The 119909-nt window shown below is 37.7% G+C and overlaps 8 protein-coding genes across 12 annotated transcripts in view; 5 read left to right on the top strand and 3 right to left on the bottom strand.

Annotated features, from left to right (window-relative positions):
• The first annotated feature begins 22180 nt into the window (after nucleotides 1–22180).
• On the top strand, nucleotides 22181–28597 carry LOC120426894 (uncharacterized). The gene is made up of 2 exons (XM_039591699.2): nucleotides 22181–22193; nucleotides 22617–28597. Exons 1-2 carry the CDS (start codon nucleotides 22181–22183, stop codon nucleotides 27233–27235), a joined length of 4632 nt encoding a protein of 1543 aa, XP_039447633.2. The 3' UTR covers nucleotides 27236–28597.
• A 4542-nt stretch (nucleotides 28598–33139) lies between these two features.
• LOC120426885 (eEF1A lysine and N-terminal methyltransferase homolog) lies at nucleotides 33140–36449 on the top strand. The gene is made up of 3 exons (XM_039591688.2): nucleotides 33140–33318; nucleotides 33381–33503; nucleotides 33562–36449. The coding sequence occupies exons 1-3, from the start codon at nucleotides 33227–33229 to the stop codon at nucleotides 35369–35371; spliced, it is 2025 nt and encodes a 674-aa protein (XP_039447622.1). The 5' UTR covers nucleotides 33140–33226; the 3' UTR covers nucleotides 35372–36449.
• Nucleotides 36265–82748, bottom strand: LOC120426882 (SUN domain-containing ossification factor). 4 transcript variants are annotated; one of them, XM_039591687.2, is made up of 5 exons: nucleotides 82311–82748; nucleotides 75289–75726; nucleotides 38204–40208; nucleotides 37104–38141; nucleotides 36892–37029 (listed from the first exon to the last, which is right to left on the bottom strand). In XM_039591687.2, the coding sequence occupies exons 1-5, from the start codon at nucleotides 82367–82369 to the stop codon at nucleotides 37024–37026; spliced, it is 3546 nt and encodes a 1181-aa protein (XP_039447621.1). In that variant the 5' UTR covers nucleotides 82370–82748; the 3' UTR covers nucleotides 36892–37023. The 4 variants fall into 4 exon arrangements, with proteins under 4 accessions (XP_039447618.1, XP_039447619.1, XP_039447621.1 ...); XM_039591686.2 differs by having other exon boundaries at nucleotides 36905–37044; XM_039591684.2 differs by having other exon boundaries at nucleotides 36265–38141.
• A 3827-nt stretch (nucleotides 82749–86575) lies between these two features.
• Nucleotides 86576–87795, top strand: LOC120426887 (calcium and integrin-binding protein 1-like). Its single transcript, XM_039591692.2, has 5 exons — nucleotides 86576–86780; nucleotides 86899–87143; nucleotides 87208–87317; nucleotides 87397–87488; nucleotides 87549–87795. The coding sequence occupies exons 1-5, from the start codon at nucleotides 86695–86697 to the stop codon at nucleotides 87568–87570; spliced, it is 555 nt and encodes a 184-aa protein (XP_039447626.1). The 5' UTR covers nucleotides 86576–86694; the 3' UTR covers nucleotides 87571–87795.
• On the bottom strand, nucleotides 87690–88456 carry LOC120426888 (putative oligosaccharyltransferase complex subunit CG9662). The gene is made up of 2 exons (XM_039591693.2): nucleotides 88242–88456; nucleotides 87690–88168 (listed from the first exon to the last, which is right to left on the bottom strand). Exons 1-2 carry the CDS (start codon nucleotides 88381–88383, stop codon nucleotides 87858–87860), a joined length of 453 nt encoding a protein of 150 aa, XP_039447627.1. The 5' UTR covers nucleotides 88384–88456; the 3' UTR covers nucleotides 87690–87857.
• Nucleotides 88457–92782: 4326 nt separating this feature from the next.
• On the top strand, nucleotides 92783–107188 carry LOC120426886 (casein kinase I). 2 transcript variants are annotated; one of them, XM_039591690.2, is made up of 3 exons: nucleotides 92784–93005; nucleotides 96907–97779; nucleotides 105122–107188. In XM_039591690.2, the coding sequence occupies exon 3, from the start codon at nucleotides 105206–105208 to the stop codon at nucleotides 106496–106498; it is 1293 nt and encodes a 430-aa protein (XP_039447624.1). In that variant the 5' UTR covers nucleotides 92784–93005; nucleotides 96907–97779; nucleotides 105122–105205; the 3' UTR covers nucleotides 106499–107188. The 2 variants fall into 2 exon arrangements, with proteins under 2 accessions (XP_039447625.1, XP_039447624.1); XM_039591691.2 differs by lacking the exon at nucleotides 96907–97779 and having other exon boundaries at nucleotides 92783–93005.
• A 3795-nt stretch (nucleotides 107189–110983) lies between these two features.
• LOC120426891 (ribonuclease P protein subunit p30) lies at nucleotides 110984–112147 on the top strand. The gene is made up of 3 exons (XM_039591695.2): nucleotides 110984–111203; nucleotides 111268–111374; nucleotides 111435–112147. Exons 1-3 carry the CDS (start codon nucleotides 111113–111115, stop codon nucleotides 112140–112142), a joined length of 906 nt encoding a protein of 301 aa, XP_039447629.1. The 5' UTR covers nucleotides 110984–111112; the 3' UTR covers nucleotides 112143–112147.
• Nucleotides 112148–115332: 3185 nt separating this feature from the next.
• LOC120426893 (uncharacterized) overlaps nucleotides 115333–119909 on the bottom strand; it is a 5340-nt gene continuing 763 nt past the window's right edge. Inside the window, exon 1 of the mRNA XM_039591698.1 lies at nucleotides 115333–119909. This exon is cut by the window's right edge and continues 763 nt beyond it. Within this exon, the coding sequence (XP_039447632.1) occupies nucleotides 115333–119909 (4577 nt within the window).

Consider the following 119909-nt stretch of genomic DNA (forward strand, 5'->3'; position numbering starts at 1 on the left):
CGGCGGAACGGTCGGGAACAACTCTTCACTCCAGCGCGCACACGCACAGGCTGTCCATACAAAAATGATTTATGAAAATAGAAAATCACCAATGGTCCGATTTTCAATGTAAAAATATGAAACATTCGTGAAAATTTCCGATCTTTTAAAAAACAATATTAAAAAAAATCAAGACTAACATTTCAAAAGGGCATTATATTGAATGTTTGGCCCTTTTGAAATGTTAGTCTTGAAAAAAATTAAGATATTTTTTCGAAAAGATCGGAATATTTCACGAATGTTTCATATTTTAACATTCGAAATCGAACCATTGCTGAGCTATCGACATTAGAAAATGGTGGGTTGTTTGGGTGAGACTTAAAAATATCAATTTTCCTGTTTTTAAATCTTTGCATGGCAATATCTCAGCAACCAAGGGTCGTTTCAATAAAGTTCAAAAATGCAAAATATAGAGAATTTTCTCAGCTTTTCAAAAAATATGTTTTTCAAAGGTGGGAAAACATGGACACTAATTAAAAAATAATAATAACTGCTACTTTTTTCAAAAAAGTTAAGTGAAAATGGCTATAACTTGAAAACGGTGCACTTTATCAAAATTTCACTAAAGTACTTTTTATTGCAAATTTGATTTTACATCGAAAAATGAAGTTGAAAAATTTTTGCGACCAATAATTGGATTTTTTTTTTAAATCAGTATTGATTCAAAAATGTATAACTCGGTCAAAACTATTTTGGCCATTCTGTAAATTTCTGAAAAGTTGGCAATAGTGTTTTTTTAGCAATTTAAGTTTTAGTGACAAAAAGTGAAATTAAAAATCACCAAAAAAAAAATTACCTTGTGAGCAATTCTCTACCAAAACCGGAAAAAGATTTTATTTGTATTTTTTGATTTGGCTCAAACTTTGTGGGGGCCTTCCCTATGACCAAATAAGCTATTTTGTGTCATTGGTTCACCCATACAAGTCTCCATACAATATTGGCTGCTGTCCATACAAAAATGGTATGTAAATATTCAAAAAGCTGTAACTTTTGAGTGAATTTTCTGATCAATTTGGTGTCTTCGGTGTCTTGTAGGTATTGTTCATGACCTTTGAAAAAAATAGGTACACGGAAAAAAAATTTCAGATTTTCTAAACAACTTTTTTTTCACTAAAACTCAATTTCCCAAAATACGTATTTTTTGATTTTCGAGATTTTTTTATGTTTTAGGGGACAAAAATTCGCAACTTTTGAGCCATACAGAAACATGGTCAAAAAATCTGCCGCCGAGTTATGATTTTTTGAAAAAAAAAGTGATTTTTGGAAAAAAACGAAGTTTCATTCAAAAACGAGTTTGACATTATTTTTTAATGCAAAATTGAATTTCCAATCGAAAAGTACTTTACATATTTTTTGATAAAGAGCTCCGTTTTCAAGATATAATCACCGAATGTTTGATTTTAGCGACATTTTTGCAGTTTTTCAATCTTTAAAAATAGTGACCATGAGTGACCATTTCTTAAAATATATTTTTTTAAAAGTTCAGAAAATTTGCTATGAAATTGTCTAAGAAACATTGAAGATTGGACCTCGGGTTCATCACTATTGTTTCAAAAATTCATAACTCCGCGGCAGATTTTGTGACCATGTTTCTCTATGGCTCAAAAGTTCCGAATTTTTGTCCCCTTAAACATTTAAAAAATCTCGAAAATCAAAAAAATACGTATTTTGGGAAATTAAGTTTTAGTGAAAAAAAAGTTGATTAGAAAATCTGCAATTTTTTATTTCCGTGTACCTATTTTTTCTCAAATGTCCTCAACAATACCTACAAATTTGCCGAAGACACTAAATTGATCAGAAAATTCACTCAAAAGTTACAGCTGTTTGAATATTTACATACCATTTTTGTATGGACAGCAGCCAAAATTGTATGGAGACTTGTATGGGTGAACCAATGACGCAAAATAGCTTATTTGGTCATAGGAAAGGCCCCCACAAAGTTTGAGTCAAAGCAAAAAATACAAAAAATAAAAATGGTCGAAATTGGCCGATTTCGTAAAGAGTTGCTCTTGTGTCATATTTTTTCGGTGTAGTCCTACAACTTTGCCAAAGACACCAAATCGATCAAAAAATTCCTTCAAAAGATATTTTTTTTGAATTTTCATACATCATTTTTGTATTGACAGCTGCCAAATTTGTATAGCAAATAATATGCACAAACTAATGATGCAAAATGGCTTCTTTGGGCATACCGAAGGCACCTAAAAAGTTTCAGCCAGATTAAAAAAAAAAACGAATGACCGAAATCTCAGAGAATTGCTCCTTATTCGGCTATTTCGAAGGTTATTTTTTTCCAATTCGTTCTCCTTAGTAAGAGTAAACTCTCTCCCCATTAAGAACAAATCAGCTGTTGAAAGGTAGTCCATATCTCAGCTCAGGATAACAACTGCACCAATGTATTTGTTAAAGCAACCAAATAAATGAAATGAAATGAAATGCTCCTTATTCGAAAAATGTATACACCATTTACACGACGCCGTGCCTTCCGATCAACGATGATATAGGAAGAGCTTTTAAAATCACAAAACAAAAAAAAATAGAATACAAAAGCACAAAAAACATCTATCGCGTGTTACAATTACAATTACAACGACAAACTCAACCGGCGGCGTGCCTTCCAATAAACGATGATAAAGAAAGGACTGATATTATCATTGCTAGCAAAAAAAAAGACACCTAAAAACACGATCGATCCTGTCAAGCAACCGCGTTGCCCCACCGCCCGCATTCAAACTACATAATTCACGACAAAAATGCGAAACAAAAGGCACACAAAAATTCACTTTTCACTCCGAATAATTATTTTACGACCACGCGCTCTTGTTGCCAATTATGCACTCAAAAATTTATATGAAATCAAAGATTGAGAAAAAATATCGGATAAGAGTTTAAAAATAATTAAAGTAGATAAATTTGAGAATGATATTTCAAATCGATTTCTTATTCGTCAAACTTCTGCCAACACTTCCCACACGTGTGTTCCATATGGATCCACTACGGCACCCCCACACCGGTGCCCGGCTATCGAAAGTGGTGTACGAACGACGCTTCATCCCGTCAAATTCGCAACGTGTCCTCATGAGTCTTCTCCACCAGAGCACCCCTTCTACCCCAACTATCCCGTCTCATTCCAATACAATCGCCATCATCATCATCCTCATTCCCAATGTCGTCATCACCGTTCCTAGTCCTGTCGGTGGTGGACTCTGACTGCCTCCTCAAAGGACCCTTCCCCCATCCACAGAGCACACAAATGAATCTCCCACTCACACTCACACGACCATTTACACACACCCTCAAGTGGGGAGAGCGAACGAACGCGTTCGATTCCTCGTCGCAACTGCTTCGTCCTTTGTATGAGTGTGTATGTGTGAAAACGTGTATTTGTGTATGTGTGCGTGCACCTCTTGGCCATCACTTCGCCCACGAACTCTTGGAAGTGCGCCGCGTGTCGTCGTGGTCGTCGTCGTCGTCATTGTGTTTGTACGTACGTACACCACTATCAGTTATTATTATTTTAAGGCAAGTGAACTTCATAATGAAAGTTGTTTAAAAAAGTTGTCTAAAAAATAGCGCTCCGCTCTAGAGCTCACGGAGTTACGTTCAAAAGCACCGCGAGAAGCGTTGTTTAAAAAACCTAACCTCCTTTTGCCGAACACGAGAATCTACAGTGCGTCTTCAAGTCCCGAACGCCGTCCTGCGTGTCCTTGGTCCTTTCTCTTCGGCAATTTCTCCAAGAAGTGTGCCATTCATGCCGACGAAAGGAAGTTGCGCCCCCTCGTCCGTCCGGACCTTTCCTTCTTGACCTTCCCAGCGTCCAACAACATTGTGTACGTCTCAACGCCATTGATCCGGAGTTTGTCCTACTTTTGTACCCTCGTCCGTCCTGCTAGACGACCGAACGACGTCCTACTCCTCGTTCCGTATATCGTCTACAGTGGCTTGGGACGTCGAGTCGAGGTATGATCCGCCGGCTGATGTCTGGGTCGGCATGGTGGTGTAGCCATCAACAGCTGGCCGACGACGACTAGGACGAGGACGAGGGGTCGGTCTTGGTTAAAAGTTCGACGTTCGGCAATAGACACACCAGCCGGGGCGGTACGGAGAGCAGGTCGAAATTTTTGAACCCCAACCCCCTCCACCAACCATGGTCTCAGCGAAAGGGAAAGCTTGCACTGCCGGTGGAAGCTCGTCCTGAAGCAAAGGAAGAGTGTTCGCTTCTAATGCCTCGCTCTATGTGTGTTTAGGAAATCTCTACATTTGCATCATTCATCCGTTTGGGGCAGGACTGGGAGAAGAGGCCGGCAGGTGAGGTGTGATTGCCGAAAAATATTCCGACACCCCCATCATTATCAGCAGGTAGAAGGCCGGATGTGGGCAGTTTGGCAGGATGGTTCCGGTACTGCATGGGGTGATGATGACACACATTTGGCACATTAGAACCGGTAGTTAATGGTAATGTGCTTCCTTCATGAATATGGATTGAGCTAGGAATTAAAGTCCTAGAGGATATTTTTCAAGGAGCTGGCTAATTGCTTCTTGGGAAGGACTTAAATTTATGCTATAATAAATAATTTAAGCTCTAAAAATTGAATGTTTTCTACCATCAATAAATGATTGAAGCTCTAGAAATACATATAAAAAAATAAATCATATTGAAAACTGGGGAGAATTGATCACAAGGGACACTTGTATCCCGAGGACACTTAATCCCTAGCTTGTATCTCGTCAGAGGTGGTAAAAAAATGTTCAAGAACGTTTTGCTAAATTAACTCAAACTAACAGTAGAACCTGAGAAAAATAAAAAAAATAGCGTGGAGTTGCACACTTTTTTCTTAATATTGTTTAAAAAATCTCCTAGAGATCTTTTTTCTTTGTTTTTAATTTTTTAAATGAAATTTCTGTAATTTTGAGAAAATAAAAAAAAATATAAAAATTGAAATTACAAGCCTAGGTTTCAACATTTGGATGAAAAAAGTGTTTTAAAATGCATTTTATAGGCGTACAGTTGCTTTCCAATCATAAGTTTTGAAAATATCGAGGTATTGACGGATTTTATTTTTTCGAAAAAAAAACTTTTCGTGCGACTGTACATTGGTATTTCATGAAAATTTAAAATGTTTTCAAAGGAGTTCAAACATGCTAAATATGATTATAAACGCGGGAAAATGCATTTTAACTGGTTTTCAGTTGATTAAACTTTAATTTTCATTAAAAATTTTGAAGTTTTTCGAAAAAAGTTTTATGAAAAAAGGCATTCTTGGTCAAATTTGAACTTAGCTTACAAGTATTATTTTGAACAAAAAAAATTAACATACAAGTCACAGTTTCAAAATTTGTATGAACAATTTGTTCTAAATGCATTATACACCTGTCCTAATGTTTTGCAATCATAAGTTTCTAAAATATCAAAGCATTGACAAAAAACATCATGCTGCCTAAGATTTTTTCAAATTTTTTAAGGAAGATAAAGTTTTTGCGGAGCTGTACATTACAATTTCATAAAAATTCAAAATTAAACGAGCTTAAACATGCTAAAAATGATTATTAATGCAGAAAAACGCATTTTAGATTGTTTTCAGTTGATTGGACCTCTAGTTGCATTGAGGTTGTTATGTTTTTTGGAGAAACTTTTTTTTACCCCTTATTTTTCGAAACAATTTTGAAGGAGGGTAGGGGCGACATAAACTTTGAAAAATATTTGCAACGGCTCACTATGTTAAAAGAAAGTTAGAACTCATTCCAAAATATGTTGAATAATAAATAAAATAAAGCTTTTTGTTAAAAACATCTATGATATTTTCAGAAGTTTTGATAGAAAAAAAAATCATTATAACTTATTTTTTTATGTTTGCAAAAATAAATTCTACGGAGAAACTGTCCTGCACAGAAAAAAAATGATGGTAATATTCATCAGGAAAAGGGTGACAGGTGGTGAATATTCATCAGTTTCTAATGAATTTTCAAAAAAAAAATCAAACCATCCACATTAACGACCCCCGGGTCTTTTGTGGTCTCTATTGCAAGTTTCTGCTCGAACCTAGGAGTCCGAAGGCTTGAATGGGGAGGGCACCCAAACCTCTTTCTACTCCAAGGAACCTTCCACCCCAGTGTTTGAACTGACGACCTTTGGATTGCGAGTCCAACCGCCGCCAGCGATTCCACCGGAGTAGGCTTGGTTTGGTGTGTTGTTTGTACTTATGGCATGGAGACGACTCCCACACCTGGAATGACCTAACGGCCGAACAACCAAGGCCGGGACCGACATTTTACTTCCTCATCCGATGGCAGGTTGCAGCAGATGGGAATCGAACCCAGAATCATCCGCTTACAAAGCGGACAGCGTAACCATTCGGCCACGCACTGCCACTGAATGAATTTTCATCAGGTTCATATTTTTACACATTATTTAAGTAAAATTAATCATAAAAAGAGGTAAATTCAACAAACAAAATTTTCAACCTTCCAAAATTGAACTTTTTTTCTCTGTCTAGGCAAATCATTAGATCAATTGGTTTGGTTTTTGTGCTCATGAAACTAAGTTTAATAAAGGTAGTTGAGGTAATTGTTTTTCTAACTGAAATTTAAGCATTTTTGAAGTTGATACTTTTTGTTTATCATACATGCAAATCGACTGTTGGATTTATCATGGCCAAATCCTTTTTTTTTAGGTCGTATCGATTCAATTAGTCAAATCATCGTTCTGCGCATTTTACTGAAGATTGATTTATATTTTTTTGCCGAATTCTCGAGTTACAATGAAAACTGTAAAAAGCGGATGTGCATGTCAGCGAGTCAAACTGCTCGTGACAAGATAGCAAAATCACAAGGAAATGCATAATTGTAACAAAAAGTTTAATTCGTTCAAATTAAGGGACACTGAAGTCAACAGCCTTCTGACTAATTCTTCCTTGTTACTATTCGAAAACTTCCGTCCGTGTTGTCCATAGTCCCAATCGGTGATGTGAACAACACCGATGATCCCACATGGTATCACCCTATACACCATCCGGCGGGGGTCATTAAACAACGCGTCGCGAAAGCTCCGACAGCGGTCGAACATCCGGAATCCTCCCCAGTGGGCACACATACGCGCAACACAATGAGCTTTTCCACCTCATCACCACCACCCACTGGGCTAGCGCATTCGATCGTGGTGCGTGCACAAATTGGAAAATGAGCAAGCGAAGGGAAAAAACCGCAAAAATGCCCGACATTGGTGCCAACATCCGGAAAGCTCTCTCCATCCTGGTGGTGAAAAATGGTGGAAAATGGTCACTACTAGTTCGCTTCAGGAATATGGGAAAGAGGAGAAAAAAAATCTCTCTCCCTGTTACACCCCTAACCGTTTCCAGTGTTATGCTGGGGAGGGAAAATTCGAGGGAGAAAAAAATTGCGCCAGAGGAAAAAAAAAATGCTGACGTCCGAGAAAAAGTGGGCGGAATTTTTCCCAACGTTTTTTTCTTCTTCTCTCCTCTGTATTGTATGTTATGTATCACCACAATTCAACGAATCATCATCGACCTAGCAGGAAGCGGTTTGTTTTTTTTTTCACCGATTTCCACGCAGGAAACTCCATTGCCTGGGGGGGGGCATGTGCGTGCCCTGAGCAGCGAAAAAAAAGCCTGTTCGCGTTGAATGGATAAAATGTTTTCACGAGGGGGATGAAAAGTGGGTGGGGGGTGGTTGTCGATAGGATTACCAGCACACAAAAGGTATTATAATCACGCAGAGGTCCTCTGCTATTAGAGTGAGCGGACGAACCCCGGGAAAACCGGGCGTGTTGTTTTTTCGCAGCGTTTTTGTTGGCGGTGAATGGGGAGTTGGGGTGATGCAACAAAAAAATGTTTCAGTTTGTCCAATCCGGTGCATTGGTTGGGTTGCAATCTCTATCGAGGGGGAAGGGAGCTGCCTGAACGGTACGGAATGGGATGTTTATTGTTGTGTGGGCGATAGTCACGATACAGAGGCCTCAATTTTATTGGGAGGAGCCAATATCGAGGTGGTGATTTGAATGAATGTTGAACGAGTCGATGGCACTTTGGAGAAGTTAATGTTGCAAAATGTTCACTATTAATTTAATGTTATAAATGTATTCAAAATAAGCATTTTATTACAAACTATTTCTTTAGAAATGGTTTAAAGTTGAAGAAATTTAAATGATATGAACAAAGCAACACTTAACTAAATAAAGATACAAGTGATTATGGATCAATAACGAATAGACCTCTCGTTATGTCTAATAACACCATCCAACATAAATTAACAAAAATTGTAAAACAACACTACTGAGCAGTTCTCTCAGATTTCGGACATTCGATTTTTTTTTAATTTTTTAATCCGACTGAAACTTTTTTGGTGCCTTCATTAGTTTGTAGTTTGTACATATAATTTTCCATACAAATTTGGCAGCTGTCCATACAAAAATGATGCATGAATATTCAAAAATCTGTATCTTTGAAGGAATTTTTTGATCGATTTGGTGTCTTCGGCAAAGTTGTAGGTATGGATATGGGCTACACTGAAAATAAATGATAAACGGTAAAAAAAATTTTTGGTGATTTTTTATTTAACTTTTTGTCACTAAAACTTGATTTGCAAAAAAACACTATTTTTTTTTATTTTTTTTTATATGTTTTAGAGGACATTAAATGCCAACTTTTCAGAAATTTCCAGAAAGGACAAAAAATCTTTGACCGAGTTATGATTTTTTTTTAATCAATACTAATTTTTTCCAAAAATCGAAATATTGGTCACAAAAATTTTCCAACTTCATTTTTCGATGTAAAATTAACCCTCTACTGCCCAAATTTTTTTTTCGAAAATTTGTATTTTTCCCGTGTTCAGGAGGTCATTTTGAGCAACTTTTGTTCTACGAAAAACTTTACTTCTCTTGTTTTATGTTTTTCTTGTTTCATTTTTAGTATTTTAATTTGCATTTATCTTGTTTAGTTCATGTTTGTTTTTGGTAGTATTTGGCCTACTCTACCACCTCCTATCATTACATTTTGCCTATCTAATTTTTTCATGTTTTTACAGTAACTTTTTCAATTTTTTGCATGTTTTTCACATTTTCCTTTATAAAATGGAACCATTATCATTTAAATTGTAAATAAATGCGTAGAGGCATAGTCTGGGGCACTAGAAAAATTACTGCATACTTCTTTTTACTTAAAATATAGGAAATGTTAGTAAAAAACACAGCCAAAGTTGACCCCTAAAAAAATTACATTTTTAAAAACATTGGCAAAGTCACATAAAACAAGTCAAACTTCCAACCCTAAAATTTTCCAAATTTTTAAAAGTTCTTCTTTCCAATGCTTTTTGAAGATCAAAAATTGGTTGAAAAATGGATTTTTGGCGATTTTTTAAATCGAAGCCCGTCTAGAGGCGGGGTTGGGTTGTAGAGGGTTAAATCAAAATCAATTAAAAAGTACTTTAGTGAAATTTTGATAAAGTTCACCGTTTTCATGGTAAAGCCATTTTTAGGTAACTTTTTTGAAAATAGTCGAAGTTTGTCATTTTTTTTTAAATTAGTGCACATGTTTGCCTACTTTTGAAAAAAATATGTTTGAAAAGCTGAGAAAATTCTCTATATTTTGCTTTTTTGAACTTTGTTGATACGACCCTTAGTTGCTGAGATATTGCCATGCAAGTGTTTAAAAACAGGAAAATTGATGTTTTCTAAGCCTCACCCAAACAACCCACCGTTTTCTAATGTCGATATCATAGCCACTAATGGTCCGATTTACAATGTTAAAATATGAAACATTCATGAAATTTTTCGATCGTTTCGAAAAAAAATATTTTTAAGCCAAGACTAACATTTTAAAAGGGCGTAATATTGAATATTTGGCCCTTTTGAAAGTTAGTGTTGATTTAAAAATTTTGAAAATCGGACCATTAATTATTTTTTTCAAAAGTGGGCAAACATGTGCACTAATTTTAAAAGAATGAAAAACTGCGACTATTTTCAAAAAAAATACCTGAAAATGGCCTTAACTTGAAAACGGTGAACTTTATCAAAATTTCACTGAAGTACTTTTTGATTGCAAATTTGATTTTACATCGAAAAATGAAGTTGGAAAATTTTTGCGACCAATATTTCGATTTTTTTGAAAAAATCAGTATTGATTAAAAAATTCATTGCAAATTTGATTTAACATCAAAAATAAAGTTGAAAAATTTTTGCGACCAGTATTTCGATTTTTTGAAAAAATCAGTATTGATTAAAAAAACATAACTCGGTCAAAGATTTTTTTGTACAAACCAGGAAATTTCTGAAAAGTTGGCATTTGATGTCCTCTAAAATATTTAAAAAAAAATTAAAAAAAAAAATTGTGTTTTTGCAAATCAAGTTTCAGTGACAAAAAGTTAAATAAAAAATCACCAAAAAAATTTTACCGTGTATCATTTTTTTTAGTGTAGTCCGTATCCATACCTACAACTTTGCCGAAGACACCAAATCGATCAAAAAATTCCTTCAAAAGATACAGATTTTTGAATTTTCATACAAAGTTTTTGTTTCTACTGTTGTATAATGCATTATACAACATTTTTTCATTGAAGTGTTGAATCCATGGCTTGTTATTTTTTTTATGCCCCTAACCATCTTGATTTTAGCCAGAGTCAAAATACATAAACTTTGAAAATATTTGCAACGGTCTTAGTCTTAAATGTGAATCTTTGCAAGGTCATTTTCAGTCGAAAGCATACCCAAAATTAAAACATTTCTCATTTTGTTCTTGGAGTTTGGCGTTTTTAGCAAACCGTTCATGAAAAATAATACAGGGAATTTTTGGTTCAAATAATGTTTACCAACTTTGAAGTTGAATTGAAAGGTGTCAAAGACAAATTTATAAGAAATCTGACGAGCATTCCGGTAAAAATATTTACGAGACTGAAAAATGAAGTCTGTCATATAGAAATGACCAAAAACCACCAAAAACTTTTAAAACCGCAGTATCTTCACAAGGATTGGACTTAGGATAATGGTTATTATGGTGATTTTTTATCATCATCTTAGGATATTCCCTCAACATTTTTGAACGAAAAAAAAATCGTGACATAGGTACCCCTAAAATTTTACTTTTTAACATAAAAATCAAAAAATCTTATAGAAGCGGCGTGTATTTTTCTTTCAGTGTATTTTTTCAGAAAGCCCGTCCAATTTCCTACAAGTTTGTCTTTGACCACTTTTTGATAGGCCAGAAAATCCAAAATCATTTTAATTCAACAAAATAAATGTTTGTAAAAATTCAACTTTACTCCCTTTAAAACAGACTTTAATATGTGTTGTGCTTTAGTAAATTATGAATAATTTTTGAATATGTACTATAAAATACAATTTTTATTTTTTAGACCACATAAAGGAAAAGTTTAAAAAAATATTCTTTCAACTTCTTACCTATTTTGGATGGCCTTAAAATTTTAACAATCAGTTTCATAATAAAAAAAAATCAAATTATTCGCTCTACAGCATTGCCTTGGCGTTCTCGATTGCGAGATTCCTACTCGAAACTAGGTGTTCGAAGGCTTGATTGTTGAGGCAATTGCAAACCTCTTTTTACACCTTAGCTTCCATCCACCCCGGGATTCGAACTGACGACCTTTGGATTGTTAGTCCAACTGCCAACCAGCGACTCCACCGAGACAGGACCCAGGGAGACGACTCCTACACCTGGACTGAGCTAACGACCTAACCTTTTTTTTTAGGTTAGTCCGGGACCAACATTTACTTCCCTTCCGACGGAAGGCGTGATCAGACAAATCTCGTCTCGAAAAATGCCACCGGGACCGTCTGGGATCGAACCCAGGCCGACTGGGTGAGAGGCAATCACGCAGTTTCATAATAATGTAACATAATTTATAATTTTAAAAATTAGGTTTAAAATGGAAATGTACTTTTTTTAAAGCTTCAAAATGAGAAAGTTAATATGGACCGGATATATTCGTCATTCTGATTTCCAAATTGAATCTGGATACTATCCGGATTACCAGGATTTTTCGCGTTCTCCGTAGATCTGAATCGCCAAAGCTTAACAAATTTGGTATTCATGTGTCCATCGTGGCATACAACAAAGTTCATTTCTAATCTAATCTAATCTAATCAGACCCTAGCGCAGCCAATCTTTCGAAGGGATCCTGGAGAGTGCCTTAGGTTAGATGACGCCTAGCACCCTTCTTGTCATTTATTAACATTTGTAGTGCGCCATTGCATCGGAATGCATTGGAAAATCACAAGCGTTAAAGCGGCCAGGCTTACTGCGTAAAGCCGTATCGCAGAGATGACTCGTAATTGGGTTGAGTTTGAGCACTGAGTGTTCGAACAACAACACAATTCTGAATCTACAGGGGAGGAAGAAGCGTGGGGACACACCACCATACGCTCCGAGATTTGGTTGTATTCGTTGGGAGCACCATGCTAAGAAGGTTTGGTACTCCGGGACCCTCTGGGATGGGACATTGTATTTCCACGAATGCCCGTCTCCCGTCTCGAGCGAATTTGATTTTTCGTTCATATTCATCATTTCAAATTTATGTGTTCTTAACTTTCTCGTTGGGAGCAGATGGGAATCGAACCCAGAACCATTCGCTTATAAAGCGAACACCGTAACCAGTCAGCCACGGCCGCTCCTATGTGGCATACAACAAAGTTCATTTAATAAGAAATTGGAAAAATAGTTTACAATGGATTTACAAGTTTTGACAGTAAAAATATAAATTTTATTTAAAAAAAATGTTTATCTCGCTAAATTTTTGAAATTTGCCAAAATAAGATTTATAATGGTAAAACTTGTTATCAGGATTAAAAATCGTAAAAGTATGTGGAGTAAATCAATCTTGTTTTTTTTTTTTTTTTTTTTTAATTTATATTTATTCAGTTTTTCTTTTCCATGTACATTCATTCAGTTAAAATATTATTGAGTGTCCAATCACAATCGATGACTTTTCACCTCAATTTTAAATACTAGCAACTTTCATTTATTCATGAAATATTTAGCTTTCGCTATTCAGTGATTTCAAATGTAGGAGGTCCTACATGTACAAAAGGGAAAAGGGATACCTTAAAACTAACTTATAAACTATATAAAGAGCGGATCAATGCAGCTGAAGACTGCAATGATTTTTGTCGAAATGCATCAATTATTTTATTGGACATAACATCCAAAGTGTCAACTTCGGCTAATTGATGAAGTTCACTGGTGCTGAACCAGAGAGGAAGTTTCAGAATCATTTTCAGAATTTTGTTCTGAATCCTCTGAAGTTTTTTCTTCCTGGTTAAGCAACAGCTTGTCCAGATCGGCACAGCATAAAGCATGGCAGGTCTGAAAATTTGTTTATAAATTAACAGTTTATTCTTGAGATAAAGTCTAGAATTCCTGCTTATAAGTGGATACAAACATTTAATATATTTGTTAGGAGGTCCGACTTGTCTGTGATCGGAGTCGGTTCGTCGCTGAGAAGCTCCGCCGAATTTTCGCGTTTTTATTGTGTTTTTGACTAGTTTCGGGCGCGTGTGTGGTTTTAGAGTGCAGATTGGGAGGGCTGTTACCAGATTTTCACGGAGTTCAGTGATTCACGCCGGAATGTAGTGCATTTTCATCAAATTTATTCAGATGATTGTGTTTTCTTCTTCCTGTGCAAAGGGAAGGAATCGTTTTCTATCGACAGTTATGTCGACTGTTATGTCGACTGTCAGGGGCTAACCTCACGAACGGGAACGCGGTACTCATCGGTTGTTGTTGTGACAGTTCAGGAAGCGGAAGGCTAAAATCCAATAGGATTGAAATTTTGTTGGCAAAGAAATAACTGAAAAAAAGGGAAAAGTGATTTTCTCTATGTTTTAGAGACATCTCAAACAAATGTGTGTGATTTAGAGGAAGGCTGACTCCAGAGCTGTTCTGCGTGTAAAAATATGTTTTTTTTAAACAGCAAATCCGCTAACCGCTCTTGAAAGAAGTGTTACCGATGGAGATACATTAGCAGTTGGAAGTGGATGACCGTTTCAAGAAGCGTCACCAACGGAGGACACCAGCTGAACAGAGCTCCGCCTTATATCGCTTTGCAGAGAATTTGTGATATTTCTTTCTTAAATATTTCACTATCTCTTTTTTCTAATCTTTCTTTATCTCATTCATTTTTAACTGCTTCTACCAAAGTATCTTGCGAAATTTTCATTCGAATTCTCAACTAAGTCTTTCGCTCTATAAAGCCTTACAGTTTCTTTAATATTCTTTTTTAAAAAAAAAAGGTTTTTCACGTCACAACTGTTCTATAACTATTCGCTATGTCTCAATTAATAACAAACCACTTTATAGCTTTTCAGCTGGGTATGAAGGTAATTTATTAAAACAAACATGATATATGATATATTGAAATTTTATAAAATGACTATTACTACACTTGACATACTTTACACAATACCTATGCAATCAATAACCGGAGCGTTTGGTACGGTATGTCCACGCATCCTTCCTCCCCTGTCGATTCTGTGAAATGTGATCCGTTCTCAGAATCCTCTCTGCGGTAAACACAACGCAGTAGGGCTGGCCGCTTTAATTTTTGTTTTACATTTTCGGGTGTTCTCGGATGTACTGCAATTATTAATATTGACAAGAAAAGTGCTTGGGGCGTCATCTAATCACAAGACTTTCCAGCATGCTTTCATCGGACTGGCTGCGTTTGTGTTAGATTAGATTAGATTAGATTAGACAAACATTTAATATATTTGTTACACTTAACCTGGATACTTTCAATGTGATCCTTGTAAGTAAGGTTTTTGTCAAAAGCAAGTCCAAGATATTTCACTTGATCCTCCCACTTTAAATTTACCTCATTCATCTTTATAATGTGATGACTTTTTGGTTTAAGAAAATCAGCCCTTGGTTTGTGAGGGAAAATAATAAGTTGAGTTTTTGCAGCATTTGGAGTAATTTTCCATTCTTTCAAATAAGAATTGAAAATATCCAAGCTTTTTTGTAATCTTCTTGTGATGACACGAAGGCTTCTACCTTTGGCGGAGATGCTTGTATCGATTCTATGACAATTCCCGGAATTCCATTTCCCGGAATGGACGTTTTCCGGAATGGACATTATCCGGAATGGACGTTTTCCGGAATGGACGTTATCCGGAATGGACATTATCCGGAATGGACGTTATCCGGAATGAAATTTCCCGGAATGGACGTTTCCCGGAATGGACATTTCCCGGAAAAAATGAGTTTTTCATATTACCTGATTTGACAATGAATGTAATCTTGCCTACTCGATTACTTGTGGTTAAGAATTATTTAGTTTGTACCCCGTTGGTTTGACCTAGTCACATTGAAGGAACTCGATATTTTGACAACAATATGAATGATAAATACATGAATAATGAGAAAGAAAGTAAAATGTTCGGACACGAACAATATAAGCAAGCGTTGACCATTGAACCAATACTTTTTATTTATTTATTTATTCGTCAAACAAACGTAGACTACATTGATCGACCGAGCCACGTAGCCTGGTGGTAACGCTTCCGCCTCGTAAGCTTTAGATCGGGGTTCAAATCCCGGCTCGGACCAACACAACTGGTGATCTTTTCCCTTCTGGATTCGATTGATTAGTAAAGGGAAGGTAGTGTATCGTCACAAACTGGACCTTATCACGACACCTTAGGGAGGCGACCTATGAAATGTTAACATTAACCTAAACATGTTAGCATTAGTTGAGTGGAAAACTGCCACTGAATACGCTTTGTAAATGCCGGCCCCGGTACTCTTCATGGGTGTTCCCCTCAGGAACTGGAAAAGATTTATTTAATTACTAATTACAGGTGAACATTATTTAAGTTAAAGTTATAAACTATCTTCTTTGGTTATAAAACTGTTTTTTCATAGCGGATTTAGTCATAGTAAAATCGATTGTGTCACTGTATTTGTTATATGTTTCCATCATTCTGTTGATAGGACCGTGCTTAGCATAGTCTGTTCTGTGGAACCGTAATGCTTTATTAACCACCACGAGATGTAACAATGTAGAACGATAGATATTAGACAAACACTAGATGTTTTTAACATTCTTTCAATGTAATGTTTTATAAGAATTTTCCCTTCTTTTGTTAATCAGTTGACTTTTGTGACTAAATTCTATCAAATTTTACCATAATGCAGAATGATTTTTTTCAAAGAAGGGAAAACCTCTATAAAATAAAAAGCTTTCATAAGATCAAAGTATAATGTGTATTTTCTAGAGGTTTTCCCTTCTTTAAAAATACACGATTTTTCATCAAAGTAATGGAATTTTATATAAGAATTTTCTTTTTCTGTGAATTCTACTAAATTTTACCTTGTTTTTTGTTACAGAACCCTGCACTATAAAGCAGCATGTTTATTTTCAAAGAAGGGAAAGCCTCTAAAAAATAAAAAGCTTTTCAAAAAATCATTGTATAATGTGTATTTTCTTGGGGTTTTCCCTTCTATAAAAATACACGATCTTTCATCAATGTGATTGGATTCCACGTAAGAGATTTTCCTTCTTGTGTTAATCGGTTGACTGCCAAATTTTACCATAAAGCAGAATGTTTGAAGAAGGGAAAACCTCAAGATATTGTCCTTTTCTTTCAAATGTACACGCCGCGCGGCATTTCAGAAAATGCCATAGACATTGTTGCCAGCGATTTTCTGCACTTTTGGTGCAATAAAAAACATTCAAGGCAACAATGCCATGCAATTCGAAGAAGAAGATCAACAAAAACAAAACGCACAGTATGGGATTTGACAGCGCGCATTTGCCGAAAGTGCGGCGCGTCGTTTCGAGGTTGGTATGCCGCGTGTCTTTTTCGGGAATACGCGCAATAATAGAAAGCTTTTCAGACAATCAAGGTATTACGTGTACTTTCTTGAAGTTTTCCCTTAATTAAAAATAAACATTCTGCTTTATAATAAAATTTGGTAGAATTTAGTCACAAAAGTCAACTGATATACACAAGAAGGGAAATCTCTTACACGAAATCCCATCACAATGATGAAAGACTGTTAATTTTTAAAGAAGGGAAAACCTTAAGGAAATACACATTATACTTTGATTTTCTGAAAGCTTTTTATTTTCTAGAGGTTTTCCCTTCTTTGAAAATAAACATTCTTCTTTATAGTGCAGAGTTCTGTAACGAAAAGCTAGGTAAAATTTAGTAGAATTAACAAAAAAAGAAATGGGAAATATACCCATTTTAATCACTCTATGCCGTTCGACCAATTCTCATCACTTTTGCCGTTTTCCGCTAATAAATCAAAATGTTCAGATGTATCAACAATGGAGAGTTGCTTGCTCACTTTTATTTGAGCTATTTATTACTTTGGAACATTCAAAAACACTTTATGTAAGCTGTAATTAATGATCAAAGTACTGATAGGCCAATAATAGAAATAGGATGAAAAAGGGTATAGTTCCCTTACTTTGATGAAAGATCTGTATTTTTTGAAAGAAGGGAAAACCTCAAGAAAATACACATTATACTTTGATCTTATGAAAGCTTTTATTTTCTATAGGTGTTCCCTTCTTTGAAAATAATCGTTCTGCTTTATGGTAAAATTTGGTAGAATTTAGTCACAAAAGTCAACTGATTAACAAAAGAAGGGAAAATTATTATATAACAACACGTTGAAAGAATGTTAAAAACATCTATTGTTTGTCTAATATCTATCGATCAACATTGTTACATCTCGTGGTGGTTAATAAAGTATTGGTTCAATAGTCAACTTGCTTGTTTATATTGTTCGTGTCCGAACATTTTACTTTCTTTCTTATTATTCATGTATTTATCATTCATATTGTTGTCAAAATATCGAGTTCCTTCAATGTGACTAGGTCAAACCAACGGAGTACAAACTAAATAATTCTTAACCACAAGTAATCGAGTTGGCAAGATTCCATTCATTGTCAAATCAGGTAATATAAAAAACTCATTTTTCCGGGAAATGTTCATTCCGGGAAACGTCCATTCCGGGAAATTTCATTCCGGATAGCGTCCATTCCGGATAATGTCCCTTCCGGATATCGTCCATTCCGGAAAACGTCCATTCCGGATAATGTCCATTCCGGAAAACGTCCATTCCGGGAAATGGAATTCCGGAAATTGTCATATAATCGCTTGTATCATCAGCAAAAAGTGATTTCTGACATCCTGGGGGCACATCAGGCAAGTCAGAAGTAAAAATATTGTATAAAATTGGACCCAAAATGCTTCCTTGAGGGACGCCAGCACGTACAGGTAGTTGATCAGATTGGCTATTCTGATAACATACCTGCAGAGTACGATCCGTCAAATAATTTTGAATAATTTTCACGATATAAATCGGAAAATTAAACCTTTTCAATTTCGCAATCAAACCTTTATGCCAAACACTGTCAAATGCTTTTTCTATGTCTAGAAGAGCAGCGCCAGTAGAATAGCCCTCGGATTTGTTGCTCCGAATTAAATTTGAAACTCTCAACAACTGATGAGTAGTTGAATGCCCAAGGCGAAATCCAAACTGCTCATCAGCGAAAATTGAATTTTCATTAATGTGCGTCATCATTCTATTAAGAATTATTCTTTCGAATAATTTACTAATAGATGAAAGCAAACTTATGGGCCGATAGCTTGAGGCTTCAGCAGGATTTTTATCCGGTTTCAAAATCGGAACTACTTTGGCATTTTTCCAACTACTGGGAAAATATGCCAAATCAAAACATTTGTTGCAAATTTTGACCAAGCTACTTAAAGTTGCTTCAGGTAATTTTTTAATTAAAATGTAAAAAATGCCATCCTCACCAGGGGCTTTCATATTTTTAAATTTTTTGATAATAGATTTTATTTCATTCAGATCCGTATTAAAAACTTCATCTGATGAAAATTCTTGTTCAACAATATTCTGAAATTCTATTGAAATTTGATCTTCAATAGGACTCAAAACATTTAAGTTGAAATTATGAGCACTCTCAAACTGCTGAGCAAGTTTTTGAGCTTTTTCCCCATTAGTTAATAGAATATTATCACCATCTTTTAAAGAAGGGATTGGTTTTTGAGGTTTCTTAAGAACCTTTGAAAGTTTCCAAAAAGGTTTGGAATAAGGTTTAATTTGTTCGACATCTCTTGAGAACTTTTCATTTCGCAGGAGAGTGAATCTGTGGTCAATAACCTTTTGCAAATCTTTTTGAATTCGCTTCAGTGCAGGATCACGAGAACGTTGATACTGTCTTCGACGAACATTTTTCAGACGAATCAGAAGCTGAAGATCGTCATCAATAATGGGAGAATCAAATTTGACTTGGACTTTAGGAATAGCAAAATTCCTAGCATCCAAAATTGCATTAGTTAAAGATTCCAAGGCTGAATCAATATCAGCTTTGGTTTCTAAAACAAAATCATGATTTAAATTATTCTCAATATGATGCTGATACCTGTCCCAATTAGCTTTGTGGTAATTAAACACAGAACTATTGGGTCTGGTAACTGCTTCATGAGAAAGTGAAAAAGTTACTGGAAGGTGATCAGAATCAAAATCAGCATGAGTCACTAAAGGACCACAATACTGACTTTGATTTGTCAAAACCAAATCAATTGTTGATGGATTTCTAACAGAAGAAAAACAAGTTGGCCCATTCGGGTATAAAACCGAATAAAGACCAGAAGTGCAATCTCTGAATAGAATTTTACCATTGGAATTTACTTTTGAATTATTCCAAGATTGGTGTTTGGCATTAAAATCACCGATGATCAAAAATCGAGATCTATGCCGAGTAAGTTTATTCAAATCCCCTTTGAAATAATTTTTATTTTCCCCAGTGCATTGGAAAGGTAAATATGCAGCTGCAATCATAATTTTACCAAAAGAAGTTTCAAGTTCAATGCCCAAACTTTCAATAACTTTTAACTTAAAGTCACGTAAAGTGCTATAAGTCATACTACGGTGGATAACTATTGCAACTCCACCGCCATTTCGATTCATTCTGTTATTGGTTATAACTTTATAATCTGGATCACTTTTCAAATAAGTGCCAGTTTTTAAAAATGTTTCGGTTATAACAGCAACATGCACGTTATGAACTCGTAAAAAGTTGAAAAATTCATTTTCTTTCGCTTTTAAAGAGCGAGCATTAAAATTCATAATATTGATGGAATTACTTAGATCCATGATTAAACTTCAGGGTAAGAACAACATCATTCGCAAATTTTAATCCAATCTGGATAGCTTCCATCATGGATGTAGCATTACTCATTGTTTGAATCAAACCAAACAGTGAGTTTTGCAAAAAAGTCATTTTTTCAAACGTAACATCGCCGAGATCAGAAGATCCCAAAGCGTTGCCAGCAGAAAAATTTTCAAATGAAATTTGAGGTACCTGCTCAATTTGAAGATTGGTAGAGGATTTAAAATTCGTGGATGAACCCGAACCCGAAACGACGTTGGCATAAGAAATACCATTAGTGTTACCTAACTTTTCCACGGTAGGGGTATTTCTAGCATTGTTCGAGTGAGACAGCACGAACGTTTGATTTAAAGATGCAGGTACAACCTGACTTTGAGAAAATTTCGGTTTGGATTTCGGCTGATGCTTAGCACGAGAATCCAAAACCTTTTTTTCTGATGGGGCAATCCCAGAAATTTGATTTGTGATTTCCACCACAATTTGCACATTTAAATTGGGTGACTTCTTTCACGGGACAATTGTCCTTGTCATGAGAAGAATCCCCGCAAACCATGCATTTTGGAACCATGGCGCAATGATCAGTACCGTGACCGAATGCCTGGCAACGCCGGCACTGGGTCAGATTCTGGCCATTACCGCCATGTTTCTTAAAATGCTCCCACTTTACCCGTACATGGAACAAAAACTGAACTTTGTCCAACAGTTTCAAATTGTTGATTTCATTTCTGTTGAAATGAATAAGATAAAATTGTGAAGTCAAACCAAAGCGAGAAATATTCCCGTTTGATTTTTTCTTCATTGGTATTACTTGGGATGGGGCAAAGCCAAGCAATACCTTAAGTTCGTTTTTGATCTCATCCACCGACAAGTCGTTGGAGAGACCTTTCAGGACCGCCTTGAATGGACGAGCATTCTTGGTCTCATACGTGTAGAAATTGTGTTTGTGGTTTTTCAAATAACCAACAAAAGTTTGGTGATCTTGTAAAGATTCCGTCAACAAGCGACATTCTCCTCTTCGACCAAGCTGGAACGAAACCTTCAAATTGCAAGTTTCCTTGCAATTCTTCAGTTGCGTTCGAAAGCTGGCCAAATCGGAGACGGAAGTCACTACAATTGGCGGAGCCTTTACTCGTTTCTGGACGGCAGAAGGCTCAGTACGAGGAGAAGGATCCTTGTCAACAGTTTCGGATAAAACACCGAAACTATTTGCCAATGGGATTGGAGGATTAACCTCACTTTCAGAATCAGAATCAGACCTCGGATGAGGCTGTTTTCTTTTTCTGTTTCCGTTAGCCGGTTTAGCGTTCAAACGCTTCACCGACGTAACGATCAAATCTTCAGAAGATTTGCGTTTACCTTTGTTTTGACGCATTTTGCAAGCAAAGTTCTCTTAAAAAGATGGCTTCGTTTGTAAAATACAGCAAAATTTCAGGTGGGGTTAGTCTTGAAAAGACTGTTTAGAATTTTGGAAAGTAACTCAGGTAGTCTTCAAAAAGACTGTGAATTTTGTTTGAAATAACTCTGAGCTTAGGTAGTAAAAAATACCGCAGCTCTAGTGTCCGTTCACCACGAAGGTTCGCAAGACACTGAAATCAATCTTGTGTTTTCTAAATTCATAACTCTTAATATTTATCCACAAACAACATGTTTCCATACGAATGCCACCCCCTCAAATTCAAATTACGAAAGAAAATTGAATTTCAAAAATATTATCTACAATAAAAATGCGAACGACCCACTCAAAGTTGGAGGCAAACTTTGTAAATAGCTGGCACGATTCCGAGCGACCAACAGAAGGAGGAACCCCCTCACTGGGGTGGGAAAAAGCAAACGAGGAAAAGTTGAAGGAAAAATTGCGAAAATTAAAAAAGACAGACGACCGGACGCTCCGGGATGGAAAGAAGGCAAGCATAAAGTACAAATTCGAAGCTTTCCTGGGAAAAGCATTTTCCATTACGGGTTGGGGATGGTGGGTCCAGGTGCGTGGTGGGTAGATTTAATCGACAAAAATTTTAAATTATTTTCCATTTCTTTTCCACCTTGGGACCTTGGAGGGGATGTTGGGAGCTTGAAGTCGAAGTGGGAAGTGGGTTTGATGGCCAGTTCGAGGAGAAGCACAACACAGCAGAAGGAAAATCGTTGGCATAGTTGAAACGTGCCAGCAGCTGCCTTCAGGGTGTTACTGCTTTCCAGGATTATACGGGGCGTGGGAGGGGAGATGTTCGTGCTAAGAAAACAGCATTTACGGCAGTTGCAACTCGTTTTCTTTGTACATCTTCTGTACTGGGAAATTTACAAAAGTGCAAACGATTGCAAGCGCTTTCTTTTTACAAAATAGATGATGATTTCGAACGCAATGAAGAGATTAAGAGCGATAATATCGGACGCGATTTACTGAAAAGGAACTCTTTTCTTTTCTTCCACAGGAATCTTTTTGCACATCTGGAAAAATCCACCCCATTACGACACGTACAAATTGCTGATCGACAAGCGCCAGTTGCTGACATACCTGGAAGCAGCCGCCAACGAGTTGAAGAAAATAGTCGCTCTACCGTGCTACAATTTGACGCCATCACCAAGTCCTCCACCGTCCTTGTGCTCCCCGTCATCCCCAACTCCATCCTCGAAACGTTTCCGGTGGTCCCTGGATCTGAACCGTGACCTCATGTTCTGCTATTACGTCGTTACCGGAGGAGGTCAGAACACCATCGGCTACCGAAGTCGTCTCCAGGACCTCTGGTGTTCACGACAGACCTCGTACGGACACCTCACCGAACAGAACCTGCTGAGTCAACTGCGGCGGATTCAACGGGATCACCTGCTGCCGGAAGATGTCCTGCGGAAGGTGCGCACCGAGGCTAACGAGTACGAGTTCGACTATCACTGTTCCAGGTCACGGCCGCTGAAGATCTCCGACAAGAATCGAAAGGTTTTCCGCAAAATGGCGAAAAACTACAGCCGCATGAAGGAACTTCACTCGATCAACCGAGCCCTCAGCTATGTGAACTCGGTTGTAGACATGAAGTTCTGTGCCAGTCGCGAAATTGACGTGCTAGCCATGAAGCGGGTCGTGCAAGTTCTAGGTGAAACCATCCGAAGTAGTAGAGATATGCCCAACATTGGGCGCCATTTGACTAGCTTTCTCAGCATTTTGATTCCGAGGTACTTTCTAAGCGATACCAAAGTACGTCACTATCTGTCGCACTGCCGTAGAGATTTCTCCTCCTTGCTGGAAACAATGGACGAAGAGGTCGACTACGCCGAGCTGCATCGTAATCTTAAAATTTTGAGAAATCTTCTCTTGTACATACAAAACTTGGGCTACATATTAGCGATCAAAACCCTAATGAACCGTCTGTATGATAGTAAATGTTTAGAGGAAATCAAATCGTACTACGCTTACATTTTCCGCAACAACTCGACGGATCTTCTCAAAGATTTAGAATTTGCACCGTTCCTACTGCTGGAAATTGACACGATCATAGACTCGATCGCACAGCATCTGCCCACCACCAAGCTAAGCGATCGTTTCGAAAAGATCAAACTCAGCATCAGAAAGGAAATTGACAGCTACAAATCTCTTCACAATCATTTCACCAACGCAATCCTACTGTTTGACTGTATCGTATCCAAAATCAAATCCAATCACAATCATGATAAAATCAAACACCTCTTTCGATCACATCTGCGAGTTTTCCAACTCGACAGAAAAATCAATACCCTCTTCCTTAACCGACTCAAATCCAACCTTCTTACATTTCTGCACGAAGATCTTCCGTCGATCAACGACGATCAGATTGAATCAAGAATAATCCTTCTCGTTACTCGCATTCAGCATGCCATTGATACACATCAAACAAACCTCCCCAAACCCGCAACAGACAATTCAAGAATATCCTTCTTTCCCTCAGTAGATGACATCACGGATCTTATCAATCGACTCGAAAAACGTACAGGTCGATCATTAACCACACTAGCTCAAGATCCACTGTTTCAAAAAGCGAAAGATTACCCCGAAAAACGGTACGACCTCCTACGACAGTGTCTGCAAAAGCACAAAATTGCCATAGATTCAATCATCCTACAAGATCTCAAGCAGGAAGACCAAAAACTGATCGATGCAAAGATATCCCAAATGCAAGCGCTATTCATGGACCAAAACATGAATCTGCGAGCATTCGATCGGACAGAGGAGATCGCGTTCGAGATGCTGATGCTCGAAGCGACCTGGGCACTGTCCTCAAAGTTGCTAAACAACGCCGAAAGCATATCTGGTTACGTCCCCGTCCTAACCGGTCGTAACATGAGAAACTATCTGGCCCATGGAGGACTAACGTACGAAGTGCTCATCCCCAATACCAGCTCGAAAACGATTCTTCAAAACGCGCTCAGCGTTATGAAACTCTCGAAGAACATCATCTCCGAGATCTACGAGCGCCACAGCTGGAGCTTTGCAGATCGCTTGGAGTGTCTTCAACGTCAGAGCGATACGCTGGAGGGGTTTCGGATACAAAGCTGCGTTGAAATACTGGACACCATAAAGGCGGAGCAATACTTGATCGGACAGGATCATCTGCACCGGGGAGTTGTGGATCGGCTGGTTCAAACGCAGAGTTGCCTACTGTTGGGACACTTGCTCGACCTACGCAACGTTGACGAGCTGCTGAAGATTCTCTCCCATCTCATGGAGGACGTTAAAGTCATTCCCTGCAACGTCAAGTTCCACGATCTGCTGACGAACCTGACCGCGAGAATACGCTTTTGCTTCAACCTTGCCTTGCTCACCAACGAAGAGGACGTACTGCTGAAAATTGCGTCCGACTTTGGTTACGACCAGATCGAAGCGATCCCGATGATCTTCACGTTCGACAAGCTTTTCACAAGCTTCCTGGAGAATCACCCGGATTACGACGTGAATACCGAATCGAACGCAGAAGTCCTACATTACGCGGTACTGTCGGGGAATGTCGAACTACTGAACCTGCTGCTGGATCAATGCGAAGATCTGAACCAACAGGACGCCTACAGTCAAACACCGCTCGATGTGGCATGCAAGCTAAGTAACGTAGACATGATCAAATCGCTTACCAATGCCGGTGCGAAATGGTACTCGAAAAATGCCAGTCAGTACACGTGGTTGTTTTTGAACAATGATCACGAAGCGATCATATTTTTAAAGAACAATGACTTGCTTGACGAGAAAATTGCAAAGAGTTGTATCAATCTGTTTCTGCAGTACTGTGAAGATGATAAGGAAGAAATGGTGGAGTTTATGCTAAATTATGTAGAATACACAAGTCTTTACCCTTTAGCTGCGCGGCATCGAAGGCTTCACGCACTGAATTACATGATCGCCAATGATCCAAGGGTGAAGACCAACATCAACCGGAAAGATTCGTTTGGTCAGACCGCGCTGCAGATATCTTGTCACAGGGGGTACCGGGAGATTGCCGTGCTTTTGCTGAATCACAGCGGTAATCCAAACCTACAGGACGTGGCAGGAAACACTTGCCTTCACTTAGCAATCGAAAATGGTGATACCAAGATTGTTCGTTTGCTTTTAAAGCATCACGTGAAAGTTGAGACAAAAAATCTGCTGGGAAAAACTTCGCTCGATCTTGCCGTCGAGTTGGGAAATCTTAGTATAGTCCGAATGCTTCTAAAACACAAACGATCGCTGAAAGCTGTCCAGATTCCGGAGTGTCTGCACTCCTTGGAGATTATGTATCTGCTGAAAAAGGCAAATTTACAGTACAAATTAGAAGCTGAAGACTGTTTGACACCACTGCACATTGCCAGCGATGAAGGACGAATACGAGTCCTGTTGAACTTCTTTGAAGTTGATACGCAAACTTCCAAGTATTTAGACACTCCTTTGCATATAGCCTGTCTAACCAATCAAACCGACGCGGTGCGTGTTTTGTTGAAGTATGGAGCCAACCACAATCTGCTGAACTCCAACGGCTTATCGCCGCTTCATTTCGCTGTGATTAATCAGAACACAGATATGGTCCGAATGCTCACTTGTCACAGTAATCTCCTCGATCCGAGACACGTCAATTCAGCTATGACAATCTCAATTCAAAAAGGATATCTGGAGATTGCCGATATCCTTCTGAACTGTGGTGCAGATATATCATTGATTGCTGAATCAATAGCTCCACAGCAATATCTGCTTCATGCTGCTGCACGCTCTGGTTTTGTAAGCATTCTACGCTACCTGCTTCAAGGGCATACCTTGAACGTCAACGGGCCAGATTCGACCGGATCAACTCCACTCTTCCACGCGGTGACCAGCGCAGACATTCAAACAGTTGAACTCCTTCTACAGCACGGTGCTGACGTTGAACACACGAACAAGTCAGGTCAGAACGTAATTTCTACAGCAGCGATGTTCGATCGACTGGACATCATTCGCTACCTGATCAACAACTTCCCAAACATAACCCCGTTCATCCTAGCTCCGTACGTAGCACAGAACCGTTGCCTTCACATTGCTGTTCTGAAGGGATCCCTCGAGATGGTTCACTATTTTATCAAACTGCACAAAGACAACAACTTCCATCTGAACCATCGCAACCAGGAAGGCTTCACGGCGCTTCACATCAGTGCCCAAACCGGAAGCGTACGGATATTCCAACTCCTGCTGGACAGCGGTGCCGATCCGAGCATCCCTCTCACCAACAAACAGTCCATTCTGCACACGGCAGTCTCGAACAATAATCTCGCCATTGCGAGGATCTTGCTTACGCGAGCGTTGATCGACGTGAATGCGCTGGACGATGACCGGCGAACGATTCTGCACTATTCTGTGTACTCGCGCAATCCCAGCGCCGTACGAGAGCTGCTCAAGATCCGGGGCCTGCACATCAATGGCCAAGATCGGCTGGGCAATAGTGCGTTGCACTTGGCCGCAGAACATCAGTACGTTGATATTTACAACTTGTTGCAGAAGCGAATCGATAACAGTCTGATGAATCAGGACGGGAAACGTGCAATCGACATCTTGTTGAGAAAGTAGGAAATCTGAATCGATGTCTTAAAAATGCCGTTGTATTTAATCCATCTTACAGATAGAGTAGAAATTTGGTTCTTGCAACCAAGTGTCGTCGTGTGATTTCATGTACATTTGATAACAAAACAAAAATTAGATGTAATTAAGAAATATTAACCAGTAGTTTAAAAGATTTTATCCGTAACATCTGCTACAGCATTTGAAAGCTGATATGTTACACCTAACAAAAGTTAAGATTAGTGGAAAGAATGGTGCGATCTGTACAGAAAATGTTTTAATCATGTTTAAAACTGGATAAAGAAGTCATAAATATCCAAAACAATCAATGTCCAATTACAATCAATCATTTGGTGACTAATTTGATTACAATTTTCGAAAATCAGACAAAATTAATTCCAGTATTTATGATAATCAAACCTCGCATACAATTTTCGTAAACTCAACACGTTGAAATGAAAATTGCACTTAAATAGTGCATATAACCAAGGGTGTCAATCTCAAAAACAAGTGCTAGTGTTAATATATTTAAAGAAAAATGTATACTTTGAAAAGATGAATAAATCTTCGAATTCCAAATATTTCCAGTTTCTCAAATATGCCCGCAGTCCTTCAACTCACTGGAAGGAGCGACATCTGCCACTCGATAAGGCGCAATAGTATATAAGACAAACAATAGCTATTCATATGGGTGTATTCACAGGAAAGAATACACACACATATTAATAGAACCGGAAGCATTATAACAATACACATACAATAATAAAACAATTTTCAACGGGCAAATACAAACAATTGGAAAATCGTGCAACACTACAAACCTAAGTTAAACATTTCAGTTCAAAATTACCGACAGATGAACCAAACATGGTCCGAAGTTTCCGCAACTCCGGAGCATGATAAGAATACTGCAAAACTGAAACTACCATAAGTTTACAAGTACAACATTTTCGTTACTCAAAACTGCAATAAACAAATATATGTAAACTCAACAGATTTATATATAACCACAATACAACCACAGAGAAAAAAAAACTTATATTGAATGGCAGATGCCGCACGCGTGGTTCACAACATTAAATGTCCAATAGAAGCACAGTTGCGCAACTTCAAAACAGCCTATAAGAAGTTTGGTGTCTTGAAAGGACACCACCCGACTTGCTGGAGAAAATCGTCAAAATGAAATAAACAACTTAAAGTATCTCAACCATCAAAGTGAAATGCTAGTCAATCAAAGAACTATTACAAAAAAAAATCATACTGAAACATAATTTTTACGTTCTCAAATTCGATTATAGTTGATGGCATAATGGCTGATAACCCTGCAATGCCGTCAACGTTAAACGATAGGCCATTACGTCTTTAGGAATAATTGTAGGGGGAGAGGGGGTAATATGCACCCCCGGGGCAAAATGCACCCCCTGATTTTCTCGGCATTTGGAAGAATTTTCCGGGAAAAAATCAAAGAAATTGGAAGCTTAACATTGCTAAACCATGCTGGAAAAATTTGAGCATCGTAGTATAAAAACAGCTTAAGTTATTTGCAAAACTTTAAAATGTTGTGTTTTCATCTAATTTTCATTGAACTTTCATTATGAGTTTTGGACAATTTAAAAAGCATTTATTCATATTGTAAGTGTTGAGGTATATAGTTTTTGCCAAAATCTTCATTATTCTGTAGATAGATGAGTTCAAAAACATCAAAAAGTGCATTTTTAATTAAATTTTCTGCAAAAAGCGTGGTCGGGGCAAAATGCACCGCTGTGAAGCTCCTTTGTAAAAACAGCGGTGTCATCTAGTGGTGACTAGTGAAAACTGCTTTTATCCGGTGCATTTTGCCCCATGTTGTGGTGCATTTTGCCCCGTTGTTGTAGTGCATTTTGCCCCAATGTTGCGGTGCATATTGCCCCGCATGTTTGTTTGAAATGAATCAAAAATGTTTTTAGAAATTTGATATTTTCGAACAATTTTGAGGTTTTTTAAGACTTTTTTCACATGGATGACGAAGAATAATAGTTGTTTTAGAACATCGAACAAAAGTCTTCCACAGTAATGCTGTAATGGTTGAGAAATGACAGTTTTCCCTTAGGGGGTGCATATTACCCCCTCTCCCCCTATGTTACTACCATATTGAATGTGTAACCCTATTCTAGCTGAAAAAAGTTTATAAATAATCATCAAAACAAATTTAGTTCATCAATTCTCGGTTTAACATTTTTCATTAAAAAAAATATCTTGATCAAATTGTTTGAAATTTCTTGATTAGGGTTACAAATTCAACTATATCTAGTTTATAATGCTACAAATGCAAACGAAAATCAGCACAAATCTACAACACAAATGCGAAAGAATCCCATGAAAACAAAAGCTGAACTAAAAGAAGAATTAAGATGTATTACCATAGCAGCAAAAAAGGAAAAGATAAATCGCAGAAAAAGAAGAAACTTATATGTAATTTAGATACAAGTTTCTTGAACGGTAGGTCAGTAAAGGATTGTACTAACAAAATAGGAGAAAGTATTGCATTGCTACATACTAATGAACGAAACAACACAGAAACAAAACTAATAATTCATATACTTGTTATACACATTTTCGTTACTAATGCATGTTTGTGTAATCAATTTAAACAACAAAACAAAAATTAAACAAGTAAAATTCCAAACCAAAAACAAATAAATTACTCATCTCATGGAATAAATTAGACGATGTCGAAATTTTAGACCATCAAGTCACACGTTTAGATAAGGATAATCGTTTGGAATACTGTCCGGGAGAAAAAGAAATTGAAGGAATTTCGGAAATAAAGATGCAGTTTAATTTTTTCATCTCACAGTGAGTATTATAAATTGGGGTGTTTTGTTTTTTATTCAAGCGAGATATCACAGTCCATGTAAGATTTGCTTATTTGCAAAATAAATTCGTAATAATATTACGATGTATATATTATATACATGAGCTTTAATCACCTATTGTTACGCGCAGATAGAGGGTGACGAGCGGGAATTCCCGGGAAAAAAATCCCGGGAAATCGACCATTTTTTGACCTCTCGATTCCCGGGAAATTCGGTCGAGACTCCCGGGAAATTTTAAAATTGAAGCAAAATTATATAAACTAATCAGAAAAACATTTCAAAAATTCAAAATTGTTTAGAACATTGAATGTTCAATATTCGATGATCAAGTTCGAATAAACCAATGCTGCTCTAATCTTTTTATTCAGAAACTGTAAATTTTAACTTGTCAAAAATTCCAATAACTTTAATTGAGAGAAGCCGAAAATATGTGGACCCCAAAATTTACCTTAAAGCATATTTGGGTCATTCCACCTGAAGTGTGCAAGAAAAAATAAAAATTTGAAAATTACCCTCGCCGATTCTGCTCAAATTTGGCGAGGCTGTTGATATTATCAAAACATGCAAGAATCCCGAAGTTCGTCGATTCGAAAAGTTATTTTTTTTTTTTGGGAGGTACCAAAATTAAGGGGGTGGTCCGCATATTTTTGGCTTCTCTCAATTAAAGTTATTGGATTTTTTACAAGTTAAAATTTACACTTTCTGAATAAGAAGAACTGAATTGAATTTATTGAAAAGAAACAAATTTATTACTTTTCATTTTAACTTTTTGGCACTATCGGCATGGTCAAAAAAAACTCCCGGGTCCCGGGAATTCCCGGGAAATGGGCAAATCTAACTCTCGATTCCCGGGAAATTGAAAATCTCGAGAATCGTCACCCTCTACGCGCAGAGAAGCGCCCCAAAAAGTTCACGAATGTTTGATTTTTTAACATTGAAAATCAATCAATCATTTTCTAAAAAGCGGCATTTGAAAACTGGTTGAAATTTAGAAAACTTATTTTGTTAAGTGCATTTTTTCTTTCAAAAATTCTTCTTTTGAACACAAAAAATACAAACAGAAATGAGCAGTCAAAATAGCAAAGTAGCAAAGGAGCCAAAAAAGGAAAAATTAGTAAACCGAGTAAAGGAAAAAAGGAGCATAAAGAAGCCAAGGAGCAAAGAAGAAAAAAGTAAAGGAGCAAAGAAAAAGTAGAGGAGTATAGGAGTAAAAGAGCAGAAATGAGTAAAGGGGTCTACTCCTCTAAGAATAAAAAAGAGTAGATCAGTAGAAAGGATTAGAGTAGTAGAAAGGAGAAGAAAGGAGTAGAAAAATGTAGAGGAGTTGAAAAGTATAATTATTCGCTCCTATCTAATTCTTTAAAATTTTCTTCTCCTTAACTTTCTTTTTTTTCTCCTATACGTCTCTCTTTCTAATCCTTTCTGCTTCTTCTAGTCCTTAGTCCTTTCTATTCCTAGAGGAGTTTAAAAATATAAAGGAGTAGAAAATGTTAAAAGAGCAGAAAAGAGTAGAGGAGTAGAACGGAGTAAAGAAATAGAAAGGAGTAATCAAATAAATGAGTAAAAAGAAGTAGAAAAGGGTAGAAGAGTAGAAAAGAAAAAGGAGTAGAAAGGATTAATTAAGCAAAAGATGATAAGCTGTAAAAAATAGCATTTTTTTGGGTCTACTCCTTTTTGCTCCTTTTACTCTTTTTTCTACTCCTCGTTACTCCTTTCTACTTCTCTTTACTCATTTTATAATCGTTTTACTCTTAACTTTTAACTCCTTTTCTCTTGTTGCTACTTTCTACTCCTTAAATCATTTTTACTCCTGAAATCTCTTTTACTCAATTTATATTTTCTACTCGTTTACTTTGTTTTTTTTTTATATACTCCTCTAGAAATATAAAGGAGCAAAAAGGAGTAGAAGGAGCAGAAATAAGTAGAAGAGTAAACAAGAAAAAAGGCGTGAAAAGGAGTAATTTAGCAAAAGAGTAGAAAGTATTAAAAGGAGTAAAGCAGTAGAGCAGTAGCGAAAAACGAAACTATTGGCACTACGCCCCCCGGGGCATGGCCTTCCTCTAACGTGGGATTTCTGCTCCAGCGCCTCTGACGAGACAGGAGAAACCGGGACCGACGTTTTACTTCACCATCCGATAGAAGCTCAGTGGATAAGGCGGGAATCGAACCCGCGTCTCATAGCATCATCGGGATCGGCAGCCGAAGCCGCTACCCCTGCGCCACGAGACCCAGCAGTAGCCTACTAGCTAATTAAGACTCTGGAAGGCATCATTCCAAATCGGCCATTGGCGGCCATGTTTGTTTTAGAAAAACATTCAAATCTTGAATCAGAAAGTATCAATCAAAAAATGATTTTCTTTGTGTTGTTTCTAGAAGCACTTTACATATCGTGATTATTTTTTCATTTCAACATACTATTTCTGAACCCTGAATTCAGAACCATCATTAACAATAATTGCCCCAAAAGTGAAGAACACCTTCAACGACCTTAAGGAAAGGAGCAAAGAATGAAACCAGATAAAAAGTATCAAAGAGTTAGGCAAAGTAGCAAAGGAGCAAATAAGGAAAAAAGAAGTAAAAAGTTAAGGAGCAAAGAAGAAAAGAAAAAAATAGTAAAGGAGCAAGGAGTAAGAGAATAAAAGAGCAGAAACAAGTTAAGGAGTACAACAAAGTAATACAGAGCAATTAAGCAAAAGTGCTACAAAGCTAATGAGTAGATGTAGTGAGTGCGTTTTAAGTCAAGTTAACATTTTTTTTAATTTTTTCTGGTCATGATCACACCGTACACCGATTTTATCATTCCTACATACTGACATCTTGCGTTGACTAGCTGAACTAAGAAGGTGTCCAATTTTTGGTAAACTACGTATTTAATTTAACATTCATATAAATTCATTTAAATTTTTTGACAAATTAAAACATTGGACTAAACCGACTAAACAAATAAATTAGTTGAAATGTATTCCTCAACTAATCAATCGCAATTTATGGATGACCCACAAACCTCCCCCTGCCCTAAAATCACTCAACACAACTACACCCAAACGGTTTGTTTTTGTTTACCATCTCACGCCGACGACGGCCACATGTGCCTTGCGGCTAGTTCATCACAGATTTGCACCGATACCCACAGCCCCAGTTAACCATGAATCTGCTGCCCAAAACGGCCACCGAGTTCGGTACGACCGAGTACTGGAACAACTTCTTCAAGAAGCGCGGCAAGCAGGCCTTCGAATGGTGAGTGTTGTAAGTTGCGAGGTGTCGAGGAGATGTGGGTTCTAAGGTTGAGATTCTTGCAGGTACGGCGAATACCCGGAACTGTGCGGCCAGCTGCACAAGTACATCAAAACCAAGGACGAGGTGCTGATGGTCGGCTGCGGCAACTCCAAGCTCAGCATGGACTTGTATGATGTTGGGTTCAGGTAATGCGGTGTGGGTGGTTGGGAGTCGGGGAAGTTGCTAATTTGGTTGGTATTGTAGACAAATCACCAACATCGACATCTCGCAAGTGGTCATCAAGCAGATGCAGGACGCGAATCGGACGACGCGGCCGGAAATGCTGTGGTACCACATGGACGCAACCGCGATGACCGCTTTCAGTGACGAGAAGTACTCGGTGGTGTTGGATAAGGGTACGCTGGACGCGCTGTTCACTGATGAAACTGAAGAGACGATCGCGACGGTGAGGAAGTACTTTTCGGAGATTGCTCGAGTGTTGCGCGTGGGAGGTCGTTACGTGTGCATTTCGCTGCTTCAGGAGCACATCCTGAAGGAAGTGTTGAGCTTCTTCCCCGAGCACGAGTTCATGTTTCGGGCGATTCGGTGCGTTGAGGCGGAGCAGAAGACGGCGGAAGGGAACAGCGATGGAACTTCGATGCCGGTGTTTGTGGTGGTGGCGACAAAGTTTCGGAAGCTGCCGATGAAGGTGTACGAGGTTTGCCTCGCCGGAGATGAGATTCAACGGGTTCAAAAGCCGGAAGAAATTGTTCTCTCGGTGGCCGCCGCCCAGAAAGCTTCCATGGTTTGCAACGGGTTGGTCAGGGGGAGTATTGCCGGGATGAGCGAGGTATCGCTGGATTTGCATCGACCTGGGGAGGAAATTGCGCGGTACACAATCCACGTGCTGGACCAGAAGCCGATTCGAGGAAACGGGAAGTACGCGGCGTTCATTGTGCCGCAAGGGCGGGAAACGGAGTGGCTGTTTTCGACTCCTCAAGGCCGGCAGAAGCTGCTAGCTTCGGCAAGTCACGACAGGTTAGCGATTGTTTCGCTACATCGTGGACAGGTCTACGCAAGTTGGGATGCCGTCAAGGATGAGTTGGCAGAAAGTGTCAAATCGCTGGCCCCGCACGGATTGCACGCCCATATTCCGTATCTTTCACTGGGTTCGGAAGTTGGTCAACGCGAAACCATCTTCAAAGGACACTCAACCATGTCCGGTGACTACATCGTGGAGGAGATCTTGGGCAACGACAATCGCATCTTTAGACGCCTGATCTTCCTGAACAACCAGTTTGTGATTCAATCGGAGGCCGCGGTCAAGCTGGTCAAGGGAAAAGGCAAATCGAAAACTTCGTCAAAGGTCGTCGACCCGGGATATCTAGCCTGTCAACACCACTTGTACATGACGGTCGGTGTCCACCTGGCGACCTGCTTGGCTACTGGCCAAGCAGCGAACCCCGTAATGGTGGTCGGTTTGGGCGGCGGTGGCCTGTGCACCTTTATCCATCAGTGCCTGCGCAACACCAGCCTGGTCGCGGTCGAGATCGACCCGGAAATGCTAACCGTAGCGACCAGCTACTTCGGGCTCGCCCTGGACGACCGACTGGCGGTTCAAATCCGCGACGGCATCGACTACCTCGCGGATTGCGTCCAATCGTCGCAACGCTTCCGCGCCATCCTGTTCGACGTCGACAGCAAAGATCCCACCCTCGGCATGAGCTGTCCACCGCAGGCCTTCGTCGAGCGAGCCGTTCTGGACAACGCCAAGACGCTGCTCGGCGCGGACGGACTGTTCATCCTGAACCTGGTCTGCCGGGACGAAACGCTCCGGGAGTCCGTGCTGCGGGAGTTGCGCCGCGTGTTCCGGTACGTGCTGTCGTACAAGCTGGAGGAGGACGTCAACGAGATTTTCTACTGCGCCGACAACGCCGCCCTGGACAGCGCAGACAAGTGGCAGGAGGCGATGAAACGATCCGCGCAGGAGATCAACGCGCTCGCCAAGAAGCATAAGCTGAGCCGAGAGGAGCTCGTTGATTTGGAGGAGTTTGTGCAAGCGTTGAAGATTTAAAATAAACGAGTTGACCCCACTTGGGAAATGTTCTTTTTGTTCTACGCGAAAGAAAATCCGTCGTACCTTTTAAATTTTAATACAGAGCACATAATATTGTGTGTGTTTTATTACGTTTCGTACTCGTACTTTTTTCCACATATTTACACACAAAGCGTCAAGCTTTTCAAACACGTACGATCAATAGTTATGACTAAACGTAAACATATTAACAGAGCTAAGGGTTAGGCTATCCTCCTTCTTCGCAAGCAGGCATGATGGGTATTTTGTGTTGTTTACTAATTGTTTTGTTAAAATATCGTTCGTTTTTGTTTTTCTAAGATTTTGTTTGGGTTAGCTCAACATCATGCGACAGTTGTGATTTTTTTAAACGCTTCAAGCGTTTTTTTTTTAGTTTAGAACTTTCTACGTGTGTATGTTGTGTTGTGTATAGATCATAGTTTTGAACAAGTCTTAGGTTTGTTATTTTCTAATTCCTCGTTGGAGGTTAGGTGAATGTAACGCGAACGTAATCTTCGAAATTCTAAAAATCTCAATGTATTTTTGTGTCTAGTTTTGTTGATGTTTATGCTATTTTTTAAGATAATTGTATCAAGCTGAAAAATATTAAAATGAAGTTGAAAATTTTAAAATTAGAAGAAGTAAAAATGCTTTCTCTCAAAAACTACAAAATATTTTAGAGACTGAAATATTAGCAACAACAATAAGACAAAAATAATGTCAAATTACTTATTAAGTCAGTAAAGAATCCATCCACAAAGTTTCAGCCAAATAAAAATCTAATTTTAAAAATTTAGTTATGTCTTTAGTATAACGTCAAAAAGAGATAAATGAAATAGACTAGGTTAAAATATTGTTCCAGAAGTCTAGTTGAGCACTTGAAAATTATGTAATTTGTGATTGTAGATAAAAGTCTCAAATTTTGAAATCGCTTTCATAGCTTAAATATGAACTTTATTACCGAAACATATGAATTTCAACAACAAATTGACAAACAATCACGAAACAAAGAACATTCATTGCGACACATACACTGATTATGAAAAAAAAAACGATTTATCGATGCACAACGCCGATCCGCGAATAATTTAGTTAGATATATTTCAAGATATACTTTGCCCTACATGTACAATTAAAAAATAAACGAACAATTACTAGTTTCTTTTAGTTACTGCAGCAGTGTTGTATTGTGTTGTGTGTGTATGTTGTGTGTAGTTGTTTAGAGTACGCACGCACACGCACGCGTCCACCATTCAAGCGCTTTTAAAGCTCCACCCACCTCTTATCGCTCTCTCTCAGTCAGTCAGTCTATTAAGGAACCACCCCCGCCACAGTCATCCTCGCGGACCTGCGGCGGCCCGCAGCAGCAGCAAAACTAGAAAACCTTCCGGAACAGCCGCCGGAAGCTGCCACCGTTGGCACTCTTGCCGTCCGCGCCGCCGTGAAAGGACAGCGACGATTTGAGCGCCGACCCGTTGCCCACCACGTCCGCGTCCGGGCTTTCCGATTTGGATTTGCGTTTGGTGAACTTGTCTTGACTAGAGGACTTTTTCAGCTTGTACCACTCCCAGCCGTTGCTGGAGTTGTTGTTGGTGGTGGATCCGTCCACCTGGCAACTGTCGGCGTCGTCTTCGACGGTGACGGCTCTGGCACTAGGGCTGTGAACGTTAATGCTAATTCGAACATTACTACTTCCTGCGCTACTACTCGTGTTACTACTGGCACTGCTTACATTTTGGCTGGGTGTGGACTTTTTGCCCGAGGATTTGCGGCTGGACCGCAGCAGGGATGACTTGAAGAAGGCCGGCGAGGAGAGTCGTCGGCCCTTGCCGGATTTCGTCGACTTGGAGTCTATCGACGAGGTGGAGGAAAGCATCCCGTTGCCGGTTTTGTTGGCCTCCGAGGTCGAGTCGGGCACGAACTCGTTGTAGGAGAGATCTGAAGCCGTTGGAATGATGAACTCATCGTTGTCTTCGAGAAATGGGATCTCATCGATGCGGTTGGTATCGTCCAAGCTGGTGACTGCCTCTGGCGATGGCTTACGCGGTTCCGGCGCAGACTCGGTCCGCACCAACTCGGTCTTGGTCACCGCTTTGACCGCGGGAGGTTCAACCGACGCGGCTCGTTTGGATTTGCCGTTAACCTGCGGCAACTGAGACTGCGTCATCGCCGGCGCCGAAACCTTTCGATGCTTATTTCTACCCTTTTTTCGCTCGACCTTCGCGCTGTCTCCTCCCCCATCGTCGATCAGCAAATTCTCGTACGTCCCACTAATGTTCAACGCCTCTTCACTGGGTCGTTTCTTCCGCAGCGTTCCACCCGCGACCGACTGCACCGAGCCTCCAATAACTCCATCGATCGACTTTCTCCTCAGCAATCGCTCCCGAATCGGCTTCCCACTCGCACTGACCTGCGCCAACTCCCGGTCGATCGAGTCCCGTTCGGATTCCCCCCTCGCTCCACTTCCCCCACCGCCACAACTCCGCACCAGCGCACACACCATCACGATATTCACCACCGCAAAGCCCACCAGCCCGATCGTGATGTTCTTCCAGCTGAGAATGCTGTCGCGAAAGCCAACAAACTCTGCCCGCAGCCGTTCGTTCTCCTCGCGCAGCGTGGCCTCACTCTCGTGCATCCGCCGAGTCTGCTCCTCGATCTCGTGCAGCGTTTTCGCGTGCGACTGCTGCAGCTCCTCGACCTGTTTGCGGTAGCGACGGCTAAGCTCCTCGAGGTACTGCCCGGACAGACTCATGTTGCGCTCCAGGGCCTAAAAAAATACAAATTTGAGATTAGTGGTGACCCCAAACGAACCTCACCGAATCAACCCACCTTAATGCGATTGGAAAGTCGCAGGAACACACTCTCCGGTTGAACCTTCTGACCCGCGGCCGGAGATCCCGGCGTTGGCGTCGTAGTCGTCGTGATCATCGGAATGCCACCGTCATGATGCTCCAACAGCAAGCTGTCGTCCAGATCTTCTTGGCTTGAGTGCACATCATCATCTGAGGCGACCTCCGAAGGAGGTGGCACGACCAAGGGTTCTTCCATGCGCTGCTCACTTCCCGCCGATGGTGGCGCTTCCAGCGGAGTCGCTTCCTCGGGAACGTTGAAGATGTTTACGTTGTCTTTCGGGGGTGTCTCCGGGTCTGTTTCGGAGGAGGTCGCTGGACGCGACGTCGTTGGTTCGTCTTTAGTTACAGGTTTCACGGCAGGGATCGTGGTGAGCGTTGGCTCTTCTTGGACCACTTTTGTAGGGATCTCCGTAGTCACGGTTGGGGTCGTATGTTCCGCCGTCGTTGGCGCACTCGGTGGCTTCTCGGTGACTACGGCTTTGAGCAGGCCCTTCTCGTACGCCCGGATGTTGCAGAACGCCGCGATGGTGTCGGCGGGCAGCAGGTTGATCACGCTTCGGTTGATGTTCTGGCTTGACTGCTGGACGGATTCGTCCAGGCAGAACCCAAGAATGTTGGCACATAGCAAATGCTGAGATTCGTCGAACGACGCACTGATTAGGTCGATGGCGAGTAGACTAGTTAGGAGGTTGTGTTTGCAGCTCATGGTCTGCTCGACGCGATCGCGCAGTTCCGGGGAACAGGACACGCATCGCGGCTGGTAGGGGAGTGTAAAGCAGTGCACGCGACACTGCGGTTGTGACAGTCCGTGGAGGACGACACTCAGTTCCGTGTCGGTTTCGTTCTGGTCACCTCCACTAGGCTCCGTATCATTACTTAAACTGTTATTTTCATTAGTCTTGCCCAGAACTTTCGCTGCCTTTTTGACAATGTTCATCACAGCATCCGAAGCAGACTTCAGGATGTTACGATCGTTCCCATCAACCCCTTCCACATTCTTCCCCGTGGAACCTCCCGCCACCAGCAGTTCCTCATCGTCGTCCCCTTCATCCCCCAACGACGGCGTATTGTCCGTCTCGAACGCCTCAAACTCCGACGTTCCGTACACCCGAAACAACGACACTGGACAGTAGTGTTCAGAGTTGTAGTGCGAGTGGATCTCAACCCGTACAAACTTCCCAAACAGGTGCGGATGCAGGTTAAAGTTCTGCACGTCCCGTTCGTCCTTCGCGGTAAACTTACCCACGTTGGACCAGTCCCTGGTCGGAAACCGGTTGCTCACCGCCACGGAAAAGTCCTTCGGCGACGACGAAAACAGCTCAAAGTTCGCCAACTCGACCCGTTCCGCCTGCACGGGTTCGCACAGCTCAACCACGAACCAAATCTTGCTCGTACACGGGTTCAGCAGGTACTCGTCCTTGTGGGACGTCAACACCGAACCCGTGCTCTGCGCCTCCGGGTTCGAGGCGATGATCTTCGCTCCGCAGTCTGGCGCGGCGTAATTCTTCGCCCGCAGCTTCAGCGGCGGCATCTTGTGACCCGGAGGTTTCGCGCTGCGCTTCTTCTCCGAGGCGTTCACATGCTCGCCCAGCTTCTTCTCCGCCTCGGCCATCTGCTTCTGGGCCCACTCCGAGAACACCGGCATCGGGTTCTCCTCCGTCAGGTTGGACTCCTTCGTCGTGATGTTCTGGACATCCTCTACCACGCGATCCTCCGCGGATCCTCCTCCAGAGTCGTTAATTTTGTCATCCAGCAGGGTCGGTTGCTCGCTAGGTTGCGACGGAACGTCCGCTGCTTCCACTTGCTTCTCGTCCGGTTCGCCCGTGACTTCGTCTGCCGCGGCGGCAGGTTCTCCCAACTGGTGGGTGATGTTCTTCAGCGTTGCTTCGATGTTCTCCTCGAGCTTGGACTCGATGTTCATCTCGCTGGTCTGGTAATCGACCAGGGTGATCATCGACGGCGTACCCGGAATGTCCTGCAATCTGCAAAGAGAAAGAAAAAAAACAATCAGCTCAACGCCTTCCAAGAACACCAACAACGCACACCGCCTCCAACACGTAGAACCAAAACATCTTCAGGAAGATCATCATCATCACAACACCGGAGGACTGCTGCCGAGTCCGTCCGGTAGGAGCTACAACTACAAAATGACCAAACACGCAAGAAATCCTGCAGACTCTGAGAGCATTCCGCGCCAAGTCGACCCAGGAGTCTAAAATTACCGCTGATCAAATCGGTGGCGCAAATATCGGCAGCGACCGGTTCGGCGTGTCCGCTGGACCACGCAGAACGCAACGAAACAAGATTTTTCTCACCTTTTGCTGCTGCGTGGCAAGGTGGGTGCGTGGGCACGGACACGCGTGGACCGCCGTGGCGGTGTCGTACTGGAATGCGTTATTGAGCAGCGCAAGGATGGCGGTTGTCAACTTGGAAGGGTCTTCCGATATTGAGGTGGCACGAGTTGCCTATTGAGTCAATTTCTTCAGCTGGTGTGTTCAAACACGTGCCCACGACCAGATTGTTGGGAGCTATAGGTTTCCGCAGGTGGGTATCGCATTACATGGATACAGGTATGGAGTAACGGAGGTGGATAGAATTGCAAACAAAACAAAGTGTAGGTTGGTAGGTTTGCTGCTGTGGCACGTTCTAAACTTGCTCAGGTGTGGTGGCAGTGAAAGTGTTGCAATTGTTTCAAATTGACGGAATTTCAAAAGTAACCCTTCCCCCTTCTCTCTTACCCATCGTTGTAGAGGCTCGAGATGGCCAGTATCTGGGACACGAGCAGCACCCAGCAGAACGCGAGCAGCACGGTCAACTTCCGCATCTTGCGGGCCCGGTCAAGCAGCGTCTCCAGCAGCTTCATCGAGAGCCTCCATTCGACGTAGAACCACACCACCAGGTACAGACTGACCACCATGTACATGGGCCGGGGTGTACGCGGGGTCAAATCCCAAGTATTCTTACTATTTTTAAGTTTTTGTATCACAATAGTTTATTCTTAACAGGTCGTCAACGATTTCGGCAGTCAAGTCTTCTTTCGTCGCGTGAATATTGTATGGTTTGTGGCACTTTGACTGCAATTTTCACCGATTCAGGGTTGCACATCTTCACCCCCCCTTGAAATCGTGCACTTTTTGTCACTTTTCACTAAAAGTTTCTCGTTTAATTGGTTTGCAGCAACATTCTGGAAACACGACCAAAACGTTTATCTCGACCCGTTTAGCAAGATGTCACACAGCAAACTGATAAAACAAACAACTCGAAATTCAGACCGGCACGAAATTGTGCGAATGTGTGTGGCGCGGCTGGCGCTAATTTGTGGGCCGTCTCTGATGTGCCTGACGTGGCCCAACGTGGAAACGTGAAACTTTATGGTCCGCAGAGTTCTTATCGGGGAGTGCGCTATTTTGCTACGATTGTGTTGGAACGAAATTAATACCCCTATTTTTGATATATGCAAATCTTGAGAGTAGACCAAATAGTATCCGAAATGTACTTAATCTTGTAAAAACCACAAACAAAGCGTCGAATTCAATCGCTTCCAAAATTTCGCACAAAATATTAAATTAATTAAAACGTTGAAACCCAAAACGTGACCTTCAGCGAAGCTGAACAAAAATAAAAAATCCCATTATTACAATCTCTGGATGCAACACGAACGCGGTCGGGAAGATCTCAGATTTCACGTGTCATGTCTGTAGGCGCGCAAAGCTCTAAATTATGATGGATGGTGCATTTAAAAACAAAATCAGGCTGCGCCCCGTTGGTCAGCTGCTTATAAAGCGTGCGAAATTGAAGTTTAAATGGCGATTACTTTCACTTTCTGGAAGCTTTGTCTTAAAGTTTATTCAACATAGAACCGTTAGGTAAATAAAGCAATGCTGAGAATGTATAGTACAAATTAAGAAAAAATCATTGCTTAAAATTTATCTAAATAATGAAGAAATTAACAGATGACATACTCAATATAACTTTTCAAACGATGTGAAATTTTGTATGCATTGTTTAAAAGTTTTTTGTAGAATGCTCAAATTTAAAAAAAAATGGTTATGCAAAAATATTCAAATTTTCATTTTCATTTGCAATGTCGGTATCAAAAGATGCCAAATTTTGTATGCATTTTGAAGGTTTTTTTTTTGTAAAATACTGGAAATTTCACAAATCCAAATAATAATTCATGAAAAAAACACTTAAATTTTCATAATTTGCCATAATTTAATTTTACCCATATTTCTGATTATGAAATTTTAAATTTTTATGTAATACCGTTTTTTGTGAAAGTTTGAGTATTTCACAAAAAAAACTCGAATAAAGTCAAAATGTGTATAAATTATGCATCGTTTAATTCTCACATTGACAATTTTTAAAATTTTAATACAGTAGTTGTTCGGTAACTGGGCGTTGTTTAACTGGGCTGCTTTTTTACTGGGCGCTCGATAACTGGGCTGTAGCCCAGTTAAAAAGCAGACAAACGTCAAAAAACCAAAACAAACCAAAATGATCGAGGATGATGGATGCAAAAATCATATTCAATAAATAAAAAACTTTTTTCAAACTTTTGTTTAATTTCAAGTTACAATTAAAGAAATATGAAAAGTAAGTTGAGTAATTTTTATTTATATATTTCATCTGGAAAATATTATGCATCGGTGGTCCCCTCGTTATTTTTTTTTCAGCCCAGTAAACGAGCAACATTCGGTGACTGGGCTACGTTCTCAGCCCAGTTACCGAACAACTACTGTATTTTCATGAATTTACGGCATTTTGATTATTTGCATTTGTATTCTGCATCATTTTAATACCCAAATAGCAAATTATGAAAATTTAGGTATGTTAAGCCAAAAATCAAAAACAGTGAAAATGTATTTGCATACACAGAAAAAAATATGTAAATTTACACAGCACGTAAATGCTGTTTCTTATGTAAACTCACTCAATGTAATGTTGAAATATGATGTAATGAGCAAAAAGTAATGGAAATTACTCCGATGTAAATCTAAATCTAATGTAAATCATGAATCTAATGGAAACGTTGAGCATGGAAACTCAAATCTGATGAATTTCTACCCGTGTTCGGCTTCCTGTAAATTCCTATTTAATGTAAATCATATATCCAATGTATTTCTGCCAAACGTTGACTTCAAAACTACACAGAAAAAAATATTCCTGTAAATTTACATTATTTATCATGTACCAAAAGGTATCATGATAAATGATGTATATTTACATTAGGTTCATTGGAAGTTTACATTAGATTCATTGGAAATTTACATTAGTTTTGAAAATTTACATTAGTTTTGGAATTTACATTACTTTTGGAATTTACATTAGTTCAAATCAACTAATTCTGATAGGCCAATGAGAATGAGAAGCTTGACTTGGATTGCAGTAGGAAAAGGGTGTGGCCTATGTTCTATTTTAAAATGATTGAAGCGGGCAGCAAAAGGAAATTCAGATTTTAAAAAGTTTTTTCACAGGTAGGGGACGCTTTCTCGTCGACGGCCAAGTGAAATAACGCTGGACTGGAATCGAACGGACGATGGGTAGGATGTTCGGTGTTACTGCTGCTACCCGCTGCCGACTGAGCCATCTTCGCATTTTATAAACGAGCGGCTAAAGCATCAACTTGTTCAGATCGAGGCTCAGGCATTGGGCCAGCGAAGTATGAGAGCGATAGAAAGAGAACCAAATATAACTATTTTTAGTTCGGGTAGTTTTGAAGTCAACGTTTGGCAGAAATACATTGGATTTATGATTTACATTACATAGGAATTTACAGGAAGCCGAACAAGGGTATAAATTCATCAGATTTGAGTTTCCATGACTTTTAACTCTTTACATCATATTTCAACATTACATTGAGTGAGTTTACATAAGAAACAGTAATTACGTGCTGTGTAAATTTACATATTTTTTTCTGTGTACCCGAACTAAAAAAAGTTATGTTTGGTTCTCTTTCTATCGCTCTCATACTTCGCTGGCTCACTGCCTGTGCCTCGACCTGAACAAGTTGATGCTTTAGCCGTTCGTTTATAAAATGCGAAGATGGCTCAGTCGGCAGCGGGTAGCAGCAGTAACACCGAACATCCTACCCGTCGTCCGTTCGATTCCAGTCCAGCATTATTCCACTTGACCGTCGACGAGAATGCGTCCCCTACCTGTGAAACAACTTTTTTAAATCAGAATTTCCTTTTGCTGCCCGCTTCAATCATTTTAAAATAGAACATAGGCCACACCCTTTTCCTACTGCAATCCAAGTCGAGCTTCTCATTCCCATTGGCCAATCAGAATTAGTTGATTTGAACTAATGTAAATCCAAAACTAATGTAAATTTCCAATGAATCTAATGTAAATTTCCAATGGACCTAATGGAAATATACATCATTTATCATGATACCTTTTGGTACATGATAAATAATGTAAATTTACAGAAATATTTTTTTGTGTGTAGTTTAATACTCACATTTTGTATTTTCAAAAAATATGAAGTTTTCTGAAAAAAAAAGTACTTACGAAAAGATTATGGCGACCGCTATTCGATTCATCGATTCATAACTCGGTCAAATAATGTTTGCCCTTGCTGAGCTATACCCTAAAAAATGTAGTTTTTTGTCCCCTAAAAAATATCCAAAAATTTAAAAAAATCAAAAATAGTATTTTTGAGTAATTCGCTTTTAAGTGCAAAAAGTATATTTAAAAAACCAGCAAATGTGTGTACCGTGTTTTTTTTTACAAAGTCCTTACTAATACTTACAACTTTACCGAATTCAATCAAGCAATTTCTTTGCGAGATACAGATTTTTGAATGTATACATGCCATTTTTGTATGGACAACTGTCAAAATTGAATTGAAATTTTTTTTTTTTGCAGCGTTTTGGATTAATTATTTGAAAAAAAAAACAAGTTTTCATTTAAATTTATTTTTGATATTTAGGTTAACAATATTTGAAATTTTTTATCAAAATACACATTTTTTCTAACATTCATATCACAGGTACCAAATTGTGCACCATTCTTAAAGCTCTAGTGAAAAATGTAAATATTTTTCATTAGTTTTCAAAAAATGTTTTGACGAAAACAAAAATTTGAGCGAAAAAAAACTGTACATCCAAAATAATCAAAATTTCAAAAGATTTTTCAATAATTCCAAACATGTTAAAAATGATACTAAACGCGGGAGAATGCATGTTATATTGATTTCGGCTGATTGCACTTCAATTTTCATCAAAACTTTGATGTTTTTTGAAAAAAAAATTACCTCCTGATTTTTCGGGCCAATTTCAAAAGGGGAGGTGACAAAAACTTACAAAAATGTTTGTACTAGCCTAAAAAAAAATGTAAAAAAAATCGAAAATGTCAAATTCATTTTTCAATTTTAACTTTAATGATAAAAACTATAATTCCTTCTCGAGATATTTATTGAAAAACAAACTAATTATGCAAATTGCCTTCTTTGGACATAAGGGAATGCAGGGACGTAGTTCCACCCACATAAAAAAAAACAAAGATGAGTCGATTTGCGAAAACTTACTACTCCATAACAAATTTCATCAAACCGAAGAAAACATCCTACCTCCCGAAAATTTTCCACTAGGAGCAGCAATCCAATGATAGCTCAATACGTTATCTTCAATGAACCATTCAAATTACCAATTCATCACGTACGAATGAGAGAGAGAGAAAGAGAACGCTTTTGTTGCAAACACAATCGTGGAATTCATCGAAAACAAGCAGAAGCCAAAGCAAACACAAACAGAGCGTCGATTCTGATTGTTTGAGCCACGAATTCAAGGTCGAAGTGTGGTAATGGATGCGCAATAAGACTAAACTTGGACTCGGAAGTGCGTATTTCCTTAGTCAATCAACTTGGAGCTGAATACTTTTTGAGATAAGTAGAGTTCATAGTAATCACTAAACTGGTTTTAGCAAATTAAAATCTTAGAAAATTTAACAAACTATAAAAAATACAGATAAAAAACTATTTCATAGACAGGACTGCAAATATTGCACAAAAAGTAATATGCAAATCACCCTTAACCAGAATTGCAAATTAATCAAACGTTAGTCACAGCTAGTTTTGTTTTGAACGCTACTTTCTCTACAATACATCGCAAGAGGTCGTCGCGACGTCGCCTTCCTTCGTCTTCGACTAATCAATTTACGAAACGACGTCGCGGTCGCATTCTGCACCCAATTGGCAATTGGTCCACGTCGTAACTTTAAATGGTGTGGCGTGAGATTCCATACGTGAGACACGTAGCCGTGTATGTCACTCAGTCACTGCTGTAGGGTAAGTTGTTCAAAATTGTGGACAATTGAGTTTATTGGAATTACAGTTTTTGAATTCGCTCAGGTCAATTGTCATTTTTTATTTAATGTCTAAATTTTTGGAGTAATTGTACCATACAAAATCAGACTCGAAACACCAAAAAAACTGATAGAATCGAATAAGCTAGCAAACTAGAAATCACTGACAAACTATTCTTGAAAACTGTCCTAAATCAGTGTTGGTAGGCCCAAAATAGGGACACCTACCATGTTTGCATACTCAGACCACCTCACCGGCTGACGACGTCAAGTAGCTGCCCAAAAAGTCAAACAACTACTCTCAGCAGATAGTAGCTAGTACAACAGTCCCCGTCACTTCAACGCTTCGCTGAACCTACTACTACTGCTAATTTGTTTACGTGTTGATAGCGACGTCGCGCCTGAAGGGAACTTTAAACGTACCGTGGCCCTCAAGTGGGTGAGGGGACACAAGGGGGCTGTGCTGAGGCTGAAACTGCTGTTTTGTTTTGATCTAGCTTTTCGTAGTGGACGTTGTTATGATCACCAGAATTCTAGCAGGTTGTTGAATTGAGAGTAATTCTTGAAATGTTTAAATTTAAAAGAAATTATATTTTTCAACAAATATTTTTAAAGTAAGCACACCGTGCTCGTCTGTTTTAGTAAACAATCCAAGTGGACTTATCGCACAGTTTGTTTGCGATTTAAGTTGATTTTTATCTAATACCAAAACCGGAATGTTCACCGATCTCTATGGGCTTGTGGCGTGCTTCAAACCATCGACCAATGATAGTGTGTGGAACAACAACAACAACAGCGCAAACTAGACGCTTACCCCCATTTTTCATGCATGAGTTTTACGATAATTATGGAGCAGTAACTACAGTAGAAATGAGCACTGTCACTATCAAGGTCGAGGCGCATCGTGGTTTCACGGTCGATATACCGTAAAGCGCGGTTCAATGCCAATGCTAGACAGTTAGTCTCCTCACCGGTACCAGCACGAATGACAGAAAGCTACTGAACTGATGAATCGTTTCCTCGTCCTCCTCTGCGAACCGGTATGTAGATAGGAGCGGTTAGTTGCTCAATGTGATTAGGCTGTACCTGCCCTAATGGATGAGCTATTGGAGAAAGCAATTTGTGGCGGTCGTTGCAACAACATTGATGCATTGATATTGATCGATTTGGGAAACGATTTGTTACAATGTTATCATACAGTCATATTTAATTGAACAATTTAGTATTTGATAAACAAAATAAGTAATCATCATTACATTAATTAATTAATTCGAAGTAAAAGTGCAGCCATGATTTAGATGTCGCTCTTATAGAAAAACTTGTGGGAAATTGGACGAGCTTTCCGTTAAAAATATTTTTTGAGACGGAAAAATCAAGTCTGTCATATAGAAATTGCCAAAAAACCACCAAAAGCCCTATTTTTTCAACATTTTTACTTTTAAAACCTCTGTATCATCACAAGGATTGGACATAGGACAATGGCCAATATGGAGACTTTTATGTAAAATTGTCTGGAGAATTGATTCCCACTATCGAGTTTTAAAAACTTTGACGTTCAGACCGCTTTTCAAAAAAATAGTTTTAGTAAATGGTTTTTGTATTTTTTTAGGAGAGACATACCATCTTGCATTTTTCGTGAGTCTTTTTGTAACATCTTTGGCTAATTCCTCAAAAATTTTGAACGAAAAAAAATCGTGACATCACCCTAAAATTTATCTTTTAAACTCCAAAATCAAAAAATCTCATAGAAGTGACGTGTATTTTCATTTCAGTGTTTTTTTTTTTTTCAGAAAGCCTGTTCAATTTCCTACAAGTTTGTCTTTGACCACTTTTTGATACGAAGCAACGGCTTCGAGATACAGTATTTTTTTAATTTCAAAATACAAAAATATTTAAATAACTAACGCCCTTCTCAAATGTTATTTTCGAGTACGAGGCTCCATATACACAAAAATGGCTTATATCGGCCTAGGATAACATGTCTATGTCTACAAAGTTTCATTGAAATCGGAGAGGGTCGGGTACAAAAGTACAAGAAAAATTCCCTATTTGAGCTGGAATTGCTCAAACTTAGAAAAGCTAATCAACTCCAAATCGTTGTCAATTGAATAATAGCAAATCAAGCAATTTTCAGCTTTTCAGTCGAATTTGATTCCAAAATATCATCAACATGACGTATTTTGATTCAAATATATTTTTTAAATATTTGACAGATGAAGCATCACACTTCAACTAGTTGAATCCAATATCTACTAAATAATTTATTCGTTTGCGAATCACAAGCACAAACTTGTTTGCCTCCATCGACAAGAGTATTTTTGCTGCTAAAAATAGAATCTTCAAATGATAAGCGGACTCGGCTATGTTCGTTGACGCCATCAGCGATTTGCGAATGATGTACAAAAGCGTATACGTCATTGCATTAGTTATTTAAATTACGATTAGTTTTAGTCTAACGTACTTGAAGTAAGATTAATTAATTTATATTAAAAACTTTAAAATTTTAAAGCAATTTTAACACATCTAACTCTAATTGGATTAAAGCAATATCTACTATCAAATTGTTTACTCGTAGGTCTAAATTTCCTGTTTCTTCAGGTGATATCTTTTGTAAATATAATGAAGGTAAATTAAGGTTTGTTTGATTTCTAAAAAAAAGGTTTATTTAGTAAATAAACTGTTTTATTTCCAGCTGAACTAACAATTCGATCTAACCACTAACCAACTGACGGTTCCACACTCTCCACAATTTAAGATTGCCCTTGCAGATTACATAACATCGACACTTTGGGGCTCGTTTTTATTCGGCCTTCGTGCGAGTGTCTGGCAATGGAACACCCTTTTTTTTGGAAAGAATTCTCCTCGACGAAAACATTCTACCAAGGAACAAAAAAACAACAGCGACAAACTGAACCCATTGGGGCACTAAATTTACCATACACTGTCTGGGTAATAATTTATTGCAATTTCCACCATCGATGGTAATCGATTTTTTTGTTCGTCGCTGCAAAAGCCATGGGTAAATTTGAATTGCTGTAAAGCGAAAGATGAAGAAACACTTGAAACGAGTGACATGAAACTAATAAATTTTGTAGAACAAGTTACGCAACATGACTCGACGAGATATCGAACTGCAGGACTTTCTCTCTCTTTTTTGCCCCTGCTGCATATCGGAAATGGCAAATGTTAGCACATGTCACTAATGGATTGTTCATGTAATGCTGCTGGAGTGATTTTCCTTCTGGTATTAGGTTCGACTCAGAATCAAAGTTATTTAAAAATAAAATAAAAAAACAAATTTGATTCGCATGCTTAATTTCGGTCATTCCAAGCTTCCTCTCCAGACTCAGAATGCAGACCTGATCTATTTTTATACTTCAAGGAGACCTACAGCAATAAGGTTACAAGTCTTCGTACTGCGCGGTTGACCATTCACCAATCACCCAGCAAAAAAAGGAAACCTATTTTACGTTCACTTTTCTGCACTTTTGTGGTCATTACGACGCACTTTGGTTGGCAGCTGTCATCCAACAACCCACAATGACAGTTCAAACTCAATGGTGGCACTCATAATCCAGTTGCATAAACCTCGGCTGCGTCGTGCACCGATAATGGTCAGTTATTGCCAAAAATGATAGATGCCCCCTGGTCTGGGAACCTCGATTTTCAAAAAAAAAAGGCATAATAACCGGTTAGCTATTTTTAGCGGCCACCCTTGGGATTGGATGCCTTAGTTAGTTGCTGGGGTTGCAGCATAATCTGGAGTTGCAACGATCTCCACAATTGGAAAGTGAAAGCATAATGCGCAATGAACTGCTGCTGCGGCGGCGGACTCCTTGACTTGACACAGGTTCCCATTGCGCCATCGCAACGCAACGACCAGCAGAAATGTCCGAATTGAGTAGGTTGCACCTGGCTGGAGTTGTGATTTAATGGCGCGAAGGGGTTGGCCTAAATTTGAGCAGATTTTTTGTTTGGTTACTTATGCAACATGCAACAGGCTTCAACTATCTTGTGTTTTGGACACTTATTTAGAGACCACTGAAAAAAATTGGAAACTGAAATTTGTATGGTGTAAATTTATCCCAATCAACGAAAAAACACTTCTCGTGAGGGTCAATAATCACTCTATTTAACCGATGCCGTTCGTAAAAAGATAAAAACAATCCTTTGTAACACATTAAATTACGTCGTCTCGTTCACCAAATCGACGATGAACAGTTTCAAAATGACTTTGTCTCACTTATCTGCGTAATGCTTACGCTTTTATTCAAGTACAGTTGAGCAAATAAAGGCAACAAAACGAAAAGCTTGCGCATTTGGTCAAAACGACATCAGGATCATTAAAAAATATATTTTAAATGTGGGTTCTGCGGAAACAAGTGAGGCATTGTTCAACATAATGATTTTCTGTAAAATTCATAAATTGTGTCTTTTTTCAAATTTTTTAAAATTTGTTTCAAATTTTAATTAAAACAGTAACAAAAATCAGCAACCCTAACTCCACAAAATCAGATAAACTGACCACTGGTCATCGTCGTAATTGTGGCACATTATTTTTTTTTTTGCTGCCAACTTCCTTCCGACAACGCATCGAACCGCCTAATTGCAAATTGAAGTGCACCACGGCGGCATCGGCTCCCCATTAAACGGCCACTTGCATTGAAAAGGTGGATGCAACCTGGCTCTGCTGCGGTACGGTTACGACATGGTGCGAAAATTGTCCACGAGTAGACAAAAAAAAAATGGGAGTGTTTTGTGCAACTTTGCAGACCCAATCAACGAGACTGCTTTTTTTTCGGTGAGAAAAAACATCTAAATTGACGACTTATAGGACGAGGAGAAAGTTTTTTTTTTGTTTATCTGAGAAAATTATCACATTGGAACGATTTCAGCGAACAGCAAAACATGATAACCGTTCAGGTTTGCAAAGCCATAAATATGATATCATTTTCGCACTAAAGTTTATCACCCCAAACCGCAATCAATCGATTAGAGGTTTTGAGGTTTGTACCCGCAAACAAAAATCCACAGTCTTGTTGTTGGCAATGCTTGAAAACATTCGCCGGGCGCCAGTTTGGCAAAACCTGTTTGACCAGGTTCGGTAACCAGAATAAAGCCAATTTTGGTGCTGGTGTCTCTTGTTTGCGTTCTCGAAATCAGAGTAAAAAAAAAACAGCAAAAACCAGTACGCAGCTACTTTCATAAAGGCGGATTAATGCCGGTTGGAACTGGAACTTGCAAAGCTCGATGACGGAGTAGAGTTGGATCGAAAATGTGGAGCAAGTAGGGCAAAGTTGAGTCCTGATTCTATGCAAGTTTCCAACCGATTTTTGATCCTTAAAAAGCATTGGAAAGAAGAACTCTTAAATTTTTAGAAAAATTCAGGGTTGGAAGTTTAACTTGTTTTATGTGACTTTGCCAATGTTTTTAAAAATGTCATTTTATTAGGGGTTAATTTTAGCTGTGTTTTTTTCTAACATTTCCTATATTTTCAGTAAAAAAAAATATGCAGTAATTTTTGTAGTGTCCCAGACTATGCCTCTACGCCTTTTTTTTGCAATTTAAATGATGATGGTGCCATTCTATAGCAGAAAATGTGAAAAACATGCAAAAAATTGAAAAAGTGACTGTAAAAACATGAAAAAATTAGATAGGCAAAATGTAATTATATAAGTTGGTAGAATAGACCAAATACTACAAAAAAAAAACAAACATAAACTAAACAAAATTAATGCAAATTAAAATTCTAAAAATAAAACAAGAAAAACATAAAACAAGAGAAGTAAAGTTTTTCGTAGAACAAAAGTTGCTCAAAATGACCTCCTGAACACGGGAAAAATAAATATTTTCGGAAAAAATTGGGCAGTAGAGGGTTAATAAAAAAAAACTTATTTCAAAAGAGTCTAGCTAGAATTCAAATCGAGTTCGTTCGATATAGGTTTTCTTAAAAACCAAGCTCTTTTGCGCGTTTTTCCAATCCAATGCTTGCAGGCTGGCAGCGAAATTATGGGAAAGTGTAATTTGTATCAGACTAAGATTATGCTTATCACAGTACATTTTATTAGCTGGTAAAAGCCCTCGCGCTGCAATATGAGCAATTCTCTGAGATTTCGGTCATTTGATTTTTTTTTGTCCATATGATTTTCCATACAAATTTGGCAGCTGTCCCTACAAAAATTATATATGAAAAATTCAAAAATCTGTATCTTTTGAAGGAATTTTTTGATCGATTTGGTATCTTCGGCAAAGTTGTAGGTATGAATAAGGACTACACTGAAAAAAAATTATACCCGGTAAAAAATGGTGATTTTTAATTTCACTTTTTGTCACTAAAACTTGATTTGCAAAAATACACTATTTTTAAGTTTTTTATTTTCTGATATGTTTTTGGGGACATAAATGCCAACTTTTCAGAAATTTCTAGAATGGGCAAAAAATGTTTGACCTAGTTATATTTTTTTTTTTCAAAAAATTGAAATATTGGTCGCACAAATTGGGCAAGCATGGGAACTAATTAAAAAAAATGAATAATTGCGACTATTTTCAAAAAAGATACCTAAAAATGGCTATAACTTGAAAACGGTGCACTTTATCAAAATTTCACTCAAGTACTTTTTGATTGAAAGTTCAATTTTATATCGAAAAATTAAGTTGAAAAATTTTTGCGACCGATATTTCGATTTTTTGAAAAAATCAGTATTGAGTAAAAAAATCCTAACTCGAAAGATTTTTTGTCCGTTCTGGAAATTTCTAAAAAGTTGGCATTTGATGTTCCCTAAAACATATCAGAAAATAAATTTAAAAGTAGTGTATTTTTGCAAATCAAGTTTTAGTGACAAAATGTGAAATTAAAAATCACCTAAAATTGTTTTTCCGTGTAACATTTTTTTCCAGTGTAGTCCTTATTCATACCTTCAACTTTGCGAAGAACACCAAATAGATCAAAAAATTCTTTCAAAAGATACGGATTTTTGAATTTTCATAAATCATTGTTGTATGGGCAGCTGCCAAATTTGTATGGAATATTATATGGACAAACTAATGATGCAAAATGGTTTCTTTGGGCATACTGAAGGCAACAAAAAAGTTTTAGCCGGATTAAAAAAATACAAAAATTAAAATTGTAAAAAAAGACCGATTTTGTAGACCGATAATATATAAAAATTGCGATTACAAGCCGTTGTAATCAACATTTCAATGGAAAGATTGTTTTAAATGCATTTATCATTAGCACACTAGTCATTTGTTTTTATTATATCTACACTCAAAGTCAAAGGTATCCTTTTTTCAAGTTCACCCGTCGTCACCCTTTTAAAAGGGTATCGAAAATGTACTGATTTTGACATACCCTTTTGAAAGGGTGACGCCGGGAAAAAAGGATAGAAAGTATCCTTTTGAGGGATATTTCTGATTTTGAGTATAAGTATCGACGAAAATATTTTTTTGCTGAAACAAAATCTTTTTGCGGAAAAACTTTTCCTGAATGTAACAAAAATTTTAAATATTGTTAAACGAGCTCACAAATGTTGAATATGATTATGAACACTGGAAAAGAAAACTAAAATATTGTCAAAACTTTTTACTGTAAGTGCTACATATTTCTTCGTGTATTGTCACATAAAATTTCATAAAATAATGCAACATTTGTTATACACCTACAACTTTTAAATTCATCTAACATGTTATTTTCCAGCTGTGAATTGCTTAAACAATTTTTTTATCAGTTTTTATACGTGTATTTTTTGAGTCCATAGTCCCAAATTAAAAAAAAAATGCTTTTCAAGGATTTAGAAAAAAATTGCAAAATAAGCTTAAAAAAATGCATTGAAAATAAACGATTTACAAGAGGCACGTGAATGCAGCCTTTAAAGGGGCGACGTTGTAAAACTCTGCCCACAAATCTTTACGACAATTTCACTGATTTTTATCGTTCGCCCGTAAAATCGCGCAAAACAAGTGCTTCCCTCCTCCTTTCGTTACACAACTTGTTCCAAGCCACACCATCGCATTCTCACTTCCGATAATCACGCTGATAAAACACCTTCTTGCTAGCGGTTCCGTTTTCCACCGTTTCACTTATTCCACGTGAGTTAGCCGAAATGTTTTAAATCACAGCAAACCTCAGCCGGCCCACTTCAATTAGCTCCAAACCGCGTGGATGCTTCAAGCAAATAAGGTATAGCTATCGATCTTCACAGATCTTCAAAATCTGATCTTCCTTACGCCGTTTTGAACTACACACTTCGAAAACCCACTCATCGACACATAATCTAGTTAAGAGCACTTCCGCTGCGGGCCACTTGAACTACACCATAAGCTTTAATTACTGCGCGAGGCAGATCTTGGTGGAATGTTATCCCAAGACCGGTTGGGGTTCAACTCATCTCGCTTTTCCTCATTAAACTGGTTTCCGAGGTGGTGGAAACTCGCGACGGATTTCGGGCATCCCTACAGACTCGTCTCAGTCTGCTGATGGAGTCTGGAAAAAACAGCAACATCAACCGGGGACGACGACGACGGCTGCACATCCAAAATATCGACCCGGCATCGTCGTCTTCGTCGTTTACCGCATTATGCTGGATTTGAACGCTTGAACGCTTCTTTTTTTCACTTTACTTCAAGTCAAGCGCTTCTTCGCGAGATTCCTTCTCCAACTCCAAATTCCAACAACCCCTGTTTAATACGTAATCCAGAAATGCACTTGCAGCTGCACTTTGGGACCGACCGGCGTCGCGGCGTTCGGACCTGCTCCTCGAAACGACATTCCCGGCGAGTGATTCGACCAAGACTGGCTTGTGTTGGCATGGTCGGACCAAGTTTAGTGCGGAGAGAGAGCAGACTCTGCCAACTTGCCACATGTGTGTGGGAAGGAATCGCTGAATCGGTGATGACGTTGCCGAACCAGTTCATGGAGAAGCGCAGCACCGAGTGAATGTTGTTTTGCCGTTTTGTTGTTGGTTTTGGCGGAAAGCGCGTGAACTCTTTTCATTGAGAAAGAGAGGAAGAAATTACTCCGGAGAAAATACGTCGGATGAACCGCGCGGCAGCACGTGAAATAGTTGGCGATTAATTGAGTTGTGTTGAAGAGTTGCCAACAAAAAGTGGGCAAGGGGGAAAGAGTAATCGAATCAATTGACAATTTTGTAAGTGAGAGATTAAAGCACCTGAATATAGAAGCAAACCCAAAACTTGATATATTAAGTATTATAAAACTTATTGTTTCAACAAAACTGTATTTTATGATCGATCACGACACAACAGCAATTAAAACTTTTAGTTAAATTTACAACAACCTTAACATTTTCAAAAAAAAAGCTTATTTTTTACATTTTTCATCCTTTTGCTCCAGTATAAAGTTTGCACAACATAAAAAAAGCTTTTTTGGAAGACCTTTTGTAGTTTCTTAGGTTGATTGACATCTAGCATTTTTCTTGTAATCAATAACCAGTGCGCGATTGCATTGCATTATAAAACAACGATTAGAACATCCCAAATATCAAAGCGGCCAGGCCTACAGCGTAAAGTTAACCGCAAAGATGATTCGTTGAAATAAACTGAATGTTCGTTCAAGCAACTGCACATTTCAGAATCTACAGGAAGCAAATTGTATTTGAAAAAGCTGAGGTTTTCAGAAGAAAAAAAACAGTATGGACATTTGTTTTTGCTAGAACACTTTAATTTTTTTTATGTCATTGAAACTTGTTTTTAAATATTTGTGTTGCATTATTTTAATTTTGCGCTGTGACTTTGAACTGTTTGCAAAACATTCTTTACGACTTCTTTACTTTACCAATAAGTTCCTCCGAAATTGAATTACAATTCACATTATTATTTTTCAGAAGTTTTTTCCTGTTCACATGCCACACGTGGAAATCAACCGAGGTTGTGGAAAACTCTCTATTTTCCCTCCGGCAAGTCACGTGTTCCGACCAACAACAACAACAACGTCTTTAGCGGTCGTCGCGTTTGTTTGGCATCACGCAACTTAATAACTGCGTCGAACGCGTCTTGATTCACTCACACGAAGAAAAGAGGGATCCAACAATTGGCGCAATAGGGCATGAAAATTGCAACTGCTAGCTGGTTGATGCGTTCACGCTCTGTTAGTTCTGTTTTCGTCAGGTGCGAGAAATGGGCTCTGTTGGTGGTGTTTGGGCAGTTGAGTTGGATAACCCATAACACAGAAATGATGGATAACAGATTTTTCTTGTCACGCCTCTCCGAATCGCTGACTGACCATATACAGCTACCTTGACTCGGTTTTTAAAGCTCACGTATATTGGAGTGTGGGGGAAGGGAAAATCGGCTTAACCATAACAACTACATTGAGGGAGAAATAAAGATGAGCAAAAGGTGTGATGATTTGTTGAAAGATTCATTGAAACAATTATATAACATGCTATTTTAGGAGTAATTTTGATGTAAGTAACTATTAGTACAGGGTGGTCACTCAAATGTTTTTTTTTTTTTAACTATTACACAGCGTAACAAAAAAAATTTTTTTGTGATTAGCAGGACGATTCAAAAAACTCCCCGAGGGATCGGCTTCCTGAACACAATGCAACCTGGCCCATGTCTTAATTGTTACCCTAGCTCGAGATATTCAATGCAGAAGTTTTGCATATGAATCACCCCCCGTCGAAAAAATATTTTTTATTTTGTTTTCACTGTAACTTAAGTTCTATTAGGTCTTTTTAGATGCTTCTGGTGTCATTAGACGGTAAATTGTTAGAAAAACCCAAAATATGGTCCCATTGGTCGGTTCCCGTAACCGGTTCCGGTGGAAATCCGGATTATTGGCCAAAATTGTGCGAAATCTTCAAAATTTTGAAATTTGTTGCTCTTTATGCGAAAAAAACATACTATTTCTTCAAACAATCAATACAAACTCAAAAAATGGTTTGTCCAAGCATATCCGAAGGTGTTTTCTCGAAAATGTGGCCATTGAGAACCGGTTCTGGCCAATCCGGATCCGGAAACTTGAAAACATTTAAGCAGTTTTTTTTCAAAATTCCTATGTGCCAGACAATTTAGAAAAACAAATGTGGTATTGAAGCATTTTTTGCAACTCTATACTTTTAGAATCCCAAAATATGGCCAAGGGGCCAATGGGAACCTGTTCTGACTGTCCCGGATCCGGGAAACAGTGGTCACATGACATTTTTATTGAATTTATTAAAAAGTTGTTTTAGTTACCAGAATTTCAAAATTCCTTGAAAAAAATCTGAATTTATTTATAGCCAGAATTAGAAATGTGGCCATCGGGAATCTGTTCTAAATGTTCCGGATCATGAAACCAGTGGACACTTGACAATTTTATTTAAAATTAAAAAAAAATAAGTTTAATTTTTTTTAAACTAATCTAAATTTTATCAAAATTAGATTCAGACATGTAGCCAAATGGCCAACCGGACCCTGTTTATATATTCCGGATCAGGGAACCAGTGGACAAAATTCAAGATTCCTGGAAAACAAATCAGATCAGAAATTTGGCCGAGTGGCCAACCGGAACCTGTTTTAAATGTTGTTAAAATATTGTCAAATATTTAGTTAAGAAATTTTCAGGATTCCTTAAAATGAATCTGAATTTATTTAAAATCAGATTCATTAATGTGGCAAATGGGAACCTGTTCTAAATTATCCGGATAAGGAAACCAGATGACACTTGACATTTTAATTAAATTTATTTAAAAAAATTACTGGATGTATAAGATTCCTGTTCTATTTTAAATTTATTTAAAATTTCTTTGACATTATAATTAAATTTGTTTTAAAACATAGTTACTGGATTTATAAGATTCCTGTAAAAAATATGAATTTATTTAATATCAGATTCCGAAATGTTGCCAAATGGCTAATGGGAACCTGTTTTTAATAATCCGGATCAGGAAACCAGAGGACGCTTGACATTTTAATTAAATTTATTTAAAAAAAAAACATAGTCACCGGATTTATAAAATTTCTGGCAAAATTCTGAATTAATTAAACATTGTTTTGACAATTTAATTTCATTTATTTTAAAAACATAGTAACTGAATTTATCAGATTCTTCGAAAAATCAGGGAACCTGTGGACAAAATTCAAGATTCCTGGAAAACAAATCAGATCAGAAATTTGGCCGAGTGGCCTACCGGGACCTGTTTTAAATAAAATAATGTCAAATATTTTAATTAAGAAATTTTCAGGATTCCTTAAAATGAATCTGAATTTATTTAAAATCAGATTTATAAATGTGGCCAATGGGAACCTGTTCTAAATAATCCGGATTAGGAAACCAGTTGACACTTGACATTTTAATTAAGTTTATTCAAAAAAAGAGATATGAGCAATTCTCTACAAAACCGGCCGATTTCGACCATTTTTATTTTTTGTATTTTTTGAGTTGGCTCAAACTTTGTGGGGGCCTTCTCTATGACCAAAGAAGCCATTTTGCATCATTAGTTTGTCCATATAAATTTCCATACAAATTTGGCAGCTGTTCATACAAAAATGGTACGTAAATATTCGAAAATCTGTAACTTTTGAAGGATTTTTTTGATCAATTTGGTGTCTTCGGCAAAGTTGTAGGTATTGTTAAGGACTATTTAGAAAAAAATAGGTACACGGAAAAAAAAATTTCCCGATTTTTTTATTAACTTTTTTTTTACAAAAACTCAAATTCCCAAAATACGTATTTTTTGATTTTCGAGATTTTTTGATATGTTTTAGGGGACAAAAATCCGCAACTTTTGAGCTATAGAGAAACATGGTCAAAAAATCTGCCGTCGAGTTATGATTTTTTGAAAAACTGGTGATTTTTGGAAAAAATCGAAATTTCATACATAAATTTTTTTTGACCTCATTTTTTTATGCAAAATTGAATTTGCAATCGAAAATTACTTTACAGATTTTTCGATAAAGGGCCCCGTTTTCAAGATATAGCCACCGAAAGTTTGATTTCAGCGAAATATTTGCAGTTTTTCGATTTTTAAAAATAGTGACCATGAGCGACCATTTCTAAAAATAATTTTTTTGAAAAGTTCAGAAAATTTGCTATAAAATTGTCTAAGAGACATTGAAGATTGGACCTCTGGTTGCTGAGATACAGCGGCTTAAAGAAAAAGAAACACGAAAATTGAAGTTTTCTAAGTCTCACCCAAACAGCCCACCATTTTCTAATGACGATATCTCAGCAATTAATGGTCCGATTTTCAATGTTAATACATGAAAAATTCGTGAAATTTTCCGATCTTTTCGAAAAAAATATTTTGAAAAAAATTAAATCAAGACTAACATTTTAAAAGGGCCAAACATTGAATATTATGCCCATTAAAAATACTATTCTTGATTTAATTTTTTTCAAAAATTTTTTCGGAAAATTTCACGAATTTTTCATGTATTAACATTGAAAATCGGACCATTAATTGCTGAGATATCGTCATTAGAAAATGGTGGGCTGTTTGGGTGAGACTTAGAAAACTTCAATTTTCGTGTTTCTTTTTCTTTAAGCCGCTGTATCTCAGCAACCAGAGGTCCAATCTTCAATGTCTCTTAGACAATTTTATAGCAAATTTTCTGAACTTTTCAAAAAAATTATTTTTAGAAATGGTCGCTCATGGTCACTATTTTTAAAAATCGAAAAACTGCAAATATTTCGCTGAAATCAAACTTTCGGTGGCTATATCTTGAAAACGGGGCCCTTTATCGAAAAATCTGTAAAGTACTTTTCGATTGCAAATTCAATTTTGCATGAAAAAATGAGGTCAAAAAAATTTTATGTATGAAATTTCGATTTTTTCCAAAAATCACCAGTTTTTCAAAAAATCATAACTCGGCGGCAGATTTTTTGACCATGTTTCTCTATAGCTCAAAAGTTGCGGATTTTTGTCCCCTAAAACATATCAAAAAATCTCGAAAATCAAAAAATACGTATTTTGGGAATTTGAGTTTTTGTGAAAAAAAAGTTAATAAAAAAATCGGGAAATTTTTTTTTCCGTGTACCTATTTTTTTCTAAATAGTCCTTAACAATACCTACAACTTTGCCGAAGACACCAAGTTGATCAAAAAATTCCTTCAAAAATTAAAGATTTTCGAATATATACGTACCATTTTTGTATGAACAGCTGCCAAATTTGTATGGAAATTTATATGGACAAACTAATGATGCAAATTGGCTTCTTTGGTCATAGGGAAGGCCCCCACAAAGTTTGAGCCAAATCAAAAAATACAAATAAAATCCATTTCCGGTTTTGGTAGAGAATTGCTCATATCGAATTTATAAGATTCCTGTTTAAAAAATCAGAGTTTATTTAAATTTATTTTTGCATTTTCATTTAATTTATTTTAAAGACATAGTTACTGGATTTATAAGATTCCTGTAAAAATCTAAATTAATTTGAAATCATTTTGAAATTTTAATTAAATTTATTATAATAATAATTACATGACTTAAAAAAGATTCCTGTAAAAAATATGAATTTATTTAATATCAGATTACGAAATGTTGCCAAATGGCTAATGGGAACCTGTTCTTAATAATCCGGATCAGGAAATCAGTGGACACTTGACATTTTAATTAAATTTATTTAAAAAAAAAAACATTTATAAAAATCCTGGCAAAACTCTGAATTAATTAAAAATATTTTGACAATTTAATTTCATTTATTTTAAAAACATAGTAACTGGATTTATCAGATTCTTCGAAAAATCAGAATTTATTTAAAATCATTTTGAAATTTTAATTAAATTTATTTTTAAAAATAGTTACTGGACTTAACAGATTCCTGGAAAAAATCAGAACCAGAAATGTGGCCAAATGGCCAAATGAACCTGTTCTAAATAATCCGGATCATAAAACCAGTTGACACTTGACATTTTAAATACATTTATTTTAAAAAAATTACTGGATTTATAAGATTCCTGTTAAAAAATAAGAATGTATTTAAAATTATTTAGACATTTTAGTTAAATTTATTTAAAAACATAGTTACTTGATTTATAAGAGTCCCTGAAAATTCTGACTTAACTTAAAATTATTTTGACAAATTAATCAAATTTATTTAAAAAACATAGTTACTGGATTTATAAGATTCTTCGAAAAATCTGAATTTATTAACAGTATGTAAAAAAAGTATTTACACCCCTTGGGCACTATGCACATTTTGTGATGAAACATGTAAAAAATTTAAAGTTTGACAGGAACCTAGTACTACGTTTTGTTCAGAAACTCATGCCAAACATTTTGCTACAAAAAGCTCATGAAAAGATGATTTCTATAAAAAGTTATATAACAAATACTATTACGAAAATAAAAACGGTGCAAAAAAAGTTTGTACACCTTTCGAAAAATTAACATAAATAATGTTATTTGTTGACAAATCACCATAAATCCAGTCTCCCAACTCCAAATAGGCATCCTTGACTGATTAAAAAAATAATTTGGATTGAATATAAAGTTTACTAACTACTTAGTATAAAAGTTTATATAACTCTGGAAATTCTATATAAAACTTATCTAAACTTAATTTTGCAAACTTTTAATTCAACTAAATGTCAATATATTACCATAGAATTGCTAAATAAACATTTTGGAGTGGATATAACACCGTTTTGAGGGTTTTTGTATCGATAGAATAGATTTTTCGTTGGAATTTCGTACCAACCCGGAATTACGTCGTAGGAAAATCCGCCGGCATCCGAACCGGTCCACGATTCACAAGTCAACCTATGTGGAATCGGAAAGGGCATAAAATTTCCGATCTTTTGATACCCAAACATCTAGGTTTTCTTTAAAACCTACGTTTTTAAATACCTGGGCAAAAAGTAAGTTTGATCCACGAGAACAAAAATTACGAAATTCCATACATTTCTGGCAGGTTGCTCAAACGAAACCATAACAACGTTTTTGCTTAGGTATTTAAAAACGTGGGTTTTATAGAATACCTGGATGTATGGGTATCAAAAGATCGGAAATTTTATGCCCTTTCTGATGCCACATAGGTTGACTTGTGAATTGTGGACCGGTTCAGATGCCGGCGGATTTTCCGACGACGTAATTCCGGGTTGGTACGAAATTCCAACGAAAAATCTATTCTATCGATACAAATACCCCCAAAACGGTGTTATATCCACTCCAAAATGTTTATTTAGCAATTCTATGGTAATATATTGACATTTATTTGAATTAAAAGTTTGCAAAATTAAGTTTAGATAAGTTTTATATAGAATTTCCAAAGATATATAAACTTTTATACTAAGTAGTTAGTAAACTTTATATTCAATCCAAATTATTTTTTTAATCAGTCAAGGATGCCTATTTGGAGTTGGGAGACTGGATTTATGGTGATTTGTCAACAAATAACATTATTTATGTTAATTTTTCGAAAGGTGTACAAACTTTTTTTGCACCTTTTTTATTTTCGTAATAGTATTTGTTATATAACTTTTTATAGAAATCATCTTTTCATGAGCTTTTTGTAGCAAAATGTTTGGCATGAGTTTCTGAACAAAACGTAGTACTAGGTTCCTGTCAAACTTTAAATTTTTTACATGTTTCATCACAAAATGTGCATAGTGCTCAAGGGGTGTAAATACTTTTTTTACATACTGTAAAATCATTTTGAAATTTTAATAAAATTTATTTTTAAAAATAGTTACAGGACTTAACAAATTCCTGATAAAATTTTGAATTTATTTAAAATCAGAATCAGAATTTAATTAAATTTATTTAAAATCAGAATCAGAAATGGGTCAAATGGCCAATTGGAACCTGTTCTAAATAATCTGGATCATGAAACCAGTTGACACTTGACATTTTTATGAAATTTATTTAAAAAAAATACTGGATTTATAAGATTCCTGTTAAAAATACAGAATTTATTTAAAATTATTTTGACATTTTTGTTAAATTTATCTAAAAACATAGTAACTGGATTTATAAGAGTCCCTGAAAAATTCTGACTTTACTTAAAATTATTTTGACAAATTAATCAAATTTATTTAAAAAAAAATGGTTACTGGATTGATAAGATTTTTCCAAAAATTCTTTTTTTATTTTAAATTATTTTGAAATTTTAATTAAATTTATTTCTAAAAATAGTTACTAGACTTGACAGATTCCTAGAAAAAATCCGAATTTATTTAAAATCAGAATCTGATGTGTGGCCAGATGGCCAATTGGAACCTGTTCTAAATAATCCGGATCATGAAACCAGTTGACACTTGACCTTTTTCTTAAATTTATTTTTAAAAAATACTGGATTTATAAGATTCCTGTTAAAAAAACAGAATTTATTTAAAATTATTTTGACATTTTAGTTAAATTTATTTAAAAACATAGTTACTTGATTTATAAGAGTCCCTGAAAAATTCTGACTTTACTTAAAATTATTTTGACAAATTAATCAAATTTATTTAAAAAAAAACATAGTAACTGGATTTATAAGATTCTTCGAAAAATCAGAATTTATTTAAAATCATCTTGAAATTTTAATTAAATTTATTTCTAAAAATAGTTAGAATCCTGGAAAAAATCAGAATTTATTTAAAAACAGAATCTGATGTGTGGTCAAAGGGCCAATGGGAACCTGTTCTAAGTGTCTTTGATCCGGGAAACAGTGGTCACATGATATTTTTTTGAATGTATTATAAAGTTGTTTTAGTTACCAGAATTTCAAAATTCCTTGAAAAAAAATCTGAATTTATTAAAGCCAGAATTAGAAATGTGGCCATCGGGAATCTATTCTAAATGTTCCGGATCATGGAACCAGTGGACACTTGAAAATTTTATTTAAAATTAAAAAAAAATAAGTTTAATTTTTTTTAAATTAATCTAAATTTCATCAAAATAAGATTCAGACATGTAGCCAAATGGCCAACCGGACCCTGTTTATATATTCCGGATCAGGGAACCAGTGGACAAAATTCAAGATTCCTGGAAAACAAATCAGATCAGAAATTTGGCCGTGTGGCCTACCGGAACCTGTTTTAAATGTTGTTAAAATATTGTCAAATATTTTAATTGAGAAATTTTCAGGATTCCTTAAAATGAATCTGAATTTGTTTAAAATCAGATTTATAAATGTGGCCAATGGGAACCTGTTCTTAATAATCTGTATTAGGAAACCAGTTGACACTTGACATTTTAATTAAGTTTATTTAAAAAAAGAATTATAGAATTTATAAGATTCCTGTAAAAATCTTAATTTATTTGAAATCATTTTGAAATTTTAATTAAATTTATTTTAAAAATAATTACACGACTTAAAAAAATTTTGCAGAAAATCTTGATTTATTTAAAATAAGAATCAGAAAGTATCTGATTTTAAATAAATTCAGATTCATTTTATTGAGTTTTGAAATTATCCTAATTAATATATTCGACAACATTTTAACAACATTTAAAACACGTTCCGGTTGGCCACTTGGCCACATTTCTGATTCTGATTTAAAGTAAACTCAGATTTTTTGCAGAAATTTATTAAGTCAAATATTTTTTTTTTTGAATAAATTTAATTATAATGTCAAAATAATTTTAAATAAATTCAGATTTTTTAACAGGAATCTCATAAATCCAGTAACTTTTTTTTAATAAATTTAATTTAAATGTCAAGTGTCAACTAGTTTCCTGATCCGGATGATTTAGACAAAGTTACCATTGGCCATTTGGCCACACATCAGATTCTGATTTTAAATAAATTCAGTTTTTTTTCAGGAATGTGTTAAGTCCAGTTACTATTTATTTAAATAAATTTAATCAAAATTTCAAAAATATTTTTAATAAATTCAGATTTTTCGAAGAATCTTATAAATACAGTAACTAAGTTATTTTTAAATAAATTTGATTAATTTGTCAAAATAATTTTAAGTCAAGTCAGATTTTTTCAGGGACTCTAATCATGCAATTAACTATGTTTTTAAATAAATTTAACTAATTTCAAAATAATTTTAAATAAATTCTTATTTTTCAACAGAAATGTTATAAATCCAGTATTTTTTGTAAATAAATTTAATTAAAATGTCATGTGTCAACTGGTTTCATGATCCGGATTGTTAAGAACAGGTTCCAATTGGCCATTTGGTCACATTTCTTATTCTGATTTTAAATAATTTCAGTTTTTCTCCAGGAATCTGTTAAGTCCAGTTACTATTTTTTTAAATAATTTCAATTAAAATTTCAAAATAATTTAAAATAAAATCTGTTTTATTTTAACAGGAATCTTATTATTCCAGTAATTTTTTTAATCTAATCTAATCTAACCCTAGCGCAGCCAGTCTTTCGAGGGCATCCTGGAAAATGCCTTAGGTTGATTTACGCGTAGCATCCTCTTGTCATTATTAACAGTTGCAGTGCCCCAATGCAATAAATTGCTTTGAAACATCACAAACGTTAAAACGGCCAGGCTAACTGCGTAAAGTTTACCACAAAGATGATTCGTTGAATTGGATTGAGTTTGAACACGAATGTTCAAACAGCAATACACTTCTGAATCTACAGGGGAGGAAGAAACGTAGGGATCCCCCGCTCACGTTTCTGTTTGTTTAGGCAATTTATCGTTGGGAGCCACCATGCTAAGAAGTTTTGGTGCTCCGGGACCCTCGGGGAAATGAATAAATAAAATTAAAATGTCAAGTGTCCACTAGTTTCCTGATCCGGATTATTTAGAACAGGTTCCCATTAGCCATTTGACCCATTTCTGATTCTGATTTTAAATATAAACAGATTTTTTTAAGGAATCTGTTAAGTCCAGCAACTACTTTTAAAAATAAATTTAAATAAAATTTCAAAATGATTTTAAATAAATTCAGATTTTTCGAAGAATCTTATAAATCCAGTACCTATGTTTTTTAAATGAATTTGATTAATTTGTCAAAATAATGTTAAGTAAAGTCAGAATTTTTCAGAGACTCTTATAAATCAAGTAACTATGTTTTTAAAATAAATCTAACTAAAATGTCAAAATAATTTTAAATAAATTCTGTTTTTTTAACAGGAATCTTATAAATCCAGTATTTTTTGTAAATAAATTTAATTAAAGTGTCAAGTGTCAACTGGTTTTATGATCCGGATTATTTAGAACAGGTTCCAATTGGCCATTTGGCCACATTTCTGGGTCTGATTTTAAATAAATTCAGATTTTTTCCAGGAATCTGTAAAGTCCAGCTACTATTTTTTAAAATAAATTTAATTAAAATTTCAAAATAATTTAAAACAAAATCTTTTTTTTTTTAACAGGAATCTTATTATTCCAGTAACTTTTTTAAATAAATTTAATTAAAATGTCAAGTGTCCAGTGGTTTCCTGATCCGGATTATTTAGAACAGGTTCATTTGGCCATTTGGCCACACGTCAGATTCTGATTTTAAATAAATTCTGAGTTCTTAGTCCAGTATCTATGTTTAGAAATAAATTTAATTAAAATTTCAAAATGATTTTAAATAAATTCTGATTTTTCGAAGAATCTGATAAATCCAGTTACTATGTTTTGAAAATAAAAGAAATTAAACTGTCAAAATAATTTTTAATTAATTCAGAATTTTGCCAGAAATTTTATAAATCCGGTGACTATGTTTTTTTTTTAAATAAATTTAATTAAAATGTCAAGCGTCCTCTGGTTTCCTGATCCGGATTATTAAAAACAGGTTCCCATTAGCCATTTGGCAACATTTCGGAATCTGATATTAAATAAATTCATATTTTTTACAGGAATCTTATAAATCCAGTAACTATGTTTTAAAACAAATTTAATTATAATGTCAAAGAAATTTTAAATAAATTTAAAATAGAACAGGAATCTTATACATCCAGTAATTTTTTTAAATAAATTTAATTAAAATGTCAAGTGTCATCTGGTTTCCTTATCCGGATAATTTAGAACAGGTTCCCATTTGCCACATTAATGAATCTGATTTTAAATAAATTCAGATTCATTTTAAGGAATCCTGAAAATTTCTTAACTAAATATTTGACAATATTTTAACAACATTTAAAACAGGTTCCGGTTGGCCACTCGGCCAAATTTCTGATCTGATTTGTTTTCCAGGAATCTTGAATTTTGTCCACTGGTTCCCTGATCCGGAATATATAAACAGGGTCCGGTTGGCCATTTGGCTACATGTCTGAATCTAATTTTGATAAAATTTAGATTAGTTTAAAAAAAATTAAACTTATTTTTTTTTAATTTTAAATAAAATTGTCAAGTGTCCACTGGTTTCATGATCCGGAACATTTAGAACAGATTCCCGATGGCCACATTTCTAATTCTGGCTATAAATAAATTCAGATTTTTTTCAAGGAATTTTGAAATTCTGGTAATTAAAACAACTTTTTAATAAATTCAATAAAAATGTCATGTGACCACTGTTTCCCGGATCCGGGACAGTCAGAACAGGTTCCCATTGGCCCCTTGGCCATATTTTGGGATTCTAAAAGTATAGAGTTGCAAAAAATGCTTCAATACCACATTTGTTTTTCTAAATTGTCTGGCACATAGGAATTTTGAAAAAAAAACTGCTTAAATGTTTTCAAGTTTCCGGATCCGGATTGGCCAGAACCGGTTCTCAATGGCCACATTTTCGAGAAAACACCTTCGGATATGCTTGGACAAACCATTTTTTGAGTTTGTATTGATTGTTTGAAGAAATAGTATGTTTTTTTCGCATAAAGAGCAACAAATTTCAAAATTTTGAAGATTTCGCACAATTTTGGCCATTAATCCGGATTTCCACCGGAACCGGTTACGGGAACCGACCAATGGGACCATATTTTGGGTTTTTCTAACAATTTACCGTCTAATGACACCAGAAGCATCTAAAAAGACCTAATAGAACTTAAGTTACAGTGAAAACAAAATAAAAAATATTTTTTCGACGGGGGTGATTCATATGCAAAACTTCTGCATTGAATATCTCGAGCTAGGGTAACAATTAAGACATGGGCCAGGTTGCATTGTGTTCAGGAAGCCGATCCCTCGGGGAGTTTTTTGAATCGTCCTGCTAATCACAAAAAAAATTTTTTTGTTACGCTGTGTTATTCCCTACATTCTCCCGATTTTTTACAAACGGAAAAAAAAACGAAACTATTGGCACTACGCCCCCCGGGGCATGGCCTTCCTCTAACGTGGGATTTCTGCTCCAGCGCCTCTGACGAGACAGGAGAAACCGGGACCGACGTTTTACTTCACCATCCGATAGAAGCTCAGTGGATAAGGCGGGAATCGAACCCGCGTCTCATAGCATCATCGGGATCGGCAGCCGAAGCCGCTACCCCTGCGCCACGAGACCCACCGGGCAGAACTCAAATAAAAGATCAAAAATTGTCAAACATATTTAAAAAAATATGTTTAAAAAAAGGAACCTAAAAAAATAAATGCTTCAAAAATTCAAAATCTCACCACTTCGATTAAGAGAGAAAAATAAAAAAAAAATAATCTGAAGCGATACAAAATATTTAGTTTTGGCTCCATTATAAAAACATTTAAATTTGATTTTAAAAGTATTTATTTTTCAAAGAAATTAATGCTTGAAAGGATTCTAATTTTTTTAAATATTCATGTAAACTTAATCTAGCTTTTTTATATTGTGAGCCAATGTAGCTTAATTTTCCAAAACTAATAATCAAATGAGGTTTTAAATTAAAAAACGTAACTTAATCCACCTTTAGGTGGTTGGTGCCTTCCTCTCATTTATAGAGTGATTACAATCCCCTAAAGTGTCCACATGGTTTATGGATCTCCCCTAACGTGATCGCAGCACCTAAGAGGTCCTAATAAAAATAAGTGACGAGTAAAAAAAACAGACTTCCTACAGACTTTTTGTCAAGATTATACAGACACCGCCTTTCAGGAAAATGGCATCCCTCTACAAGGCTTTTTTCGTGGCGATCAGACGGGACCATTTGAGGTTATGTAAATTCAGACCATTTTTTAAACTGCTTGTAATTTTAGATAGGTAAGTCAGATCTTGAAAATTCTTAATCCACAAGAAAGGTCTTCTCATATGCTTTCTAAAAATATATAACATGTGAGGGTTTCATGAAAAAACCACCCTTTTTACCATAATTTTAATTTAATATGAAACAGTTTTTTAACATAACTTTTTAAATACATGAGAAAACTGTATGAATTTTAATAGCAACTTAGGGGACGTTAAGACGGATCGATTAAAACCATTCCGGCCAAAATCGGTTGAGCCTGTGACAAGATATTCCAGTGACATTGATTTGGTACACATGTCTACATACAGCCAAACACACAGACATTTGCTCAGCTGGTGATTCTGAGTCGATATGTACAAATGAAGGTAGGTCTAGGAGGTATAACTAAGAAGTTCGTTTTTCGAGTGATTTTATAGCCTTTCCTCAGTAAAGTGAGGAAGGCAAAATAATCAATTATTCAGTTGTCAGTATTGAAACTATTCAAGTAATTTTACTTTGTGAAAAATATAATTAAGATCTGTGCAAAATCCATGCTAACATAATCCTCCAATATTAATTAGGATTAATAACTGAAAATGCATTTTCATTTTCAAATAGTTTTAAAATGTGAAAGGAACTCAAATTCAAAATTAAGTGCTTGTTCAAAATATTTAAAAGAAACCTTTAAGGACTGTGAAATATTGATTAAAAAATATAGTGCTTGGTATTAACAGCTTTTCTCTACTTCCTATGTCCTTGGACCTTTTAAAAATTAGACTTTATTGACTTTATTTAAGGTAAAGTCTATTTTATTATGGTGGTGGAGTCTATGTTATGGAATGTAAGTCAAAATGTATCACTACATGCTAAAGCCTAATTACAGATGCACTAACGGCGAACAATTTATTATGAATTATGAAAAATTGAGACTTTTGGAAGTTAAAGTATTCTTAAAATATCCAAAAATAGATTTTTTTTTGTTTCCATTAAATGTGATGTTTTGAAATTATTGCCAGTTTTTGTATATTTTTTGTCGTTTTTAATTTGCAAAAAAAATGTCCATTGCTGTTTTTCGCTATTTTTTTAAAGTTTGGAACTGTCTCAACTGTTTGCTGAGTTTTGGTCTGGAAAGAAAAACATTAATATGTAATGTTTTACCCTTTTTTCATTTCAAATTCAAAAACTTGGTATTAATCAAAATCTAAGAGTCAAAAAATTTAAAACTTCGCGAAAAAGTATTATTTTGAAACACAAATCAGAATTTAAAAAACCGTTTAAAAAGCTTTAAAAATACTTTCAAAGGTCAAGCAGAAGGAAAAACAATTTTCCTCCATGCCATTTCAACATCCCACTAATGCTCATTATCGCACAAACTTTCCGCACTTTTCTAAGGTCGTCCGGTTGTTTTCGCTCAAAACTTTGCATCGTCAGTGAGAGGAGAAAAAAAATAGAGAAATGCGATTTATTCATGAAAAACCAGCTCAAACAAAGCAAAACGAAGACGACGGCTTGGCGACATTTCCGCTAGCTCGAGGAGAGAGAGAGAGAGAGAGAGAGAGACATTGCATAATATTGGCCATTCTACTAAAAAAACGACGACCGCGACGTAAACGACGCCGACAGTCAAAAAGTGTTTGTGTGCGAGATTCGATCTTTGCTTCGTCGTTGGCCTTTTCATTCAAGTCGCGTGTATTTGTGGTGGTAGTACGACAAAATACAACAACAAAAAAGAAAACAATTGCAAGGGTCTTATTTTAGTTGCGCTGTTTGACAACAAAATGGCAATGTCAATGCCAGGAGGTTCTATCTTGCTTCAAAATCAAGCTGTTGTTTTTTTTTTAATTTTCTCAGCTTCTACTCGTTAAATTTAGTGTTAGTTGACTAATGTCAATCACCTGACTGTCGTTTCCGGAACTCGTGACGAAAGGAAACCGGTCCGCGTGACTCACATGGCTGTGAACAAACTTGGGAGTTATTTTTTCTTCATTTCAAAATTTTCCCTTGAGTAAACGTGTGCCACACCGCGCCACCTTTTCCCATCGGCCACGTTTATGAAGACATTTAGGACGCCACCACCAAGAAGAAAACACGAGGAAAATAAGCCCTCGCAAGTTTTGCTGCGACGCTCAAGAATTTCCCAGGGTGACTGCTAAGTTCTTGTTATTGATATAATTAACGTGAAGCATTATATACTTTATGAAAAATTCAGTTTTCTTTTTTTTTTTTTGAATGATTGTGATTGAAGATTGAACCAATCAACCAAAATAGCTTAATATGTTTCAACTTATAAACATTTATGTTTTAAAATATGACTTCTGCAGTTTTCCCAAATATTTAATGATGATTAGAAAGTTCTGCAAATTTTCAAAAAGACATTTGGCATCATTAGTTGTTCCATTCAAGGCTCCATATAATTTAGCGGGCTGGTGATATAAAACGAGCATGAGAATATTCGAAAATCTGTATCTTACGAAGGGATTTTCTGATCGATTTGATGTCTTCGGCAATTGATAGGTTATGATCTAAAATTTTAATTTCCAAAATATGCTTCTATTTATTTTATTTTTCTATAACATATTATGTTGAGAGGACAAAAAAGGTATCTTTCGCGCTAGGATGATGCAAAGTCTGAATAGAAGATTTAATCTAATCTAATCTAATCTAATCTAATCGAACACAAGCGCAGCCAGTCCGAAGAAAGCATCCTGGAAGAACTTGTGGTTAGATTACGCCTCAAGTCCTTTCTTTTCAATATTAATGATTACAGTACATCCGAGTTACCCCGAAAATGTATAGCAAAAATTAAAGCGGCCAGGCCTACTGCGTTGCATTAACCGCAGAGACAGATTCTGTGAACGGATCACATTTCATAGAATCATCAGGGGCGGAAGGATGCGTGGACATACCGTACCAAACGCTCCGAAACAGTTGTGGTGTGGTGTGTAAGTGTAAATTTGGCAGATAATAATATTTAGGGGCAGGGGGGGAGGGGAGGGGTAGGAAATCTGGATAGGAGAAAGGGAAGGTGTGAAAAAGTCTGAATAGAAGATTTAATTTCTATAAATAAATGAGTTTTTTGCATAAAAAATTTCCATTAAATTGTCAAACTAAATTTCAAAAGTAATTTTTTGATGCAAAATCAAATTTGCAAACGAAAATGATTTTTTTATAGATAGCACTGTTTTAATTGAATAGAGGCATCTTCAGGGTTTTTTTTCAATGATGTTATTTTTTTGCAATTTAAAAATATTTTGTGAAGGCAAAGTACCCCTTCTGAGGAAAATTCATACAACTCTCATTCTATGACGGAATGCTGGTTGTTGAGGTACAGCCTTTTTAAGTTTAAATTTTGTGAAAAATTTGTTTTTCTCAATATTGCACAGCCCATATTTTTCAACTCGCGATATCTCGGAAATTTTTGGATCGATTTACAATGTTAAAAAATATAGAAGAGAAATTCGTACTTTTAACAGTGAAAATAATTTTGAAATTTCGAAATCAGGTCCGACATTTTAAAATGTACAAAATAAGAAAATCGCAAGTTGAAATATAAGGATTTTTTAGGCAACAGTGAGAAACTATATGTTTACAAAATTTAAACTTAACCCTTTGCTACCCAACCCCGACTCTAGAGGGGCTTCGATTTATAAAAAAAATCTCCAAAAATCCATTTTCAACCAATTTTTAATCTCTAAAAAGCATTGGAAAGATGAACTCTTAAAATTTAAGAAAATGTTTGGGTTGGAAGTTTCACTTGATTTATGTGACTTTGCCAATGTTTTAAATAATGTCATTTTTTAGGGGTTAACTTTGGCTGTGTTTTTCACTAACATTTCATATAAGTAAAAAGAAGTTTGCAGTAATTTTTAATGTCTCAGACTATGGCTCTACGCATTTTTCTACAATTTAAATGATAATGGTGCCATCCTAAAGTAGAAAATGTGAAAAACAAGCAAGACATTTAAAAAGTAGTCACAAAACATTTAAAAAAAATAGAAAGGCAAAATGTAATTATAAGAGGTGGTAGAATATGCAATATACTACCAAAACCAAACATAAACTAAACAAGATAGATGCAAATTAAATTACTAAAAATAAAACAAGAAAAACATTAAAAAAGAGAAGTAAACTTTTTCGTAGAACAAAAAGTTGCTCAAAATGACCACCTGAACACGGGAAAAATAAAAATTTTCGAAAAAAAATTGGGCAGTAGAGGGTTAAAGGACATCAACCAGTAGTCCGAGGCAATGTTTTGCTGCTCTTGACAAATTTACTTGTGAAATAGCAAGAAAATGGCCTAAGCAAGGTCCTATAAATAGTAAATAGGAAAATTTGCATTTTGCATCCTATTGACGGGATCCAAATATGTGTGATGACTGAACTAGAATATTCACAAACATCGCATAAAAACTACGAATGTTAAAAAAAGGTGGTTTTTGGGAACTCAACTTTCAGTGATAAAAAGTCAAATAAAAAAATTGGGATGTTTTTCCGTGTAACATTTTTTTCTGAAAAGTTATATTAAATCAAAACCTACAAAGAATCCTACCCTAGAAATACAATGTTGAAAAATTCGAAAATGATTTGCGAAATTCTAGAAAATTGCTCTGTTGCTAAAATAGCAAGATGAGAAAAATGCAAAGAATTTCCTATTTCTGTAGATCAATGTTTTGTGATAATTTGATTGTTGTTTCTACGAATGTTCGAAAAGTTAGATGAATGTAAATGAATTGAAATTATTCTAAGAAAATTGAAAAATAATCATTAAATACACAAAAATCTATCATGATTTTTTTTAAACATACAAGTATTTGAAATGACATTTTTAGAGCTTTTCATAAACATATCGCTGAAATACTCGAAAACGTGGATTTTGAACGAGATCGATTTCATGTATTTGACAAAAGTTTTAGGTTACACGTGTTTCTGGGACACAAAAGTTTAAGCCTGCGCAGTCATTTTTGACATTTTTTGTAGGTTAGTGTTTGTTATCGGATTAAATCGGTTTTGAGTACTTTTGAATGATTTTTTTCCAAACGTAGTCATGAAAACTTAATTTAAAAAAAATCTACTTATTTAAATTTGATATTAGTTTGGTAGAAACTGTAAACTTTTTCTTTCAATTATGAAAATTTCCAAATCATGGATATTTTTATATTACAATATGTTGCCACCCTGCCATTTCCATAACGTAAATATTTTACGAATTTTCTCTGTCGTCCAACCCCCGACAGTCAGTGACCACACCGGGTGCGGACAAGGTTTACTAAATTTACGATCTGCCGCTGCGGATACACTCCCCCAAGAAGAAGCGATCGCAGCCCAAGCTATTATTGTAACACAACCGACGACCAACCACCACTGGCGCACGCAGGTTCAAAACAACAACACTTCTTCAAGGAGATGCATCCCCAGCGTGTTGTCTCTGCGTACAGTGACTCCGACGTGACTTTTTGGTATTTTGAAAAATTATGCGCGTGCAAAAGCGGTGCGACTTTGAGGAAATTCTCTCTCGTTTTTTTCCCCAGTTGTTAGCAGCAGGGAGGTTTATCAAGCGATGTGGAAAAAGACTCCACACAGTTTTTTTTTTTCTTTGCGAAACACCTGCAAAACGGCCAACGATTTTTGCGCTGTTTGATTTCGTTTTACACATTTCATCATTAATTATAGAGAGAGACGGCTCTTCGCCGGCTGTGGCAGGCCACGTCCGTCGACGCCGCATTCCGTTGAAATTTATATTATTTATAACATTGTCTAGCTGCCTCGTTTTTTTGCGTTGCTCTACTGATTTCGCTGAAAATGTTTCCCAACTGATAACTCAATCCTTATCAGCTAAAATCCAAAAAGTCTTCGAACTCACCCGCTGTCGGTGACGCCGGCGTTCTTCGACACCGTCTCCAGAAAGATGACCTCCTTCAAATCCGGCGGTTCGTCCGGCTTGGCCGGCTTCTCCGTCAGCATGTCCTTTCGCCGCGAAGTCCGTTGCGTTTTCTTCCTCACTTTCCGCACACCATCCCTTCTAGATGGATCACTGCCCGCATTTTCACCACCCCCAAATTCACTGACGCCACTTGGCGTGCGACGAACACTTTGCACATTCACTTCCAGCGGCGATGGCGGCTGGAAGGCAGAAGGGTCGCCGCCACTTGGTTTCTTCTCCGGTGAGGACTCCTCCGGATGGGGTTCGTGTTCAGTCGTGGGAACACGCGGTGAATGCTCTTCTTGGTGGTGTTGGTGATGTACCTGGTGACCTAGCGGTTTCGATGCTTCCGAGGCCACCAGAATGAACAGCATGCCACTGAAAGTAGAACGGAAGAGAATAGAAGGGATAATTATCTTTTATTCAATATCGAAATGTTATTCTCTAGACTATTTCCAGATTGGCAGTAGACATGAAAATGAAATTTTGATGGAATTTGCATTGCTGCCAAACTGGAATCCAAGCAATAGAGTCGGTAGTTCTCTAGATTTTCGCAAATTATTTCGCGATTTTGTTTTTTTTTATTTGAATAAAATTTTGTTTATACATTCCTCATGTCAAAAGAAGGAATTTTGCAAAAAAAAAAATGCAAAATGGCTACATAAATTTATGAAACTCTCTATCTTGCTTTAGATGGAATTTTCCGATCGATTTGGTATCTTCGAAGAAAAAAATGTACACTCTAAAAAAAATTATGGTGCATGATGGTGCAATATTTTGAAGTTATAGTAATTTTTAAGATTATAATTTATGGAAATTAAAAAAAAAAGCTTTACCCATATTTTCAATGAAAACAATTTCAACAATTTAAAATTTAGTCTAAAATATCAAATTAGGAAAAATATCGATTTGCAGACTTTTCAAAAATGTCAGAAAATTAAAGCTAATTAAAATTTATTTTCAGCGGTACGAATTTTTGGTGAGGCTGTAGGGCTCGTGCATAAACCCCGTGACCTTTTAATTTGAAATTTTCAATTCCCCGTCCTTGGTTCTTCCTTCATACAAAATTTTAGCATTTTGTACGGAGCGTAGCAAATTGTTGTCAGCTTTTCAAAAATATTTTTCGGGGGTGCTTTTCTTTCAAGTATTTTAAAAATGCAAAAAACGAAAAGAAATCGAAAACATATATCTTGACTTTTTTTTGATAAGGTCCTATAAACAAATGTAAACATTGAGTGTATCCCTTTCACACCTTATGTCAAAGTCCATCGGAGTAAGCGGGATACACTCAATGTTTACGTTTGTTTATAGGACCTTATCAAAAAAAAGTCAAGATATGTACCCAATAGTGGCCTTAACTTGAGAATGGAACATTTTATCAAAATTGTGCATGTGAATTCATCATGGCTCACTATGGCTCAAAGATGTCTTTTTTTAGTCGTTTAAACCGAGGGTGGCCACTCAAATCCCATTTTTGAAACCTGACTTTTTCCAGACTCTTAAATAATAGACATTGCTTAACCAAAGAATTGTATTTTTAATAAAAACAGTTTTTTAATTTCAATAATAATAATCGATCAAAATTCTAAAAAAAAATGAAAAATCAAACCACAGACATTTCTAAAAAAAATACTTCAAAAATAAAAGCACTCATAATTTTTAATTAAACAAACATTAACCATCAGTCTTTGAAAAAAAAAACAAAAATGTTAAAATACATACAATGCCAAAGTTCATTTTAAAAATAGCAAACTATAAAATACTCGGTTTAAACTGGAAATAAAAAGGAATGGAGAAAAGGTTAAAAATCACTTTATTGTTACTTTTATTTTTGATTTTATTATTTTTTGTGTTAGTTGTGTTTGTTTGTGTTAGATTAGATAAATTAGATTAGATTTTATTATTATATTATTGCGCATTTTGCACTTTACTAGAGTCCTGCGCAATTATTTTCATCACAGTATTTTTTCATCACAGTGCTGTTTCATCACATTGATGACGAAAATACCCGTTGCCAAGGCAGGCTGTTTATGTTTATTTATTTATTTCGCGAAAGTTTCAAAACTAATGGCTCCTCCAGTGCAAAAAAAGTGATTCGGTCCGGGTATTCCCAGAACTGGGAAGATTCAAAGAAGACAATTACGATTGCTTGTTCCGGCAGTGGACATCTGGTCTTCGTTACAAGGATGCAGTTTTGTTCGTACCGGCATCTTGGCATACGGCGGTTCCTCGTCTACTTGCTGGAGAGATGACTGAAAACCAGCGGGCGTTGCGCATCCCCAACATCCGGCCAAGGATCCGGCGCTTCCGAGAGTGGTCCTTTCATGGCGGAAAGCACGGGATTCACGAACCGGATTCACGCTACCCATGCAGATCAATCTGAGATGGACGGATACCCGGAGTTTCGCCGTTGAAGAGTTACCCTTCGATACCCTACAGCTTGTCTTCCAATGCCATTTAGGACATTATTAAATTGTTTAAAAAAAAGTACTTCCGGGTTTTACCACAAATAGGGTAATAAATAGATGCTTAGAATTAGACTGATCATTCTGAAAAATATACAGATTTCTTTCTTCCACAATGTATTGTTTTTTTTTATAAAATTCTACATAATCTTCACCCAAAATTGACCAGCAATCGTCCGACAAAATCATGACCTCGAGCCGTGGGAATAATGATACCGTTTACGGACTCAGCGAACACAACTTGAGGTGGCCGATAGAGTTATGCCTTCAAGCACAGCAGAAAAAAAACTCAAAATTTCCAACTATGAGAATCGAGCCAGGAACCTTTAACAGACCATCTTAATGACTTAACTGCCTCGGCCACTACAGCTTGGTGACTAGATTGTGGTCAGAAATCGATGCATTACACTTGTTTTGTTTTGATGGTGTGATGGAAAATAAGTTTGCCAACTGTGATGAAAATTATTCCGCAGCACTCTACTGCGGTGCAAAGTGCGCAAAGTTGGCAGTTCTCAGTCCTGCAAAGCAGTGTGATGAAAAAATCTAGGCCTAGCACGATTGACACAAAACTCTAGGAATTGCTGCAAGGCGCAATATTATTATTTTTTTATTTTATTTTATTTTATAATTTTTACAACTTCCATATTTTTTTCTTATTAGGCCGTTGCAAATATTTTTCAAAGTTTATGTCGCCCCCCCCCCCCCCTTCAAAGTTGGCCTGAATAATCAGGGGGCAAAAATGAATATAAAAGTTTAATCAACTGAAAACCAGTCAAAATGCATTTTCCCGCGTTTATAGGGGAAGGTGGGGCAAGAGGAACAATCGCTCGTAAGGCCGTAATTTTTACAATTTTAATTATTTCCAGTATGAGGAATTGTTGCTAGCAATGCAATTAACTGATTCTACTACCACTTAACCGCCAAAACGACGTATACGCCACGGGGCATAAGATTGAATGAAGTTTTTTCAAAACCTCTGTTTCCTTATAATATTTGGAAGGTACAAAATAAGGCTTAGGGTTTGTTTTAAGACTCATTTTATCAAAATGCTTTTTTTCCTAGATCAGTAGTGTCTCTACCAATGACTTGCACGTATTATAAAGTATGCTTTATGTTTTGGTTATTTTTGTAGAGAGCTTTAAAAAAATCTTGTTTTGGGGGGGCAAGTGTACCATATGGATTTTTAGTATGGAAAAAAATACGAATTGCTGCAGCAACATATTTTATCGTGAAAAAAAAAATAAAAGTTCTTAAAAACTGATAAACAATTGTTTAAAAAATTGTCCATACACGATAAAATAATATCATCTAATCTAATCTAATCTAATCAGACCCTAGCGCAGCCAATCTTTCGAAGGGATCCTGGAGAGTGCCTTAGGTTAGATGACGCCTAGCACTCTTCTTGTCATTTATTAACATTTGTAGTGCGCCATTGCATTAGAATGCATTGAAACATCACAAGCGTTAAAGCGGCCAGGCCTACTGCGTAAAGCCGTATCGCAGAGATGACTCGTAATTGGGTTGAGTTTGAGCACAGAGTGTTCGAACAACAACACAATTCTGAATTGACAGGGGAGGAAGAAGCGTGGGGACACACCACCATACGCTCCGAGATTTTGGTTGTATTCGTTGGGAGCACCATGCTAAGAAGGTTTGGTACTCCGGGACCCTCTGGGATGGGACATTGTATTTCCACGAATGCCCTGGACATTATTTGCCGTGGTTATAGCGCCACAACTCGCTCTCCATACACGATAAAATAATATCATGATAATTTACTATTTATCATCGAAGTAATATTTTATTTTTTTAAAAACGGTCAAATTTTTAGTAAAACACTAGTTGAGTAGAACGTACGAAAAATCAAAAATTTTAAAATCAATTTTTTACATTAAAAAACAGATTTTTTTTAAACTTCTTCTATTAAAGTATCAGTCAAGACCTGGAATAAGATGATTCTAAAAAATCCGACAGATTTTTTAACGTTTTTAGGCCGTTGCAAATATTTTTCAAAGTTTATGTTTATGTTTATGTTTATGTTCAAAAAAAAACTCTAGATATTTAAAAAAACAAAAATTTAAAAAATAAACTATTTCGCTTGTTATTTGTAAATTCATCCTTCAGTATAAATAAAGAGTTAAATTAAAAAAAAAATCTGAATTCTTTCTATGTTCCTTTAAACCGAAAAGTTCAAATTATGTTTAACCTAAAAAATTGCCGAAGACACAAAATCGATCAGAAAATTTCTTCTCAAAATACAAATTTTCGTACATTTACCTGCGAGCAATTCTCTACAAAATCGGTCTTTTTTCTTAAATTTTAATTTTTGTATTTTTTAATTCGACTGAAACTTTTTTGGTGTCTTCGGTATGCCCAAAGAAGCCATTTTGCATCATTAGTTTGTCCATATAATTTTCCATACAAATTTGGCAGCTGTCCATACAAAAACGATGTATGAAAATTCAAAAATCTGTATCTATTGAAGGATTTTTTTGATCGATTTGGTGTCTTCGGCAAAGTTGTAGGTATGGATACGGACTACACTGGGAAAAAATGATGCACGGTAAAAAAAATTTGGTGATTTTTTTGTTTAACTTTTTTATCACTAAAACTTGATTTGCAAAAAAAACTATTTTTAATTTTTTTTATTTTTTGATATGTTTTAGAGGACATAAAATGCCAACTTTTCAGAAATTTCCAGGTTGTGCAAAAAATCATTGACCGAGTTATGAATTTTTTAATCAATACTGATTTTTTCAAAAAATCGAAATTTTGGTCGCAAAAATTTTTCAACTTTATTTTTTCATGTAAAATTGAATTTGCAATCAAAAAGTACTTTAGTGAAATTTTGATAAAGTGCACCGTTTTCAAGTTATAGCCATATTTAAGTGACTTTTTTGAAAATAGTCGCGGTTTTTCATTTTTTTAAATTAGTGCACATGTTTGCCCACTTTTGAAAAAAATATGTTTGAAAAGCTGAGAAAATTCTCTATATTTTGCTTCTTCGGATTTTGTTGATACGACCTTTAGTTGCTGAGATATTGCAATGCAATGGTTTAAAAACAGGAAAATTGATGTTTTCTAAGTCTCACCCAAACAGCCCACCATTTTTCGATGTCGATATCTCGAAACATGTGTGAAATTTTCCGATCTTTTCGAAAACAATATAATTTTCAAATCAAGACTAACATTTTAAAAGTGCGAAATATTGAATGTTTGGCCCTTTTGAAATGTTAGTATTGATTTGAAAATTTTGAAAAAATGATAAAAAGTTAAATAAAAAAATCACCAAATTTTTTTTACCGTGTATCATTTTTTTCCAGTGTAGTCCGTATCCATACCTACAACTTTGCCGAAGACACCAAATCGATCAAAAAATTCCTTCAAAAGATACAGATTTTTGAATTTTCATACATCGTTTTTGTATGGACAGCTGCCAAATTTGTATGGAAAATTATATGGTCAAACTCTTGATGCAAAATGGCTTCTTTTGGACATACCGAAGGCACCAAAAAAGTTTCAGTCGGATTAAAAAATACAAAAAAATCGAATGACCGAAATCCTAGGGAACTGCTCCTGTCCATTTTGTATGACCAAAATTGTTTGGAGACTTTAATGGAAAAAAATATGCAAAATTGTTGGCTAAATTACTTCTATAATACAAAGGAAATACCGGAAATACAAGCTCAAAGTTTAGTCCAGAGAAAAACTAAGTTTTTAGTCGTTTTTTTACATTTAATAAAATTTAAATATTTTGTAATAAGTAAAAACATGCTGAATGATAAACTAAGAATCATATGCATTTTGTTCCAAGTAATTGCAATTGCGCTAAAATTTCAATTGAACTTTGAGAGATATTGAAAAAAAATCCTCTGAATTTTAAGGAGGGTCGTCGCGTTAAAAAATGAAAAATATTTGCAATACATGTTTTTAAAACTGCTAAAAACAGCATTTTTCTTGAATCTGATCAAAATATAACAAATATAGAATTTATTTTGAAAAGGTCCTATCAACTATTGACACCAATGCTATGCTATGCTATGCTATGAAAAGGTCCTATCAACTATTGTCTTTCAAATGTTTAGAGGACCTGTTAACAAAAAAAACTAAACAAATATTAAGTTTCTCTACAGTAAATTTTAAGTTTTAAATTAAAATTTATTAACCATGGGTTTATAAAGCTATTGAGTAGCCACCGTGCCCATTTCCTCTCCTTTCAAGGTGCAACTTTCAATCCCCCTTTTCGTCATCGCATCACGACACATCGTCCCTTCTTTTTTCACTCTCGGGGTCCTTGAAGGGCTGACAATCCCCCGCGGGAAACGCACAAACAACCTCTAGCGAGGAGTACACAAACCAGTACAAAAGGGGTAATCAACAAAGAAAAGTGCCGTTTAACGCTGACAAATCATCGGCAGGCCAGACGGCGCACTGACGCCACAGCTTGAATCTGATGATAAGAGGGACGGTAATCCGGGTACTTCCGGAATCGCTTACCTGGACACCAGCAATATGAGCAGCAGAGTGCAGTACGTGTAGCAGAGTCGGGGCTTCATGGTTCTCCCCGGTGGTCCTACGGAATCTACGATACGGCCACCATTTAGGAGTGCCCTTTTTCCGGGGTCCGTCTTCTGTTTCGGAAGCAAAGGGGGAGGCAAAAGTGACGCGCTACGCAATCGAACGCAAAATTTTTCAGCTTTCAGATTTCGCAGAACAGTTTTACACGAAAAAAAAACACCCACGCGCAATTTCCACCAAATGCTTCTTGTTTCTTGCACTATGGACCACTCGCGAAACCGAATCGGGGTAATTAAACACAAACGCTAATTATTTTGCGCGAGGAAAACCTGACTTTTTTATTCTTTTTAACCGAGCAGAAGAGGAGATTCCACCGAATCTTTGCGTGCGCGAACTGCGAATCGTTGGGCGGTCTGACAGTTGTTCGCAAGAAGAACAAGAAATCTGACGTGTTGTTTTGGGTGATGCAGTATTTTCATAGGGGGTTCGGCGACCTTGGGCAGGATAGCATTCCGGGATTTTCACGTGAAGTGATTTTCGGGAATTTAATGAATATCAGAATAAAACATATCTTGAGTTTTATTTGAAAAGGTCCTATACACATAGGGGACCCCCGAGGTGTATACACTGTAGGTGGGTCCAGGAGGTCAAATTAAAAAGTTCATTTCCAAAGTTTTTTTTTTGAAAAGAACCTGTAAGCTATTGTGTTTCATATGTTTATAGGACCTTTTAAAAAAAAATCTAGATTTTTTGAGTGATTTTATCCAGGTTTTTAAGCGAAGATGGCGTTCGAATGTTGAACGTCCGAAATGTCAAAATCGCGCAGTAGCACCAACATTAGAAAAAAAAATGCGGCTGTCATGCCATAGCACACTTTTTTCGTTATGTTGGTACCACTGCGTGATTTTGACATTTCGGGCGTTCACCATTCGAACGCCATTTTCGCTTAAAAAGCTGGATAGCCTTTTCTTAGTAAGATGAGGAAGGCAAAAACCAGCAAAAACATAATAAATCCCATTGTATATAGGTGCTTTTCAAAAAAATAGATATCAACTAGGATATCAATATTCCAAATGGATATCTAGATTAGGTTTATTTCAGGGCACGATCCAGCACGATCCCTTATGTATGTGTACTGGCCCGAATCCCAAATATGAGCATAATTGCGACAAGACCTAGCGTTTTGACTTTGAAGTTTAAATGGGATTTAACCCGCACCAAGCGTTATGAACGATTTTTTTTAATTTTTCAAAAATCTCACAATTTCATACCTAGTTTGTGGTAGGGGAAATATACCCTTTCTAATCAAACACCTATCTTCGTCATATGGAGAGTTTGATGCTCGATTAAAGCTCCAAAAATACTATTTAGGCTGTAAACTTACCAGCAACAGCACCGCCTCGAGTAAGCACGCAAATGTATGCCACTTACTGGCCAAAAAGATCAAATTTAATGCACTTTTGATCATAATTTCTATTTTGCGAGACCATTTCTCATCATTTTGGTGGCACACACATCCACACGCAAGATCAGAGGTTAACTGCTTAACGAAAGCCGCCATCAATATCTTTTCACTTGCGCTAACGATTTCAAAGCGCTTAAGATATAAAATTGCTTCCAACTACCGGCAACATGTTCTTTTGACCGTTACTAAGTCACTCACTTGAAAAATAATCCCGAAACATGTAAATAATTAGCAAGCGCCATCAAAAAAACAAACGCGCCAAGTCTTTTGACGTTTCAATCTTGATGACCCATTCCAAGCGAAGCCTGAAGAAAACCGAGCGAGAGGCAAAGGCAAATAAAGAACAAAGGGTGGCCACCAACACCACCAGCAGCGCTTGTGGTGTTGCCAGGAAACTTTCTCTATAAATGCTACTTTTCGTGAGTGTTCGCTCAAAATTTCATCAATTTTGGCAGCACGAAGCAGACCCAAACGAAAGTTGGAAGAAAAAAAGAACTAAGCTGAAAATAGAAAAATGGGCGTGGCCCAATGCACACGACTGATTAGAATGCGTTTTTGAAATATTTTTTTAAAATGCTTGTAAAAGGAATAGCATAACTTTTAATAAAACTGAAAATAAACAGAAATGTTCACAAAAAGTTGCTCTACTCGTTGGTGTACTTGGTTTTACTGAATTTCAAGGAACACTCCAGATTATCCAGCATCATTCAAACAAGACCGCTTATTAGGCTTAAAATGGGTTTATTTCCCCTACAGAGAACAATATTGCCGAAGAGTACGAAAAAAATATTCAACTATTGAGAATTTTACAGAACTTATAAGACCGTCGCCGAAAACGTCAACTTTTTATCTGGCGGCAACAAAGCAAAGAGCGAAGAGCTTGAAGAAAAGTGTCGGTTTTTTTTTTGTATGGAGCGTATTGCGTTACGCAATCATGGTGAATATTGCATTTCGATCGTAATATTTCGATCTTAATTTCTCGACTCGTATATTGAGATCATTCGATCGTAATTTCTCGATCTACCATCGACAAATTACGACCAACGATCGAGAAAATCTCGATATGGCTTCGAAGCTAGCTTCGAAGCTCGTTTTCAAAAAAAATAAAAATTCATGATTTTCAGAAATTTTTTAAATTTCAAATAATGTAAAATTTTAAAATTTCATTTTTTTTAAATTCAAAAATTTCAAAATTTAAAAGATTTCAAAAACTTTAAAAAATTTCAAGAGTTTCGAAAGTTTCAAATTTTTCAAAAATTTTAGGAATTTTAAATATTAAAAAAAATATAAAAAAATCAATCAATCCAAAAAAACGAAGTTTGTCGATGGTAGATCGAGATTTGTCGATGGTAAGTTGTAATCTTACTATCGAGAAATCTCTTTCGTGAGTCGAGAAACTACGATCGTAATATTACGATCGAATGCAATAATCACCACGAATAAAAGAACGCTCCCTAATGAAGGGCCGCGAAGGCAATTAAAATAATGAATTAAAAATCTATTTTTAATCCTTTGCGGTCGCACAAAAGGTCATTGTTCTCAGAAAATTAGCTTTATCGCTGCTAATTGTTAAGCAAAAATAAGCAATTTAGGAGCCAATTTCAGAGCCAAATTGTTATCATTGAAACTAGCATTGAAATAATGATCCAGATGTGGATCCAGAAGTTTTTGATTAAAGGATTCTGAAAAAAGTAGTCTGGACTGTATTTTTCATTTTTTTCAGTTTTTGTACTGTTCAGGTTTTAATATTTTTTTTTTTATATTTCGACGGTAACATTTCAAAAGGCATCATGTACATTTTAACACTTTCTGGGTAATTGCATATTCTGAAAGTACTCCTAATAAGCTACCTCTCCACCAAAAATGAGCAAAAGTTACTTCAGTAAACTCTGTTTGATCATGATTTTAAATAAAGTAACATAAACAAAATCTCTGCCATCAGCAGTCCCTGTTTATATAGCCCTGTCAACCTGTCAAATAAAAGACTACATGAACCTCGTGACGAAAAAAAAGCATCATGAAAAAAGTGCCGTGTACATTCGGTGAAGAAAAACGAATCATAACAAAGCGTCCCCCTCAATGACAGCAGGGTGATATAGACGTTGGTGATTTCAAAAGAAGTTATGTTTGTTTTTCTCGAATAAAATTACGGAAGTAATGTTTTATTGAATTTGGATGATCAAGTATCAATAAAAGCAACGTTTTTCATCGTTTGTTATCATTAGAACATCTTATTTTGCTTTTATATTAAAATGGGAATTGAAAATGGATGCTAAACCTCGTGCTAAACATTCAAATGCGTTTTTCTCAAAACGCATAGTTTGTACATGAAGCTTTTTGAAATGTTGGCATCGATATTATTGTTCACAACGATAAAGCTTAATTTTCTGAGTACAATGCTTGGTACAATGACACTTTGTATGACCGCAAAGGATTTAAAATGGACTTTTAAATCAATTTTGAAAAATTAACCTCCGGTCCTTCTTGACAGAAAAGTTCCTACTTGACAGCTCTTTCCAAGAGGACCATAGTTGATCCATCGAAAAAGGTTGTCTTGTCAACATGTTTTTTTTTTATGCTTTAAAATAACAAAAAGTGATCAGAAATGGTTTTAGGCGTGTTTTAACGGTTGTACATAAAAAATCACTTTAGGACCCTATTCTTTTCAAAAACTTTAATTAGTTATAAAAGAATCCCGGAAGCCAACTCCCTTCAAGCCCCTTTGCCATTTTCATACCACCTTTCATAGCACTGTCGTACGTCATCGCGAGTTTGTGTGACACCTGAAAAATCAATCAAAACAAAAATCTCCACGGGCCAAAACATTCGCTGCGAATTTTGCTCAAAAATTTAACTCAATTTAGAATTTCAATGATAAACTAGACAAAATTTAACAAAATGGGCCAAGTCAAGAGCCAGTTCAGCGAGGAGGAGCTGCAGGACTACGAAGATTTGACGTATTTCACCAAAAAGGAAATTCTCTAGTAAGTGTTGGAACAAAGAAGGAGTGCCATTTTCTCTGTGCTCTCCACGTAACAAGTGCTAATTAATTCCAATTTAATCCACTTCCTGATTTCTAAACCAAGTCATTTTCTCGTTTAGTGCGCACAAAAAGTTCAAGAGCCTCGCCCCGGAGAAGGTCGGCCACAACAAGAACGCCCGGCTGTCGATGAACAAGATCCTGCAATATCCGGAGCTGCGGGTGAATCCGTTTGGCGACCGGATCTGCAAGGTGTTCAGCTCCAACAACGGGGAGATATCGTTCGAGGACTTTCTGGACATGATGTCGGTGTTCTCGGACGCGGCCCCCAAGTCGGTCAAGGCGGAGCACGCGTTCCGGATTTTTGGTTGGTTTTGTGGGGCTACTTGGGAGGATTGTTTGATTTAAGGGCTTTGAACGATTTTTTTCAGATTTTGATGGCGATGACATGATCGGGAAGAATGACCTGAAGCAGGTGATTCAGAGATTGACGGGCTACAACAACGCCCTCAGCGATAGCGACATTGACCAGCTGATAACGGTGAGGCTGGATTTTTTTTGGTTTTGTCTGTTTGTCAGTATTTAGACGGACTTTTTTCAATTGAATGTATTAATTCTAGAACATCTTGGAGGAAGCCGACCTGGACGACGACGGAGCGCTCTCGTTCGCCGAATTCGAACACATAATCGACAAATCTTCCGATTTTACAAAGTAATTTTATCTGATCATAACAAAGAAAATTTAAATAATTAAACAATCGTTCAATTTCAGCTCATTCCGCATCAGGCTATGAATCGAGAAACGCCGCATACAAAACGTTTAGCTCAAATTATTCTTCGAACCAAGACAAACCACGTAATCTCTACATCTGGAACGTATTTCTCCCCACTCCACGCAAGATATTATAGCATGTTTAGTGTAAAATTTTGACAATTTTATTCGGTGTCGTGTTTTTATGTACTATTATTATGTGTTTCTCATGCAATAAATGCCTACAATTATTAGTGTAAAACCTTTAGTTTCGATTTTTGTTCATGAGATAGAGTAAGAGAAAAGAAAGTCGCCACTTCCGCCCCTTCCTTAAGGCTGCAGATATCCCGGCAGCTTCATCCGCATGAAGATCCAGGTCGTGAAAAACGACACCAAAATGAAGATGAAGCCCATCGCGATGAGCAGAATCTTGTTCAGCTTCGGCTTGCCCGGGGTGTGCGTTTGGTCCATGATGATAAAGCCAAGCCCTCCGATCGTAAAGAGGAAACTGCTGGCGAGGCCCTCCATAATGTACTGGCCATTCACCCTGTACGGCATAAACGCCACCGGCCGGGAGTGCCCATGCTCGTCCGTCGTCGAACCAACGCTCGGAGGTTCAACGATCACATCATATATGATACCTAAAACAAACCAAAATCAATCGATTAAACATCACACCCCAAAAAATAACCACCCACCCCCCTTCAAACCTACCACCGGTGACCAAGAAGTACGACAGCAGCACGAAGGAGAACACCGTCATGGCCGAGGGCTGCTGGAACCAGCTCGGTTTCTTCAGCTTGAGGTTCGGCACCTCGAACAGCATAAACGGAACACTGTACAACGTTTCGATCATTTTCGTTTTGAAAATCGTAAGGAAATCCCGAGAGAAATTCCTTAGAAAAATGTTCCGGCGATTGCGGCGAGTGACGTGACACGCAAAACAACAAAAAGCTAGAACTGACAGCATGCGCGGTAGCGGCGCTGCGGCTGACGTAAAGTGACAGCCAAACTTGCAGCTTGGCAGTGTTGGCAGTTGAGCCATGTGAGGAATTCCAAGAGTGATAGGTGTTTACCAAGTGTCTTAAGAAAAATATTTTTTAAAAGCTGGTATGGAGTAGAGACCCTAAATAGGGAGACTGGTCTAAGTTTGCTTAATCGATCTGGCAACGTATGTTTGGAGCTTGGCCACACTGATAAGTTTTGCTGGGCGTAAAGGCGAATGCTCGTTTGGATACGTCAAACTCGTGTCTGTTTGGGTACGTCAAATTCACTTCGACCAGTCTCCCTATTTAGGATCTCTAGTATGGAGCTCGGAAGGAACTGAAAACTCCGCACAGGAAAAAATGTTAAAAAACGGTAACCAAAATATTTTTCTTAAGCGGTGCACAGCTGAAGAGGAACAGAAACGAAAAGTAGCGTTTGACGTTTCTTTGCGCGACGCTTACGCAATAGAGTTATCTACGTGCTCATGTATTGCGTGTACGTACACGAAAAAGATTGAGGTTAAATTTTGTACCGGCCAGCAAAACAAATGGTGTGCTAGTGTGCGTGAGCTCGGGCTTTGATAACTCTATATTTTTTATGTAAAAATCTAATAGTTTGGATCTCCTTATTACATAAAGAAATTCAAACTATTAGATATTTTAATCAAAACAAATTTGGAATGAGACTGAAAATTACAAATTCGATATTTTTGTATTGAAAAACCAGCATTGCCTCATGAGGCCGAATATCAAATTGCAGAATCTAAAATTGCAAAAATTTAGAAGGATGGATTTTATTTTTGTGAAGTAAAAATTAGGGAAAATCAATAATAAAAATATTTATTTTTTGACAAAAATCAAAAACGCACAAATTTAAATGTATAAATATTCAAATGCAAGATTTAAAAAACATTTTAGAAATTTATATTTCAATATTTCATATTTTGGAAACTCAAAAAATAAAATTTCAAAAATACAAACATTTAAAAAAATCAAATTGGGTTAAAAAATAATAATTTAAGATATTCAAAAAATATACCAAAAACAAAATTAAATCTTCAAATTTTTAAATTCAAAATTTTTTAAATGATTGATCTAAAATTCAAAAACTAAAAATAAACTTTGGCAAAAAATATATCAAGAAATATTACATCTGTGAATTAATAAATAAAAAAATTTAAAATGTTTAACCTAAACAAAAACTAAAAAAAAAACGTTACTTAATCCACCTTTAGGTGGTTGGTGCCTTCCTCACATTCATGAAGTCAATACATTCAGTAAAAATAGCAACATTCCCCCTTAATATGTTTAACAAATCAACTTTATTACTCATTTCTTTTGATATGGTTCGCAGACCATCAATATTTCTGGCTCATCGGCAAGGTCTGATAAAAAAAACCTATCCAACGATAGTTCGCATGGAAGATTCAGGCAATATTTTTATCACAAAATCTGAAATCAAACCTCTAAAAAGTGTATAAATAACACTTAAGTGCCAATAACTTTTAATAGGGTTGTCAGATCCTTGATGTTTTATGCTCATTTGAAAGGTCTTTCGATTATCTAACTAACGATGGGTCGCATGATGGACCCGGACATCATTTTCATTGAAATATCTGCGATCCGGCCTCCAAAAAGTGTATAAATAACACTTAAGTGCTAATAACTTTTGATAGGGTTATCAGATCTTCAATGTTTTGGGCTCATTGGAAAGGTCTTTTTAATACCTTTCTGAAAATGTATAACATGACAGGGTTTCTTACAAAAACCACCCTTTTTACAATCTTCCGGACATACGCCAAAATCGTTTTTTTAGCATAACTTTTGAAGTACTTTTTTAAACTTCATAATTTTCAATAGGGACTTATGGGACCCCAAGACGAATCGAATGAGACCAAAACGGTCCAAATCGGTTAAGCCAGTGCTGAGATAATCGAGTGCATATTTTTTGGTGCACAGACCCACATCCCTACACACACACACACACACAGACATTTGCTCAGAATGTGATTCTGAGTCGATAGGTATACGTGAAGGTGGGTCTACGAGGTCAAATTAAGAAGTTCATTTTTCGAGTGATTTTATAGCCTTTCCTCAGTAAGGTGAGGAAGGCAAAAACTATGGAAATCCCAAGTGAGTAATTTGTTAATTAAAAATGAATAGTAATTTATGATTTTAGGAATTTAAAAATTTAAGAATTTAAGAATTTCAGAATTTCAGAATTTCAGAATTTAAGAATTTAAGAATTTAAGAATTTAAGAATTTAAGAATTTAAGAATTTAAGAATTTAAGAATTTAAGAATTTAAGAATTTAAGAATTTAAGAATTTAAGAATTTAAGAATTTAAGAATTTAAGAATTTAAGAATTTAAGAATTTAAGAATTTAAGAATTTAAGAATTTAAGAATTTAAGAATTTAAGAATTTAAGAATTTAAGAATTTAAGAATTTAAGAATTTAAGAATTTAAGAATTTAAGAATTTAAGAATTTAAGAATTTAAGAATTTAAGAATTTAAGAATTTAAGAATTTAAGAATTTAAGAATTTAAGAATTTAAGAATTTAAGAATTTAAGAATTTAAGAATTTAAGAATTTAAGAATTTAAGAATTTAAGAATTTAAGAATTTAAGAATTTAAGAATTTAAGAATTTAAGAATTTAAGAATTTAAGAATTTAAGAATTTAAGAATTTAAGAATTTAAGAATTTAAGAATTTAAGAATTTAAGAATTTAAGAATTTAAGAATTTAAGAATTTAAGAATTTAAGAATTTAAGAATTTAAGAATTTAAGAATTTAAGAATTTAAGAATTTAAGAATTTAAGAATTTAAGAATTTAAGAATTTAAGAATTTAAGAATTTAAGAATTTAAGAATTTAAGAATTTAAGAATTTAAGAATTTAAGAATTTAAGAATTTAAGAATTTAAGAATTTAAGAATTTAAGAATTTAAGAATTTAAGAATTTAAGAATTTAAGAATTTAAGAATTTAAGAATTTAAGAATTTAAGAATTTAAGAATTTAAGAATTTAAGAATTTAAGAATTTAAGAATTTAAGAATTTAAGAATTTAAGAATTTAAGAATTTAAGAATTTAAGAATTTAAGAATTTAAGAATTTAAGAATTTAAGAATTTAAGAATTTAAGAATTTAAGAATTTAAGAATTTAAGAATTTAAGAATTTAAGAATTTAAGAATTTAAGAATTTAAGAATTTAAGAATTTAAGAATTTAAGAATTTAAGAATTTAAGAATTTAAGAATTTAAGAATTTAAGAATTTAAGAATTTAAGAATTTAAGAATTTAAGAATTTAAGAATTTAAGAATTTAAGAATTTAAGAATTTAAGAATTTAAGAATTTAAGAATTTAAGAATTTAAGAATTTAAGAATTTAAGAATTTAAGAATTTAAGAATTTAAGAATTTAAGAATTTAAGAATTTAAGAATTTAAGAATTTAAGAATTTAAGAATTTAAGAATTTAAGAATTTAAGAATTTAAGAATTTAAGAATTTAAGAATTTAAGAATTTAAGAATTTAAGAATTTAAGAATACAAGAATTTAAGAATTTAAGAGTTTAAAAATTTAAGAATTTAAGAATTCGGTCAACAAAAGTTTAAATTTTTATCAAAACAAGATTGAGGAATTACAGCAAACTTGGCTTACACACTGATCGAGTAATACCGAATTAAAATTGACAGAAATGTCGGAGAGAAAAAGCATGGCAAGAGTGGAAATCGCTCGTTTTGATTTGGTACCAGAGCGACAGTAAAAAAAATGATATTGATTCAAAAAAATAAAGAATCAAATTTTAAAAATTAATAAATTTAAAATCTTTAATTCTAAAATTCATTAATTTAGTCATATTAAAATAAAATCATATATCATATAAATTAAAATGTTTGAACTTTCTACGAATATTCACCAACGCGAAATTTTAATCCAACGAACGATCTTTTTAAATTTACAGTATTTTTTCTTTGAGTGTAGATTTAAACAATTCTAGAGTTTTTTATGAATAGGTCCTATAAACATATAAAAGACAATAGTTTATTGGACCTTTAAAAAAAACTCTGGAATTTCGAAAACTTAAAAATTATTAAATTCAGAATTTTTTGACAAATAACTTTGTCCATGCTCACCTCCATCATCTTGAACCGCTTGACAGCTGAGCTGGCAGCCCTGTCCTGTGGTGGTGTGCGTGGCGGTTACCAACGAATTGCCAGACGAGAAAGAGGTTACCAAAATCGCTGTCCCGTCGCCGTCGCCGTCGTCGCCATCCAACTCGCACACTCAACTCAACTCATCGTAGCAGGCCCAGCTCGTGTTTTTCGATTGGGGTTTTTTGTGTGTGGCTCGTGGTTTCTCTCTGCTCCAACCTCCTCGGAAAGTGTCGCTTTTCGCCAGTAAATCTCGTCCGAAAGTGTCCGGCATGGTCGTAACCGGATGCGTGTGCTTGTGTGCCGTGTGATTCGCCTGGAACTGGACCGGTGGCCGTCGAGGTGAGCTGGAAAAATTCGATTTTTTGTGCGGGTCTTCAGTGGCCATTTCAGCAAAAAGAGGGCCTTCTTTTTCGTTCGCCATCGTCGTCGTCTTTCAAGTTGTGCGAGAGAGAGAGAGAGAGAAAGTGGAGAAAAGAAAGAGACGGCGAACGGCAAAGTCAGCCATCATGTTTCCCCCCTACAACACACGCACACACTGACAGGGGGAGGCGGCACGCATACTTGCGCAAGTGCGCACTTGTCGTGTCGAGGAAAACACGGTGGGGCTGGGAACGGAATTTTTGTTTTGGTTTTTGAAGATTGAAGAACGGGTTTCTCAAGTTTGGAATTTCAACAAGTTTCACTTAGCTTAAGTTCAGTTAAGTAAAGTAAATACCGTATTAACGGTATTAACTTTTTAACAGGGCGAATCCGTGATGTAAAAAAGCAGCCTATCCCTTTCTAACTCAAAGTGAACTGTCACTATATCAAGTGAGATAGACTGTTTGTTTATATCTACAGATTCGCCCTATTGAAAGCCGTGATCTACAATCAACTTAGTAAACTTGCTGGGCTTATATACGTTGCTATGCAGTTGTTTGTTATGAAAGCGCCATCTTGCTGCAGATTTTGAAATTTTCCAATCCATACGTCAAGTTTCTAACTAGATTACTTTTTCATTGTAGAAGATTAGATTCATTTCCATTCATTCAAATTCCTAAGCTAAGTGCAATTTTCTAAGTAAAGTAAAGTAAAGCCATCACCATCGCATGCCCTCGGCGTGACATTCTAGGTACTTGAATCTTACGTCCCAAGCAGTGATGATCCCTTTTCAAGTCTTGATACTAACATCTCCCCAAGTTGCATCAAATTTTGTTATGCACAAGCAAAGTCTCAGAACTGATTGTAAACTAAAATGGGAAATATGAGAAAAATAAATTTCGAAAGTGAATACGAGAAATCAAAGAAATTTGGAAATGTTTGTTTGCGATTTAAAACAACTTTTGTTTTCTCCTGTTTTTAATTTTTCAATTTTTTTATTACATTTTATTTTGCCAAGTTTATTTATATAATGATCTAATGATAAATTTTAAGCGAAATTGAATTGACATATTTTAGGTTATCTTTTGAAACCATTGATATTTACATTCAAAATAGCTCTCAAACTAAAAAAAGATAAAATGTTGATTTTAATCAATGTTGCGTCAATGAAGGCAATAATCATACAAATATCTATTTTCTTACTGAAAAATTCAATAATAATCTGATATTCGACAATACAAATGATTCAAAAATAAAAATTCGACAATATGGAAAAACAAACATTTCAGAAATATCAAATAACACAAAAAAAAGGTATGAAGTAAATTCGAGAATAAAGAATTTATAAATTCAATAGATCAAAAAGTTAAAAATTCGAAACAGGAAAAATTTCAGAAAGTACAAGTCAAAATTTCAAAAGTTTAAAAGATCTGAAACATAGAAATTCGAAAACACATATTTACGAAAAACCCAAAATTCTAACATTCAAAAACTCTAATTTTTCAAAAATTCAAAAAAAACTCAAAATTTTAGAATTGGATGTGGAGTTCAGAAATTTCAAAATTTAAGAATTTAAAAATTACAAAAAACAATAAAATTCAGGAATTTAAAAAATTTAAGAATTTATGAATTTAAGAACTTAAGAAAAACTTTTAAACATTTGTACCAGCCTATAATATCCTAATTTCCAAATTTCATAACTTCCTAATTTCCTAATCTCCTAATTTCCTAATTTTTAGAGTTTTTTTTTATAAAAAAAAGGTCCTATAAACTAAGGGGTAGGCGTGGCTGAATGGTTACGCTGTTCGCTTTGTAAGCGGAAGGTTCTAGGTTCGATTCCCATCTGCTCCTATCGAGAAATTATGGAAAGAAGGAATTCTGAACACTTGAATATGAACAAAAAATACATTAGCTCGCGGCGGGGTTCGATCCTCCGTGCTTTGGGTCAGCAGACAAAAATGCTAACCACCAGACCATTGACTAGAAGGATTAGGAATGCTATAAGAATCGAAGAAACTTGACTGGAATCGTGTACCTAAGAACAGTAAATGCAATATTGAATGCAAGTTGAATTCAAGGACACTACTTACTGGTTGCATAATTGTTAGGCGAATATTGAACTTTCAACACGACCAGAATTCACCACAAATAGCTTGGTGAACCGAATTGGAAAGCTTCCAAAATGAATTCAAGAACATACGAAGAATTAAGGACTATAAATAGATTTGACCGGCCGCATCACTTACCACGGTGAATCCTGGCTTCACACCCATCTTACTAATACCCTCAAACCTCACGTGATACTTTGTCGAAGACGCAGCCGATTTAGCGGTCTTCATCACTCAAGTATCGGACTAAAATTCCTATCCACTTCCCCGTGTCTTACCACTGGTCGTGGCCGGCGCTGTGATTGGCTAGCATGATAGGGACATTTGAAAGTTGCGAAGTGGTGATGATTGGTTCCTACTCTTCATCTGTGGTCCATGGAGCAATTCTTGGAGGTCCTGATCAATAACAGAGTAGCAACTACGGGTAGACACCAATGCTATGCTATAAAAAAAGGTCCTATAAACTATTGTCTTTCATATGTTTATAGGACCCATTAAAAAAAACTCTAGATTTCCTCATTTCTTAATTTCCTTATTACCTAATTACCAAATTTCCTTGCAAATTTCTTAACATCCTAATTTCTTAATTCCCTAATTTCCTTATTTCCTAATAACCAAATTTCCTAACTTCCTAATTTTCTGATTGCCTAATTTCCTGATTTTCTAATTTCCTAAATTTCTCTATTTCCTAACATCCTAATTTCCAAATTTTCTAATTTCCTAATTTCTTATTTTCCTAATTACCAAATTTCCAAATTTTCTAACTTCCTAATTTCCTAACTTCCCTAACTTATCTGATTTCCTTATGTTCTAATATCCTAATTTTCTAATTTCCTAAATTTCTCAATTTCATAACTTCCAAATTTCCTAATTCTTTTATCTCATTATTACATAATTTCATAATATCCTAATTTCTTAATTTCCTTATTTCATTATTACATAATTTATAATTTCATAATTTTATAATTTTAGTTTGTCTAGTTTTAAAATTTATGTATTTCTAATTTTCTGATTTTTTGGAAAAAAATAAATGTTGATTTCTCAATTTTTTATAATTAATAATTGTTGTTTAATGTTTTTGAATAAACATTTTTAATCTGTTTAATTTTAACTTTCAAAAAATTTAAAAAAGAATATTTTTGATCTTTTTATTTTTTCTATAAAATCCAGTATTTTGTTCTAGAAATCAGGAGGAAATCCAGTTTTTCGCAAAAATATAACACGTAGCCTTATGTATGGGACAAACTTCAAATGCGTTTTTCTCAACTTTCTGTTTTTGCATATGGGACATTTATGCGAACATGGGCAGTGTATATGAACATTCTCAAGTCTTTCGGAAATTGATTTTTCGTAAGTAGGTACAATACCGATGCAGAAAGGGCTTTGTTTACCAATGGCTCTTATGTCCTTTTGAAAACTAATCCAAGATTGATGATCAATCACCTTACGGTAGATTAAGTAACGTTTTTTTCAGAAACAAGATGGTAATCTTGAATAAATTTTACGATATTTTTGAGTTAGTTCTGTCTTAATGACTTATATTTAGGGATTTACACCTTAGAGCTTTTCGTTCGGCGATGGCACGGATTTTCAAAACTAAATGCAGATTAAGAGATCATCGCAGCAGATTTTTCATAAACTTTAAATTACATTTATTTTATAACGAAATAATCCAAAAACAAATTCTTATTTTGTTTTCCAAAACTATCCCATGTCATCCCAATATTTACATTCCTATCTTCTTATTTTTCCGCACATTTTTCCTTCCACAGACCCTCTTTGTGAGCAACAGCAGCAGCAGCAGTAGAGTTGCAGGGTCGTCGTCGTGGTGTGTTGGAACACCAAAAAGGAAAACCGTACGCGCGCCTCCTCTCTACGCGTTTCTCACACACTCTCTCTCGCATACCCATCGGAATCGCTGTTTGTGTGTGCGGGCCCGTCGTCATCATCCAGTCGTCGTCGTCGTCGCAACTCAGGGGTACAAGACCGTCCGTCCGAGAAATAGACCGAGAGCGAAGAGACGGGTCGACGGGGCGAAGATTTTCAACGCCAGTCAGCAGCAACTTTGAAATTGAAATTGCCTTCGCGCATCACAGCCAACAGCAGCAGAAAAATCAAAAGCCAAAATTGCTATCGACAGCAGCAGTGTGTGGAGTGTGGTGTGAAGTGTGTGCTGAAAGCAGCGAAATTTATGCTGAAAATCGACAACCATTGAACAACGGAGGCCATCCGAAACTGGGGCTGTAGCTTTTATAGTTGGAGGTTGGATGATTTTTTCCTTCCTTCTTCGTACGAACTCACAGTCTGTGTGTGCGTGTGCGTGTGTGTGCGAAGCGTTTGTGTAAGTGGCCACCCCGAGAGTCGAAAGGGGGCAGCGGCACCAGAAGCAGCTGGAACCGGAGGAGACGGACGAGTTGAACCTACAACAACAACAGAAAAAAAAGAGTTGGAAAAAACAGCCCTACAAAGAGCCACACAATTTCTCCGCAGCCAAGGAAACGAACGCGAAAAAGCAACAAGGAACCTGGCCATCCCGGGTGCGTAAGCTCAGGTGAAGAAGCACCACCAAAACACTGCTCGCTGCCAACAAAATAACCTCGAGCAGTGAAAACATCTCTGTCGCGCAGAACGCGGACGGGATCGAGGTAAGTGCGGTCGAGCCTTCAGTGCCCCCCCGAAAAGGGTTCGGGAGAGGAGGGGGGTTGTTATTATGATTTCGGCGGGGCGGCGGGCTCCTTGGAGTCGCGCGCGAGTGTCGCCTGTTCGGCTGCACACACATACGAGCCGCGCGAATGTGTCTGCACGGGCTGTCCTTTATTAGGGTTTGCTGCGCTTGCTGATTGTTACTTTTGGGCGAATTGATTGCAGAGTGAACTGAGACACACACTCTAGAATTACTGGCCGGGAAAATCTGTGACGACTGTGTATTTTGAAGGAATTTGGGAACATCCGCAAACTTCGGTTCAGATTCAGCGTGCACTCAATTAATCATCAAAAGAAGTGCTGGCTGAGTCAGACTCATTGTGCGGAAAAACTAGCGAGCCATGGTTTCCCGGGAATCCGGTGGCGCCTCACGGTATTGCTGCGCCAGTGATGTTGACCTCCGGGCGTGCGTATGCGTATCGTTTTATTGGATTACGATGTAAATTTTCGGACAGTGATGAAGGTAGAATTTCGCTCAATTTGTAACTAATTAGATTGCTTGTTTAAAGTGAGTCAACAAAACGTAACAGAGAGGCAAATGTGTTGTGATCCGATAACCGTCACGCTGTGTTCTTTTTGACAAAATCATGTGAATTGCATTTGGGCAGAAGCTCAGCGATGAGGTTGGTTTTCAAGATTTTCTTATAGATTTGTGCGAAAGTTGTCTGTCCTCTTATGAAGTCGAGCCAAAAATGTCATTAGGGCATAAAACCAAAATGTAAACATTATTATTACACTATTCCATTCATTAGAATACGCCCTACATGCCCTCCAAGGATCAAACAATTGGCTATTGAAAAAAATAAAAAATATGTTAGGGCACATAGAAATGTTTACCCCAAATCACACAAATTGTGCCCTTTCCTTTTTCGTTAGTTTTTCGTAGTTGTGGAACTTTGTGTTTTATAAAGTGAACATTTTTTACTCTGATTCACTTCAAAACCAAGTTGGTTTACTTATCACCAGAGATTTTAGCAAAAAAAAAAAAACGTAACTTAATCCACCTTTAGGTGGTTGGTGCCTTCCTCTCATTTATAGAGTGATTCCAACCCCCCTAAATTGTCCACATGGTTTATGGATCTCCCCTAACGTGATCGCAGTACCTAAGAGCATCATTACCGGTGCGTTGCGGAAATTGTTGCTATTTTATTAACCCGTAACGCTTCTATTTTAGTTTAGTCACCCACTCGCACACCGGTCGTTGCCAAATTAGGTTGTCAATTTACTACCCGGCAACCTTACCGGTGGTTACTGAATTATTTTGTTTGGTGATTTTAATAAAAGTTTTCCCATATATTTGATCACGAAAATAAAATGTTAGAATGTCTACTTTGCGATTCCGACTGGCAGAACCGGTTTTGGGCACTGTGGCCACCGGGAACCTGCTACAACCGAAAAAAGTCCTTTTTGAGGCCCCGACTTTGAGGACCTGTATCTCCGGAACGATAACACATAGCGGGTTGCTTCCAGTTGCATTTGACGGGTTATAACCTCAACTTTATGCTCCCGTAGAGATGATTTGTCAAAAGTGGACACCGGTTCCGTTAACCCGGAACATCCGAAAAACATGATTTTTACAGATTTTGTTATAAAATCAACACATTAGTACATTTTTTCAACCGGATTTTTTGTAAATTATTACATACGTACACTACATACTACCCCTGACTGTTTGGGATCGTTCCGGCCAACTGTGGCCAATCCGGAACCGGTTCCAGGGTACCACCAAAACGGTTCCAATAATGGTATCGCTAGAAACCCATCATGTTGCATATCAAACTTCATGAAATTGAAAATTATGACCATCTAAGGTCATGACGATATCCTCTGACTCAACCTGGTCACTCCGTAACCGGTTACCGGTGGCCAGTGGGGGACACTTCCGGAGAATTCAAGGAAACATATCACGCGACGTATCAAACATCATGAAATTAAAAATTATCAGCATCTAAGGTCATACCGATATCCTATGACCCAACTTGGTCACTCCGGAACCGGATACGGGTTGCCACTGGGGGACACTTCCGGAGGGTCTGTAAGTTAGGTAATTTTGGAAGGTTCAACTAAATTTATCTACTACAGAAAATTCAAACCGCCATCAATGAAATGGTTCCGGAATGGTAATCGGGCTCGGTTGTGTAGCTGCTAGTGTGATTGCTCTCACCCAGCCGGCCTGGGTTCGATCCCAGTCCCCGACCCCGTTCACATTTCTTAAGACGAGTAATGTGTCATCACACCTTCTATCGGATGGGGAAGTAGAACGTCGGTTCCAGCCTCAGTTGTTGTACGGTCATTTGATCATTCCAGATGTAGGAGTTTTCTCCCTGCTATAAGTACAAACAACACTCCAAACCAAGCCTCCTCCGGTGGAGTCCCTGGCGGCGGTTGGACTCCCAATCCAAAGGTCGTCAGTCCGAACCCTGGGATGGAAGGTTCCTTGGAAAATAAGAAGGATTTGGAGCTCTTCCCATTGAAACCTTTTAAATCTTAGGTTCGAGAAGAAACTTCAAACTTGGTTCTTTGCATATTCCACAAATTTCCTCCATTCCCAACCCATTTTCGGTTCCAATTAATCAGGATGGGACGGAGGACATCGCCATCAGCAATTGTCTCCCAGTGGCCAGGTTGGATTAAAAGACGTGGGCAAGCTTCCCATGCGCCAGTGCCAACGCACACAGCGGGTTTGGTTTTTTAGCTTCGGTACGAGCCTGATCCCATTGTGTGTTGGTATTTCGGTTCATCGTACCAGCGCACCACGACAATCTCGGCTCGTCGCCTCGGTTGTGTGTCTGGCACTCACCCGAGGCATGAACCCAGCGTGCCGTGGTACGCGCCGTGGTATTGAAACCGCTTTGTACCACCAGCGCGTACCACGGCACGTACCTCGGCTCGTGCCGAGTGAAGCACCTTGGTTCATACGTTGGGTTCATGCCTCGGGTGAGTGCCAGACACACAACCGAGGCGACGAGCCGAGATTGTCGTGGTGCGCTGGTACGTTGAACCAAAATACCCTCGGCTCGAGAGAGTCGGGTACGGGTGTAAACCGAACAAAGCAGGCGCAAAGCAAAACCGAGGTACAAGTGAACCGCGTGTACCGCACGGTGCAGGGAAGCTTGGACGTGGGCAAGACCTTTGGTGGTCATAATTTGCAATTTCATGAAGTTTGATATGTCACATGATATGCTTCCTTGCATACTCCGGAATTGTCTCCCAGTGGCCAGCGGCAACTGGTTCCAGCGTAACCAGGCTGGGTCACAGGATAGCGGCATGACCTTAGATGGTCATTATTTGCTATTTCATGAAGTTTGATATGTCGCATGATTTGCTTCCCTGCATACTCAGGAAGTGTCCCCCAGTGGCCACCGGTAACCGATTCCGGCGTGACCAGGTTGGGTCATAGGATATCGGCATGACCTCAGATGATCGTAATTTTCAATTTCATGAAGTTTGATAAGTCGCATGATATGCTTCCCTGCATACTCCGGAAGTGTCCCCCCGTGGCCACCGGTAACCGGTTCCGGCGTGAACAGGTTGGGTCAGAGGATAGCGGCATGACATTAGATGGTCATAATTTTCAATTGCATGAAGTTTGATACGTCGCATGGTAGGGTTCTTTGCATACTCCGGAAGTGTCCCCCACTGGCCACTGGTAACCGCTTCCGGTGTAACCAGGTTGGTCATTATTTTCAATTTCATGAAGTTTGATATGCAACATGATGGGTTTCTAGCGATACCATTATTGGAACCGTTTTGGTGGTACCCTGGAACCGGTTCCGGATTGGCCACAGTTGGCCGGAACGATCCCAAACAGTCAGGGGTAGTATGTTGTGTACGTATGTAATAATTTACAAAAAATCCGGTTGAAAAAAATTACTAATGTGTTGATTTTATAACAAAAGCTGTAAAAATCATGTTTTTCGGATGTTACGGGTTAACGGAACCGGTGTCCGCTTTTGACAAATCATCTCTACGAGAGCTTAAAGTTGAGGTTATTACCCGTCAAATGCAACTGGAAGCAACCCGCTATGTGTTATCGTTCCGGAGATACAGGTCCTCAAAGTCGGGGCCACAAAAAGGATTTTTTTCGGTTGTAGCAGGTTCCCGGTGGCCACAGTGCCCAAAAACGGTTCTGCCAGTCGGAATCGCAAAGGAGACGTTCTAACCTTTCATTTGCGGCCAAGACATCCAAAATCGGTCAAGATTCCGAATTTTGGCAGCCAAAAACATTTCTGGGTCATAGAAATCTGGAACGATCTGGAATCTGGAAGCAAACTCGCGTTTCACGTCCAAGATGGCATTCGTCACAAATCTGCTCCGGTCGGAGCAAACTCTAACGTTGCGGCCAGTATCGGTCCCGACCGCCGTACCTCCAGATGTTTTCGTCGGCGTACGTACCCCACCTCTGCGGTCCTTCATTCTGCGCTGCGTGGCCGTTATTGTGTTCAACTCGCTGCGTGATTTGAAAACACGGAAGTGCCCTGTCAGGTGAATCCGCTGCGGCCGGTTCACAATAGCTGCTTATTCCACCTCATCCTGTTGGTTCCAAAAGCTGGGGCCACCGAAGTCACGCGCGGACAATTCAAACTGCATATTCCGTCGAACCAAGTAATATTTTTCCGCCGGAACACTTCAATCCGCAATCACCGACAAAACCCGAAAAAAATCAAGCCAAACTCTATCTAGTTTGTTTTGAACTTTGACAGTTCAAAGTTTTAGTTGCGTTGCTAGCGTGTTGCCAAATATGGTAACTCGCTCCCAACCGAGGCATTACGTTTTAGTTTAGCAACGCATTTGGCAACGACCGGTGTGGGAGCAAAGTTACTATCACGCGTTACAAAACCTTAAAACCTGCCTAATACTCACGCTGGTAAGGTTGCTCTAAGAGGTATAAAAATGGTGATTAGTAAAAAAACAGACTACCTACAGACTTTTTGTCAAGATTATACAGACATCGGCTTTGAGGAAAATGGCATCCCCGACCATTTGAGGTTATGTAAATTCAGACCATTTTTTAAACTGCTTGTAATTTTAGATAGGTAAGTCAGATCTTGAAAAATCTTAATCCACAAGAATGGTCATTTCAGAACCTTTCTAAAAATATACAATATGGCAGGTTTTCATGCAAAACCCACCCTTTTTTGCAAATTGTGAATTTCATATGCAGCAGTTTTTTAAGCATAACTTTTGATGTGCTTTACTAAATCTTATAAATTCCAATAGGGACTTATAGGACCCCAAGACGAATCGAATGAGGCTAATACGGTCAAAATCGGCTCAGCCAGTGACGAGATATTCCAGTGACATTGATTTGGTACACATGTCTACATACAGCCAAACACACAGACATTTGCTCAGCTTGTGATTCTGAGTCGATAAGTACAAATGAAGGTAGGTCTAGGAGGTCTAACTAAAAAGTTCATTTTTCGAGTGATTTTATAGCCTTCCCTCAGCAAGGTGAGGAAGGCAAAAACTCCGAACTACACAATTAAACTTGATCCAGCAGCTCATGTTCACTACACTTTTGAGAGACTCAAATTTTTATAATTCGCAATCTGGGTATCGAACGATTCAAAATTTTGCATGCATTTTCAAAGTTTTAGGGTTTTTTGAATGAAATATTATAATTTTCACAAACACCGTATATTTTTCGAAATTTGTCAAATTTTTATAATTTGCAATATGGGTGTCAGCCGATTCGAAAATTTGCTTGTGTTCACTGATTTAGAATTTTTTGAGTTTTTAATTAAAAAAAAAAACTCTAAAATAGTGAAAATGCAGGTAAAATTTCGCTTCGTTTAATACCCATATTGAAAATTATGAAAATTTTAGTACTTCAAAAAAATACGGTATTTTGTGGAAAATTTAGTATTTCATTCAAAAAACTCTTAAACAGTAAAAATGCATGCAAAATTTCAAATCGTTTGATATCCATAAAGCAAATAAAAAAAATTCGAGAAAATACGGTATTTTGTGTTTTTTTTTTTATATTTATGCTTGAAAACCTAACATATTATTAATAATATTATCAGAAAATATGTTTTAAAGGTAAGCTTGAAAATTCAACATAATTTGGTTGGATTTATTCTATTTTAGAAATACAGGTAAAATTTCACTTCGGATAATCGAATCACGATTTTTTTTGCTGCCTAATTTTTTATTGTCGAGCTTAAGTATGACCCCTAAACTATGTTAAAGTAATTTAAAACTTTTAAATCCAAGATGGCGGCCAATATGACGGTGTTGAAATATTGAAAAAAATGCTAAAATTACTAAAATGGGGTTGCAGAACTCGAATTTGATGTTTAAAACAAGAAAAAGATAAAAAAAATGTTCGTGATTCGATTATTCGAAGTCCCATACAAACCTTCGGATAATCGAGTCTGGACTGTATATTAAATATATGTTATCGTCGGTTATCGCCGAAAAATTATCGGAATAACGATAACGATAGAACTATCGTTATCGTTATCGAACCTCGCTGCATTCATTTGGCTTTGTTTGCCGCAAATAAGTTTGCGAATTTGGCAAACTGTCAAACACAAAAAAGTGCGAGTTTGTTTGTTTGTTTGCCATAGTCTAATAGCTCCTTAAGTAAATTTCAAGATTATTCAGGTAAACACCGATAACGCGATCGAAAAATAAAGTGGACGAATAAGGCTCTCAACTACTTATTTAACAGTTTGCGTACAGGACGCCGAATTTTTTGATCATTTTCCGGCATACACATTATTTTGAAACTTAAAAACCGGTAAAAGAAATGTTTTTTTTTCCAATTTTCTTATTTCTTTTGATCCGTTTGCACCTACGTCAAAAACCAAGATTGTTTACTTTTTACGCTTTGGTCTGACAGCTTTATCGTGGATTTTGTTCTGGAACAAGCGAGGGATAGAACACAGCACCCCCTATTGAGGAGAACGAAAAAGGTCAAACGATCACGTTGGATGATGAGAGTCAACTCGCGTAGAAACATTGTCTGGGCATATACAAAATTACTACATACCTACTTAGTTTAACAAAAAAAAAGGAAATGCTAGTGAAAAACACAGCCAAAGTTGACCCCAGCAATGATGAAGTCACATAGAACAAGTTACACTTCTAACCCAAAGAAAAAATCCTTAAAATTAATGGTTCTTTTTTCCACTGCTTTTTTAAGATTAAAAAAAATAGCAGAAAAATTTACTTTTGGCGTATTTTTGTTGTAGAAGGTTAAGATTCTTCTGAAATGGTCATGCTCCTAAAATGTAACTCCATCTGACCCCCAAAACTTTTCTCCATCTTTTTCAGTACATCCTGCAGGAGATTGGCACCGGAGACACGGTTGAAAGAAGCTTGATCAAGTAGAACCCCCCGCCCACAGACAGACACACGATGGAACTGCGCGTTGGTAACAAGTACCGGCTCGGTCGCAAGATCGGGTCCGGCTCGTTCGGTGACATCTACCTGGGCACCAACATCTCCACCGGCGAGGAGGTCGCCATCAAGTTGGAATGTATCAAAACGAAGCACCCACAGCTCCACATCGAAAGCAAGTTCTACCGGATGTTGCAGGGCGCCGTCGGCATTCCGACGATCAAGTGGTGCGGCTCCGAGGGAGACTACAACGTGATGGTAATGGAGCTGCTCGGTCCGTCGCTGGAAGATTTGTTCAACTTTTGCTCAAGACGGTTCACACTGAAGACGGTGTTGCTGCTGGCAGACCAGATGATTTCCCGTATCGATTTCATACACTCGAGAAGCTTTATCCACCGTGACATCAAACCGGACAACTTCTTGATGGGGCTGGGGAAGAAGGGCAACCTGGTGTACATAATCGATTTTGGCCTGGCCAAAAAGTACAAGGACTCGAAGACGATGGCGCACATTCCGTACCGGGAAAATAAGAACCTCACCGGAACGGCCCGTTACGCCTCGATCAACACACATTTGGGCATCGAGCAGAGCCGTCGTGACGACCTGGAATCGCTGGGCTACGTGCTGATGTACTTCAATCTGGGAACGCTGCCCTGGCAAGGACTGAAAGCGGCCAACAAGCGCCAGAAGTACGAGCGCATTTCCGAGAAGAAGCTGTCGACGCCTATCGAGGAGTTGTGCAAAGGCTTCCCGCCAGAATTCGCCTCGTACCTGTCGTACTGCCGCCAGCTGGACTTTACGCAGCGTCCGGACTACTGCTATCTGCGGAAAGTGTTCCGAACGCTGTTTGCACGACAGGGTTACACCTACGATTACGTGTTCGACTGGAACATGCTGAAGTTTGGAGGTTCCTCGCGCCACAACAACGCAACCGAGCGGAACAAAACGGGCGCCGTCGTCCAGCCGGGAGATCCGGGAGCGATCGGCACCAGCATGGTAGCGACGGCCGGAGGCGGAGTGGTCACGACCGTCACCGGAACGACGGCCTCGCTCGCGAAGAACGATTCCTGCAAACAGCTCGCCACTAGGCTGGTCCAGATGATGGCGCAGTCGCGGCCACCGGGCGTCGACGGCCAGCAGGTTCCGGTGGGACCCGGAGGACAACCCGTGCAGCAGCAGCAGCAGCCGCCACACAACAACAACGCCGGCAGTGCAAACCCGGAACCGACCTTCTCGAGGCACGACACGCCCGAGCGGCGCTCGTCGATCCGCTTGCGCGGCCAGAACCTAGACTCACGAAATATTGAATAATATTAAATTCTTTCCCTAAGTTTTTATTATTTGCATATATAATTTTAATATTATATACGTGAGAACTGTCGGTTATGCAAGCGCGGGAAGAGAGTAAGGCAAGCTAAAGCGGACTGCGCGGAAAGGGCGATCCTTGTTGGCAACATTTTTTTTAATTTGTACTCTCAGCGCCAAAGGATCGCCGCAGAATATATATATATATACATAGACTAGTTAGTGCGAAAATTTACAGACATAAATACACGCAGTAAAGCCGGGATTATTGGAAAGGTAGTAAGAGAGCTCTCAAACTCCCACAAAAACACACACACATACATACATACACGCATTATTATTTGTTTAAGGGCCATCAGAATGTGTAAATGCAAAAGTTGGCCTCGAAGAGCGCAGACAGATGGGGAAAACACAATTTATAAGAAAGTATAGATATAATGGAATTATTGCTTAATTCAAAAATTAATTATACATAAATGTAGCACTTCAACCTGGAAAAAAAATGAAACAAAATACACATTAGAAAAGAACCCGAAATGACGATGAGCACATCCTCACTTATACAAAACAAAGAACCTAACACAAACACACACAACTAAACAATGCGACCGTATTGTTCATCTATATTCACATCCAATTTGCGTGACGGTACCGTAGAGAACGTAACCTTTAAGCGTAGTTAAGCGAGTAAACAAAGCAAGAGAGTAAACAAAACAAAAACTAACGATTTAATCTTAGGCTAAAACACAAAAACAAAACTGTACTTTGATCGGCCACAAAATGAAGATGTGAAGATCCGGATATCCTATACCAATTTGTACTAGAACTTCAATAGAACACTACTGCCCCCTCTACCAGCCAGTCATCGAATGAATAATTCAAAACAGTCCTAAATCTGCATGTTACTGACTGATGAAAGTGTGTACGTGCCCGTTGAAGATCATCCAATAGTCCAACACAGATTAGCTTTCTTAGTTTACGGACTAGCTCATCATCGTAGACGTCAATTGAGGAAAATAAAACAAACTTTCGCACTTTAGTTGCATTACAAATCTGTAACCTTTGGTGTATTCATCTAAAGATTGGTGTGACGACAAGACCACCCGATTTGTTTGGAGTGTAACACCCACTTTGGTTACAGAGCATTCTGCTTTCCGATATAGTAACCCTTTTTCCAAATCCATGACCCCTGTACTATGTGGTAGTATGTTAGTTTTCAAATCGAATAACATCCTACATCTTAAAATTTGCGAAATACTGAACCGCTAAAGGCTCGAGATAATGCGTTTGGTAGTGTAATCGAGAGAAATGCATGGCTTGTAGAAACAGCGCGTGTGAGCGTGAGCGAGATTTGGATGAGTGCGCACTGTAGAGTGAATTAGAATGAGCGCTGGTGTGATTCTGTGAAAGATTATCCAACTGAGCAAACACTGTAGAAATCGATACCAATATGGCGACGGAAACAAGAAAAAAAACACTTGCATTCTAATGTAGAAACAAGAGAAAGATACAACTACTAATATGGTAAAGAAACGATGATTTAGTATATATACAACTAAGAGTAAACAAAAAAAAGAAAAACAAAAAATACCAATCGTGATAGTAGAGAAGTAAAATACCAGAAAGAAAACAAAGCAAAACATGCTGACATCATTAAACACAATGAAGTAAAGAAATGAACCAGATCAGGCTGGTTTACAATGAGCGATAAGTGCGTACTACTGAGAAGAAAGCCCCTTCGACTGGTAACGTGAGACGTAAAAAATAATGAATAAAACATTACTCAACACCCTTTATACGTTTCGGGGACGACGCGAGAGGTGAACATTTTTTGCTGCAGAATTCTGTATGTTTGGGATCGATAAATTCATGCTGTCATTTAACTTAATTATTAACAAAACAAACAAAAAATTAGAACTTTCATCCAATTTTCGAAGTTAGAATAAAAAGGCCACCCCGGAAAGAGGGAGAAAAAAGTAAGAGTAAACAAAAAAATCAATGCTTCTGCGTCTAACTTATAGCGATGTTTATCGATAAACAATACCTATGAATATAGTACATTATATAAAAAACAATGATATAATGATATAAACTCTAGAACAAAAAGGTCACACTAAAAAATCTTGTTTCATTGTGAGAAGAAGAAAAAAAAAAGCATGAAACATAAAATATACTATATAGGTAAGAATACAGTGAACGGATTGATGAAACACTTTTAGATGGTGAACACAATTACAATTGATAAAACCATTTATTGCCGTACAGATAGTAAAAGAAAACAAAACAAGAAAACTACTGAAAAAAAACAACCAACACTGAATGAAATGATGAAAAATGGGAAAAATACTTTGTTTTCTGTTTTATTTTTTCATTTACATTAATAAAAATAATTTTAAAATGAATTATTTTATATTGTGCAATCACGCGCTGTCGCAACTTCTTTCGTATCACAACAGTCCTTGAGCAGTTAGTCTTGGGAAATTATTCTGAAGGGCCAATACGCAGCTCCGAAAAATAGTGGTCATGAAATGGCTTTACGAACAGCAGAAGAAAGAGGAAGGGAACGATTTGGGACTTTTCTTCATCCTCTTTGGCTTGCGTTCGCTGCCGCATATTTTAAATTGTCCTTGACTGTTTCCGTTTCCTTTCGAAGGGCCCACACAATTTTTAATTTTTTTTAACTTTCCAAGTTTAGAATTTTGTTATTTAACTTATATTTGTATTTAAAACATTTCTAAGGTAATTTCTCAATACAACCTTAATCTTAATGTCAGTTAAAAATTTCCTAAAACTTTAAATTAATTTGCTTTTTTTTTGCCTTTTTATTTTTTTTATCTGATTTACTTCAATCCGATAAAAAAAAACAAAATCCGTCCTTTTAATGTAAAGATTTTGCATTTTTAGAATAGGCATTTTTAGAATCGGCGCATTTTTTTCGGCGTTTCTTCTATGCTCCGTATCAGGTTGAATGGGTTGAATCGAAAACGTAGGTTAGCGTTAATGCTGAGAAAAAGAATTACAGGGTTGTTACGGATGGCGCGGATTTGCTGACTAATTTTGCTCAGGCGCGGATTTCGCGCGGATGGCAATTTTGATAAATAAATAGATAGAATTACTTTCAAGTTATTAAGAAAAATATTATCAAGAATTGCGAGATGCAATTTCAATTTCTTATTAATAGATTTTTTTCTGAAAATGTTTGTTTGTATTTTCGAAAAATTAAGATGTAAGATTATGTAGAGATTATTTTTTAAATTTATGGTTGAGAAATTCCTAAATAAAATTTCTACTACACTTAACTAATTTCTTAATATATCCGGCTCTGAATATGTAATTTCTTTTGAATTTGAGTAATGTTTTTTTAACCTTATTTATTTTTAATTTTATAGTGGATATATTCAATTTGCCTTTGAATTTTAGATGGGATTTACCCGTAGAAATATTTTTCTAAATTTAAACATTCTTGGCAAAAAATAAAAAGATCAGAACATTCAAAAATTAATGCTTCATCATTCAAAATTAAAATTTCAAAATAGCTTTAATAGTTTTTTTTTAATCAAAATTTTTAAAATTCAGATTTAAAAAAATTTCGAATTTCAAAAATTGTAATTAAAAAAATCCGAAATTTCTAAATTCAGAATTTTGAAAATCAGAAATGCAAAACCCCAAAAAAATAAAAAAAAATCCAATATTCAAAATTCAAAGAAAAATTCAAAATTAAAGAAAAATCAAAATTAAAAAAAATCAAAATTTGAAAAGTAAAAAAATAAAATTTAAAACAATTTTGCAATCAAACAAAAAACGGAAATCTAAAAAATCTCAAATAAAATTTAAATTCTTAAATTCCTAAATTCCTAAATTCTTGAATTCTTAAATTCTTAGAAGAAATTATTTGAAATATTGGAAATGCAATTTGTTTCGGAATGAAATTTTAGTGAGGAATTTAGAATACAATCTGTATTAAAATTTATAGATTTTGAATTTTTGAGAATTTCGAAATCTAAAATTTAATCATATTAAAATTTTAGATTTTGGTTTTTTTGAGCTTATATTTTTGAAGTTAAATTTCATTTATTAGATTTTTAAATTTTGTTTATATTGGTTTATAATTTTCTATTTTGTTTATATTGGTCAAAATTATTGTAGTGTCCCTCTGATTTGCAAAAAGATTTTTTTTGGTGACACTTTTCTTGACGTCTCTTGAGGTATTTTTTAAAAGGATTTTTTGCTTTCATTCCTTCAAACATAAAACGAGTTTCATTTTTTTTTATCAAATACTTTCTGTATTAGTTTTTTTCTTTGGAAATAACATTTCTTGAATGTGATCGCGATTTTTTTTATATGGCGCGGATTGAGGTTTCGGTCGGCGCGGATTTTATTTCGACTTTCCCGTAACAACCCTGGAATTAATCAAATGGTTTCAGCACAGCTATACTTCAGCGTGTATGATGGGGCCTCTACTGTGAGAAATGTCAAATCCACGTGCGCGCAATTTCAAATCAAAACAAACACCGAGAATCAGCTTTGCTCGTTGCAAATGTTTAGAAAATTTGCTTTTGTATGAAACTTTAATTTTAATCTACTGTTGATTTTAAAATAATTTTGCCAATTTGATCAAACATGCATAAATACACCGGCTTTAGTGATTTATGTGTACCGTACACGGAGTCAACCAAAGATCTAAAAGAAATCTTGAAAGAGCTCATTGAATGTAAGTTCTTGTTGTCAACTTGCTCAAATACATATTTTGAAATAATGTTTTATTTAAATTTTAGTGGGGTATAAAAATGTTGCTATAGAGCAAACGTACGATCACGTGAACAACAATGGTTCCAAGAAATCCGACCCAATTCCTCCGGCGGTGGATTTGACCAATATCAGCGTAAGATTTGAAAAGACTGTTGTTCAAATTCAGGTGATTTAAATTACCCAATAATTACAGAAAGAGCTCAAGGGCAAGCTGCAACTCCTGAACCGCATAACCATCGTTTATTCCGACGCCTCGGTGACGCTGGTAACGAGCCGGTCCGCGAATCTGCGCGGGTACAACCTGGTAGCGGTCATCCCGACGACCCCGGACGCCTTCAACCATGCCTGCCAAACGATGCCCTGCGACATCATCTCGTACAACGCGGACACCGTCAGGGGAAAGATGAGCCGGAAGTACTACTTTCTAGCCGTCAGCAGGAACATTATGCTCGAAATCAAGTACGCGCCGGCCATCGTCAACTCCAACGAGCGCAAAGAGATCATCAACCGCGCTCACAAGTATCACTCGTACGGCAAGTCGAAGAATGTGGTCATTAGCAGTGGGGCTCAGAACCGATTCCAGGTGCGCGGGCCGTACGATATCGCCAACCTGGGGCTGATCTTTGGGCTGAGCGAAGAACAGTCGAAAAATGCTATTCTGGCACTTCCGAGGAAAGTGCTCATTGCGGCGGACGCGAGACGGCATGGCAAGGCTGGGATAGTTGTGCGGCGGCAGCAGGATGTGGTCGACAGTGACGACTACTCGGAATCGGAACTCAACGAGGAGATCCAGACTAGTGACGAAGAAGAAGAGGAGGATGAAGATTGTTCCGCAGATGAAGAAATGTGTGAGGATGAGGTTGTAGAGCCACCGAAGAAAGTGGCGAAATATGAGAAATGAAACCGCATAGAGCTGATATTTCATTGCTGGAAAGAAAAAAATCATTACTGGGATATTTGGAAGGGTTCCAATAATTTTTATCTTTTCTGATTTATTTATTATTTATTAGCGGTTTTCAACCTTTTGGTCTTGTTTTTGCATGCTCATTTTCATTTCTTTTGTGTCGCTGTTTGTGTGCTTGGGTGCGTGGTTATAATAATTAAGAGCGAGTCCACGAGCAAAGCATACCCATCTCGCATCGACCTCACCAATCTGCCTGAAATTTTCAGGGGTTGTTTGTACATATGAAACTAGCATCTGGCCAAAATATGAGCACTCTAGGTCAACGGAAAGTGGGGCAAATTGGGACACCGTTATATCCGATTTTCTGGTAGGAGCGGCCGTGGCTGACTGGTTACGGTGTTCGCTTTCTAAGCGAATGGTCCTGGGTTCGATTCCCATCTGCTCCCAACGAGAAAGTATAGGAAATATTAATCTTGAAACACTGAACATGAACGAAAAATCAAAGTCACCCGAGTCGGGGTTCGATCCCCCGTCCTTTGGATTGGTAAGCAAAAATGCTAACCACTAGGCCATCACGGCTTGGTGAGCGATGCCTGGAATTAGGAATACTGTTACTATCAAACTATATTCGCGCTGGGTCCTTGTCCATTTGACAAGGGTTCGGAAGTTCTAAATAACGTTTGAACCCGATTGGTGCAAACGTTCTTCAGGGCGGGGCTTGTCGATAAAAGCTGAGGGACCTCGCGCTCGGCTAGCCAGCGTAGAAATGGGTCACCGAAGCTCGGCAGAGCTAACACCTTCCAAATGCCTATGCGAGTTATTTGTATGTATAGAATGAAGATCTAAAAATACATGGAAACAACTCAATTTGTAAGAAGCGACCGCGTGGTCCCGTTTGGTTGGTTGCACACACACACACACACACACCGTTATATCCGATTTTCTGGTGATAATTTTATCATATTCGTGTTCCTGAGACAATTTCACATAAGAATCATGTATAAAAGCTGTTATTTGCATCAATTTCAACCCTTTAAAAAATGAAAGATAAAAAAAATCTTCGATTCACATTTATTGAAAATCAAGTTCGTTTCCAAGGATACTAGATGACACCAGAAAAAAAGCAGTTTCTTAATTTTTTTTAACTTTAATTTTTTAAAGGGTTAAAATTGATGCAAATAACAGCTTTTATGCATGATTCTTATGTGAAATTGTCTCAGGAACACGAATATGATAAAATTATCACCAGAAAATCGGATATAAAGGGTCCCCTGAGCAAAAATTTACAACCGAAAAAATTACTAAAAGTAAAAGTGTCTATTTAATATGTTAAACTGCCTTACCCAAAGCGTTCTCAGTCTTGGATGGTAGGCCCAGATGTCCCCTACAAGCTGCAGGTCGAACCGAGTTGATATCTGGATGGAACACTTTTTTATTTGAGTTTGAAAATTATGCTATTTTTTCACTAAAATTCCAATAACTCCCTTTAAATTAAACCAATTGGGATGCTTCTCCCTGCATTTTGTTGCATTTTTTAAGCCCTTTCAGATGCATTTTGAATTTTGAAATTTAATTGAATTTTGTCAAAGTTAGAGCCTTTTTAAGATTTTTGACGTTTTTGAACCTTCAAACTTTGTGTCCCGATTTGCCCCACTTTCCGTTGACCTAGAGTGCTCATATTTTGGCCAGATGCTAGTTTTATATGTACAAACAACCCCTGAAAATTTCAGGCAGATTGGTGAGGTCCAAACGACGTCCCATACAAAGGGGTATGCCCTGTTCGTGGACTCGCTCTTAAATATTGGCATCATTAGTGCGCTGACCACGGGGACGCGTTGTCTTGTTTTTGCATGCTCATTTTCATTTCTTTTGTGTCACTGTTTGTGTGCTTGGGTGAGTCGTTATTATAATTAAATAATGGGGGGGTCATTGTGCTAATGAATATTGTTGCGCGTCAGTCGAAGTCGTGATTATTCAGGTTAATTTTGTTTGTGTGTGCTTTTGTGTCGCTGTTCGTATGGGGTGAGGGATTGTGGTAACTTTACTGTCTGCATGCAAATTTATCAACTCACTATATGATTTATATAATTGTTTATATTATTCCTCATCCTTTTCCTTTCCTGTAACATACCATCTCCTCATACCATATATGATCAAATTGTTTAAATTAACGAACTTTCTAGAACAGCATGGGAACCATCTGGAGCATTTATATTTTAAATTTCTGCATTTTTTTACAGCTTCCTGGAATCATCTTGATTTTATTTATTATATTTATTAGGGGAAATATACCCATTTTAATCACTCTAAGCCGTTCGACCAATTCTCATCACTTTTGCCGTTTTCCGCTATTAAATCAGCATTTTCAGATGTATCAACAATGGAGAGTTGCTTGCTCACTTTTATTTGAGCTGAGCAGTTCTCTACGGAATCGGTCTTTTTTCTTTAATTTTAATTTTTGTATTTTTTAATCCGGCTGAAACCTTTTTTTTTGCCTTCGGTATGCCCAAAGAAGCCATTTTGCATCATTAGTTTGTCCATATAATTTTCCATACAAATTTGGCAGCTGTCCATACAAAAATGATATGTGAAAATTCAAAAATCTGTATCTTTTGAAGAAATTTTTTGATCGATTTGGTGTCTTCGGCAAAGTTGTAGGTATGGATATGGACTACACTGAAAAAAAATGAAACACGGTTAAAAAAAATTTGGTGATTTTTTATTTAACTTTTTGTCACTAAAACTTGATTTGCAAAAAAACACTATTTTTAATTTTTTTTATTTTTTGATATGTTTTAGCGGACATAAAATGCCAACTTTTCAGAAATTTCCAGAATGGGCAAAAAATCTTTGACCGAGATATGAATTTTTAAATCAATATGTTGCGGTGAAAAAGCGGACTGTAAACTTCCCGAACTTGGACCGAGATTTCCGGATTCGGAAGAGGAACTCAAATAAACCACGCGCGCGAATTCTACAAAACTAACTTTATTCTAACGGTACTTTTTCTCTACTTTGTTCTGCGTCCGTTCGTCGCGGCGTCTCGGTTTGGAATGATGATGGCGGCAGCGTGCTCCTGCACACGGCGGTGAAAAGGTGGGAATACCCACTGCGATTGCGACGGCGTCGTTCTGCTAGGGGTCGTTCGGGAACTCCGGAACATCCTCCCCGCCTTGAGGCCACTGCCTCAATTCCTCGGGAGTAGGCACAGCTTGTGGATCGGGCGTTGGTACACGGTTGAACCGCGCCGAAGGGTCACCGTGCGTACCGCTCCTGTTGCGTCCGGATGGACCTCCTTCACTCGTGCTAGCTCCCACTGGGTCGGCGGAGCGTTGTCGTTCTTCACGAGGACCAGCTGGTCCACCTCGATGTTGGGTTGGGGTGTGCGCCACTTGTTACGCGGTTGCAGGCTCGTCAAATACTCATCTCTCCATCTGTTCCAGATATTAGCAGCGCGTCTCTGGAGCGCTTGCCAGTGATCCAGTCGTCCGACAGGCAGGTGTTGCACGTTGGGCTCGGGAACCAGGTTCATCGGCTGCCCAACCAGAAAGTGCCCCGGAGTCAAGGCCTCAACACTGTCCGGGTTGCTGGAGAGAGCGCAGAGTGGCCGCGAGTTAAGGCAAGCCTCGACTTGGCACAGAATTGTTGACAGGTCTTCGAACGTGATGGCTTCGTCTCCGAGTTCGGCCACCAGGTGCTTCTTGGTGCTTTTGACCGCGGCCTCCCAAATACCGCCCATGTGCGGTGCCGAGGGAGGGTTGAAGGTCCATTTGATGCCCAGGTTGGACAAGAATCGCGCTGCTTCCTTGCCGTTGGACTGGATCTGCTCGACGAACTCCTGCAGGACTCGATCAGCGCCAACGAAATTGGTACCGTTATCCGACCAGATTTCGACGGGGTATCCGCGCCGGGATACGAATCGCTTGAGGACACTGATGAAGGTGTTCGTGGACAAATCGCTTGCTACCTCCAGATGTACTGCCTTGGTTGAGAGGCACACAAACACCGCGATGTACCCCTTGGTTACCTTGACTCCACGAACGCAGGCGGCCTTGAGTTTGACAGGTCCAGCGTAGTCAACGCCGACGTGTGAAAATGGTCGTGTCGCCAGCACTCTTGCCGGCGGTAGATTGCCCATCAGCTGATTGGCAGTTTTTCCCTTGAGACGAACGCACCGCGTGCATCCGTGGACCACCTTGCGTACCACCGTCTGGCATCCGACGATCCAGTATTTTTGATAGATGGTAGCAGTCAGCAGCGCCGGTCCGGCGTGGAGATTACGCAGGTGTAACTCACGCACCAGCATTTCGGTTGCCACATGGTTCTGCGGCAGGATCATGGGGTGCTTCACGTCGTACGGCAAGTCCGAGTTCTGCAGTCGACCCCCCAAGCGCATGGTGCCTTGTTCGTCGAGAAAGGGGTGGAGCGGGGAAAGGATATGTTTGGTTGGCAGCGACTTACCCTTCCGCAACAGCTCCAACTCGGGTGCGTACGCCGTGTGTTGAACGGCTCGAACGAGCTGCGCTCTCGCAGCGCTCAGCTCGGCTGGGGCCAGCTCCCCAGTCTGACGATTGGCCTTGGTAGTCCGGCAGTTGCTTGCGAGACGATTGACACAGGCCAGTGTCCGGATGATCAGCGTGAAACTGGACCGCTTCGCCAGCAGCCCCAGCTCCTCATCGTAGTTTTCTCGGATTGGGATCGCCACTAGGTGCAGCGATTTAACTACTCTGGTTTCCAACAGGTCTTCGTCGTCAACAACTGGAACAGGGCGCAGCTTCCAGAGTGCTTGATCCACCTGCATCCACGGAGCAGATCCGAGCCACAGTGGGTTGCCGAGAAGCTCGGCCGGTGTGAGCCCGCGCGTTGCGAGATCAGCAGGGTTTTCCTTGCCCAGGACGTGGTTCCAGCAGCTGCGTGGCAGGTAATCCAGGATGGCAGCTGTGCGATTCGCCACGTAGGTCTTCCACTTCCGGGGGTGAGTGGACAGCCAGTTGAGCACGATGGTCGAATCCGTCCAGGCCCAGTGCTCGATTGCGAGGTGCGACAAAGCTTCCGTTATGCGCTCCATCAGCAGTGCAAGCAGCCACGCACCGCAAAGTTCCAGTCTTGGCAGCGACACTTGCTTGATTGGTGCGACTCGAGATTTGGCTGCAATTAGAACCACCGAGATGTTGCCGTTGGCGTCCACCGACCTGGCGTAGACGACGGCTGCGTACGCCTGCTCGGAAGCGTCCGAAAATCCGTGCAATTGGATTCGACCACGAAAGGGGGAGAGGTATCGTGGGATCCGCATGTTCTCGAGTAGGTGCAGAGTACTCCGCACTTCCTGCCACTCCGCCTTCACCGCCGGCGGCAGTGAGTCGTCCCAGTTAACGTCGAACAACCAGAGTTGCTGGTACAGGATCTTGATCTTCACCAGCACAGGTGCCAACCAGCCGAACGGGTCGAACAGTTTAGATGAATCCGATATCATCTGGCGTTTGGTGAAGGTGAACGAAATGTCGGGGAGGTTGACCTTGAATCCGTACACGTCCTCCGTCGGGAACCACTGGATGCCAAGGGCCTTCACTGCTTCTCCTTGCTCGGAGAACTTCATCAGGACTGGAGCGGACTCGTCGGTGCGCTGCTCTTGGAGGAGTTCTTGGTTGTTCGAGGTCCACTTGCGGAGTTCAAACCCCGCCGACGAGAGGATCTCAACCACTTGCTGCTTCAGACACGTCGCTTCGTTCGTGTCGTCGGCTCCGGACAGGAATTCATCTACGTAGAAATCCCGTTTGATTCGTTCTACCGCCTGTGGGTAGACGTCGTCGTAAGCCTTGGCCGCCGCCCGCATTGACTCGATTGCCAGGTACGGTGCGGTCTTCGTTCCGTACGTCACTGTGCAGAGACGGTAGTGCTTGATCGGTTGATCTGGTTCCTCCCGGAAGACGATGCGTTGGTAGTCTCGGTCGTCCGGGTGCACGAGTACCTGGCGGTACATCTTCGCAACGTCTGCACAAAACACCACCTTGTGTGAGCGGAACCGCAAAGCCACCGAGAACAGGTCCGCGTTGTTGTTCGGTCCGGCACGCAATCGGTCGTTCAGCGAAACTCCCGTTGAAGTGGCGCAGGACGCGTCGAAGACAACGCGCAACTTGGTCGTGCTGCTGTCCGCCTTGATCACCGCGTGGTGCGGTAGATAATAGCACTTGCTGCTATCCTTCTCGACTTGATCGGCTGGTACCTCCTCCATGTGGCCGAGCTCCAAATACTCGCGCAGGAACGCTGTGTAGTCCTGCTTGAACTCCGGGTGTTGCTGGAATCGACGTTCCATCGACTTCAGGCGTTTTGTGGCCGCGGCAAGCGAGTCGCCGAGCGCTGGCTTCGAATCGTCAAAAGGCAATCTGACAATGAAGCGTCCATTTCCGTCGCGTTGCAGGGTCGAACTGAAGTGTTCAGTGACCTGCTGTTCAGAAGGAGTAAGCGGTGGTGGCTTGAAGTTCTCCTCCTGCTCCCAGAATTGCCGCAAGGTGCGGTTCAGGTCCATCTCTGCGTGCAGATTGACGATGGTGTGGTTGCTGTGTACGACGGCTTGGTCGTCGTATCGTCCCGCCACCATCCACCCTAGGACCGTGCGTTGGGCCACCGTTTGGCCGCTTTCGTCTTTGACCTGCCCTCCCTCCAAGAGCGCAAGAAAGACGTCTGATCCAAGAATGATGTCGATCGGACCCGGTCGGTTGTAGTCCGGGTCGGCCAGCTCCGGAATGTTCTGCAACAGTTTCATGTTGGCCACGTCGAAGCGCTGCGACGGAATGGTCGAAGTCAGCTTTCCAAGAATGTAGGCGTCCGTGGCGATAACCACGACCTCGTCGAACCGGGAAGCAATTTGCAGCGTGACCACGCCGCGGGTTGTTCCGACTTCCTGCTGTCCAAGGCCGCTCACCGCCAGTTTCCCGTTCCTTCTCGGCAGCTCCAGCTTCCGGACACACTCCTCCGTCACAAGAGATGCTTGCGATCCGGAATCGATCAGCACTCTCGCGCGGACGTATCCGCCACTCACTTTTCGCACTTTCACTACTGCTGTCGGCAACAGGGGTAGAACCTGCCGCTTCTTCTCCGGTAGCTCCGCCATCAGCGAAGCGATCACTTCTTCTTTCTTCTCAGGAACCACTTTCACTGAAGCACTGCTTCCACTTTCCTCACTTGCTCGTTCAGAATTGGCCGCACTTGTGCACAGCAGCGTGTGATGTCGTTGTTTACACTCAGGGGTGTGACACGACGACTTCGAGGTGCACGATTTGGCGCAGTGCGCAGGTCGCAAACAGTTAAAGCACAAGCGAGCCTTCTGCACTAGTTCACGCCGTTCTTGCACGCTCAGCCTCCTGAACTCTTCGCACTGATACATGTTATGCTCTTTCGAACATTTCGCGCACTTCTGATTGGTTGCAGTTGTGTGCAACGCTTTCAGCTTCTTGTCACTGATCACTTGTTTCGTCGCTTCCTTCTTTCCGTCGAGCACCACTTTCTTCGAGAATGCTGAACAGGTTTCCAGCACCTCACATCGCTTCTTCAGGAAAGACAGCAACTCGTCGAACTTCGGGTTCTCCTTTTCGATGACCTTCTGCGACCAGCCAGCTCGAGTATCCTTGTCCAGCTTCTCGAGCACCAGGTGAATCAACCACGGATCGCGGGTCTGGAATTCCTCCCCGAGGGTATCCAGCTGCTGCACGATCTCGTCCGAGCTCGTCACAAGCTTGTTCAACGATTCAGGGGTGGCACTTGCGA

This window comes from Culex pipiens, chromosome 2, assembly GCF_016801865.2.
Source record: "Culex pipiens pallens isolate TS chromosome 2, TS_CPP_V2, whole genome shotgun sequence".
In the NCBI taxonomy this organism is placed as follows: domain Eukaryota; kingdom Metazoa; phylum Arthropoda; class Insecta; order Diptera; family Culicidae; genus Culex; species Culex pipiens.

Coding starts and splice junctions, on each gene's coding strand:
- LOC120426885 (XM_039591688.2), top strand. CDS start 33,227: ATGAATCTGCTGCCCAAAACGGCCACCGAGTTCGGTACGACCGAGTAC. Junction 33,319..33,380: donor GGCAAGCAGGCCTTCGAATG/GTGAGTGTTGTA, acceptor AGATTCTTGCAG/GTACGGCGAATACCCGGAAC. Junction 33,504..33,561: donor TTGTATGATGTTGGGTTCAG/GTAATGCGGTGT, acceptor TTGGTATTGTAG/ACAAATCACCAACATCGACA.
- LOC120426888 (XM_039591693.2), bottom strand. CDS start 88,383: ATGATCGAAACGTTGTACAGTGTTCCGTTTATGCTGTTCGAGGTGCCG. Junction 88,169..88,241: donor GTACTTCTTGGTCACCGGTG/GTAGGTTTGAAG, acceptor GGTTTGTTTTAG/GTATCATATATGATGTGATC.
- LOC120426887 (XM_039591692.2), top strand. CDS start 86,695: ATGGGCCAAGTCAAGAGCCAGTTCAGCGAGGAGGAGCTGCAGGACTAC. Junction 87,144..87,207: donor GCACGCGTTCCGGATTTTTG/GTTGGTTTTGTG, acceptor GATTTTTTTCAG/ATTTTGATGGCGATGACATG. Junction 87,489..87,548: donor AAATCTTCCGATTTTACAAA/GTAATTTTATCT, acceptor GTTCAATTTCAG/CTCATTCCGCATCAGGCTAT.
- LOC120426882 (XM_039591684.2), bottom strand. CDS start 82,369: ATGAAGCCCCGACTCTGCTACACGTACTGCACTCTGCTGCTCATATTG. Junction 75,727..82,310: donor CTCATATTGCTGGTGTCCAG/GTAAGCGATTCC, acceptor TTCTACTTTCAG/TGGCATGCTGTTCATTCTGG. Junction 40,209..75,288: donor GCCGGCGTCACCGACAGCGG/GTGAGTTCGAAG, acceptor TTCTCTTTGCAG/ATTGCAGGACATTCCGGGTA.
- LOC120426886 (XM_039591691.2), top strand. CDS start 105,206: ATGGAACTGCGCGTTGGTAACAAGTACCGGCTCGGTCGCAAGATCGGG.
- LOC120426891 (XM_039591695.2), top strand. CDS start 111,113: ATGCATAAATACACCGGCTTTAGTGATTTATGTGTACCGTACACGGAG. Junction 111,204..111,267: donor CTTGAAAGAGCTCATTGAAT/GTAAGTTCTTGT, acceptor TTTAAATTTTAG/TGGGGTATAAAAATGTTGCT. Junction 111,375..111,434: donor TGGATTTGACCAATATCAGC/GTAAGATTTGAA, acceptor CAATAATTACAG/AAAGAGCTCAAGGGCAAGCT.